Source organism: Loxodonta africana, chromosome 1 (assembly GCF_030014295.1).
Source record: "Loxodonta africana isolate mLoxAfr1 chromosome 1, mLoxAfr1.hap2, whole genome shotgun sequence".
Taxonomy (NCBI): domain Eukaryota; kingdom Metazoa; phylum Chordata; class Mammalia; order Proboscidea; family Elephantidae; genus Loxodonta; species Loxodonta africana.
Window position 1 is genome coordinate 116,960,362 of NC_087342.1, and position 144,179 is coordinate 117,104,540.

Here is a 144,179-nt window from a genome sequence, read left to right on the forward strand (position 1 = left end):
CAGGAGCAGATTGAATGGACACAGGAAATACAGGGTGGAAAGAAGGAGTATGCTGTCACATTGTAAGGAGAGCAACTAGGAGCATATAACAAAGTGTGTATAAGTTTATGTATGAGAAAATGAATTGTAAAATTTCACTTAAAGTGCAATAAAAAAGGGGAAAAAAACAGTGGCTTAAGATAGCAATAAACATTTATTATCTCTCACAGTTTCTGTAGGTTGTGAATTTGGGAGTGGCTTGGATGGAGAGCTCTGACTTAGATTCTTTCATGAGATTGCAAACAGTTATCAGTTAGGACTGCTGTCATCTGAAGCTTAACTGGGACTGGTGGATCTATTTCCAGGGTGGCTCATTGTAAAGATCAATGTTGTATGTCAGCTTGGCTAGGCTATGATTCCCAGTGATTTGGCAGACACTTTATAATCATATTGCATTTTGTGATCTGATGTGAGCAGCCAATCGGTTGAAAGGGAGTTTCTTTAGGGGTATGGCCTGCATCCAGTTTGTAAATAGTTGTAAATTGATGATCTGACAAAGCCTTCTCTCTCTTTTCACTCTGCACTCTTTCCGAAGCCTCAGCTCTGTTTCTTGGTCCGTAAGCCTGCAGAAGTCTTCAGCCTGCCTGAAGATTTTGGATTTGCCAGCCCCTGCAACCATGTGACCTAGCAGAGGTCTTCAGCTTGCCGCCTGACCCACAGATTTGGGATTTGCCAGCCCCCACAATTGCACGAGCCCTTTCGTCACAATTGTGTGAACCATTTCCTTGAAGTAGATTTCTTTCTATTTACTGGTTTTGCTCCAGACTAAGACACTCACTCACATGGCTGCCAAGCTGATGCTGGCTGTGGTGGAAGGCCTCAGTTCCTCTCCACATGGGCCTCTCCACAGCGCTGCTTGAGTGTCTTCACAGCATGGTGGCTGGTTTCCCAGAGTGAGCAATTCAAGAGAGCAAGGCAGAAATTTCACTGTCCGTTATGATCTAGAATTGAAAAGTCACATATTGTCACCTCTGCCGTATTCTACACAGAGCAGCCTTGATTCAATGCAGCAGAAGGCGTGAACATCCAAGAACTGAGGGTCAATAGGACCATCTTGGAGGCTGTCTACCACACATTTGATAAGTTACTGACCCTTCAAGTTTTAGTTTCTTCATCTGAAAAAAAAAGTAATAACAGTATTGTATTTTTTTTTTTTTATTAGTCAGGTTTCTTGGTTGCAAGTAATGGAAAATGACTCTGGCTTACTTAGGTAGAAGAGGAATTTATTGGGTGGATTTTGGGCAACTCATACAATAGAGGGGAAGGCTGTATAACAAGGCTTATAAGATGTGCAGAAACCAAGGGAGTGAGAAAAGCCATCCATGGTGAAAGCCTTTGGAGTGATCTGGTTGAGAAATTCATGTTGATTTTGCCTCCAACTGGACACTGGATATTGTTGCCAGAGCTAAACTCTCAGCACCATTGCTACTACTAGGATAAGTCTTAACTGTCTCTGTGCCCTGACAGTTCCACAGGATGGGGAGTGTGGGGAAGGGAGGAGCTGGCCCCTTCTGCTTCCAAGACCATAACAAATGTCCACTACAAATACACGTCTCATGGGACTCTCATGAGATTAAACAAGAGTATATGAGCACACCCTTTGGAAAATTGTGAGTGGTCAGTAATTGTTGGTTGTTTACTAGAAGGGAGAAAGCAATTACCCTGGGATGGAGTAGAGTGGGTTTGGGAATCTCAAGTTGAGAGTGACTTCATCTTACCCCCTGCAACATCATAATAACATTTCCAGGCATACTGATCAATTTGTTCAGCTGTTGCACTCTGGCTGTTGTTCATTTGTTATGTGAGCACAGGTTTTAAAAGGGAATTCACCTGAGCAGGTGATATGCTTGTCTGCAATCTAAACAGCTTGGGACCTATTATCTTACACGGTTGTTTCACTTTATCTAGGTTAAATCCTATAGTGAGGGGAGAAAGGAAGACCTTGGAGACACTTGGGTACAAGCAGGGCCAGCTCAAACCTATACAGATACTTTTATGAGAATTAGAAAAAGTGCCCCCCTGGGCGGATGAATTAGAAATTTCACCCTTTGGTGGGTCGGGAGTGTGATCAGGAGAGCAGATGGCAGGTGGTCTCAGCCCTGGCTGGAAACGAAGAGCCCTGCGTGTCAGCCCTAGTCAGCGTGGCATCCTGCAGTGAGCAATCATAGAGCACCTCTGGGAGGCAAGACTTGGTGGCGCACACTGCATCGCAGTGGTGGCAGAGTGGCCTGGGCTCCACCTTACTTGAGACACAGGTTTACACTAAATGCAGGCCATGGGAATCAGACAGGACTTGTGTGAGCCCTAGCTATGAGAGGCACTAGTGGCAAATGATTGCTCTTGGCTATTAACTGAAAGATTGGTGGTTTGAATCCACCCAGCAGTGCCTCAGAAGGCAGGCCTGGCTATCTACTTCCATAAAATTACAGCCATTGAAAACCTTATGAAGTCCAGTTCTAGTCTGAAACGTGGAGGTGCCATGGGTCAGAACTGACTCAACAATAGCACCAGGGTTTAAACTTTCTTAAAAGCAGAATTAGAATTTGAACACAACACATGGTCAGCAACAAAGGCAATAGATTTCATAGGAATCTGTGTGAAGTGGTTCAGGAATATTCTAAGGCAGGAAAAAGCAACATGGACAGCTAGGAGAAGTTGTACCTAGCTGCTTTTGCAAATCTAGGATCTAGGTGATGAGGGGCATGACAGATAAATAAGAAAACGGTGCTTTTTGGAAAGGGAGGGCAGACCTCCAAAAGTTCTCTGGAGTTTCAAATGGTGTAGCCCAAGGCTGTTAAATGCCTCTACTTCAAGAGATGTTGTTCCACAAAGTTAATCACAATCCACTGCATGAATTCCCACACAGTGGATGTTGTACAAAGAATTTCCTTGACGATCCTCGAAGAGAGAAATATTAACCCTCTTCTTGGAAGGGCTTGGCATCATCCTGCCATGGGAGAGAGAAAGAGGTTCTAAATAAAGAAAACGCTCATTAAATGTGGATATTTCCCTAGATTAGAGATGGAGAGTCTGAATCACAGAGTCAGGCTAAACTAAACCAAACCCACTGCCATTGAGTCAATTCCGATTCATAGCGACTCAACAGGACAGAGTAGAACCGCTCCACAGGATTTCCAAGGAGCACCTGGTGGATTCGAACTGCCAACTTTTGTTTAGCAGCCAAACTCTTAACCACTGTACCACCAGGGTTTCTAGAGTCAGGCTAGCCGCTAACATTTGCAGGAACTGGGACGACAGTGCTAATGGAGGTCCATGCATCCTAAGCCCAGTACTTAAATAAGATCCGTTTCATCCTTGTACTTTGGCAAATATACTTGCATGGAAATAAAAGTGTGTGTGGGGGGGGGGGAGTAACACCTACAGTTTTTTATAACTGATAGTTGGCCCTACCAAAAAATGACTGGATTTTATTATTTTGCACGTGTGAATGTTCTGTCAGTGGGTTGGCAGGTTTGCATGAGTAATAAAATACTTACATACACAATTCATATATTACATATTTATCCATAAAATAATGTTTCTTGCTCTCATTTCAGCAAAATCACTAATTACATTGTTATAATCAATATTTTTATGTAATTGTAATTTGTTGACAGTAAGCTCAAGCTGGATACCTTTTTTTTTTTTTAATTGTGCTTTAGGGGGGAAAGTTTACAGTTCAAGTTAATTTCTCATACAAAAATTTATACACATACTGTTAGGTGACATTTTCCCTATAATGTGACAGCACACTTCCCCTCTCCACCCCACGTTTCTTGTGTCCATTCAACCAGTTCCTGTCCCTTCTTGCCTTCTCATCCTGCCTCTGGACAGGAGCCATCCATTTGGTCTCGTGTTTCTGACTGAACTAAGAAGCACACTCTTCACGACTATTATTTTGTGTTATAGTCCAGTCTAATCTTTGTCTGAAGGGTGGACTTTGGGCATGGTTTTAGTTCTGGGTTAACAGAGCATCTGGGGCCATGGCTTTCGGGGCTCCTTCAGTCTCAGTCAGACCATTAAGTCTGGTCTTTCTGTGTGAATTTGAGTTCTGCCCCACATTTTCTCCCACTCTGTCAGGAACTCTTTGTTGTGTTCCCTGTTAGGGCAGTCATTGATGGTAGATGGGCACCATCTAGTTCTTCTGGCCTCAGGCTGATGGAGTCTGATAGATTACCTTTCTTGAATCTTGTTTTTTAAATTATCATTTTCAATTTGGAGAAACTTCGCTCTGCCGAGACAGCAGTGATTGAAATGGTCAATAAAATTCTGAAAGCAATGCTTCAATTCAGAAATGAATCATGAATTTCATATATATCATACATTATAATTGGGTCACATATATATTGCTATTATTGCAGACACTATTCCAAAATATTTTAATGTCATCCTATAAATCATTATTATTTAGACAGTGGTTTTTAAAATCTCTTAAAACATTATCTTTTTAAAAATCTAGATTCCTATTATATTGTAAAGAGTTGGTATCATGTTTTACGCATATTGTTTATGTGGATCTACAGAACATACATTTAAGAGTACTATATGGGCTCAAACATAGCAAAGATTGTGGGGATCGTGCAGCACCAGGCAGGGTTTCGTTCTATTGTACATAGGCCGCCATAAGCCGGAACCCACTAGATGGCACCTAACAACAACAACAGTAACCTTAACTGGTGTGAATATTGTGTTATGTGACAGATGACTCCAGAAACAAAAATCTATTGTATTTAGGCCATTGGAGAGGAAGAGTTTGGCAAGCTAATTAATTTGTCCATATCCTAATTCCCAGAACCTGTGAATGTGACCTCATTTGGGAAAAGGGTCTTTGTAGATGTAACTGAGGACCTCAGGATGATATCCTCCTGGATTATCCGAAACCAAAAAAAAAAAAAAAAACCATTGCCATGGAATTGATTCCAACTTATAGTGACCCTATAGGACACAGTAGAATTGCCCCATAGAGTTTCCAAGGAGTACCTGGTGGATTTGAATTGCCAGCCTTTTGGTTAGCAGCTATAGCACTTAACCATATGCCACCAGGGTTTCCATGGATTATCCGAGTAGGTCCTAAATCTAATGACCAGTGTCCTTAAAGGAGATATACACGGAGAAGAGACAGAGGGAGAAGAGGAGAGGCAATGTGAAGACAGAAGCAAAGACTGAAATTATGCAGCCACAAGACAAGGAATGCTGACAGCCACCAGAAGCTGGAAGAGACAAGAAAGGATTTTCCCCTAGAGTCCCTACTGACACCTTGATTTCAGACTTCTGCTCTCCACAATGTGAGTGAATAGATTTCTGTTGTTTGAAGCCACCAAGTTTGTGATCATTTGTTACAGCAGCAACAGGAAACTAATACAATCACTAATAATGTCGGGCATTTACTGAGACCTATATGCCAGGCACTCTGCTAAGCCCTTTTTACCAGCATTATCTCATTTAGCCCTCCAAGAACCTCATGAGATTAAAAAAAAAAAAAATAGGTACTATTATTAGATGAGGAAACTGAGGTTCAAAGAAGCCAAGTAGCTTCCTCAAGGCCACATGGCTAGTAAGCGGTAGAGCTGGGATTCGAACCCAGGTCTGTGAGTTTGACTCTAAAGATCTACGTTAGCCATGCACTGAAGCTTATCTGTCTAGTCATGCTATCTGTTATAGCAAACTCCATACTTAATGGTTTCTTGTTGAATGTTAGGTGTTCTCTGTCTCCTGACTTCAGTAAAAAGAAGCCCAACTTTCACAGCATCTTCTTCTTCAACCCTCAGCTCTTTACCATTGCCACCACCTCAGAAGTGAGACATAAATTATAATGGACTATTCTTCTATTGCAGGAGACCATGGGAATGTGGTTTTCTTGTTATAAGGAAACGTTTTAGGCATACATAGTCACACAGAGTTCTTTGCATCTATTTAGCCTCTGAGTCATTTGGGTTTATTTGCCTATGTTGCCAAGACGAAGAAATCTGGGGTTTGTCCCTGGAGAAGGACAGCAGTCAGGGTGGCTTTTTGTTAGTTTCTTTTTGCTGATTTTGAATTTGTCTGAAGACTATCTCATTGTCCCAGGAGAAATATTTAGAAAGAAGTTTGTTTTCTTAAGATTTACAGTATGTTCTCTGAGCTCGCTGAGCTCATGAGAGTATTAGCACTACACATTAGCGATGGCATGACTTAGTAAGCATTTCTTTCCTTCACTAGTTTTGGCCTGACTTTCGGGAACTAGAACAGGTTGTTCTCTATCTCTTGGCAAGCCCAAAGGCACTGAGTGTAGGGGAAGAAGGTGATTACTTTTATGTTGTTATCCTTTATTTCTTTACTTTCAAATGTTGTCTAAGATTTACATGCCATTTTACAGGTAGAAACATTGAGTCTTGGTGAATCTAAAGGATTTTCTCCGAGATGAGTCAATCAGACAGGCTAATTACAAAGTCTGTGCTCGTCCTTTCAAGAAACCGTTCCATTTAGTGAAAACGAGAGCTGTTATACAATGAGTTTTGAGGCTAATTTTAAAGCAAGTCATGTGTCGTTCCCGTTGCTCTGACCCAAATATAAGGCAGGGACTCAGAGTTGCTCACACAGAAAACCAAAATCAATCAGGAGGCTCTACATGAGCAATTTGTTTGATTACAGGAATGTAAGCCTCATTTTTCACCACGGCGATGCTTCATCACTTGGGATTCACTTAGCCTTCCAGCTAGCCACTGGAGGAAAGGGAGGGAAAGAGGCTTGAGTCCAGAGTTGATCCTGGAATGACCTTGGGGCCCTAGTTCTCTGTGTATTCTGGTTTTGAGAGCAGTAAACAGACAATAATCTAACCTCCCTCACAAGGATGGCTTTGTACTGTGCTATGTGCTAACCAGGAGCCCTGGTGGTACAGTGGTTAAAAGCTCGGTTGCTAACCAAAAGATCGTCAGTTCAAATCCCCCAGCCACTCCTTGGAAACCCTATGGGGCAGTTCTACTCCGTCCTATAGGGTCACTGTGAGTCGGAATGGACTTGACCTCAACGAGTTTATGTGCTAACCAAAAACTAAGGAGCCCTGGTGGTACAATGGTTAAGCACTCGGCTGCTAACCAAAAAGTTTGGCAATTTGAACTCACCCAGCAGCTCTGTGGGAGTGAGACAGGGAAGAGATCAGGCTGGGTGAATTAAATAAACGCTACATTTCAAGGCCCTGTGTGCTTGACCAGCCACAACTAAATAGTCTCTGAATCTAAACCTAAGTGCAAACCACCATATAACTTTTGCTGCTGGTACCCGAAAACTACTTATAATTAACAAACTACGTGTTTAGACAAGATAAGGGGCTACATTTCAAGGCCCTGTGTGCTTGACCAGCTATAAATTACTGATAATCTTCCTGAGTTGTTTTTCAAGGCCTCACCAGGTGCAGAGCATATGCAGTAAAGATCAACGTGGACTATGAATGACCTTCCGCATGAGACAAACATGAACAGGGATCCATTGCCGGGGCTCAAACCAAGACCCAGAAGCATCATACATGCACAACATCCCAGAATAAGTCCTCTCCGACCTCCCGGCAGCCTTTGTGACAGACTCCATTTGGTTCCAGCAACTTCTGCGAGGAAGTCCATCTTGAATTCTAACTGCACATGCATTTGATTTTCATAATCCCTTCCCTTCTCCTAGAAATCTCCACCCATCTAATGAATAAAGATAATGCCTTTTTCCCACCTAAAAACTTTTATAAAAACTCTGTCTCTAATAAACCTTTGTTCATGTGGAAACTCTGAGCCTCTCCTGGTCATTCTTGGTCAGAAGAAGGTAAGCAGGGCTTAGTCCTGAGCTGGGAAGCCCTGTCCTTTAACAGGAGAAAGACCTAGTGATCTGATTCTGTAACAATTATAGCCTAGAAAATTCTATGGGGCAGGTCTACTCTGTCACATGGGGCCACTGAGTCAACAACCAACAACCAAACACCAACAACTACAGCTGCAGTTTGGGAGCCAGGATCAAGAACCTTCTCTTGAGGGGTGATGGCCAAGGCCGGTGGCTGCCAATAACCCTTAAAGAGGCCCAGAGCTGAGAGCCATCGGTACAGACAGAAGGTATAACCTAAAGGAAATGGAAGTTTACCCTTAATCTCAGTTTTCTGAGTCCCTTCTTCCTCACCAAGGCTACTTAACACGATCATAGGATCCTGGTGAGCTTTGCTTTTCTATCATTTCTCCAGACCAGGAAATAATCTGGTATATTCATTCACATCAAAGAGAATGGCAAATTATCTTCCTGAGAGCATTTTGAAATCTTAAAGCAAAAGTAACAGGTTTCTGTGCAATTTCAGGTATCAGAGTAGTTGGGTAGACGGATAGGGCCCGCTCTAGATGGTGGGGGGAATGCTGGGAGGTGGGCAGGAAAGTCAGGATTAAAACAGCACTTGTGTTTTCAGAAAGGAAGGCAGAATTCATCAGGAAGGTATCCAGTGGCTGATAAAGGAGACACTGGGAGCTAAGCAGGCAAAAAATGATGAAGATGTAAAGAGTGGAAAACTTTGAACTAAAGGCTCATACTGAAAGTTATGTGCTTTTTTTCCTCTCAAGTAAAACACCAGAAAATAAAAACATTCAAGAAAAGCAGAAGGATACCAGACTCAGGGGAGCAATGAGTCCAGAGGATAGTGGACCACATGAACCACAGCCTACGTGACCCTGAGACCAGAACTAGATGGTGCTGGGCTACCACTACCGACCACTCTGACTGGGAACACAACAGAGATGGTGCTGGGCTACCACTACCGACCACTCTGACTGGGAACACAACAGAGGGTCCCAGACAGAGGGGGGAGAAAAACTGTAGAACGAAAATTCAAATTCACACAAAGATCAAACTTACTGGCCTGACAGGGACTGGGGGAATCCCAAGACTATGGCCCTAAGACACCTTTCTGAGCGGGAACTGAAGTCATTCCCGGTGGTCACCTTTCAGCCAAACCATAGACAGGCCCATAAGATAAACAATAACACCTGAGACGACCATGCTTCTTAGAACAATCGATTATAGGAGATCAAAAGGGCAACATTTGACAAAAAGCAAACATAAGGAGGCAGGAAGGGGTAGAAAATCAGGACAAAAGAAAACAAGGATGAGAGGGTGGAGGGGGTTAGAAGCTGGTGAAATGGACACGAAAAGAGACAGTGGAGGGAGAGAGCGGGAGAGTAATTGGGAGTGTGTAGCAAGGTGTATGTGGGTTTTTGTGTGAGAGACTGACTTGATTTGTAAACTTTCACTTAAAGCACAATAAAAATTATTTAAAAAAAAAAAAGAAAGCCAGGAACCTAGGTCAGAAATGTGGAGAGTGCTGACATTGTGGAGAATGAAACCAATGTCATGAAACTCTTTATGTATAAACTATTGAATGGGAAACCAATTTGTTCCAGAAACTCTCACCTAATGCACAACCAAAAATTGTTAAAAAAAGGAAAAGAAAAGCTAGCATAATATAAAACTTACTCATTTGCCTTCCTTTCATCTTTCCTTCCTTTTTCCTCCCTCCCTCCCTTCTATCCTCTCTCTCTCTCTCTCTCATATTCAAATAAAATAATATTTACTATACTCTAGATACCAGAGAGAAAGCTGGGAACAAGATCGATAAAGTCTCTGCCCGCAGGGAGCTTTCTGTCAGGCTGGTGGGGGAGGCTAACAATAATAAAAAAAAAAAAAGTATAATTTTATGTGGTTGTGAATGCTTTGAAAAAAATAAAACAGGTACGGAGATAAGAGAGTGATGAAGCTGAAAGGCAGTGGGATGCGGGTGTCTGGATGAGGCCATTAGGAAAGGCTTCCTATCCAGGATTGCCAGATTTAGCAAATAAAAATGCATGATGCCAAATTAAATTTTAGTTAAATAATAAAAATTTTCAGTATAAATATGTCCTATGCAATATTTAGGCCACGTGTACTAAAAAATTATTTGCTTATCTGAAATTCAAATTTGACTGAGTGTCCTGCAGTTTATCTTGCAACCCTACTCCCAGGAGGCCCTTATGAATGAGGTGAGGAAGTCTTCCAGGAGAGAAAACAGGAAGCGCAAAGCTTCCCAGGCAGGAATGAGCATGGCCTTTTCAGGAAGAAGCTCCTGTGGCTAGAATAGAGGGAGCGTGAGGAGAGTGGTGGAGATGACACTGGGAAGGTGAATAGGGGCTGTGAAGGCCTGCGTGAGGAGTTGGCATTTTATTCTGATCTTTGGAGTTTTAAAGAAAGCTCTCAACATCACAAATTGTTCATTTTTATGAATATTCTGGTTCAGTATTCGTGTTTGCTAAAGCAGGCTCCGCTGACATTGCTTCAAGACCAGACTTTAGCAGCCATCTAAGACTTTAGCACATACTGTTCTCATCCTGTCCAGAGCAAAGCAGAATGAAGAAAACCAAAGACACAAGGAAACAATTAGGCCAAAGGACTAATGGACCACATGAACCAAAGACCAGCCTGAGCCCAGAACTAGATGGTGCCCGACTACCACCACCGAAGCTCTGATCGAGTTCACAATAGAAGGTCTCAGGCAGAGCAAGAGAAAAATGTAGAACAAAATTCAAATTCACAAAAAAGATCAGACTTACTGGTCTGACAGAGACTGAAGAAACCCCGGAGACTCAGAACTGAGCCCAGTCTCAAAGTCTACCTTTTAGCCAAATATTTGAGGCCTATAAAACAACTAACACCCGTGAGAAAGGTTGTTCTTTAGATCAATTAAGTATATGAGACCAAATGGGCAACACCTGCCCAAAAGCAAAGACGAGAAGGCAGGAAAACTGGAGGAATGGAAATAGAGAACTCGGGCTGGAAAGGGGGAGTACTGACATAGTATAGGGAACACAACTGTCACAAAACAATTTGTGTATAAATTTTTGAATGGGAAACTAGATTTGGTCTGTAAACTTTCACCTAAAGCACAATTAAAAAAAAAAAATTTTTTTTAAAAAGGCCAGAATTTAGGGTGGGAGGAGTAGAAGGCCCCTCCCTGGGGAAAAGTAAGTAGCCTATCCCTTAAATTCACTTGACCTCTTTCCTCTCCTTCCACCCTATTTATATTGTCTTCAATTTTCCCAACATTGGACAGAGTCTTTCACCCTACCACAAGAAACAAGGTTAAAATGCTACTGGGATAAGAGACTTAGAGACTCATGTTTTTACTAGTGAGTAAATGACTACTGGAGTCCCTGGTGCTGCAAACTTTAATGCACTTGGCTAACTAAAAGATTGGCATTTCAAGTCTACCCAGAGGCACCTCAGAAAAAAAGGCCTGCTGATCTACTTCCAAAAAATCAGCCATTGAAAACCCTCTGGAGCACAGTTCTACTCTGACACATATGGAGTTGCCTTGAGTTAGAATTGACTCAACAGCAACTAGTGTTAAATGACTGCTAGAACTTATTTTGAAGGTCATGAAGGGGAGACCATGCAATATAGGTCAAGGGAAGTTGAGTAAAGGCCAAAAGAGGGAAATTTGAGGGTGCTGATGTTGAATGCTGGCAGCTTTGCTAGTTTGTTTGGCTGTGACCCTGAAGGCTGGAAGTGTTTGCTGAGTAGAACTGAAATAAATTTTCTCACTTTCTGTGTCCAAATGGCTACGAAGCTCTAGGGGAAGAGATATGAAGCCATGCTTGCTGGAAACTGATATTGCCAGATGGCAGAGCAGTCGAAACACTTAGCTGTAAAGCCCACGCTGTGTTTTGGAAAAGGCTGAACCTGCATCCCTGCCACAGACCTTGGTGGGCTCCTGTCTGATAACATTTCCTGCCTCCTCTGCCTTTTACCTCAGTCCAGCGTGGGTGACTCACTGTTCATCTCCGGAGGTTCGCTCCCAGCTGGGATTTATCTTTCTGAACCAGCCTCCTCTCTGGCCTTCCAGGAAAGAAAAACACCCTATGTCAGAAAAAGAGTTTTGATTGTATTTCTGTGAGAATGGCCCTACCTTATTTCCCATGTAATGTACGGGTTCGGGCCCTGATAATAATCTTATGAGGCAGGCAGGAGAACCGCCATGCTCTCCATTTCACCGATGGGGAAACTGACTCTGAGTGATCTGAATTGCCCCAGGTCTCACGAGGTAACTCTGGGTAGATTTGAACCTGCAACCTTTCTGTTAGCTGCCGAGTCCATTAACTGTTTGTACCACCACAGGGGCTCCTCTAATACCCTCGGGGCTTGACAATTCATCTGAACTTTAATTAATGACTTGTGCAAGATCACATAGCTATTTGTTTCTCTCTAAAATCCAAATGTTCTTTTTCTATAACACATGGCTTAGAAACCAAGAGCAATATCTACAAGGGGAAAGAGAGTTTCTTCTATTTTTTGAAAAGCATTCATGTCAGATAGGTTTACTCACTGGATGCCAAGCTGATTCTTTGAAAAAAAATTAACAATACTTCCCCTTCTACATTATACAAATAATTTTTCTTGCAGAAACTTCGAAAAAGTTAGGAAAGCACAAAGGAAAAATATAAAAAATCACCTGTAATCCTCCCACTCAGATATAACTGTTGCAGAGATTTTGATGTCTGTCTTTCCTGTCTTTTTTTCATACACATACAACCATATTTTAACAAAACGGAGAAATGTGTACATACTGTTTGACGGCTTGCTTTTTCAGTTAGTATTTCCACGACCCTTTTCTCACATTATCAAATTTTTTCCAAAGCATGTTTGATCCACAGCATTATATTCTATGGACGCTGTACCATAATTTGCTTAACCTATTGGTACTTTTAGGTTGTTACCAATTTTTTTTTTTTTTTACGATTATAAGCAACTCCAGAATGAACACCATTGGCCCGGTCAAAATTTAGTGATGTTTCCACCTAGTCATTTGTCTGGGTCTTTGTTTGAGAAGAATTGAAAATGGGGGAAGAAGCAGAAAACTATTTGACTGTAACTTAATTTTTTTTTTTATTATACTTTAGATGAAGGTTTATAGAACAAAATAGTTTCTCTTTAAACAGTTAGTACACGTGTTGTTTTATGACACTGGTTAACAACCCCACGACATGTCAACACCCTCCCTTCTCAACCTTGGGTTCCCTATTACTAGCTTTCTTGTCCCCTCCTGCCTTCTAGTTCTTGCTTTTGGGTTGGGGTGCCCATTTAGTATTGTTTTGTTTTATGGGCCTGTCCAATCTTTGGCTGAAGGGTAAACCTCAGGAGCGACTTCATTACTGAGCTGAAAATGTGTCCGGGGGCCATACTCTCAGGGTTTTTCCAGTATCTGTCAGGCCAGCAAGTCTGGACTTTCTTTTTGAGTTAGAATTTCGTTCTACATTTTTTCTCCACCTCTGTCCGGGACTCTCTACGGTGATCCCTGTCAGAGCAGTCATTGGTGGTACCTGGCCACCATCTAGTTGTATTGGACTCAGCCTGGTAGAGGCCTTGGTAGATGTGGTCCATTAGTCCTTTCAACTAATCTTTCCCTTGTATCTTTAGTTTTCTTCATTCTTCCTTGCTTCCGATGGGGTGAGACCAGTGGAGTATCCTGGATGGCCACTCACAGGCTTTTAAGACCCCAAAGGGACTGTAGCTTAATTTTTGTCTGTCTTTTGGAGGAGAGAAGCGAGGTTACCAATTTCAAGTGTCTCCTCTGTAAAGGTCATTTCCTCCGCTTGCACTCTTTAATCTATTTTCTCTAACTTGACTCTCACACCATTTATCACCCCCGTCTCCTCTACAGCTCCTTCCCCTTCTCTCCATCCTGTCACCCTGTCATCACCTTCAGCTACAATCCTGCTTTTCTCATCACAACCTACAAACCTGCCTCATTGGAGACTGCCTGGTCTCTCTGACTCTTGATAAATGTTTTCTGGGTCTCTAGTCAGTGCCTGGAGCACTGGTGGTACTGTGGTTAAGAGCTCAGCTGCTAACCAAAAGGTGGGCAGTTCAAATCCACCAGCCTCTCCTTGGAAACCCTATGGGGCAGTTCTACGCTGTCCTATAGGGTCACTATGAGTCAGAATTGACTTGCTGACAATGGGTTGGGTTTGGTTTGGTATTCAGTGCCTGGAGTCCCTGGGTGGCACAGTTAACTCGCTCCACTGTGAACCAAAAGGATGGAGTTTGAAGTCCACCCAGAGGCACCTCTGAAGAAAGGCCTGGTGATCTACTTCCTAAAAACCCAACCATTGAAAATCCTATGGAGTAGTCTACTATGACACTCATGGGGTTGCCATGAGTCAAAATGGACTTGATGGCAGCTGTGTGGGTTTTTTTGTTTGTTTTAACTCAGTGCCTGAAAAGTTATTTATAAGACCAACAAATGAAGGATCTTTGTCACAGTCTCTGAAGTTGTGTCTATAAAGCTCTCTGGCAAATCACTGTACCATTTTGCCCATGGCACAATCCCACAACCCAGCTAGAGCTGACAATGGGAAGTGGTAATAAGTTTAAAAATTATTAACAACGGTGTGTCTTATGGGTTCCTTTATCTCATTGCTGAACTGACCTACTATGCCTCCATTCACTTCTTATTAGGAGTCGTCAGTCTGCTAGTTCTAATAACAACTGAAAAAATTGGCTTGATCATTATTCTCGAGCTATAATTTGAGGAACAGATAAGAAAGGTCATAAAGTCAAATAAGGCTCAACTGAAAACCCATCGCTGTCAACTCGATTCTCTTACTCTATAGGACAGACCAGAACTACCCCATAGGGTTTCCAAGGAGCAGCTGGTGGATTTGAACTGCCAACCTTTTGGTTAGTAGCCATAGCTCTTAACCACTGTGCCACCAGGAGTGCCTTTAAAAAAACACCTCATTTGTTGCTGGGTTCGAAAAGTAGTTGCTATTGCTGTCTTTCACCTTCACAATCATTTTTGTCTTCAGTTCTGTGTCTTCATGGAACAGTACAGCAGGATTTATACGCCAAGTTCATAGGGGAACTGAAAGCTCATTAATTCTTAACACCGGTGGATTTGACTGTTCACCATGATAGGCCCCATTCCAAAGTATGTCTGGGTCCACTCTTCTGAGATGATGTTTCACTGATAATCTCAAGGCTACTGAAAGCAGGGTGCCCTTCATACCTGAGGGAAGGTTACAGCTTCCCCAAGGAGGGTGTGGGCAGCATCTGTACCAATCGTTTTGTGTCCACTCATCATTCATTCATTTATTCAAATATCTGAGAATCTCTCAGGCAAAAGAGAAGAAGGCCCTGCCTTCTGTGAAGGAGACAAATCAACAAATAAATATATGTTGTTGTGTACCATCAAGTTGATCCTGACTTGTAGTCACCCTATAAGACAGAGTAGAATTGCCCTATAAGGTTTCCAAGGCTGTAATCTTTGAGGGGGCAGATTGCCAAGTCTTTTTTTCCTCTGCTGAGTGGCTGGTGGGTTCGAACTGCAGCTGGTTAACCATTGCACTGCCCAAAACCAAAACCAAACCCACTGCCGTCGAGTCAATCCCGACTCATAGCGACTCTATAGAACAGAGTAGAGCTGCCCCATGGAGTTTCCAAGGAGCGCCTGGCGGATTTGAACTGCTGACCTCTTGGTTAGCAGCTGTAGCACTTAACCACTATGCCACCAGGGTTTCCATTGCACTACCAGGACTCCTTAAATAAACATATACACAATGAAAATATTACAAAGAAAAATAAAGCCAAATAAGAGAATGGATGTGTGCATGGCGAGGGGAGCGCTAAGTTTTAGATCTGGTGGTAAGAGAAGGCTTCTTTGAAGAGGTGGCATTTAAGTGCAGGGACAAGCCATACACATAAATATCAGGGGCATGAGAAGCAAGGACAAGGGCCAGGAGATGGGGCAATGGCCAAGAGGTGAGAGGGGCTGAAGGCAGTGAGCCAGAGAGAGGAATGGAGATCCAGGAGGGCCAGAGGCCAGCTCAGAGACACTGTGTAGGCCGTGGAAAGATTTAGGATATTATTTGCTGTGAAGCAACTGTCTAGACATGGCCCTGAGGCAGAGGGAAGCTGGTGATCCCGAGGTGACATTGGTCCTGCTCCACTATGTCTTATCCCAAGTGTGAATTCACTAGACTTGCCAGCCTTCAACTGAGCAGCAGGCACGACCTTGCTTCCCAGCAAGCTTGAGGCATTGAGTTAAGATTCCAGGTAGAGCCTCTGGTCCTATAAAATGGTCACTGCCAAACCCACCTTCCTGGCAATTAGTTTCACAATTCAGATGAGGTGCTGTAGCATCACAGGCCTACTGGGAGCAGGTGAGATTTTTAAGGGGCGCAGACTCTAGTCTGCCGTACCACCAGCAGGTTTTATGACCTCACTGAACCATCAACTGTGACTTGGGGGTCCCAGTTCTTTCTATGAGTCCCTCCTGTAGACCATGCAATTCACATGTATTTTCTCCAATTGGAAGAATCATGCTGAGGTCTCAGGGAGTTTAAATGACTTGATAAGGTCACATGGCTAGGCAGTGAGGTGGGATTTAACTTATATCCAACTGGCTAGAAAGCCCCGTGTTCCCCCCCCCGCCCCCACTATACACCATACTATCTAATACTTCCTGAGTTCTTCTATTCCATTCACTCATCAAAACACTTATGGAACATCTGCTATGCGTTCGGTGCTGTGCTGAGCACGCACCAGGGATGATGTTGTTGCTAGCTGCCATCGAGTCGGCCCATGACTCATGGTGACCCATGTACAAAGGAACCAAACGCTGCCTGGTCCTGTGCCATAGTGGGTTGGGAATTAGACCACTGTGATCCATAGGGTTTTCACTGATTGATTTTCAGATCACCAGGCCTTTCTCCCTAGTTTGCCTTAGTCTGGAAGTTTCGCTGAAATCTGTTCAGCATCTTAGCAACACGAGCCTCTGCCGACTGCACATGAGGTGCACTGGCTGAGAATCAAACTTGGGTCTCCTGCATGGTTGGTGGAAATTCTACTACTGAGGCCCCAATGACAGCCCCTGCCTCAAGTATCTTAGAATCGAGTCGGCTATCTAGAATCTACATAGTCTTACCTCCCAGAACGGAGAGCGATTATAACACACAGCACCTCCACATCCCATTCCATCCTCACTACCACTCTAGCCTTTCTGAAATGGAGACTTATCCTTCACACTAAAAAACCTTGCCAGGTGCCAGGCAGGACATGATGTAGCTGTCATTGTCCATGCACGTGCTATCCCATGCACAGGTGTCATCCACTTGCTCTCCAGTCACATGAGTACTATTGCTCACAGCTGGATTTTACTTAGATTTGGATCCCTAATTGTCACCTGTACCTGGGTGGTGCAGTTAATGCATTCAGCTGAGAACCAAAAGGTTGGAAATTCAAGTTCACCCATAGCCACCGTGGAAGAAATGCCTGGTGATCTACTTATAAAAAATCAGCCATTGAAAACCTCGTGGAGCACAGATCTACTCTGACACACATGGGGTCACCATGAGTCAGAATCAACTCAATGGTAACTAGTTTTTTAATCTGCAGTTAAAAACAATCTTCAAAGAGATCATACACGGCTGAAATGAAAAGTCAGCAGTATAAAAGACTGCCCATTACATACCAGCAATGCACTGAGCACTCACAGAATTTTCAGAGCCAAGTGTCCGACTGACTTGTGCGTGGTAGAGGATTACTGCTCAGTTGGAAAACAGGTACCTCTATCAAAAGCTTTCAGAGGACTTTGAGAGATGGTGTGAAACTTTCAGCGATGTGTTATTCAGTTGAGGAAGACATGAACTACCAGTTTAACCACACAGGTCAAAACTCCAATATCCTTGGGCAATGCCTCAAAGTTACCTCCATTAAAAAAGTGCCTAAGAGATGATTCTCAATATCAGTACCCCGCTTGTTTCTTTCAGAGCAATTATCACAATTTGTAATTATTTTGTTTGCTTGTCTTTGTCTTTCCGTAGAATGCAGTTTTCTATTCACTGTTGTTTCCCTAGCAACAGGCATGGCGCCCAGAGCCTTGCAAGTGCGAGGTGAACGTTGTCCCAGAATCACAAGCAGGAGCAGGCAAAAAGCACATTTCTGGGATGTTATTCACTGACTCGTGGCCAAAAACGATTTGAAGCAGTCTTCCTTTAGTGACTGGGAGAGGCTTACATTCAAAACTTTGATTGCGATGATGAAGAAATAAGTGTGATACAGCTGTACAAATAAAATATGGTTGTACAAATAAAACATGCTATTAGAATTATGAGCACACAATGTATTTTCCTGAAAAAAGAAAACACTAGATTTATAGGTATTATTTGGTATTTAACTTTTACAGCTCGGCAGTCTCTTTTACTCAATGGCATCACAGAATCAAGAAAATAGTGTAAACGTAAAAAGCCCTTTGGATGAGTCAAAGCTTTAAATCAGATATTCTAATACCTGGAAATTTCTTGGAGTGATTCTCCCAATATCTCTCTAATCCATTAACTAAAAATCCTCACTAGATAATGTGGGCTTTTCAAATAATTTTAAAATCACCTTGACCTAACTTGTAGACAAATTATCATCCTGGCTAGAAAAAAAGCAGCCAGTATGATCTGAATAAATGCAGCTCTAATTGGGTTTAGAGGGGCTGGCCCCAAGGGGCGGCTCTCATGGCCATCTCCCAGCATTAGCGAGCTTCCGCAGGCAGTATCGGCTTTGGAGGAGTCTCTGGGTGGTGCAGTTAACATGCTCAGCTGCTAACCTAAAGGTAGGAGGTTCGAATCCACCCAGAGGCACCTTGGAAGAAAGGCCCAGCAATCTACTTCCAAAAGATCAGCCATTGAAAACTCTACGGAGCATAGTTCTACTCAGACATACATGGAGTTTCCATGAGTCAGAGTTGACTGGATGGCAATTGGGGTATCAGCTTTGGAGTAGGAGAGCCCTGTTTAAATCACTAACCTTGGGCAGGTCACGCATGATCTTCCAGTATCAGCTTCCTCATCTGTAAACTAAGGCAGCTAGTTGCCAATGCTCTGGGGGAAAGAGCAGTTGGCACCATGTCTCATTCTCATACTTAGTAGGTGCCCAGTATGAGGCGCACCCTACCAGACTTCTTTCTGGAACATCTTCTGAACCAATCTGAAGTCCCTTGGGTGATTAGACAGGCCTGTGAGAACACCAGTGCTACTTAGACCATAACAAAAACTGCCTCCTTCTCTGCTGCTTTTATTCCATCCGCTTTTCACTTCTCTTTTCTCCAAATTTTATGCTTTTGCCTACTATTTTCCCGCCTCATGGAGCCCTGGTGGCGTAGTGGTTGGGCATTCGGCTGCTAACCAAGAGGTCGGCAGCTCAAATCCACCAGCCACTCCTTGAAAACCCTATGGGTCAGCTCTACTCTGTCTTAGAGGGCCACTATGAGTTGGAATCGACTTGACGGCAGTGAGTTTGGTTTTCTGGTTTTTCCCGCCTCAGCATCTTTTATCTTTCATTGTGTATTAGGTAAGAGTTTACAGAGCGACATAGTTTCCCATTTAATAGTTTGTACGTGAAGTGTTCCATGACATTGGTTTCATTCACGACCACGTGTCAGCATTCTCCCCATTTCCAACCTGGTTTTCCTTTGTCCTGATTTTCTACCCCTTCCTGCCTTCTCGTCTTTGCTTTTGGGCAAATGTTGCCCTTTTGATCTCGTATAATTGATTGTTCTAAGGAGCATACTCCTCTTGGGTGTGAACTGTTTATTTTATGGGTCTGTCTACGGTTTGGCTGAAAGGTACCTACCTCGGCTTCTTCAGAAACCTCATTATAAATCCCACAGCAGATCCTAGGGCACAGTCCAGCCTCACTTAGATTTTGGACTCTTGGGCCAGTGGGGACACTTGAGAGGTTGTTTAATTCCCAACCTCACTTCATATAGGGTCACACTTAAATCACCTCTCATCAGTTTTTCCCCATATTGGGATAAGTTTAAAACCACTGTAAAAAATTATAAAGTTTTCCCTCAAATATATTCTCCAAACCTCAGGGTCTAATCTAAAAGAGGCCAAATAAAATTGCAATATGTGAAGACCAGATGAGAAGGGTCTCAGTTTCACTCTGGGTATTCACCTTTGGAGCTGCTTTCCCAAGCAGGTTTCCATACACATGGGAAGGCATTACATTCCATGGCACCACAGAGCTGAAATGGTTTACTATCAACAAACCAAAACCAGTTGCCCTCGAGTCAATTCTGACTCATGGTGACTCCATGTGTGTCAGAGTAGAACTGTGTTCCACAGGGTTTTCAATGGCTGATCTTTCCAGGAGTAGATAACCAGGCCTCTCTTCCAAGGTATCTCTGGGTGGATTTGAACTGCCAAGCTTTCAATTAGTGGTTAAGCACTTGATTGTTTACCCTACTCAGGGACTCCTTTACTATCTGCAGGATTCCTGATAGTATGCACTATGTGTTTAAGGTCTAATCTTACATACATGTAGAAAGCACATCTACCTTACATCAACATCTGAGAAAGGAAAGGCTCTATAAGCAAATTAGGGTTTTAGAGCCCTACTTTGGAATCACAGAATGTTCCAGATGGAAGGGACATAAACACCCCTACGACCCCCTCATTTAAGCCCAGAGTGATGATGTATCTTATCAGACTTACATGCCAGTTGGTGCTGTAACAGATAACTTTCATTTTTGAGAGACCACTTTATGATTAGACAATTTTCATTTTAAGTTCACACTCTGCAAGGTAACTAAATATAAGACATCCAATTATCTTGAGAAATTTGAGTTCCCCTCCTAACAGCTGGTATTAACTAGGCTTCAACCAAGGATAATTTAGTGGAAATAATTTGTGGTGAGCAATACAATTTTAAATCTGACACAAAACTGACCAACATGCACTTTCCTCCTTGTTCTTTCATTCTTGATAATAGTGAGTTACTGCAAAGCCCTGTGCTAAAAGCTTTCTACTTTATTTCCTCATTCAACCTCAGCCATCTGAGCTAGGCATCCATCTCTATTGTACAGTTGAAGAAAGGGAGGTTCAGAAAAGTTAGGAAACTTGCTTGCTGTCCCACAGTAGTAACAGGCTTTAATTCTAACCAGTAGGCTGTGCTGCCTCCAAAGACACACATCCCCCTCTAATACAGACAGGAGCACCCTGCGATACCCTAGGACAAGAATCCTTTCACCTACCACTCAGTTTTAATCTTGGCTGCTAACTGGAAGGTTAGAGTTCGAGTCCACCCAGTGGCGCCTCTGAAGAAAGACATCCTATGCCAACTATGGCAAAGACTGGCCCTGGAACTTTCTCCCTTCAGGTGAGTGGCATACGCCTACTGAAGGGAGAGGACGAAGCCCAGAAAAATGTCAAGGGTGACAAAAATGAGTTTTAAGTTAATGTCCGGAATGAGAACTAGTGGCCGATATAGTACAATAAAGGAGCGTAGGGAGCAGGCAAAACTACTGAACCACTATTTTGTTCTCATCTTTTCCACTAAGTATTTCCAAATTATAAAGTGGAGAAATATCTGATTAGAATTTGAAGTCCAAGACTGGAGACCCCCGTTTTAAATGAGTTCACATGAAACAGATCTCAGGTACTACAACAACCTTTGGATGTGACTGCAGAATTGCTGTCAGAACGCTGGAGAAATAATGAACAATAGACGACCGGAAAACATAAATAAAACCTGTCACCGTTGAGTCAAATCCAACTCACAGGGACCCTAAGGACAGAGTAGAACTGGCCCATAGAGTTTCTAAGGAGCAGCTGGTGGATTTGAACTGCCAACCTTTTTTGGTTAACAGCCAAGCTCCAATAAGAAGACTGTGTCACCAGGGCTCCAAGAGAAGATCAGAGACTGGTAAACAGTGCCCTGCTTTTCAGAGTCCCGGATGGTGCAAACAATTTATATGCTTGGCTGCTTACCAAAAGGTTGGAGATTTGAGTCCACCCAGAGGCACCTCAGAAGAAAGGCCTGGTGATCTACTTTTGAAAAATCAGCCATTGAAAACCCCAGGCACTTTGGTGTGTGGCGTCTGGGGTCTTAAAAGCTTTCGAGCAGACATCTAAGATGCACCAATTGGTACCAACCCACTTGGAGTAAAGGAGAATGAAGCACACCAAAAACACAAGGAAGATATTAGCCCAAGAGGCAAAAGGGCCACTTAAACTGGAGACTTCATCAGCCTGAGACCAGAACTACATGGTGGCTGGCTACCACCAACGACCGCCCTGACAGGGAACACAACAGAGAGCAGTGGGAGAAAAGTGCGGAGCAGAACTCAAATTCATGTGAAAAGACCAGACTTCATGGTCTGAGACTGGAGAAACCCCCAAAACTATGACCTCCAGGTGTTCTGTTAACCCAGGACTAAAACCATTCCTGAAGCCCATTCTTCAAAGATTAGACTGGACTATAAAACAAAAAATAATACTTGCGAGGAGTGTGCTGCTTAGTTCAAGCAAATACATGAGACCAAAGAGGTGGCTCCTTTTCAGAGGCAGGATGATAAGGCAGGAAAGGATAGGAACTGGTTGAATGGACACAAGAAACCTGGGCTGGAAAGGGGGAATGCGCTGTCACATTGTAGGGATTGCAACTAATGTCACATAATGTGTATAAATGTTTGTATGAGAAATTAACTTGGGCTGTAAACTTTCACCTAAAGCACAATAAAAAAAAGAAAACCCTAGGAAGCACAGTTCTGCTCTGACACACACGAGGTCACCATGAGTTGGAGTTGACAGGAAGCAGAACTAGATTGTGCTGTTAGGTTCACCAATCCAACCTTCTCTGTGAGACCTGCTGTTTTAATTTCTATCTACCTGATTTCTGTATCTTACTTTTTTGATTTGTACATGAGAGGAAAGAAAGGGTATGATTAATTATCACCTCAAAGCCCCAATAATCCTCTGCACTTTTCAGATTAACACCTCAAATACTAAATACAGCTTCCACTGGCATAATTTTAAGATGATGTGGACAAACTGAAAGTCATGATCAAGGCTATCTTAGAGTTAGTGTGATATGCAGACCAGATGCAAGGAGGAGGGGCCGTTCCTGCCACTGTTCCTGATGTGGGTGGATTCAAGTCAAAGAGGCTGGGGTAGGCTGGGAGGGGCCTGGATCTGGGACACGACCTGGTTTGGGCAAAGAAAGAGATGGAGCAAGGTGGGAACTCATTACTCCAGAGGTCAGCAAGCAATAGCCTCAGGTGGCCTGTTTGTGTAAATACAGTTTTATTGGAATTCATTTATTTACATATTGTCTGTAGCTGCTTTTATATGGTACAATGGCAAAGCTGAGTAGCTGTCATAGGGCCCATATGGCCCACTAAGCCAGAAATATTATCTAGCCCTTTACAGAAAAAGTTTGCCAACCCCTGGTCTAGACCTAGGAAAGTAACTCTAATAGCCTGGGTGTGGTGGGGTGGGGGTGAGGATTGATGGAAGGCAAAAGGAGTATACTCAGAGCTAGAGCTTTAGTGAAGGAACCCAAAAAAGGCAGAGATGAAATGAGCTGGGGTGGAGCCACCACCATGCCTCACTGTGAATTCCTCACGTGAACTGAGCAACAATACAACCTTTAAAATCCAATTATTTACATCTATTTGGGCGAGTTCCTAGAGGGCAAAGAACGTAGATTTTTCTCCAGCCCTTTAGAACTGGGAACACATAAATAATGTAATACGCAAGCACAGATAATCAAAAATGTTTTAATGATTAATGTTTAGACATTATTTAACAGCGTGGGTATATCCAGATGAGCTAAGCACACTTTGACAGCACTCTATTGAATGTTATAGTTTCTGTATTGACATATGTAAAGACATTCGCAAACTAGTACCTAGGAATGGAGACATACATTTACAAATATACACATTCTAGGGCTGATAAGGTCAATGTAAACAGATGCTGTGACTCCTTCCAAACAGAACACCCACAAGACTAATAAGAGAACCAAACGGCTCCCTATAATATGAATGTGCAAAATTAAAGCATGGTAAACTGGTATTTACATAAATATCAAACCAACAATTAGTTTATACATTGTCGATGACCTTCTAAGATGTGTCATGAGTGGTTCAATGTATGCTTTTTCAATGAAGAAGGTATTCAGAGGCTAAATTCCAACACTTTAAACTGACACACACAGTAGTTCTTATCTGTTTGACCAGTGCCTCAAGTGTGTCAGACACGATTTTACAATAAGCAGTATATTATTTTTAAACAAGCGGTTCTAAACAATCATCTGATTTGAAGCAAAAGAAAAAAAAATACAATTAAGTTACATTAAACAATCTCCATCCAATTTCCCAGTTATGCTGTGGCTATCTGTTTAATTTTACCTTAAGCATTTTAAGGTCCCGTTTTCCCCCCTTGAATTCATTTTGGTCAACTAGGCACATTTCAAAAGGAAGTTTGTGTCAAAACTGACAGCAGTACAGAAATCAATCCACATGTGGACCCTGGCAATGAGCTCCCCACTGATCATCTATAGGACTCTGTCAAATGGTAAAGATTCAAGCATCACCTTTGAAATGTATACATCCGCTCTCACACTGTGGAAAGCAAGATGGGCTTTGTTTCCTGTATAAAAACACTTAGCGCTTCAGAAATTAAAAACGGCCTACTCACCCTACTACTTCCTAAAATCTTGAAGACAAAGAATATATATGTGTTTCATCAGGACTAGAGTCCCCGCCCCCAACCTTTTTTTTTTTTACATTATTAATAGTGGCAGTCAAAATAAAAAAATAAGATCTGTTAAAAAGTTAAACCAACTGTTCCAACTAGATTTGAGCCTGCTTGATTTAAAAGCCAATATCACAAAACTGAAGGTGCTGTTTTCTGACTTCACATGTACAAGTCACTTGAAATTTTCTGTCTCACGCTAGCTGTTTCACAAATCATGGTCCTTGATTTTTCTCAAGACAGCTATTAAAAAATGAATAAAAACTTGAAACATACCCTAATTTAAACTAATAAGCTTTGGGCCCTGCTTTTTTAAATTTTAAGGCATGTGTGTTTCTCTACGGTGACAACATTGTACAAATTTACATTTACAGTCACATGCATGATCTACAGTTAAATAAAATAAAAAAAAGTTTGGATTACAGTGTTTTTAAATTGTGAATCACAATTCAGCACCTATCATGTTAGAACTAATAAGGCAACAGCAGTGTCATATACTATAATAATACTCCCTTTTCCGCAGTCTAGCACAGGGGTCGGCGAGAGCCCAGAAATGTTAAAAATCTTATGCCTACTTGTATAATCGGTATACATTTTTCTAGGGGTTTGGAACTGAAGAAAGAGGTCCTACACAAATCACACTATTGTAGGCCGACTAGTTACAGCAGCTGTTAACGAGCACTGTGGCACAATTCATTGTGCTTACAATCAGACACGTGGTTCCAAGGTTCTCAACTCTTTGTCTTCAATCCTTCCGTTGTTTCCTTGGCTTCACATGGTTTTCCAGGGAAGAAAAGCTGTTGGTGTGTCCATTCACAGTTGCCAGAGACCCATTCTGATGGTCCTTCAGGTGGTCTTTCCTCCGGGAGGCCCCCTTCTTGTTGTAAGTCTGAAAAACATAAGGGGAGGTGACAGCCATGTGACCACAGGGTTGTTTTCTGCACTGGGACCTTCACTGGGACCTGCACCCCTATCGCCAGGCCTAGTTTCCTTCTATAACCAAATCCTAAGAAGAAATAACTTTTGTGGTCGGGTAACCATTAAAAAAAAATTTTTTTTTCTAAATGATTTATTTTACTTTTGTTTTTGAGAATATACATAGAAGATACACCAATTCAACAATTTCTACACATAAAATTCAGTGACGCTGATTACACTCTTCGAGTTGTGCAACCATTCTCACCCTCCTTTTCTGAGTTGTTCCTCCATTACTAACATAAATCCACTGTTGCTTAAATTTTCTATCTTTCAAATTGCTGTTGTCAATCTGATCCCATATAGATGGATTGTACAAGGGCACAATGCTCAAGGCAGGCATTCTTTACTAGTTAAGCTAAACTATTGTTTGGTTTTAAGCAGGCTTCAGGGGATATTTTTGGTTTAAGGTTTAAAGATTATCTCAGTGCAACAGTTTCAGGGGTTCACCCAGCCTCCATGGCTTCCGAAAGTCTGGATTCCATTAAAATTTGAAATTCTGTTCTATATTTCCCCCCTTTTATTAAAAAAAAAAAAAATTGCCACTGGTGTCAATCACTCTTCCATTTTTTGAGGCTTAGCCTGAGGCAAGTTCACTGAAACTCTTAGAGCTGTAATGTAAAATGTTAAAAAATTGAATAGAAAATTTAATTTATGCTTTCTTTACTCTGCTCTGCCATCAATTCAATATGTGGATGGAAAGGACACATGTTCGGTGACCAAACTGGTTTCTCCCATCTGGGAGTACCTCTCTCTCACAACCCATATCCCTTACTTGTCTTCAAAACTTTCTCATTATTTTAGCAACAATTCTACCCCTCATGCACAAAGTGCTAGCTATACTTCTATGTACAGTTAAAAGATGTGTGACTTCAGCTTCCTCATCAGGTCCTGTCCTTTAACCTCCTATGTATCCGGTGGGTGTCTCCAAGTATAGTCATGAACTATTGCTTAACTGCAATATGAATACATTAGTTCAGCAGCGTAGGAACTCAACTCAGGTGAAATATGCCATGCACGGGACATGAGGTTAAAGGTGCAGGCAGGCATAGAGAAGAAAAGTGGATGAGCCTCCAGGTGGCTACTTGACACTACTGGGCTTATGGCCTCAGGGTCCATGGCCTCTACCCTGGTTCCTGTCCTGTGTCTTCCCCAGCACAGCGGGCAGTACAGCCACCGGACATGTCCGAGAGGCAGCTAGAGCAGAAAAGCACACCACACCATCCAGTGGTGACAGAGGCAGAAAATTGGCAGTGGTTCAGAGCTGTCAGGTTCCAACACAGATAATTTGCCCTAAAACAGACCCTGCTGTGAGCAACAGCCTACACACATCATGCACTTGGGAATGAACTGAACCCCTGACCCTAGCAGTGGTAGTGGGGCCGAGAGACTTCTGGTTGAAAATCACCTATTGTTCCCAGCCGCAGGTCAAGAGGGAAGCAATACAGGATTCCTGCTCAACAGTTCTGCATTTGCCACATGAGTCCCGAGACTCCCTAGGAAGTACTAGAACTGTGCAGGACTGAGACAGGCTTTAAAGTCTTGCATGTAGTTGTCAATCCCTGGAAGACAGGGGCTGCCTGACTTCCCGTAAGGCCACTGGAGTGCTGTACCTGGCTCCACACAGGCCTGTGAGTGAACGGTGAGTGCACTGGTCAGAAATGGCCCCAGTTACCAACCACCAAATAAGAGTGAGATTTACCTGAATGTAGAAATTTGTGAAGAGAGCAATCAGAGAAATCATGTATCCAATCTGGAAATATAACCAACCGAGAGGGAATGAGCAAGGCCAGATGACCCCAAGGCTGGTCTGGATGATTGTCAGCACAAACTGGAGCTGGTAGAAAGAGAGGGGACACACCTGAGCAGCGCAGCAGCAGGAAATGGTTAACGTCCCATGTTAGACAGGCCTTTCACCCAGACTCTCACCCCCAAGTTCCTGAATTAATGTTTATTAATTTTCTTGTAAGTAGTCATTTAATAAACACAGTATCAAAAAAAAAAAAAAAAAAGAAACCCAAACCTGCTACTGTGAAGTTGATCCTGACTTATTGCAACCCTACAGGACAGAGCACAACTGCCCCATACGGTTTCCAAAGAGTGGCCGGTGGATTTGAACTGCTGACCTTTTGGTTAGCAGCCAAACTCTTAACCACTTCACCACCAGGGCTCCCATGATACATACACTATATTTATCCTGAACTATATTTTTTATATATACGGGTGTGTGTGTGTACTTGGTTTACGCATACATAACCCTGCCCCTCCGCTTAGCTATTAAACAGTGAACCCATTGTTTCTTATAACTTATACCATCACCTCTAAAATTCAGGGACACAATATAGGGAGCAAGGTTGTTGGTTTTTTTTTTTTTTTAAGTGGAGAAGGAAAGATGTGGAGTGTATGTATGTTTAAAAGGAACAAGTGATGTCACTGCAGTAAGCAACCAGATTGGACACTTTCCCCATCCCTTGTCTGTGTACTCTTTTGGTTTAGTGAAGGCTTATGCCTAGATTTAAACACACTGGGAAATAATGCCAAGTTCATAGGTTATGGTTGACAAGTAAAACTTGAAGAGAATGGGAAACTGCCTAGAAAAACACTTAGAAGATGTGAAAAATAAGGTGGCTGCCGGAAGCGCACCTTATGGAAGAAGAACAAGTAAGTACAGGCTAGGTTCTGCCAATTTTATTTCTGGCCCAGCTTACGATGTCACCTTATAAAATAAAGAAGGTTTTTCTTTCCTTTTATAATTAAGGTTAGTACCTTAGATTGAGAAATAACTCCGAAGAGTGCTTAAAAAAATTTAAACAAACTGGGTGCAATCTTCTACCTCAAAGCACTGAGCCCTGTGGGAGGCCTACCTCCCCAGTGTGTTCTTTTAAAAATTCTCCTTCTCAGAACCACAGCACTGGGTTATAAATCAATCACTGCATCCTTTCACCTTAAGCGTAATAACAAGGCCAGTTATAGGACAATTATCCTTCTTCACAGGTGGGTGAAAAAAATTAACAAGGACTGTAAAGCAGCTGGCAAAGAGGTGATAATGAAATGTCAAACACGTAAGTTAACTCAGGAGATTTTCTCAGATTTGTTATTTTGAATATTGAAAAATCACAATTGACTTGGATGGTCTGACCAGGTTCAGTCTGTTAATAAGGCAAGGCTAAGAGTTTAATGTCGACACCCCTCAGTCAGCTAACTTTGGTCTGACTCAGTTTGGTTTGTTAATAAGGCCAAGGCTGAGTTTAATGTCCACACCCCTCAGTCAGCTAACTGTGGCCTACTGCCTCAGTGTCCTCATCTATAAAATGGGGTAATAATATGAGATCAGGTTATTCGAACAATCCATGTAAAACTGCTTACTTATTAGCACAAGTGCCTGACATATAATAAATGTCAGTGTTTAACAGTAGTAGTATTAATAATTGGTTTATCAAAGAATACATACAGGGAGAGGAATTTAAAAAAAAAACAAACACAAAAAATCCATTGCCATCAAGTCAATTCCAACTCAGTGACACCCCGGGACAGGGCAGAAATGCCCCATAAGGTTTTCAACACTGCAATCTTTATGGAAGCAGATTGTCATGTCTTTCTCCCACGGAGCAGCTGGTGGGTTCAAACCGCTAACCATTTGGTTAGCAGCCAAGTGGTTAACCACTGCACCACTAGGGCTCCTGGGGAGAAGAACAGGGATCTGTAACACACTAGCAACTGGGAAATGTTTGAGAAAGGATGTTGAGAAATAACCACCATGTGCCAGTCTTAGCAACAGGCGCTCCATTAAGCACGGGCAGAATTCAGAGGTCATCCGGCCTCTGCCTTAGCAAACATCCCCACTGCCTGAGAAGCTAGAAGCATCCTGGACTCAGGCTGCTTCACAGCTCCTTTTGAAATTCTTGGAACATACATAAACAGCTTTTACCTTGGATTTTGGTTTATAATTAGAAAATACATATACACATATATGCACATGTGCTTACGTGCACAAACTAAGGACCAAAAACTGACTTTGAAGGCAGGAAATGAGATTCCAGCTCTCACTGTACAATTCAACCAGCTGTATGACCACAGGCAAATTTCCCTATCGATAAAAATAAGAAATTCTCTGCTGACGATTTCAAAGAGTTTATAATTGGCTCAAATGAGAAAGGGGGGGAAAGGTACATCTTAGATGCTGTTAACCAAAAATAGGCAGGTAGTAAGAGCATCCTAAGGAAGAGGTCCGTATCCACCAGGAAACAAGTCCTGGGAGAAAGAGGCCCAGTCACTCACCAGCTGCCCCTGAGTGATGTACTTCTTCCACCAGAGATACGGACGCATAGAAGGGACAGACGACAGACCATAGTATGAGTACATGAGGACGTGGATGAAGCTGTTAAGTGTGGCCCCAAAGTAACCTGCAGGAACAGAGGGGGTTTAGGAAGAAGGGTAGTCGGTGTTTTATACATAACCAAAAAAAGAGATACTTTTGAACAGGGGTTGGTGGACACTGCAGCAGTAAGCACTGCATAGATGGGTAATCAGAATGCCATTTCTGCTTGAGCAGGCCACCATTAGGATGCTTTAAGCCCAGGAGTTAGCTGAACCCAACAGGGTAGATCTAACACAGGAGCCACTATACCCACCTGCCTGGCTCTGGCACCTGCAGGCTTTGCTCCCAGCCCCCACCAATCCCCAGAGGCGATTGCTTTTTTATACAAGCCCGATAGCCTCAGTCGTGTTTCTCTGAAAGCTTTGGACAGTGGATGGACAACGTGTCTCTATAAATCTGCTGAGGTTTAGAGAGGCCTTAGAAGTCACCTCCTAATTACTCCCCAGGACAGTAGTACTAAGGCCATGCCCTAAGCAGAGTCCAGTTCTTTTCAGATAAAAGAGCCACTTAATCTCATGATTTTCAGATTTCCAGTAGGATCACTAGTTCTTTTTTCAGACTGTCTTCCTGCCCCACAGTAAGCAACCACAAAAAGCCATCTGGCCTTTCCATGTGCACAAGGCTGGGGTCAGGGAAAGAGTTTCCACTCTTAGCTATGATAGCAACTGACCATACAACCTTGCACAGGTCACATCCCTTCTCTGGTTCAGTTTCTTGGGGCCAGGTCAGGCTAGTTAAAAATCTGCCATCCTCAAGTTTTCTGAAGATTGAATGCATTTCCACTAGAAAGGTCAGTTAATCCACAGTCACAAGATGGGACAGTGGGAAAAAAACACTAAGAAGGGAATTAGAGGCCAGTTTCTACCAACAATTCTATGGTCTCAGTTTTCTCAGATGTACATTCAAAGCAGCTGTATTTTGAAAGTTCTTTCTGGTTTGAAAACTCTGTCACTGTGTAAACCTTGGTGGGCCAAGTTAATCAAGGATTAGTACAATCCTAGGGAAAAAAAACCGTACATGAATACACCCACAATCTCTTAGTCAAATTCTTCAGTGTCAGGATGAATGGAATTTTGACTGGGACATTTGTTAAAACACAGAACTGAGCCTGAAGGTGACAACTTAATCTCTGAAAATTGTAAGAGATTTCAAGACTGGACTCTTCCAAAAGCCATTTACCAGTTACGTGAAGTAACCTTAGAGCAGCTACTTCATGTTTTGGTACATGTCATATAAGACATCCTGACAAACATGCTTCATGGAATGTGAGGGTCATTCTATTAGGATGTGTGGAGACTTCCTGATGCAATATTAGCTAAAGACGTAGTTCACAATTCATTTTGTTCCCTGGTACCCACACAATGGTGTGATCCCATCTTCCTGCCCTGTCCTTGTCACGCAAACACATTGCAAATCTCAGAGAAATAAGGTTAAGAAATCATCTGGAACAACTCCCTCTGGGACAGAGAACACTGCCCATATTTTTTAATGTGCCCTCAAGTGGGGCATCTGTCATCTCCCTCATCTTGCCCAATCAGGCCTCCACACTAAACGAGAAAAAAGGCGTTGTCGGCTCACTGATGGCATAGGTCACACAGACTTATCGTTATATGCAGCTAAGACACAAAGTTCAAACACCTGACTTATCAGAGTCTACAAAAACAGCACCTTTCCTAAAAGCCTTAGTTCCAGTTTACCTTCTCTGCTCATACCTATCCCCAAGCCACCCTCCCCGCCATAGTATTTACAGTGGCCGCAGGGCACCCAGTTCATCACAAACCACCAGATGTTCAGCATGGAGACGTGGTGGTACACATGCAGGACCGTGATCTGGTGGTTGTTCTTGCGTAAGATGAAGAAGAAGGTGTCCATAAATTCTATGAGTTTGGAGAAGTAATACCACCAGAGCACACGGATGATCTAGGAGGAAGGGGTTAAAAGGCTTAGTCTCAGTGTTTCTCTGAAATGGGACTGCTCTGAAATATTACCTGACATGTTTTACTAACATCCCAGAGTCTGATGTTAACTCGGAGAAGCGCGAGGGCCCCACTGGCTCCTAAGTCCCTCAGCCCTCAAGGGCTCTGGTTACTCTGTGAGCAGATTTAAAAGAAGAACACGCTAGGGGAAGTTTGCAGTGACAATAAGGGAAGTTTTAACAGGGCCACCGATACCCTTCAAGATTATAACAAAAACAGGAGGCTCAAGGTTCAAAACCCTAAAGCCTGTCTATTCCCTCTGGAAGTTGTCTGTGGAGCCATCGGTACAGAAAAACCACCTAAAAGAGGCTTCTGATTTCAGGGACTGGCATGGGGCAGGCGACACAGTTCAAGGCAAAGAAGAAACTGAATCAGAGCTTTCAGTGTCAGGTACCCGACAAATTAATATGTCACAAAGTTGTCTTATGACTGAGCATCGACTGTCGGCCTTCTACTAAAAAAAAAAAAAAAAAAGAACAAAAACAAATCTCACTTACAGTAGAAGTCAAATTCCATCTTTCACACAGTGCTCAGAGGGCACTTAGAAGAATGATTAAAAAATCTAGGACATTATCCTTAAGATCTCATTCACATAAATACTGACAAATGCATGCAATGCCCCCTTCCCAGAAACTATTAACAATTATTACCTTTGCAGAGAGAGAAGCTTTACTTTTCATTTTATACCTTTTATGTTCCAATTTTCATACTGTGTGTACATGCTGCTTTTATAATTATTATTTCTTTAATGTCCAGAGATTATCTGGGCAGTGAGGTTACAGCTTTTTTTTTTTTTTTTTTTGGTCTTCTGTACACTTTCCTTATTTAAAAACAAAACGGCAAGCTACATAATAAATGTTATTTAAAAAAAAAGTGCAACAGTACCTTCATATCTGATTCTCCCGCGCTGCGTGTTCCCTGACAGAAGAAGTTGTATTTGCCTTCCCATACTCCTGTCACTAACTAAAAGAAAAGAAAAAGACGTTCACCCATAATATCAGAACCACGAAAAGACTTACAAAGTGAAACTCCATTTATTTCAGAATCTGTGAAAATTTACCCTGGGCTATGCTGAAGCAAGTTTGCTCTGAGAAAACAAAATTATAAAGCATGTGTGAACAAACGGCAAGTTTGTGAGGACCTAGCCTTGATTTCACGAGGGGTAAACAAACGTGGTTACAGATCAGGTGGCGGACCTGAGACTCATTCCTGGCTGCCTGTCTTCAGAGACCCCCCTGTACCATTCAGCCTCTCCTCAGAATCCTCAACTCCTCATCCCTTTGTTTTTAGCATAATGGGCCTAACCAATTCCAAGGCCCAGACGGACCCAATCACAGCCTCCCCCGACTCCTGCCCCCCAGCAGCCTCAGAGGACAACACTGTCTTGCGCCTAACTCTGCCATTCTAATTACGGGTTTCCAACCTGAGTCAGGTCCCCAGTGTTACATGGCAGTGTTTTTCAAACACTTCCTAAAACCCAGTTGAGCTCAAACAGCTTCACAATATGGCTTCTTGAAAGCTTGAAGGGATTTTAGAACTGACCTGCTCCTGGGATGGCAGAGAGGCCAGGGGGAGGAAGAGGGGGAGGGCTGAGACAGCAGGTGAGCTCAGGGGAAGAGTGCGCCAAGACCAGGTACTCTGTCAGCTTCGGTGGGGTAGGTGGAACTGGGACTATCCTGGCCTATCTATTCTGCTGCGAATTTATTTTTTTTAAAAATCTTGGTAAAATATACATAAAATGTACCATTTGAACCAGGTGCCATTAAGCACATTCACAACATTGTGCAACCATTACCACCACTTCCAGAACTTTTTCATCATCCCAAACAGAAGCTCTGTACCCATTAAGCAAAAACTTCTCATCCCAGCCCCCTCCCAAACCCTGCCAACTGCTGGTGACCTCTATTCTGTTTTCTGTCTCCAAGCACTCACCTATTCTAGATACCTCATATAAGTGGGACCATACAATATTTGCCCTTTTGCATCTGGCTTATTTCACTCAGCATAATGTTTTCAAGGTTCACCCATATCAAAATCATCAGAACTTTATTCCTTTCCTTTTTATGACTGAAAAATATTCCACTGCATGGATGCATGTTTTGTTCATCCACTCATCTGTTAGTGGACACCTGGGTTGTTTCCATCTTTTGCCTATTGTGAATAATGCTGCTGTGGACATTGGCAATCTTCATTTTTATAGACAATGAAACCCAGGCCCCCAGGTTTTCAGCAGAGCTAAGAACCCAGATCATATTCAGAAAAAATAACCCTCAAGGTACTATTCTGCATTCCAAGATGGCTAGCTGACCCACCAGATTTTGACCCCAAACATAAACCCATTGCCATTGAGTTTTGACTCATAGTGACTTTATAGGACAGAGCAGAACTGCCCCCATAGGGTTTCCAAGGCTGTAAATCTTTATGAAAGCAGGCTACCACATCTTTCTCCCATGGAGCACCTGGTGGGTTCAAACTGCTGACCTTTCGGTTAGCAGCCAAGTGCTTAACTGTTGCACCACCAGGGCATACCACATACTGACTGAGAAAGGCTCAAAGGGGAAAAATACTCAACATAAAAAAATCTCCAGGTTTTCTTGTAGGCAATTACCTGGCTTTATTCAGCTGAGCTCTGTCTAAGCCAATGGTTCTCAAACTTGAGTGAGCAACATCAGAGTCATCTGGAGAGCTGGTTACAATACGGATTGCTGGGCCTCACCCCAAGCCTTTCAGAATCAGTGAATCTGGGATGGGACCCAAGCAGCATCTGTATTTCTAACAAGTTCCCAAGTGATGCTGAGGCTGCTGGTCCAGGAACTACACTTTGAGAAATACTGCTGTAAGCCCAGGGCTAATTTAGTCCAACCTCGGCATCTTCATTATTTCTTGTTCTGTGCCATCCCCTGGACACCGGGAATGGCTTCACAGATTGAGGAAATCATGCCCATTCCTCAGGATTCACTCGCAGCAGAGCAGGCACAGTGGTATCACAGAAAGAACCCTAATACCGAAGTGGCAAACTCTGGGTGACTACAGACCTGGCAGTATCACCAATTCACTCTGGGGGCCTCAGTTTACTCATCTGCACAACGAGGACAATCGGCCTAGACGAGACCCAAGGGCCAGTCTAACAGCCCAGAAGGAAAGTTTAATTTGACCACCCTGTATTTTCCAAGCTGTCTATTTTGCTCCAGACAAACACCTGTAAGATGCTATGCTCATTGCTACCCTTCAGCTTCCTCCTGATGTCCAGGGCAACTTCCACTTTTCCTTGTGACCTTCTCTTTGGCGGTCAAGTAGGGCTAGGTGGAGAGAAATCTGAGGTGGCATGCCTTGTGCCTGATCTCATCCCAGTATTAGTAAAAGGAACTGGCCACTGGTAGTGGTTTAAAGCCATGGCTCTCCAAGTGTGTCCCTAGTCCAGCAGCATCTAGTTCATGGGAACCAGCCAGACCTCACTTCAGAGGCAATGAGTCAGAAACTCTGAGCTTGAGGCCCAGCACTCTAAGTTTTAACAAGTCCTCCCAGTGATTTTGATGCAGCTAAAGTTTGAGAACCATTGGTTTAAAGCTGTGATTCTCATTCTGGATGCATAATAGGGGGCATTTAAAAATTACTAAAGCTGACCTCATGTCAGACCATTAAACCAGAAACTTGAGGGTCTTTTAAAAAGCTCTCCTGGTAATTCCAGTGTGCACCAAGGGGTGGGGACACTGGTTTTGTGCTACTCAATTTCAATAAAAATGGTTCTACCTATCAGTAGGATTTTGGGAAAGGTGTAACTGAGAACACAGGCCTACAAGAGACTCAGCTACACACCCGCACCTCGCTGCTGTCCTTGAAGGAACGAACATAAGAGTTTAGCTTGGTGAGCAACACCAATTCCCTCCAGGGAACATCAGGTGACTGCAAGAGTCTGAAGACATATTGTTATATTTCCAGCCAGTCCAACCTCAGAAACAAAAGCCACTGCACTCACACTGAGCACCCTGCTTGGTGTCAGATTTTTTTTTTTCTACTGACTTCCCTTTTTGCCATTTTCCCTCTGCTTTGTCATCTCCCCCTGCCCGCCGACCCCATCACACACACACACACACACACACACACACAAGCATTAAGAGTTAACATGGTTTTCACAGCCAAGGAACAGCACAGAGATTTAGGGTACCTGTGTGGAACCCCTGGTGACATAGTGGTTAAGCATTAGGGCTGCTAACCAAAAGGTCGGCAGTTTGACTCCACCAGGGGCTCCTTGGAAACTCTACAGGGCAGTTCTACTCTAACATATAGACAGGGTCTCTACGAGTTAGAATCAACTAGACGGCAATGGGTTTGGCTTGGGTTTTTGGTATGGGGAAGTACCACTTTATATGAAAAGAACAGTGGGTCACGAAGTGCAAGAACTGGGTGCAAGTCCAAGTTAGGCAACCATCTACATCTAGCCCTAGGAACTGAGGCAATTTCCTGGCAACTTGGTTCTTTCTAATGTAAAAAAGGTGAGGTTGGACTAAATTATTTCTAAAGGTGCTGTTCTCATTTTCTACAATTTCTATGTTAAGACTTTTTTAAAAAACGGCCGCATATAAATTATACTATACTATCTTTGAAAGACCAGCACCCACATGGTAATTTATCAGAAGGTGTATTATCTTTTCGGTCTCATACTACTCTCTCAAATCATGGCCAGTTAAGTATATCACATGTAGACCTATCAGATGTTCAAAGAATCAAGATACAAAGCCTGAATTCACAGTGGAGCTGGGAGGGTTGGCTGGTGTCCTCAGGAGACTTTGGGTACAGAGAAGGAAGTGCCATTTTGACACTTCTCTGCCCTTCCTTCCACCCCATGAGGAAAGTGAAAAACTACCTTTCTGTGGTTGTAGGGTACAGAAAGGGAACTGACGGTTCTTGATGAAATTTTAACGGGACTACCACAAAGAGAAAACTAAGGACAACTGAGAAAAGTTTTTGTAAGATGAATTTGTACAATTTAAAAGATACTTTTTTCTTATTTAAAATCATAACCTTATTGGCAAAATTAAAAATTAACATACAATTGCCATCACTATATATATATATACATATGTATATGGAAGTTGTCAAGGATTTCATTTTACTTAGATCTAAAATCAAGTCCCACAGAACCAGCAGTCAAGAAATTGAGCAAATCTGCTGTAAAAGACCTCTTCAAAGTGTTAAAAAGCAAAGGTGTCACTTTAAGGACTAAAGTGCACCTGACCCAAGCCATGGTATTTTTAATTGCCTCACACACATGTGAAAACTGGACAATGAATAAGGAAGATGGAAGAATTGATGCCTCTGAATTATGGTGTTGGCGAAGAATACTGAATATACCATGGACTGCCAGAAGAACGAACAAATCTGTCTTGGAAGAACTACAGCTAGAAAGCTTAGAAGCAAGGATGCCAAGACTTTTGTCTCACGTACTCTAGACATGTTATCAGGAGAAGAACATCATGCTTGGTAGAGTAGAGGATCAGCAAAAAAGGGGAAGACCCTCAATGAGATGAACTGACACAGTGGCTACAACAATGGGCTCAAACACAGCAATAATTGTGAGGATGGTGCAGGGCTGGGCAGTATTTTGTTCTGTTGTTCTGTTGTACACTGGGTTGCAATGAGTCAGAAGCAACTCAACAGCACCTAAAAACATCCATACACACACACACAATTTTATCATTTTACGAATCCAAAATTCTGGGACCTACTATCACTGTTTTCTAGTTACTATTTTGGTTTATGGTGCCTTGAGACATCTGGGTTGGTTTGCCTGACAATTTTAGAATAGGATGGAAGTCAAGGGTGGGTGGTATGTGAAGGAGTGTGTGAAGACGCGCAGATGTCTGAAACCATAAATGTCTAACTTGGCAGGGAAGAGGACGACAAACCTTCCCTCCTAATTCTGTGGGTACTTCAACTTCGGTGGTGGGCACAGACTGAAAGGGATTACTAACTCTCATGAATGAACTCCTGACATAAGCTTCCTGGGACTTCTTGTGGGCTGTGGCCACAGTCTTCTGGATTTTTCTTCTAAAAACGTCTTTCAGAAGGAATCCGGGTGGGACTGCCTTTACTCTTTGAGTTAATTAACCTGAAATTCCATTTAGCCCCTCAATATTGAAGCATAAGCCAGCTACACAAGCCAAAAGCTACTCATTCACTTGACCTTGGCCCACTGAGCCTCTTCTACCTACAGAGGTTCTTACAGGAGCTCCACCAGGCTGTACCGCCAACACTTCCATGATGGCTGCTGCCACTCAGCACCTGTATTGGGTTTTCTGTGTCTCTCAAACCATTGACTTCTTCTGCCTTTAAAACCCTTCCATGACTCATCACTGCCTTCACAACAAAACCCTAAATCCTAGGTACAGTATTCAGGTACTCACGTTCTTCTACAATGCACCACAAGATTATCTTTTACTCCCTTCCTTACCTACAGTCAAACTGGACCTCTTCCCATTCTCCAAACATGCCTTCCCACTACACAATGGCCAGGGCAAAGAGCTCAAGTTTGAGCATTAGCCAGAACGGGGTTTAAATCCTCCCTTCCCCTTATTTTTTGGGGTCTCTGGGTGGTGCAAATGGTTGACATGCTTAGCTGCTAACCGAAAGGCTGGAGGTTTGAGTTTACCCAGAGGCACTCGAAAGACAGGCCTGGTGACCTACTTCTGAAAAATCAGCCACTGGAAACCCTCTGGTGCACAATTCTACTGTGACACATGTAGGGTTGCCACCAGTCAAAACTGACTGGATGGCAACTGGTTGGTTTTTTCCCCCATGTTTAGCTAAGTGGCTTGGGCAAGGTGCTTCAATCTCTTTACACCTCGGTTTCCTCATTTGTCAAATGGGATAAAAATAGTACTGGTCTCTTAAGGTTGCTATGAGAAGTCAGTGAGATGAAACATGTAATGCTTATCTTCCTGAATATAGGCATAGAGGATAAGCACAGTAAATGTTAGCAATTATTTTATTCTTTTCAACTAGAATACTCTGTACCCATGTCTCCTACCCCCAGCTCTCAAAATCCTATCTATCCTTCAAAGGCCAGTTAAAATTCTATTTTCTTCATGAATGTTCCCTGAGCACTACAGGCTGAAGGCTCTTCTCCTTCCTTTAAGCTCACCCTGCCTTGACTTGTAGTTGTTTGTTCATATGCTCTAAGCCCGTGGTTAGTGGGTCTGTTTTAAGCTTCTGTGTAAGCTTTGGGAGAGTGGTACCCGTGACTCCTGCACCCATAGACTCCAGCATGGGGACTTATACACAGCAAGTGCTGAACAAATATGTGCTAAGCTAATGTTTTTAATGACAAAGATTTCAAGGCACTGCTTCTCCCCGTCTCCACCCCAGTTTAGGCCTAATGTTTTATTTGTAGGAGAAAAGAAAAAAAAAAAGCTTCATTTCATTTCTCCTTTACCAATTTGGGAAATTATAATACAAGAAAAGTATTTTAATGAAGCTTAAATTTGATGATATTCACTCGAATTCCATTCACAGACTAAAACCCTTTCTCATCAAACTGTATACTAAGGACTTGGAAAATTCAATTCTCAAATATCCTTTGCTTCAGAGGAGACTGAATAGTTTCACACACATGGACCAAGCACCAGAGTTAAAGCTTATTTATCTAAAGACCCTCACCAGATCTCCACAAAATGGGCCAATATCAGAGGACTATACTCTCTTCAGCCCATCAGAGGAAAACAGAGTATCCATGGGTAGTGGACCTCAGAGGCTCTCAAAACAAAGAGGACTGACTTCCCCTCCAGCCCCATAAACAGCATATCAGAAAAGACACTGCTCTAGGCACAGTCCTCATTAGCCACCAGTTCCCTTCAAGGCTCTCATCGAGAGGCTCAGAGCTGCCTTGGTCAGTTCTCCAGAACTCATCCAACTATATGTAAGGAGGCACTGCAGGATGGGAGGGCCCAGGATGCTGGACTAAGGTGATTCCTAGAGGTGAGGAACTGAAAGTAAGAGCAGGCTCTATGGTTTCTACCTAGTGCTTCTGGGCATCAGCTGAAAAGAGGGAACAACTATATTACAATGAAAAAGCAGGCCACCATGAGCAGTTTGCCACTACCTACGTGGCTCCCAACATCACCGACTACTCTAAGAGCAACCAGGAACCATTATTTACATGGCTTTTTCCAAGTAACCAAGATACGAGCAGTACCACTACAAAACCATTTGTGCTTTCTCCTTCCTTGGAGTAAAGCAAACTTTAATTAGGGCAGGAACATGTGAAGAGCTATAATTAAAACCTTGCTAGAAGCTTTCTTCTCTCCTTATGAGACAAATTAAATAACCAATGGTGGTTTCATGCATCTTTTCATTTAAAGAAGAAAAATTAGGCTAGTACCACAGCTGGGTTGGGTGACGCAGTTCATGAAGTGAATCATCCCTAGAGGCGAGAGCTGACTTTTCCCACCTAACATCACATTTAACTACAAACGAGTTATAACCTTTAACATGATAAACATATCCACGGCGCTTTCTGGAATGTAATCAAAGTATCTCAGAAAACAAGGTCATTTAAAACACTTAAGGAGTAAGTGGAAAAACATCTTCCTGGGTGGTCTTTGAGCCTATGGGTGGTGCAGTGGTTAACATGCTCAGCTGCTAACTTAAAGGTTGGAGGTTCGAGTCCACCCAGAGGCACCACAGAAGAAAGGGCTGGCAATCTACTTTTGAAAAATCAGCCACTGAAAACCCTATGAAGTGCAGTTCTACTCTGACACACATGGGGTTGTCATGAGTTGGAATCGACTTCACAGCAACTAGTGGTGTGGTGGTGGATAGCCCTTTATCAGTTTCTCTACTCCAACATCCTGAGATGTTAAAACAACACGACAACCCCTCTCCAAAGTGGGTTGGTTGCTTTTAGTGATAAGAGGTCGATGAGCTGTGTGGTTATTACCCCCGAGCAGACATGGAGCGGAAGATAATAAAAATAGACACTAACCATACTTGAATTCAACCGTATCACAGGGCTCCAGGCACTTTCTAAGCAACACTATCAAAAGTGTGTGGGGCTGACACATTTTTTACAGCTTCGACTGCTGCTTCTCTATCAATCCTCCAGTGTGTATAGACCTGCACAAGCCAATGTTTTTAAATGAAAAAATGGAGACCAAGAAGTGATATGAGTGATCCAAAGTCACACAGCTTCTTGGTGGCACCACCAGGACTGGCACACAGGAATCCTGACCCTCGGTCCAAATGCAATCTTACACAGCAATTCCAAGTTCCTCTGACCTTCTCTGTCTTTTTCTGAGTCCTCAGTAAGAACATGATGGGGATATTCTATCCATGAAGAACTGTGGGGAAAAGCAGACCTTTAGCTGCATCTTTACCTCCAGCAGATGGATGGTTTAAGATTAAGCATCAGTGACTCCGAAATTAAAAGCACCTATTTCCTCTAGGGTTTAGCTGGCCAATTTTGGCAGCGTCATTATGGAACAGTCAGGTCAAAGCATGTGGTTTTGAATTTCATATCTTTCATGTCTGGAGCATAAGGATGGCCATTAAGCTAATTTCACACCCGTGACCTCCGGAAGTTTTTTTTTTCCTGTTTATGACCAGAACACCCTTGGGTTACAGCTGAATGCAGGACTCTTGGTTTCATTATAAGGACAGGTTCTGTACACTTGAGAAGACTATAGAACAAAGCACAAAGAAACAGCTTGTCCTCAGCCCATCCTGAAACAGGTATGTCTGGCATTTTCCCTGAACCCTAGGTCCTGCCCTCTTATGCTGGCAATCCTTTTCTCTCACTGTTAAGGTTTCCTGGGAGGTGGCTTCCTCATTTTATACTTCATGGGGGTGTTCGTGGCTGCGGAGAAAAAAACTTCAAGCTAAGACTTAGCATTTGGGGCAGTGCTGGATAATGGTTAGGAGCACAGACTTGAATTCCAGCTCCACCCTGGAACTTTCCCCTCTGTAGAGAGGGAACAGTAATAATACACCTACCTTGTAGGGCTACAAGGAACATTAAATGAGTTAGCCCGGTACCTAGCACAAGGCAGGCACTATACGGCTTTATTACAATTCTAAAAAAATGTTCAATTATTTCTGATTCTAACACTTAAAGGCCCATGACTAGGCCTGAGGTGCTGTTGCGGCAACTGTGTAAGGAAACCCCAGCCAAGGCGGATCCTTTGCATAACCTAAAGAAAGATCTCCTGCCTACCTACTGACTCTTGTTTCACAGGGTAAGTCTGGTTTAGTTGAAAATTTGTACAGTGACATGCTCCTTGTGACACCAGCTGCAAAGCCAAGTCACCAAAGGTTTCCAGAGTCAGTTTAGAGGAGGCCGGCTTGGCCTTAGACCAACCTCCAGCCTCCTCTCTACTGGAAGGCATTCCTTTCCTTCCATTCTCCCTGCTGTAAAACATTCTCTGCGGACAGTGTCAGATAAACTCAGTGGCAAGTAACTGAGTGGGGTGTTTCTATACCCAGAGAGAAGGGAAGTTTTTGCTGAGTAAGGAATTTCAGTTGCAAGGGAACCAAATGGGAGAAGTATTCTGGGAAATGGTCAGGCTTTTCTTAGAAGCATTAACCTCACCAGACATTTCAACCTCTCAATACTTCTACAGGGCCACTATGAATCGGGATTGACTTGATGGCAATGGGTTTGGTATGATTTGGTTATACTTCTGTCAAATGGGGAAAAGCAGACTAGTAAATATCTTTTTCAAAGTCTCTTGGTAAAGAAAACAATTTTTAAAATAAAATTCAATCATCAATTGCCAGATCTTTAAAGTGTTTTTCCAAATCTTATTTTCCCACAATAACATATCTATTTTAGGAAAGCCTGACGGGAAAGAAAAACAACAAAACAGTTTAGAATAAAATGTTTCCAAAGCAACTGCTCTGTGGTTCTATCAAAAGACCTTCAAAGCCAGAGCCTGGGGAGGAACTGCCTGCCAGGTACCCTGGGAGATGCTTTAACAGCCCCACACAATTATAGAGAGGTTAGAAAGGACAATCAAAAACATCCATCCCATCAAATGCTCGATTTCTTTCATCTTTCCATTAAAAAGTATCAGAAGTCTTCAAAAGATTCAAAGAAAAAAATACTGATTTCTGGTTCTGGCAATAGGGCAAACTGAACAAAAGACATACTCAACTCCCCAACTATGAACACACACACAGAACTGCTACACAAAGCACACCAAAATATTTCCAACACCAGCAATGCCGTAATATAAGGTGAGGTTTGTTTTCCTCCAAAAAATTATTCTTCAGGAAAGAGGAAGTTAGCCTACATTCAAGTCTTTCCAAAATCCTTCTTTTGTTTGGGGAAGATATATTTACCTGAAACAACCCCAGCAACCCTGGTCTGGGATGCTTACATAGGACATCCGACAAAACTGTTTTGTCTGCTTGTTTTAAGAGGTAATCACATTTAATCCATTGCCATTCAGTCGATTTCAACTCGTAGTGACCCTATAGGACAGAGCAGAACTGTTCCCATAGGGTTTTCCAAGAAGCTGCTGGTGAATTCGAACTCCTAACCTTTTGGTTAGCAGCCACAGCTCTTAACCACTGCACCACCAGGGCTCCAAAGACATTTCTCATGGATTTATTATTCCTGGAGGAATGACCTCATAGATGTAGCTGCATGCAAACTTTTTAAAAAATACTTTAAAAAAGCAATACAACAAATGATTAAGTCTGGAGATCACTGTTATATATCTACATCATAAAACCAATACTTCCATGTTATGGAACGAAAAAAGGACACAGTATTGAGAAAAATCCAAAGTGAATCTTCAGAAACAAAAAATATATAGTCATTTAAACTAAAAAAACTCAATGAATGGGTTAAACAGAAGATTAGCTATAACTGAAGAAAGTACAAGTGAATTAGAAAAAGGCAGCAGAGAGAACAGAGGTAAAGATGTAGAAAATTTGAAGGAGAGGATACATAAAAGATAGACCAAGAATGTCCAACACAGGTCTAACAGGAGCTCCGGAAGGAGAATGGGGAGGGGGGAGAAAGGCCAAAGTCAACGAGATGATGCCTGAGTAACTTTCCTGAAGACTGGAAGGCACATAAGTCCTGGGCGAGAGAAATAAAAATAAATCTCTAGCCAAGGCACTGAGGTGGTTGTAGTTTTGAACAAGATTTTAAAAGTACCTGGAAAGAAAAACATTACTTAAAAATGAACGAAACTGGGGCAGCCAGCAGACTTCTCAATAACTGAGGCCAGGAGACAATGGAATAAATCTTCTAGAATTCTACGTCCTGCTATAATATTATTCAAATATAAAGGCAAATAAAATGTTGCTCAGAGACTAAGAGCTTACCCCTCACAGAAAGTTGTTTAGAAGAACCTCAAAGAAAGAATGGAGCCCACAGATCAATAACGAATTAAAAAAATCAGTAAACTTTGACTGCAATAATCACGAATGTTTATTAATAAACACTTGACAACAACAACACGGATGATGAGTTATCAGAGCTGAAATCTTCTAAGGCCCTTGCGTTGTTTCAGGAAAACAGAAAAACTGATTCCCTTTAGATTTTATGAAGTCAAGGATGCACGTTAAAAATTTACAGGTACCAATGAAAGAGTAGAGAGAATTAGAATGAATAACTTTCAAAACAGTAAAATACAAAAATAATGAACATAAATACCCAACAGTAAGCAGGAAAAGAGAAAAAAGGTGGTGGGTGGGGGGGAGGTGAGGGGAATAAAGCACATACACATAAAATGAAAATGGATTAAATTTGCCCATTATAAGACAAGTGACTGTCAGGTTCAGCCATTCTACTCCTAGGTGTATAGCTGGCCCAAACACTATCACATTTGCATGAGGAGACATGTCCAAAAACATTCATTCAACCCACCACTGTTAATTGGAAACAACCTACATGTCTGTACATTTGGAAAAAAAAAAAAGTCATAGACAATAAAATAATGCCGCGTGGTTAAAATTAATGAGTGAAATCTATAAAGTTCAGCATGAATTCATCTCAATATGCAATGCTAACTGAAAAACTGGTATTTGAAAAAGTATAAATAGTATACTAACTACAGAAATTTAGATAACCCTTTTAACCCACTGCCATCAAGTCGGTTCTGACTCATAGTGACCCTACAGGACAGAGCAGAACCATCCCACAGGGTTTCCAAGGCTGTTAGTCTTCATGGAAGCAGACTGCTTCATCTTTCTTCTGAGAAGCAGCTGGTGGGTTTAAACCACTGACCTTTTGATTAGCAGCTGACAGCTTTAACCAACTGGACCACCAGGGATCCTGAAAACCCTCTTAGAACATATTATATATTGTCACGGGTACAGACATATGTAGTAAAAGGACCAAAATAAATCCAGAGAACCTGGGAAGAGCTGCACTTCAGGTGCATTTTTGTAATGTTTTATTTTTTAAACTAAAATTTCAAACTGAAAATAAAATGTTAACATTTGTTCGGCACTTAAATATTATACCACTTTATTTTCCATACTTTGGGAAAAAAATTTCTTAAGTTAAAATTTAAAATAAAAATTGCAAAGAGAAGAAAACAAGTTCTGGATCTATGCCAATCCACATCCATCTCTCCAACTACCAATCATTTTTTATTTAAGTTACATTTTAAATATTCTGAACGTCTGAGAGAAAGATAACTTCCTCACGCTATCCAAGACATACAGTCCTAAATGCAAGGGAATAAACATAAACAAATACCCCAAAACAATCTTATTTGTAATCTGTGATTTATCTTTGACCACTAAATACTGTAAACACGCGTGAGTCTGGTATTTGCTTTTTGCTATCCTAATACCACACATACAATTTGGTGACGTAATCAGCCATTGTAAAAAAGGGAAGAAAAAGAGGTGAAAGAAATTTTAAATACAGGTAGTTCCTGACTTACAACAGGGTTCCTTTCCAACTACTCTGTCACAAGTCGGTTCTGGTGTTAGTCAAATATCTCCTATTTTTTTTTAAGTTTTCATTATTATGCCTTGTATTATCGGTATCTTTATAAAGCCGATCTTTTTCTTTGGGGGTTGGAAACATTACATCTGAGAACGATAGCATCAGCAAGTTATGCACTGCAACACTATATGTGGGACATATTACTAACGATAAGATGTACCAAAAAAAAAAAAAAAGGACAGTCATTAAGTGCGGTTCATCATCAGTTGGTGACTACCTGTACTGCCATCTTGTAAAGCCAGTGATCTGTGTGTGAGAGTGCAGTGAGGAACACTTAATGGAAAGGAATGTATCATATTTCTTGGGAACAATGAGGAGGTGAAAGGCTGAAAAATTAGAGTCCTCTCACGTGCTGCTATCGTGACTTCATGGAAGAACTGATCCTTAAGCAGGATCCTCAAAAATGAGATGGAGATTGTCAGAGGCAGGCTTAGGTCTAGCAAGAAGAAAGGGTTTCTAAAGAGTGGAAGCATGAAAGAGCCTGGTGTTGGTTTGAGTAGAGCTGGGTATAAAGGGCATGCTAAGAAAGCTCCAAGTTCCTGCAAGTTGTACCATCTCCGCCAGAGGAAAGGCCTGAGTAGTTCTAACAGCACAGTGCCCCTGGGGTGTTTGAAGCCGTGTGTACTGCCCGACACTGACCCTGCTTCCCTGGCAGCTACTGATGAGTCCCCACATCCATGCATGAGAGACACAGGCTGACCTTCCTTTCAGCCTGTTATAAACCAAGCAATTAGATCCTCTCTGCTTAGGGTGATGAGGTCAGAGGCACAGAGTGTGAGAAGAGCAGACACATCAAAATGGTTCCATACCACGACAGAACAGCTGCCTGAGTGGGAATGCCAGGTTTCACACTGAACATGCCGTTTAGAAGTGGCTTTGATAGCCTGCTAGGTGGGCTGGGGGAAGCTTGGGTCTAGCCACATGGTATACAATGCACAGTATACAGTAAAAATGAAGAAAAGCCACAATCTGGCATCACGTAGGCAGGAGGGATTCTCAATTTGGGGTTTGGGGCAAGGAAGGGGAAAGATATGTGGGTAGTTTAAAAAAAAAAAAAAAAATCAGCAGTTTCTATTTAGATGACCTATGCCCTAAATCTCGAAAAGCACACAAGATTTTGTTTGTTCTGAGGGCATACGTTTCACAAAGCTGAGTAATTGATGCAAACTATGTTATTTCTCTTCTACAACTTGAAATTTTATTTCTGAGCCTTTCCCATAATTTAACAACTAAATTAAATTAGACGACCCCCAATTTAATAAGCAAAAGCTAAAAGGCTTGTCCTAAAGTCCTACACCTTCAAAGTAAAACATATGTTATGATGTTGTTGTTAGGTGCCGCTGAGTCAGTTTTAACTTAAAGCGACCCCATGTGACAGAGTAGAACTGCACCACAGGGTACACTAATGTCCAAACAGATTTCAAATCAGGGATCTACAGCCTGTTTTTCCTGGAAATAAACACTAAGTGAATGAGACAATTGAAAGAAGTGCCACATTCATTCTCTCCCTTGAATATTCCTTCTTCAAAATGCATACACTATGAACAAACCTACACTCTTCCTACATTTTAAATTCAGTTTCAGTTTTAAAACTATAATTCTTCCAGGAATTTTAAAGTTTCAGTACCTTCCCCTTTCATTTCCTTGCTTTCATGACTTCTGTCTCCTCTAAGTGAAAGTTGGTTTTATTTGCCTTAACCGACAACTTGTCAAACAGCTGTGAATTCATGCCACAAAATTAAATAATCAAAAATACCACTGAACACATATTTATGTAAATATTCTTCACAGACCTCAGTCTGTAGATAAGCAGGAGAGTAAATAAAGTGTTACGGCCATGTTAACTGTGTGACCACAGGCAAATGGCCCAGTTCTTGGGGCGTGTCTCTAAAATGAGAGGCTTGAGCTCCATGATCTCTCCTGTTCATTCTGTTATAAAACTCCATGTCTGCCCTTCTGTGTTGCAGTTTTCAGTGGAATATGAATGCTAAGTAAAAAAGAAAAACCTGTAGCTAAATGAAATTCAACGCTTGACCAAGGACATGCTACAATGATATTACTGATGGTTTGTGTAAATATAGGAGAAAAAAAATTTTTTTAAAAATCAAATGTAAATATCAACTAACTTGGCTTATTCTCAACTCAGGCATATCTGAGTTCTAGGGACATTTCTGTAAAGGGGATTCCATTTAAGGAACTATAGCCTCCTTGCATATTGCCTATGTATTCTAAATTGTGGGTTAAAATGTTATTTTCCTTCTCTGTATATTTCTTAAACCTCTATATTCAGTGCTTAGACACTACTAAAAATAGTCTATTGTTCTCACCAAAGTGTCAGAGAAAAATCTATACCTTCTATTACAGTACGTTTAGAATCCCCCAAAGTCACTCAGATGCATATAGCAGCAACTTACATGGCGATTTTCTTCCCCTTATTGCCAGTGAATTATCTGTTTAAGGGAGGTTAAGTTACAGCTTTATCTCTAGGGCTTGAGAAACATGTAAGGCAACTGCTTAAGTTCTATAAAATTTAATAATCTTAAATATTTTTTCCTCTAGAATATTGTTAAGTATAATAATATCTCTATGAAAGATTTCTTAAGGAAATGGCTCTATTTATCTACCAATTATGGGAAAGTATCTAGAAAACCTGACAGCTTGGTGCGGTTTTGTCCCTTGAACACTGAGAGATCTGCAGCACAGTGCTGGGGCCAGGGTCATTCCTGGGCACTTCCCCTGCCTCCAGTCCTTGCAATAGCCATCTTTGAGGCTAATTACACTGCCTTCATTCTGAAATAGGGCAAAAAAGGAGCTGTCAGTATTTCACAGAACGACAAGTATCTAACAGCAATGAACAGTAGCATCTACCATCCTAGTCACAGAATGTATGATACATACGTAGGAAAACAATACACAGACATCACACACACACACACGCGGCAACAAGCAAATACACTGTTTTCCACTAGCTTCTACGCCTACATACACTCACACACACAACCACATACATTCACATACGCAACCACATTCACACATACACACTACCACATGCAAACGGGGAGACACCATCACAGCCTTAATCTGATGAAGAATTCATTTTTTTTTCCTCTAAACATCAATTTCTCACCTCCCTCTGTCCCTCACATCCTCTTCCTTCCTTACTACTCTTTGGAAAATTAAAGCCATACTAAAAGGGAGGCTAAAAAGCTAATAAAAAAAGAGTGCTTGAAAATGCTTGCTTTATTTATTTATTTATTTATTTGTATGACTTAATTCTCTACCCCAGAGATTAAGCAATAGGTCAGGGTTGTCTTTCCCCTGAAAAAGTATACAAACTGTGCTTACCACCAGAGGGCAGCTTTTCTAACCCTTTTAGCTTTAGAGGCTGTATTATCACACCACCCAAAAGAGGGAGCACAGAAGTGTTGATTCAGATTTGCCTTTCATTCTTTAAGCTACCTTTGCCTTTGAGATCATCACAGTTGATTTTCAACATTCCAGTTACATAAAAGGAATTGGGCCTGGACTTAGACAAGCCATTCAAAACCTAAAAGCAGATCTCAGGATCCACTCTTCTGAGCTTTAAAAAAAAAACTTTTCAAATCTCAAAACTATTTACAGTTACCACAAACATACCACAGACAAGTACCACCCACTTCCTTCCTCCCCCACCCATCCCCTACCTCCACAAAAGAATCAAGGACTTATTCAGTGCTTAATAATAAAATGCTCACAGAATTTGTTTTTCATGTTTCCTTCATTTTTCACCCTGTATTTTTCTTGTATAAAAGTATGTTTGAAAATATTTATTTTAGTTCAGAATAGAATATGAAACATAAATAACAAAAGAATCAGTAGCAAAGGCTTCTTTTCTTAGATCTTCTAGAAGGCTTATTTGTACAAACAACTCTGGCATTTTGGAAAATCAATTTTAAAACATACTCAACATGCATAAATGCGCTTGATCTCCCAGTTCTCTCCCCACCCGAGGCAGCTGCCTTTCTTCATTTTAAGAACACAATTCAGCGCGGAGATATGCACACATTTAAGGGAGAAGAAGCCCATGTTAATGTTTGTCCTACCTCACAGAACATATAGAGGGACAGCAACGTGAGTCCAAGGTTATACACCACTAAAATTCCCCGGCAAGAGAATGGCTGTCTATTCCTCATGTATTTGGGTCCCAGCCACACTATTAATAAGTATAGGATAGAGCAGATAAAGGTAGGTATATAATTGTCCAGAAGAAACCATCCTTTTACTCTGGTATCTGAAAAATAATAATAATAATAAAATTAGTGATAAACAAGCCAGATATAGAAATAACCTCAACTTTTTCAAACATTAAAATATTTCTCTAACCATGATTTTGTAACAGTCAACTTAATATTAAGGCTCCCAAACCCAACCAAGCAAGCAGAAGAGGCATGCAATTTCAACTCCTACCATACAAGGTGAACCCCCTTATGACAGGTTCTGAATAACAATGTGTATTATTCAGGGCTTTTCCTAACTGAAATAATAAAAAATATTCCCTTCCAAAGAATTTTAAAGAAAACAAGAAGCCAAAATTTCCACTAACTGGGTGTATTAATCAGATTGGTTGAATTATGCATGGGGTGATGAAACCCAAGATGCGACAGTCTTTGATCTCTGAAGTTCTCGATCTCAGCCAAGTGTCACCAAGTCTGCCCAGCAATGTGCAGACTCAGAGAAAACATGCCATTCAGCCAGATTAGTGACACGGTCGTTGATCAGAAAGGCAGCATCTGCTGTAAGTGCAATGGTTAGCAGCTGCAGGAACAAGGGTTTTTTTCAAGAAGTGGGGAGATGATCATGGAAAAGAGTCTCTGCAAGAAGCTGCCAGTGGCAAGCTGACAGCCCTCTGCCTGATGGCAAGTCCTCTTCCCACCGGCTGCCCGTGGGCTCTACCTGGCTAGGGACAGCCAGCTCCCCTAGGTGCTGCCTGTCCCCTGCAAGACTCAGTTTCATCTTCTGGCTGACTCCCAAGAAGCCACCTCTGCTATATGTTGCCGCCCTTTGTATTCTGCTGTGGTGATCCCCAAAAGCCTGTAGCTCCTCAATCTTACCTTTACTCCAAGGCTCCCAACTCTGGAGCTCAAAGATGCATAAAGGAGTCACCTCTTGCACCTTCGAGAAGCAGCAGCTAGCTGGAGCAGCCCTTTGAGCCCCTGGTTGTACCATCTTGCTACTGTCCCTAGTCCTTTGTCCCTTACTCTCATAAGACAAGCACAGGTCCACTTGGCGAACCAATTGTCAGTCTTCCTTTCTTGCAGACAGCCTAAACACCTCCAGTATTTCTCTAATGGCTTTCTTCCCTTGGCTGCAGAGGGTGATGCCCTCCATCCCCACTTCACTAGGTACTCTGGGGTTGTGAAGGGTGTTACTGTCAGTTCTCCTGAACTGGTGGTTCTTGGAAGTCCTTTAGGGAAGTAGTTGGCCCCAGTGAATGTAACAAGGGGATTCTTAAGGCCTTTGTTCCCAGCTCTAGGCCTAGTTGCCAATTAATTCTGTGAAAATCAAGTTCTCACTCAGCTCCCAACACCAGACTGTTACATATGTTTGTATGTGTGTACATACTACAAACATTCACAATAAATGCACAAAACAAAAACTTTCCATTTCCTTTTACTTAAACTCTTGTTTTGCACCTTCCCTTTTCCATGTTATAACAGCTCTTCATCTTTCCATATTCACAAGTATCCATCCTCTTCTTCCACTCTGCTATGTGCTTCCAGGGCTACTGGTCCCAGCCCCAGACAGTGGATATTTATGGGTCTAGTCAATCATGGTGATTCTAACCCCTCTCTCCAACGTCTGGTTCAAACCTGGGCACATGAAGCAATTCTGGTCACTGAGCTTTCAGGGAATAACAGTGAAAGGGCTTTTGGGAAGAGTTCCCTTCTTCTTAAAGCCATGCAAATGAACAGATTTCTTCCTCTTCCTATGAATGTGGTGCCCGGAGTGGCTGCAGCCATCCTGTAACCAGGGAAGATGGAAGAACCTATTCTGAGGACAAAGATGCTGAGGATGGTAAAGAGAATGACAAGAACAGGGGTCGTTGTTGACCTTTAAGAGCTCTGAAGTAACTCAGGAGTTGCTCTACCTTGTAATGTAAGCTAATAATTTTTATTATTGTCTCAACCATTTCAAGTTGGATTTTCAACCATTTCAAGTTGGATTTTCTGTCCCTTACAGCTGAAGTAAGGCATCATCCTGATACAAGCACATACAAATAGATCTAACTCATTCTTTTCAATGGTTGTACACTAATTTATTTAACCTATCCCCTATTGATGGGCATCTAGATTACTTCCAGTCTTGAAAAACAATGCTACAATGAGCATCCTTAAACATATCTTTGCACAATCAAGGTTAGCTCTAGGATAAAGTCTTAGGAGTGGAATAGCTGGATCAAAAAGCATGTGAATTTCAATAGAAGGCACAACCACCCTCCAGAGAGGCTGTACCAATTTAGACTCTTCCCTCACACCTTCGCTACTGGCAAAGATGGCATCAAACAGATTATTTAATCTCTGCCATACTAACAGATGAAGTATCTTTTAAAAATCATAAGTGAAACTGAGAACATTTCCTCTGTTTAAATCATTTGTACAATCTTTCTGTGAACCTAAAACTTTCTTCTTTATAGATATTAACATTAGAAGAAGGCAAAATGGAGCTGATTCACTTTTCTAAAAGGTAACAATAGGTTAAGACAAGTATAAAAAGCGAGTTCAGGTGTGTACATTTACTCTTTGACATGACACAAGCTGAAAGGACATTAGAAAGTCCTTAACACTGTAAAAGGGGAAGAGTTTCAAACTTCAACTGCAGTAGTACATTTTGGAAACCACTTTTAGCTACAGACTCACAAGAACGGAGGGCATACCACCACCGATAACGGTGAAACCGTAGTACTCGCAGGCTACAAGCTTTACAGCATAATCTGATCTCCAGATAAAGTCCGGAGAGGGTCTTAGCAGCTGTGTCTCTGTTACAATAGCCAGGGGACACTGCACAATTTCAACGACTGTCAGAGAGCTCCAAGTTCTTGGTATTTAGGATGAAGTTTTACCTTAACATAGAAAGTGCTAGCATTTTCTAGAATTCCTTCATGCAATATTTATAAGTGGCTATAAAAAGAGGAAAAAAAGGCAAGCAAAACCAGAAAACCACCTTACCTCGGGGGCCTAGCAATGCCTTGAAATAAGTACTTAGTGATGCATCAAAATGTTCCATTTTAAAACCTATTAAGAAAAAAAGACATTGATCAGTCCCTACTCAAAAATATTTTTCATACAGTACTTTTTTTAATAAAAGAACAAGAACACATTCTTTTCACACAATATGCTATGGGCAAGGCTAAAAAACAATAATAACAAAGTTTTTAACTTACAAAAGCAACCTATGTGCTATCAAAAGCAAAGACAAAAAAAAAAAAAAGCAAAGACACAATCTCGTGAATTCACTTTATAATGAAGTGCCAGTTTTCGGAACATCATTTCTCAACTCCATAAAAAGTCTTTTTGTGAAGATGAAATCTCAGTGGTGAGAAGAATGGAACTGGACTGAAAGTGGCAGACAGGAGAAGATTCTGTCTGAGCAAGAAAGGAGATTTGAGGTAAGATGACAAAGACAGGAAAAGCCTTATCAATCAGGGAACAGAATGCTACTATGAAAAGATATTTTTCTTTGCTTGTCACTTTTACTATTTATTTAAAACACTGCCATGTCCACAATAAAAAAATTCAAATATTAAAAATGGAAAGGAAAAAAAAGGACAAAATCTCATCACTTCCCTCCAACCGCAGTCTCTAAACCCCACCATCAGATGGACCCTAACGTTAACATCTTATGGATATACTTTCAGAGATTTTTCCCTCTTTTGAACACGAAGAAGGCCATGAAAGTCATTTTACAATTATGGATTGCAACCCATTAGTGGAGCAGCAAGTCAACATAGCATTAAAAAATAAACAAGGTGATCATAATAGAGAATCAGAGTGCTCTGCTCTTAGTGAGAATAAATATTGTTTCATAAAGCACTAGTTTACTTGGATCGTATTTTTAAGCATAAGGTACTTGGTTGTCACACAAAATATATTCTTACTGGGGGGAGTGTTGCTGTAAAAAAACTTAGAAAAATGCTGTTATATACAAAAGTATACATATTGCTTGTTTCCATTTAATAAAACACCTTGGAGATTGTTTCAAATAAGCAGTTACGGATTTACCTCAATCTTCTAAGATTCTATAGTTCACTACGTCCCATCCCCCTTTCCCATTTAAGATAATGCTCAAATGAGTATCTTTCTTGTGGGAATGTATTTTCTAGTCGCAAAGTTACTGGACCATGTATTTTAAATATTTAAATGCTTAGAGGCACTACATCGAATTGTTCTGACAGGGCTGCAGCAGAGTCTCTGGGTGGTGCAAACGCATTTTAATTCATTTCAGCCGTTCGCTGAAAGCTCTATACAATCCAGAGGCGCCTTGGAAGAAAGGCATGGCAATCCACTTCTGGGGAAAAAAAAAAAAAACCCAACCATTGAAAATTCTACGGAGCACAGTTCTACTCTGATGCACACTGCTTCACCACAACTCAGAGTTAACTTGATGGCAACTGGTTTTCGGTAGGGCTACAGCAATCTACACTCCCACGAGCCGTGTACGAGAATGCCTGTGAACTTAAATCACCAATAATGGGTTTTATCTATGTTAATCACTTCCAGTATCCGACAGGAGAAAACTGGCATCTCGTTTTTTGTTTTGTTTTGTATCTCTTTAACTGTTAACTACTGACTAGATTTTCCATATTAAAGTTAAGAGGCATATATTTTCAAATTTCAGGGCCATTAACCAGTTGTTGCACTGAAGCTTATATATTCTCTTGCTAGTTTTCAGGATAAACTACCTTATTCATGAAATTATTGAATGGCCCTGGTGGTTATGGAAACACTGGTGGTGTAGTGGTTAAGAGCTACGTTGCTAACCAATAGGTCAGCAGTTCGAATCTACCAGGTGCTCCTTGGAAACCATATGGGGCAGTTCTACCTGTGTCCTATACAGTAGCTGTGAGTTGGAATCAACTCGATGGCAACAGGTTTGGTTTTTTTTGGTTGGTGGTTACAATTAAATCAATCCAGCCAGGCTGTGAGACAGAGGCAGGAGGAGTCATCAATGACACTTTGAAAGCAGTAGCTATGGGGAGTTCTGTTCTGACATCTTTCCTGCCCCAAGGGGTGTGGGGTTGGAGGTAGATATCAGAAAGCATACTGACTTCCTCAACCCACGGCTGGAAACTAAGAAGGCACTGGCTTCACTGCTCTCCGCCTCTGGCCAAGGACTGACATGGCGGTAGATACGTAGCTCTCACAAATTCAAGTGCCTACAACTAGGTACACCATCTTTGTTCCTCAGTGGTTACACAACCTTGGCAACAAGGTCACTTCGAAATTCAACAGTTAAATAGTGCCTTAACATACTGTATTCCTAAAACCATTCTGGTGCTGAGCCATTTTCCCCCCTCAAACTAAATCTCCTTCAGGGGATGGAAATATTCTAGAAAACCCTGGTGCTGAAGAGAATGGGCTTAACTTTGCATTTCCTAAATAGAATTCCTCTGAAAATGGATTCCACAAAAAAATAAGTGCTGTCTACCTATTATTAAAGGCTGTTAAAAACCCTGCGATTTAAAAAATAACTTTATTTTTTCATCATCTCTTTTAAAACATCTAGAAGATCAAAGTTTTAGAAGACAACCATCATGTTGTTATGAAATCTAAATCACACTGACACAATTTAACTTCACGTATTATGAGTGTACTGTCTTGGAAGTACACCCAGAGTGCTCCTTCGAAGGGAGGATGGCGAAACTTTGTCTTACGCACGTACCTTGGACATGTTATCTGCAGGGACCAGTCCCTGCAAAAGGACATCATGCTTGGTAAAGTAGAAGGTCAGCAAAAGAGAGGGAGACCCTCAACAAGATGGACTGATACAGTGGCTGCAATGATGGTCTCAAGCATCGCAACAATTGTGAGGATGGCGCAGAACAGGCCAGTGTTTTGTTCCATCGTACATAAGGTCACTGAGTTGGAAGCAACTCAGTGGCACCTCACAAGGACAACATGATGTGTGGTAGGCCATGTACATACAGGGCACAAGATTCCCATTTCTCACGTCCCAAACAACCAATCAAAAGCCAGTAAGGCCACAGCTCAAGCAGGAAAGAGGCTGTAAAGGCTACGTCTCCTGTACTCAATTACTGATGGACAAGCTGTATTGCGGGGAAAGACTGACCTTGCTCTGAGACATTTTAAATCTAAATTCTGCTATTACTTGATGGGTATGTAACTTACTAATGGGTCACATGGAAAATATGCTAATTGGGCATCAAGCATGAAGGGGCTAAGAGCAGGTATAGAAGCATAATTACACTGGCAGATGATAAAGTGGTTCATGCTGGGATCCTTATCAGACAACTTTGGTTTGAATCGAGCCCATTTTTTCTACTTATTAGCGGTGCAACTTTGGGCAAATTATTCAAACTCTCTGCGCCTTAATTTCTTATCTGTAAAATGTGGTAAACAGTAAAGTAATTGCCTCTAAGGTTATTAAGAACAAATGAGTTGATATAAATAAAGCCTTCAGAGCAGTGCCTGGCACGTAGCAAGCCCTCAATAAATGTTTCCTACTGTGTGTTTGCCACAGGATCAAGTCCCCAATGAGTACTTTCAACCATCAATGGCCATCCGTGCTTCTCAGCAGAGGCACTGCTGGCATTCCTAGTGGAACCAGTCATTGTCCTGTGCACTGTGGATCGTAAACCATCCCTGGCCTCTGTCCACTAAATGCTATCAGTGAGCCTCCTAGACATGGTGACAAGCCAAAATGCCTACTCCTATGTCTTAACACCCATAGAGGACAACAAGAGAAGGCTGGGAGAGCTGGTAACATCTTGGCAGAAGGAAACTTGTCAAATTGAGACCTTAGCTACACATGGAATACAAGGGTGAAATGAATGTACTAATTCCATACACAAACACCAAGTACCTACTGTGTGCAAAGTACTGCTAAATAGGGATAAATGCAAAGGAGCATACTTGGTGAACTAGAATAAACTGCAGATTCACAATGGGGGAAGGAGCCAAAAGCAGTAAATTTTTTTTTTAAAGTTTGCAAATTGAGTAGATATTAGAATGATGCATACTAAATCAAGATGCATCCACACGTTTAATACCAGGTGGCAAAAAAATTCAAATAACATTGTTCTGGGATATATCATCAGGAACACACCTAAGAAAAGTCATAAGGGGATCATTCTATTTTTTAAGTAAGAGGCCCTTCAGAGGTCTGTAACCAGTTTGGGCTTTTATGTAAGGAGGATGTGGATAAGCTAGAAACAAGAGTAGAGGAAATGATTAAAAATGACAGAAAACAGACCTGTGCGGTGCGGGTAGGAGGGTGGGGGCGAACATTAGCAGACCTGGAAAAAAAGGAGGCTCAGGAATTGTTATAAATGACCTATTACTACAAGGACAACAATGCCTAGGACATAGTCCAACCTGAGAATCTAGGCTAACACATCACAGCAACAGAAAAGCAGCTTGATTAAACATAAGGTAAAATTTCAGTCCAAGAGTACCGAACCCAGCAGCAGGCTACCAAGAGAGCTTGTAGAATTTTCTATTTGGAGATGCTGAGGAATTCTGTTACAAGCCATCTGTCCTGAATGAAAAGTCTAAACCCATCTTAAATAGAGGCCCCTCGGAAGCTAGAAGGCATAGGAACACTCTTTAGTCTTCACAAAATGGAGATTCTTTTCCACAAAAGCACCTGCAAGAGGTGACTCTGTAAATAACGATACATCTGTTCTTAGACTACATCGCTTCTCAGCCTGAGAATCCTTCCCTCAGGTTCGCAGAACTTTCCACAATCAAACTTAGGAACATAAGAAATAACTAGCAAAACAGTCTCTAAAGGGAACAGATGTGGAAAATCACAATTTTTCAAAGAGTTGCTCACTGTTCCTGAAACATCTAAGTTAAAAAGGGAAAAAGGACAGGAGGTGGTGGCCCCTGGAAAACGGGCCCCTAATCAGTAGAGTCCTGATCCGTGAATCACAGGCCTGGACTCTGACACGTCAGATACTTTTCCCAAACTCTCCCCCTACCATGCCTACAACTAGACAGAGCTGTTTGTTTCTGAACAGGTTACTAAGAGACATTTGCACCAAAGGTGTACTTTATTTATCAGCACAAGGTCATGCTCTTGTCTAGCCAGCCATATATCTAGCATTCCACGCATTCACTTTTTCATTCATACCATGCATTTACCAAGTTCCTACTACCTATCAGACACTGTTGTAGGCCCTGGGGGATACAGCAGGGAACAAAACAAATCCAGACTTGGGGAGAAAGACCATAAACATATAATTTAGTTACAGATATAAACACACGCACACACACAATATGCAGAATAACCACCAGCATGAAAAAATAAAGCAGCATGAAGGGGATGGAATCATAGACCAGGGTTTATTTTAGAAAATGTAGTTAGAGAAGGCCACCCAGGGAAGGGGACAACAGAGTAGAAACCTGAATTGAGAGACCAAGCCATGACAAAGTTATGTCTATCAAGAGAAAGGGCACTTCAGTGAGAGGGACAGGTTAGCATAATGGCCTTGGGGCCAGGTTGCGCTTCTCATGTTCAAGGGCTAGAGGCCGGGGGGACGAGTGGGCAGCAACAAGGAAGCACACTCTGTCCTCCTCCACTCCCCACCCGCTTCGCAGGCCTTGCTCAGCAGGGGTCCACGGAGGTCAGCCACTTGGTGTATCTTGGAAAGAGCACGTGGCCAATAGGTGGGGAGCAGGAGAAGCTGCCAATTCCTTAACTGCTCACCCTGACACAGCTCCCTTGGTTCCTTCCCTCTCCTGGCTGTAGGCGCCTGCCAGCAACGTGCCCTTTTCATTTTCATCTCTCTTGCTGAGCCTCATCCGCTGTGCCACATGAACAGTACAAAAGGTCTCAGCAAATGAATTCTTCACTGCCAGGCTGGGCCAGCCCACCCCGCTGGGTAAATTGGACACTTGCTGAGTGGCCTGTGGGCTGAGCCATTCTCTTTTGTACTTTTCTAAAGGAATGGGAGGCACAGGGCCCTGCAAAACCCATGACACTTTGCCTAGTGGCCTGGAATTATGGGAATGGGAATGTGCATGACCCACTTTGCACAGGTGTCCAGCCATGCTGCTGGGTCTGTGGCCATCTTCCAAGCTGCACATGGGCCAGTGAGTGACATCACTTCTAAATTACCCCAGTCACTCTAGAGGCAGCTTGGACAGGCTGGGCCAAGTGGGAACACAGCTGCTCTGTACAATTGTACTAGCACGGACCAAGCCCAGGCACTGGGCCCCATGGAAGAGGAGCTTTGGCCCTAATACCGCAAAATAATAAGCTATTCTTTGATCTGGCTGGTTCCCCACACAATGACAGGAAAACAGCGTCCTTCTGCAAGAGGGGTGACTGCAAAGGGCTGGTTAGCATCTCCCAGGAGTCAGACCATCCTGGCACTCAGTCAAAGCATCACTTCCCCATCCTCTTCAACCAGGAGTCTCTGACCCCCACCCAACCTGTGAGGCTTCCTCAAATCACAGGTCACAACAAGAAGTCATAGGACCCATTAAAGAAAATCCCAAACACACACATTATCCCAAAGCTGTTCACTAATGTAAGAGCCACTCACAGAAAATGATGACAACGAAAACAGGGTGAGGGCAGAAAACAGAGGCAGGCCTATCAAAACAGATTTTTAAGAATTCCTCTTTTATACAGATTTCCCAAAAGACATTGTTTAGTTGGAAGCAACTTCCGACGATAAAATTCTGGAGTGTTTTTGGTAACCATGCAACTGTATAATAATTGTGCCTCATTTTAAGTATCTCACTATGATGAGAAAACTGGGGCTGGCTGTTCCCTTATAAATTATTATTGTTACCTGCCACCTAGTCAGCCCCTGACTCATGGCAACCCCATGCACAATGGGATCCACAGGACTTCACTGGCTGATTTTCAGAAGTAGATTACCAGGCTTTTCTTTCTAGTCTGTCTCAGTCAGAAAGTTCGGTTGCAACCTGTCCAGTATCACAGCAACACACAAGCCTCCACTGTTAGACGACTGTTGGTTGCGCCTGAGGTGCAACGGCCAGGAATTAAAGCTGCATCTCCAGCGTGAACGGCCAAGAACTCTACCACTGAACCACCACCACCCTCCCCTTTATAAATGATCTGATTTATACACACCTTAAAGGAGTATTGGCCTGTGTGTGTGAGGGAGTTCAGCACACCTTCATCTGAATCAGCCCCCACCATTTATTAGTTATGTGTCCGTGGGCAGGTTCCTGCCACATGTACTCATGTTTTAGGACTGAGGTGACCCTTAGGCTTGAATTCAGGAGAGAGATGGGAACCACCAGAACAGGAAATACAGACACCAACAGAACAAAAGCAAAAACTCAATGTCACCAAGACAGCCCTGCTTGTGTGGAAAATCCATCTGTCTACTCATTTTAAAAAAAAAAAAATTCTTTTTTTTTTTTTCTACTCATTAGCTCCCCGCAAGGAGCGGTACACCCAGGTGAATCATCTGTGTGAGGCTAAGTAAGTATTAGTGTACACTTTGATCTAATATCAAACAGAGTTGCTGGAAGCAGGTCTGCCAGACAATGCTACGATAAGCCTTACAGTGAACCAGTCCCCCTCTTCCTTTCCACTTAGCTCCCAAGAGAGACAATAAGATATGAAAGAATGAGGGGAGGGGGGCGGGGGGGATTGCAACATTGGAAGAAGGTTGCTGGAGTTAATGAGAGATGACGACACAGTAAGCTGCTTTCATCACAAGTCCCAAGATGAAGTAGTCATCTCATCAGAGAGTGTAAATGCCAATAACCTTAGCCATTAATATCTAGAACAGGAAAAAGCAAGAAAGCTGGTCAGCAAACAAAAAAGTACTGGGATCTTAAGGCAAATTTATTTTAAAAGATGCATTAAGGTTTTTTTTTTTTTTTTTAAAGTAGAGTAAAGAGAGCTGATACATTAGTTATAGTAAAGAAAATTAATTTCATAAACCCACAACCTGGCTGCTTTCTGACTCTAAAGTTATGCTGGCAGTAAACACCTTTACGGTCAATGCTTGGTTTTTCTTACTGCTAAGGTAATGGTGGAGCCCTGGTGGTGTAGTGGTTAAGAGCTTGGCTGCTAACCAAAAGGTCAGCAGTTCGAATCCACCAGACACTCCTTGGAAATCCTATGGGGCAGTTCTGCTCTGCTCTATAGGGTTGCTATGAGTCAAAATCGACTTGACGGCAACATAATTTTTTTTTTTAAGGTAATAGTAGCAGGTAGCAGCAGTCAGCCTGCTTTGAAAGCCCGCCCTTTCTGTGAAATCAGTCAAAACTAATTCCTTTTGGTTTAAAATTGTTTTTTTTTTTTTTTTAACAAGTTTAACTATCATCTAGCGTAACCTCCTCATCATACCCTGCTTTATTCTGAATTGTCATGGTTCACCCAAAAATGAGTTTACTGAGCTGAGCTTACAACGAGCTGCCGGAGGTCAGGATGCAATTTCCTTCCATCTTCTCTCCTCTCATGCACATTCACTCTTTTTAACAAAATCGACTCGATGGCACTGGGTTACTGGGTTAACAGTCAAATTGTGTTAAGTAAGCATGGGAACATTCTTCAAGTTGGGTGCCAACAGCATACAAAAATTAAATGGTGCTTTACTTTGGTGGTCACAGTGCTGTTTCTGGAGTTTAGAAAGCTTTTTTCCTAGGTTGGGAAAATCAGCTCCTATACGAAAGGAGGAAAACCACCACGTCTTGCTCTGAAACGTTAAAATACAAAATACTGTTATCAAGACCATAAAAGGAAAGAACATCCAAGTTCTAAAAGGCTTTCAGATATGAAAGTAAACTGACGACAGCGTCCCTCTAGAATGTTGGCATTTAAATTGAATAACTCTGGATTAAAACTGGGCTCAAGAAAAATACCTGCCAGATCACTGGTGGTACCTGATTGTGTACTGTCATTTTGACCATTCACGAATCTACGCTTACTCTTTTTTCCTCCATAGAATTCCCATACTTCCATTCTAAGGGAGTAACAAACAAACTCCTGTTAATACTCTGATAGAGCCATTCTTTTGTCTACTATACATCATAAATAGTACAAAAAGAACAAAACTCTGTTTGGGGTCCTGGATAACTAACTGCAAAATTAAGGCATCAATTTGTACAACAAACTACGGTTACAGATCAGCTCCATGGTTAAAGAAGGTTAATGACCTTATCCTCGTATAACGGGAAAAAAATTTTTTGGGGGGGGAGGAATTAAAAAGCGTTGCAAAATCAGCTTTCCCTGGTACAAAAAATAAGATTAGACAGGTTAAAAGAGAAGCCCTCATCGCTTGCTCTTTGGTTGTCACCAGTTACCATATTTTTACGCAAATAACACTAGCAGAGCTCTAACAGACGCTATATACTCTTGTCTATTAAATGATCTGTAAAGGCATTCAAAAGGCATGAAACAAAAAACACCCAAACAGTAACATATACACATACACACTTCTTAAACATTCAAACGAATTTACTCCCCACTCAGAAAGAGATGCATTTTTCTAGTATTAAGGCAATACACAAATATACTTATCTCAGAAACCCATCAAGGTAGATAATTTTTTCAGCAGAGGGAAAAGGGAGAATAATGATCTTAGAAATTTATTTTTATATCCCATCATCACCTCCACTGTATTTCAGTCAGAGAAATTCTTATTCACAGCTAAAGGACAGAGTGTACAATCAAGTTCAAAGTTCTTCACCCAGCTCTTAACAGGGTTTAACCTTTAGGATAAGGACCCATACACCAATGCAGTTATCCACACATGCATTTGGAGAGGGGTTCACTATGGTAGAAAATTACTCCTGTAGAGTTTCATTACCTTAATCTTTGTCTGAAGCTAGAAGAACAAGAACTGGTAATCACCAACTTCTCCTTGGGTGACGCACACTCGGTCATTTAGAAAAAGGTAACGCTAATCCCCGCACAGAATGCTCCCCGCTGGATGGTAACAGCCAGACTGCTGCAGATGGACTTAGAACTTGGCTCTCACAAAGAGCTTTGCTGACAGTAACTAATAATCCCACAAAGCTGTGGGAAGCAAGTAAAAGGTCCACAGAGTGTCGGGGTCAGATCGTTCCTGTGACTGGCTTTATTTTTGTGCTCCCAGTGATTCTCAGTATGACTGGCCTTCACCCTACCAGGCATCTGAATTGTAGCTGACTCACCGTGTTAATAAATATTTAATAAATGCCTACTATTTTTTTTTTTTTACTACGTGCCAAGCAGCATTCTGCTTGTTAGGAAAATGACAATGACAGATACGATTCCTGTAGAAAAAATGTATAAAGGCACCAATGGGTCAATCACTGTTGGGTAACATCAACTCTGAAGCAACTCTGGAGCCAGACAGCCTGTTTTCAAATTCTTGCTCTACCACTTATTAGCTGTGTGACCGTGGGCAAATTTATCTTTCTGTGCCTTAGTTTTCTCATCTGTAAAATGACTGATTAATGGTACCTTCCTCATGTGATTAAATAAGTTAATATATGTAAAATGCTTAGAATAGTGCATGGCATATAGCAAGTCCTGCAAAAATGTTTGTATTATCATCAGCATTACAAAGGTCTCTGGCATCTGCTAATTTCACATTCAATGCTTGTGATACAGTCTTGCTAAGCTGTAAACTGGAGGTCCTTACAAAGTCTATACAGGGCAACTTGCCCACATTCCCATCTAACAGCTCTGTTATTTTCTGCTTTGGATGGAATGGCATTCCACAATGGTATTTGTGAATCTGGGAATTCATAAGAGTCTCTAGATACAACCCTCTGGAATATTAAATAGGATGTTAGTCAATGACTTCTCCATGAGTGGAAGAGAGAAGTGTCTACACCATTATTAGCACAGAGCAGAAATACGTCTGTATCTGATATGCCATTTTTGTACTCCTGGCAACTACCACATGGTAGTTACCCAATAAGTGTATTAATTTAGCACAACTGGGGAGCTGACTGAGTTGCTAAAGGTCCCAGAGCTGGTGAGTGGTGGAACCAAGATTTAATGCCGAGTCTCTTACCCCATGGCCCACTGCTCTTAAAATGCCCCAAGGAGCCTCTCATTGGAGTATCTGCATCTATTTATTATTAAGGATGGTGACAATACGTGTTTGTATTGTTTGAGTTCATACAGCTTCACCATGAAATTAAGGTATAGAATTAATTTTAAATAATGTTATCAAGTTAAAAAAATCAGCTATGTTTACCTGAGATGCTTGGTAACAGGAGCCTTAGAAACCTCTGTACTTAAGACCTAGATGAGAAGATGACAGAAAATGGGAAGCAAACCTCTTTGCCCTCATTTTCATATTCCATCATCACCTGCCCTGTATCTCAGTCAGTGATAAAATTACAGGTTTGTTTTTTAAGTGTTATAATTATTGGTTATACTGTAATTATCTGTTCATTTGTCCACAAACCCCCATCAGGCTCTAGGCTTTGAGGGCAGAGCCTCTCATGTTCCCATTGTATCTCCAGAGAGCCTGGAATTGTGCCTGACAGATTTGACTGGTCTCATATTCATGGGGTCTCAAATCTGGCCCCATCTCAGAACCACCTAGGAGCTCTTCTAAGCACAGATTCCTGAGCCCCACCGATTCAACAGTCTACACCAAACCAAACCCGCTGCCATCGAGTCGATTCCGACTCATAGCGATCCTGTAGGACAGAGTAGAACTGCCCTATATGGTTTCCAAGGAGCGCCCGGTGGATTCGAACTGCTGACCTTTTTGGTTAGCAGCCGTAGCTCTTAATCACTATGCCACCAGGGTTTCCTTCAATAGTCTACAGGCTGAAAATTCTTCTTTCTGAACAGTTCCTTAGTGGTTCTGATAAGTAGCCAGGTTTGGGAACCACGGCTGTATATATAATAAATTGGATTTCTGCCCGCTAATGAAATCCCCTGCAGCTCTTGAAGTTTTGTCAACCAGGCAGTGTCCACATATTGTATGACACTGACAGAGTCGAGACCAGGGCGGGGGTCTCGAGGACAAACTTTTTCATTCCAATAAATTCTGTTACAATTCCCTGTATTGGGAAAGGAAAAAAAAGAAAAAAAAAATCATCTCCTTTCAAGCCATCTCTCAAACTGAAATAAAGCCCCATCAAGTTAGAGATCAGTTCTCTTATCTTTCAAACACTGTGTTACACAGCACATATCACAATTAGCACACATTAAGTGGTGTAAGCTCTTTTTCCATTCCGGAATGTCACTGTAATGAACACCACTGTCAGTAGAGGAGACCCTAATGCCAAGTGTGTAAAGCTCAGTGAGGGCAGGGAACATAATTATCTTGTTCTTTGTAATCCCCAGTTTGGCACACAGAAGGTATTTAGTAACTGTGTTTAACCACACTGAACTGGGGCACTGTGGAATGCTGCTCAGTGCCCCAGATTGAACCCACTGGTTGATGCCATTAAAAATCATGGCACACCTTTGCCTACAGCCAATTGTCTACACTCCTTGCAGGAGGCAAGGTGGGAAACTGGAAGAGCCTAGACACTGGCTAAGAGATGTGGGCTAAGTCCTATGGCTAAGAGGTGTGGGCTAAGTCTTAAACTCAGCTCAGTCCTAAACCAAGTCACTTACTATTAGTTTCATTACCTGTACTAGATGAGCTCAAAGGTCCAGTGAATGTGTTATCTGTAGAAGGCAACCTCTAAGGTGGCCACCAACGATCCCTTCCTTTTAGTACTCACACCCTTATGTACTCCTCTCTCACAGTGAACCAGGGTTGTGTGTGACCAACAGAATACAGCAACAGTGATGGTGTGTTACTTCTGAGATTAGGTATGGTAGCCAAAAGGAAAGTGTGGCTTATAAAAGACACTGTAGCTTCCATCTTGGTCGGTTGGTATATGTCTCTGTCTCTAGGATCACTAGCTCTGGGGGAAGTCTGCTGCCATGTCATGAGCAGCTCTTTGGAGAGGCCAACGTGGCAAGCAATTAAGGCCTTTTGGTAATGGCCATGTGAGTGAGCTTAGAAGCAATCCTCTGGTCTCAGTCAGCTTTAGATGACTGCAGCCCTGACCGAAACCTCATAAAAAGTCCCAAGTCAGAACCACCCAGCTAAACCTCTGTGGGATTCCTAGCCCTCAGAAACTGTGTGAAATAATAAATGCTGGTTTAAATTGCTACATTTGAGTGTAATTTGTTACTCAGCAAAAGAGTAAAGGCTTAGAAGTTGGCAAGGTCAGCAGGGTTGGGCTAACAGAGGTTCTTAAAAGTCAACTACTCTCCTTTCCCCCCAGACCTTTCCTTCTAGTTACTATACATAATCAAGGCACCCATTATAAGCATGGCCCTGATAAATAAACTTCTCTTTTGGTCTATTTACTTTATGCTCCCTCCTGATCTAATAGGAACTGGAAAGAGAAATGAAAAGGCTTAGGTTATTTAAAATATAGAATCTGGTTATGAAAACAATACAACACTTTTATTACTAGCCTGAAGGTTGGCAGGCTAAAAAACAAACCCGTAGCTGTCGAGTCAATTCCAACTCAAAGCGACCCTGCAGGACAGAGTAGAACTGCCCCATAGAGTTTCCAAGGAGCACCTGGTACATTGGCAGGGCCAAGATGGTGGAGCAGTCAGATGCTTCCTGTGGTCCCTCTTATAACAAAGACTCAAAAAAACAAGTGAATCTATCATATATGATAATCTAGGAGCCCTGAACATCAAAGGCAAAGTTGACTGAGTGGCAGGGGGAGAGAGAGATGGTTTAGAAACAGTGAGGGGCTGCCAGACCTGAACCAATAGGAACCAGCACCCCACAGAATGGATCAGCTGGCACAAGCACGGTGAGGGAAGCAGTGGCGTTCGGGACACATTTTCCACATCAGGAAAGACCGGGTGGCGGAGAGTCCACTCATGCCTCCAGAATCAGTGAAAAGCAGTGCTCATCTGGCAAAAGTACGTGTGTCTAATCTACCAAGCAAGCGAATCAAAAAAACACCCCTGTGGGAAAAACCTCTCTCGTTTACCCGTCCCTTCCCACTCTGCACTGAGTCCGAGCCGGCTTCAGAGACTGCCACATCCCCTGGGCTAGATGTAGGACCCGTCACACTCTCTGAGCCATTCTCCCAGCCTTAGAGAGGGAACAAATTAACAAATAGAAAAAATAATCTGCCGGCTCCCCTAAGTCGGGAACTCAGGGTAGAAACAGCTCCTTTGTCTAGGCACAGGCATAAGGGGTCCATTGACTTTGAATGTCTTTCACCCTGGCATAGACCTGTGTGGGCCCATTTCAACAGCGTAGGCCCTCAGTAACACAGTACAACAGGACATATAACTGAAGTCTAACCTCAACTCTAGCAGGTATATGGTAGAGAGGCAGATTCGTGACATCCGACACCACTCTGCCTATTAGGCAGGATCCTCACCTACCCACATCAGGGGCCTGAGGACTGGTAGCTCCACCTACACCACCTAGCCACAGGGGTCAAAGAATAAGTGGTGACTTCCAGTCCTTACAGCCAACAGCACTGAGTGCCCATAGTCCGGCTGCAAAACCCACCCACCTACATGCTCTAGGGAACAGGGACATGCTTTCCTCACAGACACTCAGGGGTGACTGTCAGCCCTGTCTTGCTCAGCATGTGACCCCCTACTGCAGCCAGATACCTGTGCCTACACCAATTAACCCTGCCCATCTAGGACTGTAGGTGAGAGCCTACACCACATACTTGGTGACCGACTACCTGGACACCTGACCTGAATCCCTACAAGAAAAGTAAACGGACTCCTAGGCTCACATACCCAGTAACAGCTCTAACCATCTAGTGACAGGATGTCAGAGCTTCAAAGGCATCAATAATCAAACTAGCTCACATGAGCAGTCTATTTGGGCATATCAAAACAAACCAAAACAAGAAGCTAGGACACAGTGAGCAAACATAAATAAATACACTAACTTATTGATGGCTCGAAGACCACAGTTGGTATCAAATCACATAAAGAGGCAGACCATGATGGCTTCAGCCAGCTCCCAAAACAAAGAGTCAAGAAATCTTCCAGATGAAGAGAATTTCCTGGAATTACTGGAGTAGAATACAAAAGATTAATATACAGAACTCTTCAAGAGACCAGGAATGGGATCAGGCAAAATGCAGAACAAGCCAAGGAGCACATAGACAAAGCAAGAGAGGAACTTAAGAAGATTAGAGAAGAGCATAATGACAAATTTAACGGGCTGCAAGAATCCATAGAGAGACAAAAAAAAAATTAACTATAAAATTTCAGAATTAGACAACTCGATAGAAAGTCACAGGAGCAGAATTGAGGCAATGGAAGTCAGAATTAGTAAGAGTGAAGATAAAGCACTTGACACCAACATATTTGAGGAAAAAATCAGATAAAAGAATTTTAAAAAATGAAGAAACCCTAGGAATTATGTGGGACTCTATCAAAAGGAATAACCGACAAGTGATTGGAGTACCAGAACAGGGGGTAAAACAGAAAATACAAAGGGAATTGTTGAAGATTTATTGGCAGAAAACTTCCCTGATATTGTGAAAGATGAGAAGGTATCTATCCAAGATGCTCATCCAACCCCACACAAGGTAGATCCCAAAAGAAAGTCACCAAGACATACTATAATCAAACTTGCCAAAACCAAAGATAAAGAAAGAATTTTATGAGTGGCTAGAGAAATGAAAAGTCATCTACAGAGGAGAGTCAATAAGACTAAGCTCGGACTACTCAGCAGAAACCATGCAGGCAAGAAGACAATGGGATGACATACACAAAGACTTGAAGGAAAAAAATGCCAGCCAAGGATTATATATCCAGCAAAACTGTATCTCAAATATGAAGGCAAAATTAGGACATTTCCAGATAAACAGAAGTTTATGGAATTTGCAAACAACAACCAAAATTACAAGAAATACTAAAGGGAGTCCTCCGTTTAGAAAATCAGTAACATCATATAACAACCCAAGACAGAACACAGAACAGAGCAACCAGATATCAACCCAGACAGGGAAATCACAAAAATAAAGCTAAAACACGGAAAACAGGGAAACAGAGACGTCATTATGTAAAAGATGACAATGTTAAAATAAAAAAGAGGGACTAAAAAATGCACAGGTATTTCATATGGACAGGAAGTCAAGGCAATATAAAGAAATACAAGATTGGTTTAAACTCAGAAAAAGGGGTAAATATTAAGGTAACCACAAAGGAAACCAAGAAGCACCTGGTGGATTCAAACTGCTGACTTTACTGAGTACCTATTATGTGCCCAGGAGTCCCTTGGTGGTGCAAACAGTTAAGCACTCAACTACCAACCAAAAGGTCAGAGGTTCAAACCCACCCAGAGACACCTTGGAAGACAGGCCTGTGATCAGCCTCCAAAAACTATATGGAGCACAGTTCTACTCTGCCATACATGGGGTTGCCACGAGCCAGAACTGACTTGGCAGCAATGAGTTTATTGTGTGCCCAGCTTTTCAAAGACTAAATAAGAAATTACTCCCGTTTTCCAAATGAGAAGGCTAAAATTTAGAGATTTTAAGTGAGTTCATCAAAGTTACTGAACAAACAAAGCCGTTTAGTTAATTTCCAGGTCTGCATGACTTAGGGTCTCGGTTTGTTAGGACTCAGGAGCTTCTCAGGATACAGGACTTGCAGTCCTAAAATCAGGAAAGTCCCAGGTAACCTGGAGGAGCTGGTCATCCCACTATATCCAAAATTTGTGCTCTTTGCAAATCACCACATAGTTTAATTTTTAAAGTACATTTTAAAGCTATTATTTTGGCAGCTTATGATATGTAATGAATTTTGAAATGTCACCTACTAAAGTGAAAATCACAAACCTCCCTCGTCTACTCGTCTCACAGTACTAAGAAAGGCTGGCTTTTCTTTTTTCCGTGAAAAGAGTAAACCTAAAACAATCACTGCTCCTAAGCTACGTACCAGTATGAACATTTTTCAACTTAGGAATTTCTGCAAGCTTCCAATTCAAAATAGCAACTCAGTCCACAAAGGACACCAGTACTCCCCTGGGGCCTCAGCAGACAGACACTCTGGTGGTTCAAAGGGCTAGAGGAATGGCTGGGTGAGCTCCTCATGGAACTGCCCACCAAGCAGGGAACTCTGGCAGGACAGGTACACAGGTACATAATACTCTCCTCTTCTACAGAATCCCAGCGTCAGCTGTAACCAACAGGAACTGCAAGATGGCAGTGCTCCTGTGGTTATCATGCCTGCCAGGTCAGGAAGGCCATCTACCAGCAAGGGCAGAATCACCCAAAGAGCTCTAGCCCTTTCTCTTTCCAAAAGATCTGTGCAACACCCACTAGGATGGCTATGATCAAAATGATGGATAATAACAAGTTTAGTGAGGAGATGGAGAAACTGGAACCCTCATGCATTGCTAATGGGACTGTCACATCTTACATGTGTTGTGGACAGCAGTTTGGCAGTTCCTCAAAAAGTGAAATAGAGTCCACCACATGAGCCAGGATTCCACTCCTAGGTATCCAAGAGAAACGAAAACGTTAAGTCCACACAAATACCGTACACAAATGTCCATAGCAGCATTATTTATAATAGCAGAAAAGTGGGAACAACACAAATGCCCATAAACTGGTAACTGGATAAACAAATTGTGATATACTCATACAGGGGAATGCTAATAGGCCATAAAAAGAAATGGAGATGGATATTAAGATTTGCCTGTAAGACTGTCATCAGTGATATTTGTAACGGCGGAAAAGCTGGGGGGAGAAACTTTAAATATCCATCTAGAAGTAACCACCTAAATAAATTATGGTATAGCCATATAATTAAATATTATGCCACTATTAAAATTAAGTTATTGGGCATTTTTCCCAAAGAAATAAAAACTTACGTTCACATAAAAACATGTACACGAATGTTCACAGCAGCTTTATTAATAACAGCCAAAAACTGGCAACAACCACGATATCCTTCAACTGGTGAATGGTTCAACAAAATACGGAACATAACGCAACATGCGATACTACTCAGTAATAAAAAGGAACAAACTATTGATGCATACAACAACTTGGATTAATCTCCAGAGATGTATGCTGAGTAAAAATAAGCCAATCCATTTACGTAACTTTTTTGAAATGACAAAATTACAGAGATAGAGAAAAGATTATTAGTTGCCAGGGGTTAGAGGTGGGAAGGAGGGGAGTGGGTGTGGATATAAAAGGAGAGCACAAGGTATCCTTGTGCTGATGGAAATGTTCCGCAGCCTGACCGTGCCAGTGCCAATATCCTGGTTGTAACATCGTACTACACTTCTGTAAGATATTACCATTGGGGGAAACTGGGTAGAGAGTTCTTCGGAGCTATTATTCCCCTCAATGGCATGTGAGTCTGTAATTATCGCAAAATAAAAAGTTTGATTTTTAAAAAAGATTCACGTAAGTGAAGGAAACAAACCAACCAATGAGACTAAGCTTTTGATTTTTAAAAAATTTCAACCAACACCTCCCAACCCAATCACACATGGTTGCAACTTTTTGGCGTTCTGTAACCGTTCTATATAGAAAGGTTTCTGGTGAACAGAAAGAAAAAGTTTGAGCTACGATTTCATTCTTAAAAGCTTAACCCTTTACCTAAAATGCCGGTGTTTCAACTGCTTTTAATTTTCACAGCAGTCTAACTTAGCTTCCCATTAAACTTTTATTTGTTGTGACTACTTAGACAATAAGGACACTGTTTTGATCAGTCTAATGTTCTGATTTAATTCAAGGGAGCATACATCTCAGAGAGACCAGTTTTCAAAGAGTAAGGACAGTCACGAAACATACCAAACAAAACCTTCCTGGATAAAACTTTACCTTTAATGATTCAGATGCATTCTGTGATCTTGAAGTGTTTCAGAGACAGAATTATAAATGCCAAATCTCATTTTACAGTTCTGTATAAGAGAAGGCACAGATAATTGGGAACAATCTCTACATCTACCCTGACTTTATGGTTTTATATAATAAGTTCCTACCATCAGTTAAGTTTCCTTGCCACACTCTGTTCTCATAAATGGAACATAGAAAACTTTTTAGATATCAATAGTTTGGGGCTGTCAGATTCTAGATTTTCTTGATAACAAAAACTATTAGTAAAAGCTTACTGCATTATAAGGACTAGAAGCCAGGAAGGGACAGGAAAGCTGGTAATAGAGAACCCAAGGTCGAGAAGGGAGAGTGTTGACATGTCCTGGGGTTGGTAACCAAGGGCACATTCAGGAAATGTGCTACTGTCTGTAAAACCCCCTTGATAACCATTAAAGGTGAAGTACCGTGAATTAGGTCCTAAGTGATTATATTTTAATGGCACTGCGATTATTTCAGCAAGTCATATAAATGTAACTGAATATTCTGACTGGCTAATAACCAGATTTTTCCCTTTATTTCAATTCTCCCCAAGTACCAATATTCAACTTCAGAGTGTCATAAAAGCCATTTTGCTGTAACAAAATGAAGAAAGGGAAGCCAGTGATCTACTAACATGAAGTCAATTAGGTGGCCAACTATAGATAGCCATAACACCAAAAAAGAGACACTAACAGGCCCAAAACTGAGAGTTAAGGAAAAAAGAGAATAAATACCTGTGTAGAATTAAAAAAAAAAAACTTTCCTGGAGAATTCAATCAGGTAAAAATTCTAGAAAAGAAAAATTTAGATTGTAAGGTACATGTTATCATCGTTTAACAACAGGACTTTATTGAGCACCAAACGTGTTTAAGGTACTGAGGTAGGTGGTAGGGAGAGAAAACGTGGTTCTTTCCCTTAAGCTCAGAAATCTGTCATCCAGTTGGGACCCACATTTTCAGCTCGTATCAAAACACAGAAATTCAGCACAAATGAAACAATAGCTCAAACACACATGTATTCTTGAAAGACAACTTAAATGATGGGGGGCATGCTACATAATACCCTACTTTGATTCAGAAAAGCTATTACCTTCCCACGCAGAATGAAATGAAAACAATGTACTAAAAAAAGCAATGGGACTACAGAACACTGACATGTTTAAAATGTATTACTGTTTTTTTCCAATGATATTTTTCATATACATGGACAATACATGACACCAGGCTGGAGAAGGGAGAGGTAGTTTTCTATTTAAGAGGAGAAGGAAATAACTGTATACAGAATTGAAAGAAAATGGTTACTTTTTAAAAACTTCATCTCTAAGGTGAATCATTTTCTTTCAAGTTATCAAAGCATGTACCTCCACTTTAGGAAAGCGTTGTGTTTCAGATGTTATTTGTATATTAGTCAGTCATCTGACCTTTGGAAAACTATTTTATACAGAAACAATGTTATACTGTTGTTGTTAGGTGCCAGCTGAGTCCTTTTCAACTCCCTTAAACCCGTTGCAGTCCACTCAATTCCCACTCATAGTGACCCCATAGAACAGAGCAGAACTGCCCCCATACAGTTTCCAAAGAACACCGGGTAGATTCAAACTGCCAACTTTTTGGTTAACCACTACGCCACCAAGGTTTCTGTTTTCAACTCATAGTGACCCTATAGGACAGAGCAGAACTGCCCCATAGGGTTTCCTAAGTTGTAAGCTTTACAGAAGTAGATGTCAGGTTTTTTCTTCTGCACAGCAGCTAAGGGGTTCCAACCACCGATCTTCTGGTAAGCAGCAAGCATTTAACCACTCCACCACCAGGGAGGTACTATTAATACCTGCCTTTCATCGATGAGTATACTGAGGCAAGGAGAACAATTAAGCCATTCATCCAAGGTCACACAGCTAGCAGTGGCAGAGCCAGGATTCAAATCCAGGCCAACTGACTTCAGAGTCTGAGCCCTGGTGGCACAGTGGTTAAGAGCTATAGCTGGTAACCAAAAGGTTGGCAGTTTGAATCCACCAGCTGCTCCTTGGAAACCCTATGGGGTAGTTCTACTCTGTCCTATAGGGTCACTATGAATCAGAATCGACTCAATGGCAATTGGTTTGGTTTTTTATGCACTACTGAAAGAGCCCTAGTGGCACGATGGTTAAGCGCTCAGCTGCGAACCAAAAGGTCAGTGGTTTGAACCCATCAGCTGCTCTGCAGAAAAAAGATGTGGCAGTCCCCTTCCGTCAAGATTACAGCCTTGGAAACCCTGTGGGGCAATTCTATTCTTCCCTATAGGGTCGCTATGAGTCAAAATCAACTCAACCACAAGGGGTTTGGTTTTGGCATGCTCTACTGACACCTTAAGTTACCGTAAATGTAAAAAAGGATATGCTTATTGTACAACATTTGGAAATTAGAGCAGAGTATTTGTTGTTTTGTCTTAAAGTAGAAAGCAAAGAGCAATCAAGAGCATGGAAGAATCCGTGTTCCCTCTCTACCACTTACAAGTGGAGTGATCTTGAGCAAATTAATTTCAGAAAGCTTCAGTCCTCCTGCCTCCAAATGGGGATAACAATAATGCTTATCTAATCAGCTAAGATGGTTCACATAGCGTGCTTAGCATGGAGATCTGCGCAAAGTGCTGCATAAATGTTGGCTACAATTACACGTATTCTACTTTTCTTCCCTATGCCTTAAAAAAGCATATACTTGGAATCTTGCATTTTGACATTCTAGCAATTATTTTCTTCACGAACCAATTTTAGTTTGGGAGTAATATTTATATAAATGTGCTTTATTTCTGTATTAGTTGTTTAGTCTGTTTTCACTATCCAAATATTGCAATGAACATCTTCACACATAAAGCATTTTTTTCCTGTAAGATTCAGTTATTTACTTGGGTGAGATTCTCAGAAACTAGCCCATTAGGTCAAAGGTTCTTAATATATACTGCAAAATTTCTTTCCAAAACATTTTTACCAATTAATGTCCCACTCAGCAGTTTTTAACTAAATCAGTCTTATATAAAACACTCTTTGGGTATCTTAAAAACATACAGAAATCTCAATGGCTAGAAAAAATGAGCATTGAATATATACATTAAAACTTTATGTAAATAAGTCATTTCTCACTAAGTCCTGTAACAGAAAAATTAACAATAAATTCTGTGTCCTGTTTTCTAAAGGAGTAATTTGTGAATATAAGCTCGCATTTGTTAATTGGTCATTTATGTTAAGAGTCAGTCTTCCTCTCAAGTTATTAGGAAATGGGATTGTCTGCATTCCACAAAAATTCTTCCTCAAAACAAGGAGCTAAATCTACTTCCCATTTATTCGAACCTCTTAGAAGCATTAGGTCTTACATAAACAATAGCGATCCTTAAGAACAAAAAAGAGATTTTAAAAAGCACAGTTCAAGCATTCTATCTTGTCTAGGAACATGGGCTGTTTTTATAAAAACTGAATCTACAAGTCCAATTGCAAAGGAGCCCCGTAAAACAACAGTAAATTCAGCTGTAGTGAGAGCAGCTCATAAAACTATCTTTTTAAAAAAATCCAAATGTTTTATGTATTTAAGAACTTTAAGAAGATGCTTCCAGTTGGCCTTTTAATTGTGTACACAACATTTTATAGATGATAGGCCATTTTTGCTCATTAGTAGCCGAGTCAGCCAATTTTACTTTATGTCATTAGTATTATTGTCAATAAAGCAGCATAAAACAGCTTGATTTTTCCAATCCCATGTGGAGGCACTGAGTGAGTGGTTAGAAAAACATTTTGACTAGCTCAAGAGAAATTTCATATGGATTTCACAGGACACAAATGAGAAACCCCAAACAGTCCTCTTGCCTAAATGTTTTGGCTCAGTCACCACAATCAGGAATAAATAAATGGCATACAACCCAGCAGCTTTCATTTAGAGTCAATCAACTCTTATCTAGGTCATAAAACTCCTCATGATGACAAGTGACCAATTATCTAAGAATTAAGTCACACAAAGGAAAACTAGATTAGCAAAATGCCCAGTAAGTAATCAGGTAAGCTAGCCAAGGTTTAATAGAATAAAATGGCATTAACCCTGGCCTAATTTGTCCCAGCATCAAACCAATCTTGCAACATTATGCACTGTAAACAACTCACTAATGACTTAAGGGGATTTCACCATGAAACCATAATATTCTTCCTTTAGAGAATCCCTGGCTTCAGGGTGTTAACATCATTAAAAATAAAAAACACCAACAACAACAATAATCATAACGGCAGCTAACACTGAACACTGTGCTAACATCATACCATGTACTTCACAGGTATTAACCACTCAATAACCTTGTAAGGGGTTATTATTCCCATTTTACAGAGGAGGAAATGGAGGTTCGCACATTGGAAGTTATTGTACTCCATCAGAAAGCCTGCAATTGGTGAAAATGAGATTCAAGTCCTGGCTGACTGGTTGCACAACCTGAGCTCTTCTCATCACTTCTCATGATTTGAAACTAGACTAAGTTTAACTTCATCTATTAGGAAAACACAAAAGTGCATCAAAAAACCAGCAGCTTACAAATACTTGTAACACACTACCGGATCTTAAGTAGTACTAGTCTAAGGTTCTGGGAAAAACAATTTATGCCCAAGACAACCTAACACCCAAGACAATAATATACAAATTAGAAAGTCAGTGAGTCAATTGGTTACAATGCTTATGTGATACACACTTGAATTTTCTTCCCCATTCACATGAATCATCAGACAGATTTTGTGTTCCTGTAGACAGCCTAAGATCATTTTAATTCTCAGGTAGCAAGTCTGTTTAGAAATGACATCAAAGCAAATACAGTTATATCACGAATTCAGTGAGGCTATGACTGAAATAATGTCAAATGGAAAATTCTGGTTTGAGCTGTATTTCTGGAGGTATAACATGGCATGGAATGAGAAATGTGTCCACCATGTTCAACACTGGTCGGTTTTCAGAGCCATGATGAGTAATGAGCTTCTTTATAATCCTTTGAAATATGGATATGAAGTGCATAATAAAATCAGTTATATAACTATAGAGAGGAGAGGAAGATACACAATTATTAAGTGGTGAAAAAAAAGCGGGTAGTAATTCTGGGATGAAATTCTATTACATTTTAATGTTCATTATTTTATGTATGATTCCAAAGCAAGATTTCTAGTGGTTATCTCTGGCTGGGATTGAGGAGAAAGTTGGTTTTTCTTTCCCTTTAATTTTAAATTTTTTTCTAAAACATATTGATGTTATTTACGGATACAGAGAACTAAAAGAATTGCTTAAAAGGAAAAAAATAAGGATTACTGGCTCATTAGGCCATGATAATGAGGTTGGGATAACTACACATAGTCTTAGACAGAAAGCTGAGGAATGAGCTAGCATTACAAAATCAAATTTTTCACATCCAAAGAAGATTAAAAAGAAGGGTTAGCTTGAGGCTTCACAGAAGGAAGAACTTTCAGAAAGATAAGCAAACACCAGGAAAGACCTGTGGGGACACTGCAAAAACGAGCCACTCATCTCCAATTGCTGGAAGCATACATTTACCTGATGCCAAGAACTTTTTTTGGACACTGATAGCCCTATTTTACATAGGCTGAAAAAAGACAGAAAGGCACTGTGTCAAAGGTCACCTAGTCTCCATGACTATGCCCAGCACTCCAGGTTTACTCTCCAATGTGAATACTCTATTGCTAAGTTCTTCCCCAGGAAGTTCGGTTCACAACTTTCCCCTAAATAATGCCATTTGTGTTTGCACCATCATCTCAGACCATCTTCTTTCACATGGCTCTCAGCTGGCTTTCAGGTGTCTGACCATCTTCTCATGTGTTTAGAAAAGTCCAATATACCCAAAGACAGAACAACTTATGGGAAAACCACAGCAAAGTAGAATCATTTGGGCATTATTCTTCAATCTAAAACACAACTTCTAGGCTAAGATACCTACTGCTGTATCATAAGTCACAATACTTAAATCCAAATAGTATTTTTTAAAAAGTATCCATATCTTACTCATCTGTCTTGAGAAATTGAGGATTATGAGCCATCTGCAGATGTTTACGCATTCCTACTAGGTACAAGGAGCCCTGATGACAAAATTGTTAAACATTCGGCTGCCAACTAAAAGGTCAGCAGTCCGAATCCACCAGCCGCGCTTTGGAAACCCTATGGGGCAGTTCTACTCTGTCCTAAATGGTCACTATGAGTCTGAATCGACCTGACAGCAATGGGTTTTTTGACTAGGTACAAATATTATTCTGGATGGACTTGGCTTCAAAGTGTTCACAAACATCTAATACAGCTAGAATCACACATACAAGGAAAGTTAATATTACAATACATACCCAATAAAAGACAGGAAGAGCCAAAGGGGTGAGGGCTGTCATAAGGAAGGAGAGATTGAGGGGGCTGGGATATCAGGGGAGGCTTCACAAAAGGAATGGGACTTAAATTAGATACTTAAAAGATAGGTAGATTACGGGTAGGCCAAGGAATGGGTGAAGAGTATTCCAGGACTGCTGGACAACGTGGTACCATAGACAGAAGCCCCATGCCGTCCCTCCAAAACAAAGACCCAAAAAACTAAGCAAAACAGAGACAAACGTCAGTCCTGGAACTCAAAGTGTCAAATGAAGAGATAAAGAACTCAGCCAAGCACCAAATGGAATAAGAAACTGATAGAGAACCGAGAGCGAGGAGAGTTACATGCCGAGGTCCCCTATCAACTAATGCAGCAGGGATTCACCATCTTGGACTCCTGTCAGAGATTGCAGACAGGAAGCACAGAAAGCAGCTTCATGGAGCTCCCAGCAGGAGACAGAGCACCCGGTAACCAGTGATACATGCTTTCCCATCCCCAATCCACTCCCTGCTGCTCTACCATCACGCTTCCTGGCTGGCAGCGGTAGCTCAGACAGCTGGGAAGTAAAGCATCTGTGCCACTTGAATTCGCCCCACCCACATCAGAGATCAGTGGACAGGGAGCACCAGAAAGCAGCTACACGAAGTTCCCAGCAGGAGGCAGAGCACCCGGTAATCAGCAATATACGCTTTCCTAACCTCCATCCTTCTTCCCAACCCCCCACCCCGACCTCCTCTGCTTCCCACCAGCTGCAGTCTCTTGGCCCAGAGGCAACTTCTTCAGCCCTGGGCCGCTTGGATTCACCCCACCCACACTGAGTGCCACTCGTCTGTTGCTGGTGTTGGTTTTTTCCATTTCTTTTGGTTTCTTCCATGCCTCCCACCACCTCCGCCTCCTTTCTCTTGAACACCTGGCTCCATGTGCCATCTTTGCTTTCTCTTGAAAGACTGTGAGGCAATGCTCGACTGGGGAACCACTCCCCCAGCCCACGACACCATGCTGGTGGGATCCCCCAGGCCTTTTTTTTTTTTTTTTGCTTTGTTTTGTCTTGTTTTACTTTGTTCTATTTCATTTTATTTAATTTTTTTTGTCGTGGCTTGGGAGCCCCTTCTAGCCAGGCTATACTGCACGGCTTAGGAACCGCTCCCTCAAACTGTAAAGCCATGTAGGTGGGATCTCTGGGGGCATTTCTTTTTTCTTTTTCTCCTTTTTCCTTTCTGTCTTTCTTCATTCCTTGGTTCTTGTCTCTCTACACTTACCTTCTTTTCTTGTCTCCTGAATACCCGGAGCTCTGTAACATCTACACCGCCTCTAGCCAGGCTACATTGCACAGCCTGGGAGCCACTTCTGTGGTTTTTGCAGCTGCACCAGTGGGACCCCTGAGTGCTTTTCTTTTTCTTTTTTCCTTTTTCGTTTTACTCCATTTCTTGGGTTCTCATCTCTCCACTCTAACAGCAAGCTCCCTTAGCACTCTTTTGTGTGTGTATGTGTTTGTTTTTGGCTCCTGTTTCTCTCTCCTCTCTCTCCTCTTCCCCTTACCCATATGAGCTCCACACATCACAATGTCCCCTCTCCTTCCTGCCTACCTGCACCATGCCCTTAACATCACAGCCCTGAGCAGCACAGGTACAGCCTACCAGTAGGAACCTGCCCAGCACTGATTCCTGGCCCACCCTCTTGGCCCTAGTATGTGCCACAATCCATCTCAGCCCCTCCCCTTCAGCAGGACCTGCCCTACTGCACCATAGCTGAGTGACTGGCCCTGCCCATTAGACAAGGAGGAGAAAAGTTATCATGACCACAGACAAGTAAACAACAATGAACACACAGCCATCCTGCTCAGACATAACCAAATAAAACAAAAAAGCAGGACAAAACAAACAGATCTACAATCAATACAGAAAGAAAACAACTACTGGATGTCCCAAAGACAGCAGACAATATCAAAACATTAAAAAAAAAAAAAACAGGACAGGATGGTTCCAGTAGGTGTTCAAAATAAAACACCAGATGACTTTCCAGAAGAAGAAAAGGCACTAGAACTACCTGATAAAGGGAACTCAAATCTCTAATATTCAGAGCTATCCAAGGGTTGAAGCAAAAAGCAGACAAAAATGAGGAAAAATTATGTAGGATACAAACAAAAGCAAAACTTTGTGAGTAATCAGAGTTCCAGAACAGGGGGAGAAAACAGAACACACAGAGCGAACCAATGAAGAACTGCTGACAGAAAACTTCCCTAATTTCATGTAAGATGAAAAGCTGACCATCCAAGAAGCTCAACAAACCCCATACAGGATAGACCCCAAAAGAAAATCACCAAGGCATATCATAACCACACTCGCTAAATCCAAAGTCCTGAGAACAGCTCAAAAAAAAAAAAAAAAGTCATATACAGCAGAGAAACAACAAGACTAAGTTCTGATTATTTGGCAGAAACCATGCAGCCAAGAAAGCAATGGGATGACATATAGAAAACCTTGAAAGAAAAAAATCGCCAACCCAGAATAACATATCCTGCAAAACCATCGTTCAAACACGATGGTGAAATTAGGGCATTTCCAGATAAACAAAAATTAAGGGAATATGTAAAAACCAAACTTGCAAAAATTATTAAAGGGAGTCCTTCGGTCTGAGAACAAACAACTTCAGACCACAGCCTGAATCCAGGACACAAGACTGTAACAGCCAGATACCAATCTAGGAGATTAACTCTCAAGGACTATTTAAAACCAAAAGAACTGCAACAGGGAATCAGAGGGTTAATCTGCAAATAACAACAACATCAGAACAGTAAAAGAGGAAATAAATGGTGTAGGTATAGAACTTTCTAATGCAGAGGAGGGAAAGGCATTATCAAGTAATAATAGACTGGTTCAAACCTAGGAAGGTAAGGGTAAATTTCAAGGTAACCACAAAGAAAGGCAACAAACCTACTCATCAAAATAAAGAAAAACATAAAGTCTCAATAAAAGCAAAATCTACAAAAACAAAAAAAATGAAGAAAAAATCTACAAACAAAAGGAATTCAGCACAAGAGAGTAAGAGGAACAAAGGAAACGTCAACACCACAAAAAAAGTGCTACAAAATGACGCAATAAACTCACACCTATCAATAATTACACTGAATGTAAATGGACTAAATGCACCCATAAAGAGACAGAGAGTGACAGAATGGATTAAAAAAACAGGATCCATCAATATGCTGTCTGTAAGAGACACACCTTAAAAACAAAGACCTAAACTTATTAAAAATCAAAGGATGGAAAAAATGTACCAAGCAAATAACTACCAAAAAAGAGCAGGAGTGGCAATACTAATCTCAGATAAAACAGACTTTAAAACGAAAAGACAAAGAAGGGCACTATATAATGATTAAAGGGAAGATCCATCATGAAGACTCAACCATAACAAACATCTACACACCCAATGACAGGGCTCCAAAACACACAAAATAAACTTTAACAACACTGAAAAGGGAAATTGACAGTTCCACAGTAATAGGAGCCTTCAACACACCACTCTTGGTAAAGGACTGAACATCTAGAAAGAAACTGAACAAAGATACAAAAGGGCTAAAGGGCACAACTGGCCAACTTGATCTCATAGACATATATAGAACACTCCACCCAACAACTGCAAAGTACACATTCTTTTCCAAGACACATGGAATGTTCTCCAGAACAGACCACATACTAGGCCACGGAGCAACCCTCAACAAAATCCAAAACACTGAGATAATACAAAGTATCTTCTCTGACCACAATGCCATCAAAGTGGAAATTAACAACGGGAAGAGCAAGGAAAAAAAATCAATTACATGAAAACTGAATAACACCCTGCTGAAAAACCACTGGGTAAGAGAAGAAATCAAAGACAGAATCAAAAAATTTCTAGAATGAAAACACATCATACCAAAACCTTTGGGACACAGCAAAGGCAGTCCTCAGAGGTCAATTTAAACAGTTAGATGCACACATCAAAAAAGGAACAAAATCAAAACATTAGCTACACAACTTGAACAAATAGAAGGAGAACTGCAAAAGAAGCCCACAGCCACCAGAAGAAAGGAAGTAAGATCAGAGCAAAAAGAAATGAAATAAAGAACAGAAAAACAACAGAATTAACAAAACCAAAAGGTGGTTCTTTGAAAGGATCAATAAAATCAACAAAACCACTGGCCAAACTGACAAAAGAAAAACAGGTGAGGATGCAAATAACCCAAATAAGAAATGAAATGGGGACATTACAACAGACCCAACTGAAATAAAAAGGATCATAACAGAGCATTATGAAAAGCTATACTCCAACAAATTTGAAAACCTGGAGGAAATGGACAAATCTCTAGAAACACACTACCTACCCAAACTAACACAAAATGATGTTAAAAATCTGGACAGACCCATAATAAGAGATTGTAAAGGTAATAAAGCTCCCAAAAAAAAAAAAAAACCCTGGCCCAGATGGCTTCACCAGAGGATTTCGTCAAACATTCAGAGAAGAGCTTACACCAGTACTATTTAAACTATTTCAGAACATAGAAAAGGAAGCAATACTGCTGAATTCATTCTATGAAGCCAGCATAACCCTGATACCAAAACCAGGCAAAGACACCATACAAAAATAAAATTACATACCAATATCTCTCATGCATATAAAACCCATATAGATGTAAAAACTCTAGCCAATAGAATTCATTACCATATAAAAAAAATTATACACCACGACCAAGTAGGATTCATACCAGGTATCCAAGGATGGTTCAACATTAGAAAAACCAATCAACATAATCCACCACATAAATAAAAGAATCACATGATCATCTCAAGCGACACAGAAAAGGCATTCAACAAAGTCCAACACCCATTCCTGATAAAAACTCTCAATAAAATAGGTACAGAAGAGAAATTTCTCTACATAATAAACGGCATCTATGTAAAACCAATGGCCAGCATCATTCTTAATGGAGAGAGGCTGAAAGCATTCCCGTGAGAACAGGAATAAGACAAGGATGCCCTTATCACCACTCCTATTCAACATTATGCTGCAAGTTCTACCTAGAGCAATAAGGCAAGAAACAGAAATAAAGGGCATCCAAGTTGGTAAGTTAAGCTGTCCCTACTTGGGGATGATATGAAACTATACACAGAAAACCCAAAATACTCCATGAGGAACCTACTGGAACTAATAGAAAGATTCAACAGAGTAGCAGGATACAAGATAAATGGACAAAAATCAGTTGGATTCCTATACACCAACGAACAAAACAATGAAAAGGAAATCACAAAAACAATACCATTTATAATAGCCTCTTTAAAAAAAAAAAAAAAAAAACTTTAGAAATAAATCTAACCAGGGATGTAAAGGACCTATTCAAAGAAAATTATAAAACGCTACTGCAAGAAACCAAAAGAGATCTACATAAATGGAAAAACATACCATGCTTACAGACAGATAGAATCAACATTGTGAAAATGACAATTCTACCCAAAGCGATTTACAAATACAATGCAATCTCGATCCAAACCCCAACAACATTCATTAAAGAGATGGAAAAAATTATCATTAACTTTATATGAAAATGGAAGACGCCCCAGGTAAGTAAAGCACTACTGAAGAAAAACAAAGTAGGAGGACTCACACCACCTGACCTCAGAATCTACCATACAGCTACAGGTGGTCAGAACAGCCTGATACTGGTACAACAACAGAAACATAGACCAAGAGAACAGAATTGAGAACCCAGATATAAATCCATTCACCTACAGTCACCTGATCTTCAACAAGGGCCCAAAGTCCATCAAATGAGGAAAAGACAAGTCTTTTTAACAAATAGTGCTAGCAAAACTGGATATCCATCTGCAAAAAAAGAAACAGGACCTCACACCACATACAAAAACTAACTCGAAATGGATCAAAAACCGAAATACAAAGCCAAAAGCTATGAAGTTCATAGAAGAAAAAATAGGGTCAACGCTAGAGGCCCTAATACACAACATTAACAAGATACAAACCACAACCAACAACACACAAACTGCACAAGATAAGCTAGATAACTGGGATCTTCTAAAAGTTAAACTCTTATGTTCATCAAAAGACTTCACCAAAGGAGTAAAAACAGAACTTACAGACTGGGAAAAAAATTTTGGCTATTACAAATCAAACAACGGTCTAATTTCTAAAATCTACAAGAAAATCCAACACCTCTACAACAAAACGAAAAAAAATCCAATTAAAAAATGGGCAAAGGAAACGAACAGACACTTCACCAAAGAAGATATTCAACTGCCCAACAGACACAGGAGGAAATGCTCGCTATCACTAGCCATTAGAGAAATGCAAGTCAAAACCACAATGAGATACCATCTTACCCCTGGTATTACTGGCATAAACCATAAAAAAAAAAAAGGAAATAACAAATGCTGGGGAGGTTATGGGGACATCGGAACTCTTATGTACTGCTGGTGGGAATGCAAAATGATCAACCATTTTGGAAAACAATATGGCACTTCCTTAGAAAGCTAGAAATAGAAATACCACATGTCCAGCAATCCCACTCCTAGGAATGTATCCTAGAGAAATAATAGTTGTCACACAAATAGACATACGCACACCCATGTTCACTGCAGCATTGTTCACAACAGCAAAAAGATGGAAACAACCTAGAGGCCCATCAACAGAGGAATGGATAATCAAACTGTGGTACATACACACAATGGAGTATTACACAACGATAAAGAACAACAATGAATCTGAAGCATCTCATAACATGGATGAATCTGGAGGACATTATGCTAGTGAAATAAGTCAATCACAAAAGGAAAAATATTGTATGAGACCACTACTGTAAAAACTGATGAAAAGGTTTACACACAAAAAGAAACAATCTTTGATGGTTACAAGGGAGGGGAGGAGTGGGGACAGAAAAAACGCTAAATAGACAATAGATAAGTGGTCGCTTTGGTGAAGGGTAAGACAGACACAATACTGGGGAAGCCAGGACAATTTGTATAAGGCAACATCATGGAAGCTTCACAGGCACATCCAAACTCCCTGAGGGACCAAATTGTTGGGCTGAGGGCTGTGGGGACCGTGGTCTCGGGGAACATCTAGCTCAACTGGCATAACATAGTTTATAAAGAAAATGTTCTGCATTCTACTTTGGTGAGTAGTGTCTGGGGTCTTAAAAGCCTGTGAGTGGCCATCAAGGATACTTCACTGGTCTCACTCCTTTTTGGAAGCAAGGAAGAATGTGGAAAATAAAAGATAAAAGGGAAAGATTAGTCCAAAGGACTGACAGACCACATCTACCACAGCCTCTACCAGGATGAGTCCAGTACAACTAGATGGTGCCCGGCTACCACCGTGGACTACTCTGACAGGGATCACAATAGAGGGTTCTGGACAGAGCTGGAGAAAAATGTAGAACAAAATTCTAATTCAAAAAGAAAGACCAGACTTGCTGGCCTGACGGAGACTGAAGAAACCCTGAGAGTATGGTTCCTGGACACCCTTTCAGCTTAGTAATGAAGTCACTCCCGAGGTTCACCCTTCAGCCAAAGATTGGACAGGCCCATAAAACAAAATGAGACTAACGCGGCACACCAGCCCAGGGGCAGGGACTAGGAGGCAGGAGGGAACAGGAAAGCTGGTAACAGGGAACCCAAGGTTGAAAAGGTAGAGTGTTGACATGTCGTGGGAGTTGTTAACCAACGTCACTGAACATTGTGTGTACTGACTATTTAATGAGAAACTAGTTTGTTCTGTAAACCTTCATCTAAAGTACAACAAAAATTTTTTTAAAGAAAGAGTATTCCAAAAGAAGGAAACTGTTACCCAAGGAGTAGGAGCGGAAATGCAAGCAGCATCTGGGCCTGAGTTGGCTGCCATACTCTAGGAAGACATTTGACACTGGGTGCGCCTGTTTAAAATTTGACCTCAACTTTACTAAGCAGCTATGCTAGTTTCTAAAGAGCTCAATCATTCTTTTATGTCTCTAAAACCTCTGTGGTAGCCTGAACTGGCCTAGTGGCCAAGCTTGGTTTCAAGAAGTTCTGAAGAAGTATAAACCTCGACACTTAACCTTCACATAAGAAAGGTCTGCAGTCCGTGGAGTTTTTCAGTCGGTCAGCATGTATTAAGACAGTCTCATTAGAAAAACCAAGCCAGCAATGATTTAAGGCACATTAAAATGTGTGGATGCTTCATAAATATTTGTCAAATGAATTAATTCTGAACAGGGGATCAGAGAAGACTTCACACAGTGGCACTTGGCCAGATTATTAAGGAATTTACGAGGCAGAAGGCCTAGGAGGCATAGTTGATGAGTATTTCAAGCTGAAAGCACAGCATGAAGAGAGATATGGAGGCATGAGGGATACCTACATGAAGTGGAACAGGCAGGGCACCAGAGTAATTCAGTTATCTTTTAGCCTGTTGATGCTATCTCCCAAGTACCTTTCAAATATCTACCTGTTTCCACCTGCACCATTCTCTCAGACCATCTTCTTTCACATGACTCCCAGCTGGCTTTCAGGTGTCTGTTTTCTTGTTCCCTCCTGGCTATCTCTACACTGCACTAGTCTTCTTTTTAAAACACCAAATCGGATAGTGTCACTACTCCTGCCTGAAGCCTTTGAGTCCCTTGCTTTTGGGATATTCTTCTTCATTTGGCTTAGGGTGGCCCTCATATGCTGCCCACACCTGCCTCCTTAGCCGTCCCCTCCCTGATTCACCGCACACCAACCACACCTGACCTCCTCAGGTGTGCCCTTTACTCAGACGGTTCCCCTTACTTTTGCCCCTCCTTTCCACTTACCACCTATTTATGCTGTCGGCCTCAGCTGAAAGATCACTTGCTCCAGAGAATTCTTTCCTGACTCCCTTAAAATCCCAAACTGAGTTAGGTCCCTCTGTTTAAATCATGGAAACCCTGGTGGTGTAGTGGTTAAGCACTACAGCTACTCACCAAAAGGTCTGCAGTTCGAACCCACCAGGCACTCATTGGAAACTCTATGGGACAATTCTACTCTGTCCTATAGCATTGCTATGAGTCGGAATCGACTCAACAGAAATGGTTTTTTTGTTTTTTTGGTTTAAATCACACTCCACAAGTTGGAACTTTCATCCCAAAGTAAATATAATTTAGCACCTGGTTAATATCTAATTTTTTGAGGGCAGGGACTATGCCTGTCTGGTTCACCTTGTACCATTTAGCTCAGTGCCTGGCCCCAGGGGATGCCCATTACATACTGTGGAATGAATGGTGTGCTGGGCTTCACAGCTGGCAAGCACGTTGGGGACAAGATGGAAGCCAGTGAGTCCTCCAACCTTCATTCTGTAGGCAGTCATGAGGGAACACAGAAGACAGCCGGCCCTGTGACGCTGCTCCAGGCACTACCAACATCACTGCTCCAGGCACCATCAAGAATGGCCAATCAACTTTCTGGCAAACTCAAAGTCTACTTTCCACCACCCTGCTTCCAACTGATGAGAAGCCCTTGGGGCGGGAGCACAGCAACATTACCCAGTAGGGCAAAATTATAGTGCTTTCCACCTCACTGCCTCAGAAACTTGTTCTGTCTGCCCATTCACTGCAGCGGGCAATTATGAGTGACGCTGATCTATGAACAGAAGAATTCACACCGCTCTAGATGAGCTCATGTTTCCACATGTATTCTCAGAGTTTGAACTCCAAATGTACCCAATTTTGAAACAGGACATTCTCCTCTCTTGATATCAAATTCCTATCCACCCATTCCTTCCACCCCATGCTCTCACTGGCATCAATGTGCTCCCGGAGATTCCATGACCAAGTCCAGACCTCTGATCCTCCTCTGTCCCAGCTCTGGCTCCTCCAGGTGTGTTTCCCTGCTCAGGCTGGACTTCACAGTCAGCCATTCCACCAATAGTCTTGATACCAGCGGAGCTTTAATCCCAGATAAATTCAACTGGCTGAACATATACAGTGTTGGGGAGATTTGGGCTGTCAACGTGAATTAAAAAATTTCCTTTTCTAGAAACATGACTTTTTACATGCTATAATGTGGATGAACCTTGAAAACATTATGCTAAGTGAAAGAGGCCAGATATAAAAGGTCACATATCGTATGATTCTATTCAGATTAAATATCCAGAATAGGTAAATATACAGAGACAGAAAGCAGATGGTTGCCAGGGGTGGCTACGGGAGGGAGAGAAGGGGTAGTGACACACTTTGGGGGTGATAAAAATGTTTTGGGACTAGAAAGACTAGAAAAGAGGTAATGGTTGCACAACACTGTGAATGTACTAAGTGCCAATGAATGCAGACTTCAAAATGGTGAATTTTATTACTTAAATTTCATCACGATTAAAAAAGATAATTCAAATACTAAAAAAAAAAAAACACTCTTATTCCTTTCAATTCGTAAAGCATGTCTCTCTACCCCTCTGCTTGCACTCTGGATCCTTTCTCATCTCTTTCAAGAATTACTCCTTTCCAATCTCGCCTTTTACTTTCAATTTCCTCTCTCCCTGGAATTCTGTTCTCCTTCCAAACCTCTCCAGTCTCCCCAGCCTAAAAATCCTTCCCTTAACCCTGTTCTCCCCTCAAATCTCATCTAGAACCATCTCGAGATCTCATTAAAAAAAAAAAAAAAACAGCCAATATCAATAGCCTCCATCATCCCTCTAATTCAATTTTCAGCAATAAAGTGGGCTACAGATACAGATTTCATTTTACTTAGGTCCAGAATCAACACCCATGAAAGCAGCAGTCAAGAAATCAAAGGACGTACTGCACTGGGCAAATCTGCTGCAAAAGACGTCTTTAAAGTGTTAAAAAGCAAAGAAGTCACTTTGGACGAGGGTGCCCCTGATCCAAGCCATGGTATTTTCAGTCACCACATATGCATGCAAAAGCTGGATGACGAATAAGTAAGGCCAAACAGGAACTGATGCATTTGAACTAGGACTGCGAGAAGAACAAACAAGTCTGTCTTGAAAGAAGTACAGCCACAGTGATCCTTAGTATCAAGGATGGCAAGACTTCATCTCACGTACTTTGGATACGTTATCAGGAGGGACCAGTCTTTGGAGGAGGACACTTGGTAAGTTAGAGGGCCAGTGAAAAAGAGGAAAACCCTTGCCAAGACGGATTGACATAGTGGCTGCAACAATGGGCAGTGTTTTGTTTTGTTGTACACAGGGTTGCCATGAGTCAGGACTGACTTGATGGCACCTAACAACAACATAGACACAGAAATTTACCTGCTAGGACACACTAAAATTGATACATAAGATACAAAAAACCGCTTTTATAAAAATGATGGATGTGCCAGGAAGAAAATGAAGTTAGAAATGGCATAGGAATGAGCTGTAAAACAAAAAGCTGCCAGATGCTCTTGGAATTACACTGTCCAATCAGACAGACACAGTCACATATGGCTATTTAAATTTAACTAAAAGTAAAATAAAACTAAAAATTCAATTCTCAGTCACACTAGTCACATTTCAAATGCTCAAAAACCACATGTGGCTAGTAACTCCTATACTGGTAAAATCTCACTATCTGGAAAAAGAGTAGTAGCTCAATATATCCTGCTACCTGATTCAGGATTATAACTTCATAGCCTGAAGTTACAAATACCTTGGAAGAACTCTCCAGAGTAAAATAAAGAAGAGGTTAATACTGTATCTTCTAGTCCCCAAAGTAGACCTCCACATGATCAGATATTAAAAAGGCCAGAAGACCCTTTTTGGAACACATGGAATGAAAGGTCAAATGGATAAATTCAATCCACGTGGAGATGCGAGACACAGATGAAGCCAGTTTTTATTTAAAACAAAAGCACTGTCCAAAAATCAACCGTGAAAAACGTCAAGTGGTACCTATGAAACAAGCATGAATAAAATATAAATTTGTTCTCTTTAAAACTATTTCAAAAGTCAGTCAAGCTAAAAATACAAAAAAACACTGTAATGTATAGATAGCAAAGAGAGAAAAGGATGAATGAAAAAATAAAATGAACATCTAAAAAGCTATTTACACCACCCTGAGACCTAATCTCTTCATTTACTCCTCTCGGCTTTGATTTTCATTCTAAAAATCGACTACTACAGTCCTCCAACAAAGCACCTACCCAAGCAACCAGTGATGAAATTTTTTATATATTGTTCTACTTAAGTAGGGTATGCTACAGATATATTAGAGTTTGATAAAATGACCAAAATCAGTCCAATGGACAATCAAAGGTGTAGCTGACATACAGCTATCTTGTGGAATAAATCAGGTAGAAGGAAATAGGTAATAGCTGCTGAAACTTAAAAAGACAGTGTTTTAGAAACTAAGTAAAAAAAAAAAAGTAAAAGGGTGGTCTTTATTTAAAGCACAATAAATAAGACATATCAGAACTGTGGTTCTCAAAGTGTAGTCCAGAGATCCCTGGGGGTTCCCTGGGATCCTTTCAGGGTTCTGCAAGTCAAAATTATTCTCATAATACTACTAAGAGATTGACTGACTTTTTCATTCTTACCACTATACAAGGAAGTTTTCCATAGGCTACATGATGTACGTATATCTCAACAGACTGAATGCAGAAGCAGATAGGAGGACCCAGCTATCTTCTGTTAAGCCCAACATTTAAGAAATTGGCAAAAAATGTAAAAAATAAAGCCTGTCTTCACTAAATTTTTTTTTTTTTTTGGAAAATACATTTTTCATGAAAAATTTATATTATCATGTATTGGGTTAATTGTTATTTCAAAATGTATTAAAATTGTTATGTAAAATAATTTAAAATTAATTTCTATTAGGACAATCACCAATAGATATAACCAACATAAACAAAAGCTCTTTGCCGTTCTCAATAATTTTTAAGAGTGAAGATCCTGAGACCAAAAGGTTTGAGAGCTGCTGTATTAAAAAATGTGTATAGAATTTTTTTTTTCTTTCAGGTTTTATTTCTAAAGACATTATAAATTTAGCTTTCTATCTCAAAGGCAAATTCTCCAAATAATACCTCAAAAAAAAAAAATGTGTCTAGATACTTGGCTTTAAGAGTTAAATTTAATTTTGAGTGCAAAGAGTTTAAAAAACCAATTATTCAAATACTTAGTTTGTTAAAATATAGCTATTTTGAAAATCAGTTAACAATAATGAATAACATGAATAATAAACAGGAGTACTCTGTGAAATAAGTTCTTACCGGTTATCTTGGTTATCTAGGACTGCTGTTAACAGAAATACCACAAGTGGATAGCTTTAACGAACAGAAATTCGTTAAAGTAGTCCTAATCTGGGGCACTGGCTCTAGGGGAAGGTTCTCTCTGTCCTCTAACTCTTTCAGCTTCTCTTCCTGGATTCCTTGGTGATCTCCACAGGCATCAATCTCTCCCCCTGTGTGCCTTCCTTGCTTCTGTGCCTCATCTGCTCTTTTTCTATCTCAAAAGTGACTGCCTTAAGACACAACCTACACTGATATGGCTCATTAACAAATAAAGCCCTATTCCCAAATGGAATCTACAGGTATAGAGATTAGGATATGCAACACATACGGGTGGGGGGCAATTCAATCCCTAACACTGGTTCCCCACTAACTCATCAAATTATATGTAGTATAGTAATGAGAAACTCAACACAACCAAGTAGGAATGAGCTGACTGTCACATTACTAACGTGGGCTTCACAAAACTCTGAAAGTTTCTTTGGCCAAAGCATGACACTAATGAGGAGGACATTCCTTGTGGAAACTCTTACTCACCAAAAACGAAAATTTCAAATCATAAAAAATGAGAGAATCAAGTTGCCTGTGGCTAAATCTAGGTAGTAGTACAAAAAGAGTATCTTCAATTATCAACCACTGCACAAATGCTGAATTGTATATATATGTAAAGAGAGAGCATGGGAGTTATAAAAATTCATTTTCCTGACTTCGACTTGCCACAACAAACATCTTTTAAAAACTACACTTACCATTTGCTGTCCAATCGCCCTCATTGTTCAGTTTTCACTAGGTACTAGTTTCTTTGACTCATCTTGCTGATCGAAGTCAGTTCAAGTCAGCACTGTAGAGTTTCCCAAAACTTAAAAATGCAGTCCCTTCAGACTGTAAGCCTTCCTGCCCTGAGTCTGAGGCATCATCCCTTGCAGGCTGTAGCCAAGGGCCTCTGGTATCTACACCCAGCATCAGTGCTGGCCCCAGGGCTTGCCTCTGTGCCTCTAAACACTGCCTGAGTCACAGGTATGGCCTTAACACTGTGCAGGAACAAAATTACTAGCAGGAAAGCGGAGTTTCAGCTGCAGAAAGAAAAATAGGTCAGCAGAGAGAGAAAAAGGGTGTGAGAAAGAGAACATGAATATGAAAAAATAAGGGAGAAAATTACATGACATTTCCCTTTCCCCCAAAACAAGAATTTGAGAGTGACATTTCACCACTCCAAGCAAGCATTTCACCACTTGCAAGAGAATTCATTTAAAAGGCAGCAGTGTCTGAGAGAAACATTCTGCTCAAAGCTTAACATTTACTTGTTGTAAAGGTACACTGGAAACGCTGGTGATGTAGTGGTTAAGTGCTACGGCTATTAACCTTTTAAAAGGTCAGCAGTTCAAGTCCACCAGGCACTCCTTGGAAACTCTATGGGCCAGTTCTACTCTGTCCTATAGGGTCACTGTGAGTCGGAATCGACTCGATGGCAGTGGGTTTGGTTTTGGTTGGTTAAAGGTACACATTACATATTCCCACCTGTTATGAAGAAACTCCGAGCTCAGAGCAATCACCATTAGGTCACCATCACAGAGCAGATATTTGCAGGTCTCTTCCTACAAAATGTTCTATTTGCTTTCTTAGTTTGGAAAACATTACGAAATGCCCTGTAAGCCAATGAGACCGACTCATCAGGGAAACAACTTGATTTCAAGGAAGAAAAAGAATTATTATGTCTACAGCGGACAACACAGTTGAAATATTTGTTAACCACAGGCACTGAAGAACAGGACTAACATTTTTCCCTCCCTTCCTGTATTATGATCTAATCGTGTTGCACTAGGTTTATGCTTTCAGATGTTTGGGGGGCTTTGTTTTATAGGAATAGTAATTAATGTAAATGACTATTCATGATTTAGCATACATAAATCTTATTTCAATCAAAAGGGTAAAAAAAGTATCTCAGTTATCTAGTGCTGCTACAACAGAAATACCACAAATGGGTGGCTTTCTCACAGCTTAGGAAGCTAGAAGTCCAAATTCAGGGCGCTAGCTCTAGGAGAAGGCTCTCTCTGTTAGCTGGGGGTAAGGGCCTTGTCTCCTTGGTGACCTTTATGTGGCATGGCATCTATCTTCCCCCATCTCTGCTCGCCTAATCTACTTCTTTTACATCTCAAAAGAAATGGACTCAATACACACCCTACACCTACACTGCCTCATTAAGATAACAAAGACAACCTATTCCCAAATGGGATTATAACCACAGGTATTTAAAAAAAAAAAAAAAAAACACCAAACCGGTTGCTGATTTGACTCCTAGTGACCCTATAGGACAGAGTAGAACTGCCCCACAGAGTTTCCAAGGAGCGCCTGGTGGATTTGAACTGCCAACCTTTTTGTTAGCAGCCATAGCACTTAACCTCTACGCCACCAGGGTTTCCAACCACGGGTATAGGGGTTAGGATTTATAACACATATTTTTTTATGGGGGTGGGGAGGGGGGACGATTCAATCTGCAATAGAAGGGGAACGGAAAGTTTAGTTCACCAACTTAGAATGAATAGGATCACTTGTTTCAATCTCATTTTCTTCTCTGGAGGATGAACTGTTAAGTAGTTGTAACTGAAGTGGTTTTCATATGGGCCTTATGGAAATCATTCCTTTATTAATCATACTTCATATCTTTATAGGATTTAAACACTTTAAATTATGCTCAGTACAATCTTTACTGAGAAATTTTTCTTTTTGCTTGTAAGCACAAATTACTGTACGTGTTGCAAATACCACCAGGTGGAGGGAGAGTAACCAAGTAAGACATAAGAGATCATCAGTAGACAGGGAGGCAATGTGGTACTAGAGGAAAAAAGGTCTAACACCAGTACATTCTATGCAGTTGCTCAGAAACGGTCTCTCCTACTTCCCAGGAAACAGCCTGTAATCACTGGAATCAGGTTCATTATAAAGAACAAAGGAATTCTGAAATCATAAACTTTTAGGATATAAACAGGCCCTAAACAATGGCAAATTGATATTTTCAAAAACAAAATGTTACAAGTAGCATCCTTTTCCCTTTTTCTAGCACAAGCCATCCAGTTCTGTTTGAGGTTTCACCCACCCCAACTCAGTCGATGAGATGCGGTGAAGAACCAGGTCCACAGGTTGGTGGGAGTGTGTGACGCAGGGTGACCGCTGGGTGAGGAGGAGACCAACCAGGGCCACAGAGGCTTCTGGGAAGAAGCCTTGAAGCACAGGGTAAAATATACAAAGGCTGGCCCATAAAATGCTATTTCTACTTAGTTTATTTTAACTTAGTCATTATTTATTTAAGGAGCTCTGGTAACCCAGTGGTTAAGTGTTCAGTTGCTAACCACAAAGTCAGGGGTTCAAACCCACCACCTGCTCCATGGAAGAAAAGACCTGGCAATCTGCTCCTGTAACCCACTGCCTTTGAGTCAATTCTGACTCATAGCGACCCCTATACTCCCTGGGAAACCCTATGGAGCAGTTCTACTCTGTCCTACAGGGTTGCTATGAGTAGGAATCGACTTGACAGCGCACAATAATTATTCAGTATTAGCTCCCTTTTATTTTTAAAAATGTTAGGGTACACAAAATGAAAATTAGAGCAAAAATAATTTAAACATTAGGAGCAATTTCCTAGTTTTAAGAAATGTGTTATTGGATTTTTTTTTTTTTAAAGTGTTGCTGAGTCTCTTCACTGGGGAAATTTAAAGAAAGTGTACAGATAAGTCATGACCAATAATACCCAATCCTGAATCACCCAATCTCAACTCCAAGGCCCAGTTTCCATTTGATCACTCTCCACCTACATATGGTACTCCTGAACCTCAAACTCAACAAGCCAAAAACCAAATCCATCACCCTTCCCTTGCAATCTTCTCTTCCTTCTGATTCCCTTATTTCTGTTACTAGCCCCATATGCCTCCCTTCCCAGGAATCCAGCTTTGAAAGCACACTTGACCGCTCACCCTACACTGGACACCAGGCTACCCAGGCTTTGGGTCTCATTGATGGCTCTGCAATTCTGGCCACCCACTACCCCTCCCTAGTCTCACTGCCACCACACAGGTTCAGATCCTCATCACCTCTTTCCAGAACTGTCTTCTGTGGAACACAGAACTTCCTCCTATGCAATTCATCTAATATATAAATCTGTCAGATTAATTTCTTTAAGCACAGCTCTCATCCACTCTGCAAACAAACACTGACCACTGTGTTAGTTTTCAATGGCTGCTGTAACAAATTACCACAAACGTAGCGGCTTAAAATACAAATTTATTATCTTATAGTTCTGGAGATGAGAAGTCCAAAATAGGTCTCACTGGGTTAAAATCAAGGTGTCGGAAGGTTGAATTCCTTTATGGAGGCTCTAGGGGAAATCCGTTTCCTTGCCTTTTCCAGCTTCCAGAAGTTGTCACTGTTTCTTGACTCATGGTCCCTTCCTCCATCTTCAAAGCTAGCAATATTGGGCCATGTCCCTCTCATGCTGCCGTCTTTCTGGTTCTCTTCTGCCTCCCTATTCCACATCTAAGGACCCTTGTGATTATACTGGAAAACGTAGTGGCGTAGCAGTTAAGAGCTACAGCTGCTAACCAAAAGATCAGCAGTTCAAATCTACCAGGCGCTCCTTGGAAACTCTATGAGGCAGTTCTACTGTTCTGTAGGGTCGCTATGAGTTGGAATCGACCAGACGGCAATGGGTTCGGGTTTGTGATTATACTGGACCAACCAGGAGACCATCCCTATTTTAAAGTAAGGTGATTAGCAACTTTAATCCTATTTCCAACCTTAATTCCTCTTTGCCTATAACCTAACATTTACAGGTTCCATAGATTAGGACATGGACATCTTTGGGAGGCCATTTTCCACTGACCACAACCTACCGATACCAGGGTAGGACAAGCAAAAGTTAAAAAACAAAACTGCAGATTTTGCTGTCAAGATCATGTTACTCTTCTGATACAAAACACTCACTGGCTCTTCATTGTCTAAAGAATTATGTCTAACCTCCTTATATTAAAGCCCTTCATAAAATTTCAAAATACGTCTTCAGCGGTATCATATACTAGACTTCTAAAAGTACTCTGGTACTCTACTCAAACTGCAGAACTAAGGAGTACCCAAATACATCCTGGACTTATGCACATCTGTTCGCACATAATTTGCTCTTTCTAGCAGGCTGCCTCCACTCTTTGTCCAAATTGTATTCCTCCTTTAAGGCCCAGCTTAAATGCCACCTACCTTCTACATATTACTTTCCCTGCCAGAAGTGAGGTTGCCTTCTCTGAATATCCACAATATCCTGTTCTCTAAAGTTAGCACGGTCAGTAGTGACATAAAGGAAAGTGGACAGAGAAAGTTTCTGGGGTTGCTCTGCAGCTACCTATGTGACCCTGGGCACAAGATGTTTACCCTCTCAATCTTGGTTTCCCCATCCATAAAATGAAAAGGTAGGCCAAAGTAGTACTTCTAAATTATTTCCCAGTTCTTAAGCTCTATGAGATTTATAGGATTTGTATCCATTTCACTCCATCCCCAAATACAATGTCTAGTTGTGGACACCATCATGTCTGACCCGGATTAATGTACTCCTACTAATGAACTTTCCTGCCTCCAGTCTTGTGGTCTCCCCGCCCCCAAAAGCATCTTTCTAGGTTACTCACCTGCTCAAAACTGGTCAAAGGCTCTTAGGAAAATGTCCAAACTCCTCAATCTCTGGTGTTCTTTCAGTTTGACTTTCAGTTTCGCACACACACCTTCAATTCCCAACTACTTGCTTCCCTTGCCTCAGAGCCTTTGCAGGGATAATACTCGTCCCTTTTCCTCTTTCTACCAGATTCTTCTTATCCTTCAGGCTCAGCTTAAATGTCTCTTCATCCCGGTAACCTTTCTTGATCCTCCCAGTCTGATTTAGGTGTCCATCCTGTTTGTTTCCAACCACCCTAGACTACCGTCTCGTAGTCCTCACCATTAACATCTGTTAATTTCTCAGTGTCCTCTACCTGAGCTCCTTGTGGGTAGGGATGGTCAATCGTGTCCACTACATGTGATAGACTGATGGTTGTTGCTCAAATTCTATATCCAATAGCAGGACTTTAAGCTGCACACAGCTACCCAAAATCAAGATTTTCCAGCCTCTCCTGCAAACTTGTGTGGCCAGGTGTTTAAGTTCTGGCCAATGAAGCATAAGTAAAATTGTCCAGGGCAGTTTCAGGGAAACTTTCCTAAGAGAAAGCGTTATCAAGTGTGGCCTCTTGCCCTCTCTTCTGTCTCTTCCTCCATCCTGCCAGCTGGAGGATGGAGGCCACACTCTAAAGCTGATGAACTGCAGAGTAGAGGGATCCTATGAAGGGCTATACCAGCCCTGCCTTGCCTATCTAGACTTTACGGGATAAACAAAGCTCTACTTTGTGTAAGTCACTATTATTTTGGGATTTCCATCACTTCCAGGTAAACCTAACTGCAATATACATGACCATATTCACAGTACCAAGAATTACTGTTGACTAAAGTGGAAACCTCATCTCTCCTATTGGAGTATAATCTTTGTCAGTAAGTGTACTGTCATGTGTCCCGGTAGGAGCCACACTTCTTGGCAGACGGTAGCACACAGAAGTGCTCAACATTGAGTGTGAGTGACCAATGAATTAATGACCATTTGGTTAATGAAGTAATGAGCCCTAGTGGCACAGTGGTTAAGTGCCTGGCTGCTAACCGACAGGTAGGTGGTTTCAACCCACCAGCCACTTTGCAGGAGAAAGATGTGGCCGTCTGCTTTCATAAAGATTACGGCCTTGGAAACCTCATGGGGCAGTTCTACTCTACCTTAGAGGGTCACTATGAGTCGGAATCGACTCAAGGGCAATGGATTTAATGGGTGGTTAATGAAGTAGATAGGCTCTGTCCAACCTATACAGTCTATTTTAACCTGGGGCTTAAGGTGGCTGCCAATCAAAATAAGGTCAAAAAAGAATGCCAGTTTCCATTTTTTTTTTTTTTTAATGGAATAGTTGGATGCCTAGACGCCAGAGTTCACTGTTCTCTCCTTGGGCAGAATGCCACCAGTATGGTCTATTCCTGGCATATTCTACCTGAAAGCTCCACAAGATATGCAAATAAGCAAGACCTTTTAAAACAACAGCACATGCAACCTCTGCTCCTGAGCAGGTGGGATGTCTAGTAATTTCTATCACTTGAGAGCTCTACCCCCTCAGCCTGGAGGATGGGGATGCAGATGCAACAAGAACACTAAGCAGAAAAGCAGACAGGGGAAGCCAGTCTTCCAGAGTCCCTTGCCCGGGAGGAGTTCCTTCATCTGTGAAGTAGAGTATTATATATTCTTAGGATTCCAGGCTATCAAGACCAACGCAGCTTCAGACAGCCATCAGCCCAGATTATAGAACTGATTATATTTGAAAGGTTCATATTTATTTAGAGAGACATTCATACCAATAATTGCTAAATACCTACTACATGCCAGATAGTTTGTAGACACTGAAGTCACTGAGACAAACTTACCACATGTCAAACCCTGAGCAAAGCACTATGCAGGTACTGCCTATTTAATTCTTAAGTAGCTAAGAAAAGAAAAGCACTAGTTGAGCTCATTTTAAGAAGAAAATTGAGGCACAGAGAGATTAGGTATTATGATCAAGGTTATACAGCTAGAAAGGAGTGGGACATCTAACACAGCCAAAAGGATCAAAGGTTCTAGGATGTGAGGGTTTGAGTTATGAAGGACAGGGCATTTTCTGCCCTTATTTTGGTTTGCTTTTGCATTTGTTCTGTTTGTTTGGGGTAGGGGCAATTGATGAGGAAGCCATCCAAATACAGTATGTGTGAAGTGGAGATGGGCGCAAAAGTGGTGCATCTGAGGAAATTCAAGTTTCTGGTGTGCTCAGAGTAAAAGACGCAGGCTGGCAAGTGGCAGGATACAAGCTGGATCGAGGATGGTCCAGAAAAAGGGGTAAATGAAGGTCTTTATACTGGCATGAGACGATCCTACTAACATGTCAGAAGACCACTCTGGCAACAGAGTAGGGACCAGAATACAGGGGAGAGCCAGAAAGGAACCAGAAAGAACCTGTAGTTGTCCAGGAAGTAAATGATGATTCCAGAGCAATGGAGGGTGACAAAGAAGAGCTAGAACGGTCAGAGTACATGGTAACTGATGGTTTGGGGCGGTGGGAATGGAATGTTGATAAGAGAGAAGAACCCAAGCATTGCTCTCAGCTTGATAGCTTGGGAAAATTGGTGGATGGTGATGCTCCTGACCAGATTGGCCAACAAAAGAGAGAGGTCTGTGAGACACCCAGGCGAACCTAGCTAATGAGAAGTTATGAGTCTGGAGCTCAAACAGCTGGATTTAGGATGGACGGATGGATGGAAGAGTGGGTAGTTGGATACCTGTAACCAGGGGCAAGTAGATTACCCAGTGAGATCAGTCTTTGAATAGTATTTTGCAACTACTCACCTAAATCTTGAACTTTAGGAGGCCCTTTAAAATATGCCAACCCTGTTTCTCACAAAGATGATAAAATGAACCGACAGGACTCCCTCAAGCCTGAAGCTCTCTGTACCACTCAGTTAAAAGCACCTACCTCACTGTGCATTGTGGTCTTAAGTCAACTCCCTTCAGGGTCAGTGAGCCTATTCCAAACCCTACTGCTACTTGGAAAGTAAACACAAAGCAGCTGCTCTGAAAATGCAATCACAGTGTTTTTAAAGCATTTTCCTAAGGACTTGGAGATCCTAATATACTCTCTTTATGGGCTCTTTGTAGAAGCACTGATCCACCAACTTCCTGGATGAAACATTCTTGTAGAGAAGATAATCAATGGCCACGACAGATTATGGGTATCAAAATACTATACCATACCTACTTCAAATTGTTCCCTTAAAGAGCAGGGATGCCAGGTTCTACTGCAGTCATATCCTAAACATCAAATTCAACTGACTGCAAATGCAAATAGGTGGGAGACAAACGTTCAAGAGGCTTTTAATCAACATTTTCTGCTATGGGCAGCTACTTATAATTCTTATCTGATTGCAGTCTCTTAACTGTGATTACTTGAATATTCAAAATAAATTACCAAGTTCTTTGAGCTAATTTGCTCAAAATACACAAAGGCAGTGTTACACCCTCAGGTGAAATTTTAAAAGGAATATAATTAACAAATATAAGTTATGCCACCCCCCCCAAGAAAAAATGTCTTAGAAGATTTTAATTCAAACCTGTGTAATGTAAATAAGGCATGTGACATCAAAATGTATTTCCCTTTTTTTAAGACTCAATCTAATGGCCCATATTTTTAACTGTTGTTTGGGTTCTATGATGAATGACAGGGAGAGGCAGAGTTCAAATGTGTTTTAAAAAAAAGCCTGTTACAATGTCACATTTTAAAAAGCAAACACAATCTTATTGTGCTTAGGTGTTATCTGCTCAATTTTGACTCAAAGCAACCCCATAGCAGTTGGAAAATATGGCCTTGGTGACAGAAACAATGCCAGAGATCGAATGAAAGAATTTTGCAAGACCAACAACGACTTCATTGCAAATACCTTCTTTCACCAACATAAATGGTGACTATACCCATGGACCTCGCCAGATGGAACACACAGAAATCAAACTGACTACATCCGTGGAAAGAGACGATGGAAAAGCTCAATATCATCAGTCAGAACAAGGCCAGGGGCCGACTGTGGAACAGACCATCGATTGCTCATATGCAAATTCAAGCTGAAACTGAAGAAAATCAGAGAAAGTCCATGAGAGCCAAAATGTGACCTTGAGTATATCCCACCTGAATTTAGAGACCATTTCAAGAATAGATTTGATGCATTGAACACTAGTGACCGAAGACCAGATGAGCTGTGGAATGACATCAAGGACATCATCCATGCAGAAAGCAAGAGGTCACTGAAAAGACAGGAAAGAAAGAAAAGACCGAGATGGATGTCAGAGGAGACTCTGAAACGTGCTCTCGAGCCTCGAGCAGCTAAAGCAAAAGGAAGAATTGATGAAGTAAAAGAACTGAACAGAAGATTTCAAAGGGCCTCTCGAGAAGACAAAGTAAAGTATTATAATGACATGTGCAAAGAGCTGGAGATAGAAAACCAAAAGGGAAGAATACCTTTGACCTTTCTCAAGCTGAAAGAACTGAAGAAAAAATTCAAGCCTCGAGTTGCAATAGTGAAGGACTCTATGGGGAAAATATTAAATGACGCAGGAAGCATCAAAAGAAGATGGAAGGAATACACAGAGTCATTATTATATCAAAAAGCATTAGTCAATGTTCAACGATTTCAAGAGGTAACATATGATCAGGAACCGATGGTACTGAAGGAAGAAGTCCAAGCTGCTCTGAAGGCACTGGCAAAAAACAAGGCTCCAGGAATTGATGGAATATCAATTGAGATGTTTCAACAAATGGATGCAGCACTGGAGGTGCTCACTCGTCTATGCAAAGAAATATGGAAGACAGCTTCCTGGCCAGCTGACTGGAACAGTTCCATATTTATGCCTATTCCCAAGAAAGGTGATCCAACCGAATGTGGAAATTATAGAACAATATCATTAATATCACACGCAAGCAAAATTTTACTGAAGATCATTCAAAAATGGCTGCAGCTGTATAGCGACAGGGAACTGCCAGAAATTCAGGCTGGTTTCAGATGAGGACATGGAACCAGGCATATGATTGCTGATGTCAGATGGATCCTGGCTGAAAGCAGAGAATACCAGAAGGATGTTTACCTGTGTTTTATTGACTATGCAAAGGCTTTCAACTGTGTGGGTCATAACAAACTATGGATAACATTGCGAAGAATGGGAATTCCAGGACACCTAATTGTGCTCATGAGGAACCTGTACACAGATCAAAAGGCAGTTGTTCGGACAGAACAAGGGGATACTGATTGGCTTAAAGTCAGGAAAGGTGTGCATCAGGGTTGTATTCTTTCACCATACCTATTCAATCTGTATGCTGAGCAAATAATACAAGAAGCTGGACTATACGAAGAACGGGATTGGAAGAAGACTCATTAACAACCTGCATTATGCAGATGACACAACCTTGCTTGCTGAAAGTGAAGAGGATTTGAAGCACTTACTAATGAAGATCAGAGACCACGGCCTTCAGTATGGATTGCACCTCAACATAAAGAAAACAAAAATCCTCACAACTGGACCAATGAGCAACATCATGATAAATGGAGAAAAGATTGAAGTTGTCAAGGATTTCATTTTACTTGGATCCACAATCGACAGCCATGGAAGCAGCAGTCAAGAAATCAAAAGATGCATTGCATTGGGCAAATCTGCTGCAAAGGACCTCGTTAAAGTGTTGAAGAGCAAAGATGTCACGTTGAAGACTAATATTTCCAATTGCATCATATGCATGTGAAAGCTGGACAATGAATAAGGAAGACTGAAGAAGAACTGACGCCTTTGAACTGTGGTGTTTTGGTGAAGAATACTGAATATACCATGGACTGCCAGAAGAACGAATAAATCTGTCCTGGAAGAAGTACAACCAGAATGCTCCTTAGAAGCAAGGATGGTGAGACTGCGTCTTACATACTTTGGATAAGTTGTCAGAAGGGATCAGTCCCTGGAGAAGGACACCATGCTTGGCAGAGTACAGGGTCAGTGGAAAAGAGGAAGACCCTCAACGAGGTGGATTGACACAGTGGCTGCAACAATGGGGTCAAGCATAACAACGATAGTTAAGGATGGCACAGGACCTGGCAGTGTTTCATTCTGTTGTGCATAGGATCCCTATGAGTTGGAACCGACTTGACGGCACCTAACAACAATAACAAGCAACCCCATGTGACAGAGTAAAACTGCTTCATAGGATTTTCTAGGCTGCCATCTTTACAGGAGTCGATCATCCGCTGGGTTCAAACGTCCAAACTTCCAGTTACAGCAGCTGATGGCCTAACTGTTGCACCACCTAAAACCCAACCAAAACCACTGCCGTCAGTCGATTCCCATTCAGTGACCACACAGGGTTTCCAAGGCTGTAAATCTCTACGGAAGTCAACTACCAGTCTCCAGAGGAGCCACTGGTGGTTTTGAACCACCAACCTTCAGGCTAGCAGTCGATCACTTTAACCACTGTGCCACCAGGGCTCCTTAAACACAACTGGTAATAATCATTTATTCATTTCTTCTATAGAGTGTGCCTAAATCAACAACTATTTGGTCACCTGGTCAGATTTCCTGTTAACGTAAGTCATTCTGTGAATTTTGTGATTTTTTTATTTAGGAATTATGATATTTCCAGCCATCAGAATGTTGTCAGATCCAGTGGCCCACACCCAGACAGAAACAAGTTCTGAAAGGGTCTACAAATCCCAAGAGAGCTGAAGGTGGTAGGGAACAAATACCATTGGTCCAGCACAGCCCTTAACAAGGTTTGTTTTGGGAATGACCTAGTAGATATTTTCAATACCTATACCTCCACCCAGAGGAAACTAGACCATCTGGAGCCATTTCTCTCAGGTCTTACCTACTTACTTATTTTGGAAATCAAACCCACGTGGGGCTGCGGCCCAGGTAAGGAAACTAATGCTGGATACCCTCGAGATTCACACAAGTCCAGCCAGTCAGCAAGTGGCCTTTTGAACACTGATTTCTGACACTAGTAATTATAGGGCTCTTCTGTATTTTCACTTCTGATGGCCCCAAAAAGGAGAGACTTAGGCTCATAAGGAGCCATGGTGGCACAGTGGTTAAAGGGCTCAGCTGCTAACTGAAAGGTCAGTGGTTCGAACCCACCAGCTGCCTTGAGGGAGAAAAGACCTGGCAATAAGACCCTATGGGGCAGTTCTATCCTGTCATATAGGCTCGCTATGAGTTGGAATCGAGTCGATGGCACACAAGTTCAGAATACATATTTAAAAAAGAACTCAGGGAAGTAATAAAAGGTCACCCTTTCAAGGACTGACCACAAATCTTACTGCCCCACTAGCTTCCTTTGTCTAAATCTTTGCTTAGTTACTATCAACAAAAGTCCTATGTTGGTCATATTGTCAACCTCCCAGATTTATACAATGATAATCAAGAAGCTTTGTTTCCTCTGAGTCTGTGTCTAGAGCCCCAGCAAATTCCAAGATAACTATTTAGGTCTAACAATCATGCAACAGAGCCTGGTGGCCAAGAGCACTATGCAGCCTGCCTGCTCCAGTCTGAATCCTGGCTCCACCGTCTACCAGCTGTGTAGCCTTGGACAAGTGATAATCTTTCTGTACCTTAATTTCGTCATCTGTAAAAGTGCAATAAAAACAGGGTACCCCCTCATGGGGTTCTTTTGAGGCCAAAACGAAAATACGTCGAGTACTTTAGAAAAGTGCCAGTTACGGGGTATTGAGCAACTGTATTCAGTACCCACAGAACAGCCTCTTTCTTTTTAACAGTTGCAAAGTATTCTACTGTCCAGCTGTACCATAATTTATTCTTCTGGTGGACATTTACTCTATTGACTCTTCCAATCTTTTGCTATTATAAACTATGCTTCAGTGACTACCTATACAATTGAAGGATCTTTTTACCAAACTCATTATACTAAGTCACTCCCCTACTTAATTTTCATGTTAGTATCGATTGTTCAAACGCTCTCTGAAGTAGGCACAGGTATTATCACCTCGAAGTTGTAGATACGACCTGAAGTCTCAAGGGGGTAGAATGACTTAATCAGAAACCAGGTGCTGTCAATTCCAACTCATGGCAACCCCAGGTGTGCTGCAGCAGAACTGTGCTCCACAGGTGTCCTAGTTATCTAGAGCTGCTATAACAGAAATACCACAAGTGGATGGCTTCAACAAACAGAAGTTTATTCTCTCACAGTCTAGTAGGCTAGAAGTCTGAATTCAGGGCGGCAGCTCCAGAGGAAGGTCCCTGTCATCAATTTTTCTCTGATCTAGGAGCTTCTTGGCGCAGCAACCCTGGGTCCAAAAGATGTGCTCTGCTCCTGGCACTGCTTTCTTGGTGGTATGAGGTCCCTCATGTCTCTCTGCTCACTTCTCTCTTTTTTATCTCAAAGGAGACAGGTTTAAGACAAAACCTAATCTTACAGATTGAGTCCTGCCTCATTAACATAACTGCCAATAATCCCACCTCATTAACATTATAGAGATAGGATTTACAACACACAGGAAAATCACATCAAATAACAAAATGCTGGACAATCACACAATATTGGGAATCATGGCCCAGCCTAGTTGACAGATATTTTTGGAAGACACAATTCAATTCATGATAACAGGATTTTCAATGCTGGTTTTTCAGAAGTAAATAGCGAGGTCTTTCTTCAAAGGCACCTCTGGGTAGACTCAAACCTCCAACCTTTCAGTTAGCAGCTGAGCCCAGGGACTCCTTACTCACCCATAAGTTGGCTACTAACTTGAAAGGTGTCTTCTTTGAGTCTGCTTCCTACAGCTTTGATTGCTTCAAAGACCTCAGATCCACAGTAGAGATAAATACTTCGAAGTTCGTCAGAAGCAAACACAAATTGTCACAGATGTGCACGTCAAGTAATGAATAGGGCAGATGGCCATATCAGCAAGTTCTGTAAATGTTAAAGTAATTTACTTTTTCTGCCAAAGACTGAAGCAGAAGTACCCTGAACACTACCCCCAGGGACATATACAACACTGCCAAACTCCCAGGGAAGCAAATGAATAATTACTGAATTTGGTATCATGAGAACTATTCTTTGGGGAAAGAGAAATTCATAACAATCTTTTTGGAACAGCTTTTGCTGTGCCAAGGCAAAAGGCGGAACAGGTACTCTGGATTCAGAATAGCTTAGATAAAATAAAGACCTGAGTGGCCAGTTCTCCAGCATGGCTTTAATTAGATCTGTTTAGTATGGACTTATAGGAGATCAGGTCTGACAGGATGAAATTGACAGTGGGAAAAGGAAGGGACAAAGCTGGGACTTAATAGAGATGGAAACTGTAACCAGCATGAGGGTGTTAACCTAGTAAAACTATAAGGACAGTAGTTAAAACTGCAGGTAGGTTTTAAGAAATGGTTACCCTCTCATTTAGAGAGAGCATTACAGTACTAGAGAAAAATCTTAAAATAAACAAGAAAACTATTCCCTAAATCGCAGTCATCAAGAAGACATCAAAACAGAAGGTACAAAAGTCTAACCTAAGCTACAAGGCATACATACTATTGTCCAAATGCAATTATACACAACTGTACTTTTGGAAACCCTAGTGACGTAGTGGTTAAGTGCTATGGCTGCTAACGAAAAGGTCAGCAGTTTGAATCCACCAGGTGCTCCTTGGAAACTCTATGGGGCAGTTCTACTCTGTCCTGAAGGGTCACTATGAGTCGGAATCGACTCGATGGCACTGGGTTTGGTTGTTTGGTTTGGTACTTCAGACAGGCGCCCTGGTGGCGCAGCAGTAAAGAGCTACACCTGCTACCCAAAAGGTCAGCAGTTCGAATCCAGCAGGAGCTTCCTGGAAACCCTATGGGGCAGTTCTACTCTGTCCTATAGGGTCGCCATGAGTCGGAATCAACTTGACGGCATCAGGTTTGGTTTTGGTACTTCAGACAGAAGTGGCAGGGAAGGGGGAAGATGGGGGTTTAGTCTTTCTAAAAACTCACCAAATACGAATATTTTAAATCCACAGGCCACACAATTCTAAAAACAAATGCACAGAAGTCAACTAAAAATGTTCCCATGGAGGAAACATCTGGATGGAGTCCAGCAGGAACTAGTTTGGTAACAATAACATGTATAGGCTCAACTCAGGGTGTGGGGTTCCATTCCGAAAAATCAAAATTAGGTCTGATTTCTTTCCTGAACAATTCACTTCGCTAGGCCAGAACAGCTCCAGTGGCTATGTCTTAAACTTCTTAAAGAGAAAGCCTGCTAACCTCTGACTCTGACATCTTCCTTTCTAAGACCTAAATGATCTCAACTTTCAATCTCCATTCCTGGTCAAACAGAAACAAAGGATTTGCCCTTGGCAAATATGAAACAAAAAAAAATTTTAGTTGTTGAATGGGACTTGGAAATCACCTTAGTAGTTTAATTCCTCATTTTAAAGAAAAAGAGACCAAAGTCTAAGAGTAGACTTTCTCATGCTTGGTGGCAAGTTAGAATGAGGTTCTATATACACTCTACTCAAATAGCCATGTTTTCCAGTCTTCTCAAAATTACTTTGGTTTCAATAAATAGACAAACATGCTTTTGCTTTGCCAAAAACCTGTAACATGAGGCTATGTTTACTTTAACATCTATTATGCAAACTGAGGTGACCCAGCTGATGGAGGAACAATGGCCCTGAAACTGTGGCTCTTACCCCTGGCTCTTCCAACAACTGGCTGTGTGAGCTTTAGCAATACTGGGGCTTTCCTTTTCTCATCAACCATACTTCACAGAAAGATGCGGGAAGCATCCCGGTTTCAGTAATGTTAAATGTGGAAAAGTGCGGCAGTTTTAAGATGCTACCGATTAAAGCTGCATCCCTACCCAGGTACGCGAAAAACTGGGAAAAAAACGCATGCATGAGGATGCATTAAATATGGCCAAAACCTGTACTTGCAGAAGGCAACAAAAATGTAGTTAAGGCAGATGTTGGCCATCTGGAATCTGGAATTCCTGCCTCCCCCTTTATGATGCCATCTTTCTGAATCTACCACTAGGCTACCTCTTGTCAGCTCCGGAATCCATCCGTCCCCAGGTCGTATAACCCTACCCTGGACACAATCTACAATCAATTAGTTCTTTTCAGTCTGCTCCAGGTTGGGCCTTATCACTGCCCTGGTCTCCTCTCCCAGCCTCCCAGCCATTCCCCACATTCCTAACCTCTGTCCATGCCAGCCTATCCTACAAACCACAACAAGATTCATATTCCAGGAGCACAGAGCTCATAATGCTCCTTCCAGTTCAGAGAGGGGCCAGGACAGGCGGTCAAGACTTGGCTGGAATGCTGTGTGACTGTGGGCAAGTGTCTAAACTTCTTCACTTATAAAGTGGGAATACTCATAGTACAAACTAATAGTAACTGAAATAAATCCATGCATCTTATTCAGGGTTCTCAAGAGAAACAGAACCAGAGAGAGAGACTGATTTACTTCAAGGGACTGGTTCACGCAATTGTGGAGGCTGGCAAGTCCAAAATTTGTAGGTCAGAAGACAGGTGGGATACTCTGGCTGGCTCATGAGATTGTAGGGGGCTACCCAGTCCAAAATTCATAGGTCAGGTGGCAGGCTGGAGACTCCTGGTGGTTCACAGGATGCGGAGGGGCGGGGGCACTGGGAAGTCCAAAATCTGGAGGTCGGGCAGCAGGTTGGAGACTTCAATAGGCTGTGTTCCAAGACTGGTGGGTCAGGAATCAGGAAGAGTGCAGAATTGAGAGTTCTGCCAAAATATCTATTTAGGCAGACCACACCCTAAGGAAACACCCCCTCCAACTGATTAATTGATTGACTCCATTACAGATAGTGATTACATTACATTAGATTATATTATGGAACAGCAACTAGTCTAGTATTTGGCCAAACCACCGGGAACCATTGCCTAGCCAAGTTGACACATAAAATTAACTATCACAAACTACCACACAACCCAGAAATCCCACTCCTCGGAATATACCCTAGAGAAATAAGAGCCTTCACACAAACAGATATATGCACACCCATGTTTACTGCAGCTCTGTTTACAATAGCAAAAAGCTGGAAGCAACCAAGGTGTCCATCAACGGATTAATAGTTAAATAAATTGTGGTATATTCACACAATGGAATAGTACGCATCGATGAAGAACAGTGACGAATCTGTGAAACATTTCATAACATGGAGGAACCCGGAAAGCATTATGCTGAGCGAAATCAGTCAGAGGCAAAAGGACAAATATTTATAAGACCACTATTATAAGATCTTGAGAAATAGTATAAACTGAGAAGAACACATACTTTTGTGGTTACGGGGGGGGGGAAGGAGGGAGGGTGGGAGAGGGTTTTTTACTGATTAGTTACCAGATAAGAACTACTTTAGATGAAGGGAAGGACAATACTCAATACATGGAAGGTCAGCTCAATTGGACTGGACCAAAAGCAAAGAAGTTTCCGGGATAAAATGAATGCTTCAAAGGTCAGCAGAGCAAGGGCGGGGGTTTGGGGACCATGGTTTTAGGGGGCTTCTAAGTCAACTGGCAAAATAATTCTATTACGAAAACATTCTGCATCCCACTTTGAAATGTGGCGTCTGGGGTCTTAAATGCTAACAAGCGGCCATCTAAGATGCATCCATTGGTCTCAACCCACCTGGAGCAAAGGAGGATGAAGAACACCAAGGTCACACGATAACTAAGAGCCCAAGAGACAGAAGGGGCCACATGAACCAGAGACCTACATCATCCTGAGACCAGAAGAACTAGTTGGTGCCCGGCCACAACTGATGACTGTCCTGACAGGGAGCACAACAGAGAACCCCTGAGGGAGCAGGAGATCAGTGGGATACAGACCCCAAATTCTCACAAAAGGACCATACTTAATGGTCTGACTGAGACTAGAGGAATCCCGGCAGTCATGGTCCCCAGACCTTCTGTTGGCCCAGGACAGGAACCATTCCCGAAGACAACACATCAGACATGGAAGGGACTGGACGGTGGGTAGGAGAGAGATGCTGATGAAGAGTGAGCTATTTGTATCAGGTGGACACTTGAGACTGTGTTGGCATCTCCTGTCTGGAGGGGGGATGGGAGGGTAGAGAGGGTTGGAAGCTGGCAAAATTGTCACGAAAGGAGAGATTGGAAGGGCTGACTCATTAGGGGGAGAGCAAGTGGGAGTATGGAGTAAGGTATATACAAACTTATATGTGACAGACTGACTTGATTTGTAAACGTTCACTTGAAGCTCAATAAAAATTAAAAAAAAAATAGTAAAAAAAAAAATTAACTATCACACCATGTAAAGTGCTCAGTGCAGGGACTGACACATTAATAACAGCTCAATATGAGTTAGCCATTATCATGACGAACAACTTGCCTTTCAAACTTTTCCTTCCACTTCTGCCCTCTTTACCAGTTTCAGCCAACTGGGCTACTCCTAATTGCCTAATGAGTCCACACTTGCTTAGTCTCCAAACTCCCTCTCTCCTAGAATTCCTGCCCTTTTATCTTTCCCTGTCAGCTAGGATTCCTTTATGAAATTTAAGGCTAAACTCAAGTACTGACTTAATTCTATTTTGTTTAATTCAGTCATCTGTTCAGTGCTGACATCCTCTAGGCAGTTACAGCAGGCACTGTGGCTAACTCCCTCACAGCCTCTGGGCCCTCCCTGTAGGCGTCCAGCCAGACAGATGAGGTGAGATTTAAGCCCACCTTCCCTGGTTCTGGGAAAGCCCCAAGTTATCAGATTTCCATTGCTCCAAGTAACCAAGGCTTAAGTCAATCACATCAAGGTCAAAAATTCTCTAAGGAAAGTGGTTGGAAGGAAAGGTCCCGTCCCACCACCCCCAACCACGTAGGCAAAGCTGATGGCAGGGGGTCCAGACAGTTGCTGGCAGCCATCCTGCAAAATCTAACTAAGGACACAATCCACATCTGAGAGGACCTCAGAGAAATGAAGTGAAAGTCCTGCCCTCTGGACTGTTCAGGTCAGATGATTGTTTACGCCCACCTGAGTCAGGTTAGTTGTTTCTTGCACCCAAAGCATCCTGAACAACTCAGCACTATTAGGTGCTGGTGTACTTAACACAGATGGCTCCGCAATAAAGCTTTCCCAGATGTAGTTAGCCAAGTCCCCCAAAGATTTGCTTCTGAGTCCTTTTTGGTTCAATGTGTAGATTAAATATGGGTGTAAAAGACTTAAAGTGTTAGCCAAATCTGGAAGCTCCTTGGAATCAGAAATCATGTTATTTATTTTTGTGTCCATCTCCCCCTCAATACACACACTCAATAACTGACAAGTCAATGAACTTATATTAAAAAAAAAAAAAAAAATGAATCAAGCTCGGCCTAAAAAAGGAAGGACAGATTTTTGGGCAATTTTGAGAGATGATAAGTTGTTAATTTTGGATGGTCTGAAGATGGGCCCTTATGTCATACAAAAAAGGTACAATTTTATGAAGTAACATAGCCCACTGAACAAATAATCACAGTAGTACCAGGATAGACAAAGGACCAGGTTATGTTGTAGGGGACAGAGCTACGTAGACTTCAGCAAGTCACTTGTGCATCTCTAGGCCTTAGTTCTCCAATCTTAAAAAAAAAAAAAAAAAGATGAGGGATAAAACTTCTCACAGGGATAGTGTAAAGATTATGCACAGGAAAGCAACTATACCATTGTTTAGCTCATCAACAGCAAGGGTTCACATCAATAATACCTGAAACTGAGTGCAAGCAAGGAAAAACTTATTTATGGTTAATGAATGGGAAAGTTGTTCCACTGGTAATAGAAGAGGTGGCAGGCACAAAGGAGTAAACGAAAATAGTTAAAAGTTCTTTGAGGTAGGACAGGATGGGGCTGAGAACAAAAGCCGTAAAACTCTGGCCACAGCACCGAAGTTACACTAAAAGAAGGCAATTTTGCCTTGAATTGTATGACTCAAATTCACAAGGATAGATACTTCTAGAAACAAAATTGTTTCTAGAAACCGATAAGCAATGATTATGCAAAGAGAGAAAAAGAGTGACAGGGAAAAAAAAGATTCTTACAAACATCAAACGTACAAAACTTAAAGTCAACGACCAAAGAAGCAGCTCTGCTGATCCTAAGAAATTATTTATTCTCAAAAATGACTTCAAAGGGATACTGGAATCAGTGTCTGCGCAAACCATTTTTGAATGTATTCTTCTGGGGATTCATGAACTTAATTTGTCACCTCCCCTAAACCATACTCTTCCTCCAAGAAGTGAAATAAAAGAGAAGGAAACATTTATCAAACCGCTGTCTGACAGACCCCATGCTGGGCATTTTCATCTGTATCATCTCTTAAAATCCATAGAAGTCTAACAAGTCTCTGTGACATGGACCCCCATATTATAAACAAGGAAACTGAGAACAGTGTCTGAAGTTAGGAGGTATTTTCCTTGAAAGATCGGACAATCAAATTTCAATATGCTTTCTACTTTTACTTTTCTGCAAAGTTCTATCCTACATTCTGTAACATTAGTCACCTGTAACCGTCAGTAACATTTTCCCTTTTGTCTTCAGTTAGAAATTGGAGGAGAAAAAGCGAATGAAAAAAGAGAAACAGTACGACAAAAATTCTTGGCAATGAGAAGTTATAATTTGAGCCAAGAATCTAAAAGGGAAATCATTTCTCTTCCCGGTGAGGAGCTTTCTTGGAGAATCCCAGGTAGTGTTTGAGTTGACTAAAAAGGGATCCACTTGTCTCCTAACCGTAAATGGAAAAGTAAAAGTATTAGTCCACAGCCATCTAATGCAAAATCAGCTGTCTCTGGATCCGTAGATTCTGCACCAAAAGCTGCTGGCTGAGATGCTCAACCGTTTTGCAAGTGCAGGCCAGCAAGTTAGCATATACAAGTGGTTAGAAGAACTAGCTACAAAACCTAACAAGTAACAACATCTCTTGCGTATAACCCTATAATGTACTTCCTGCCACGGGTCCCGCTATGAAATAAATTAGGCTGCTTACTCCCCACTGTCACTTCTCCGTTCTCCAGCCCATCTTCTAAGTCATGCACTGGGTTCTCCCAAACAGGATCCCTCAAACTCGACCAAATTCATTCTCCAAATTTACAATCAAGGAACCAGGAAATGAGTTTAATTCACCATCAATCACTAAGGCGGGGAACCACTATCCTTAAGCGCAAAAGCACGGAATGATTGCAAGACACGTTATTTAAAAAGAACAACTCTTGCTCTAGGCATTACTCCCTCCACCCCGAGGACTGAGCGCGGGGAAGGAGCCTTATTTGCCGGGAAATAGTAACAGGTCACTTTTCTTTACAACTCCGCAACAAATGTGCTCCTGCGGCTTCTCCTGGCCCAGAGCCGCTCCCGCCTCTCCCCTCCCGGACTTCCTAAAAGGGCCGCCCCGGTCGCTTCAGAGTCCCCGCCCTCACGCTTTCTCACCCGCCTCATCCCCTTCAGAGTACCGAGGGCTGCGGTTAACTGGTTTTAATAAAAACTAGTGATCCCGGGCAAACGGGCTTCCCCCCGGCGGGGCGGAAGGAAGGTCCCGAAGGTCGGTAGCGGCGGATAGAGTAGGAGAAAGAGAAAAGGTCGGATGCACCCCGTACCGCCGGGTCTGCGAGCTCCACCGCGGGGCGAGGGCGGGCGTACCTCGGCTCCCAGGGTCGACCCAACCCACGACCCCGCAGAGGCTCTCCGAACTCGGCCAGGTTTTAGTCCCTCCAGAGGCAGCATTCTCCGAGGGCGCTTCCCTGAACCTTCCCACCAGAGAATTCATCCCAGCGGGGCGGGGGGGACTCGCATGCAAAAACCCATCCATCCTGCCGCCTTCGGAGCTCACGTTGTGCACCCCCGGCGCCTGTCAGCTCAGAAAAGTGCCCGGCTGCTGCTTGCACCCGCCGAACAGGTGCGACAGCATCACGGCGGAAACTCTGAGGCCCCCGACGCGGGCCAGGCTGGCGCTAGCTGGGCGCCAGGCACCTCCGGCGCACGGGCGGGGCGCGAGCCGCGCGGGCAGCTCGTCCTCGCTCCACATTCAGGACCCAACGGCGGTGCGCAGCCCCCGCGCCCCAGCCGCGCGCTCGCGTCAGTGTCATGGCCGAGCGGCGGCCCCCAGCCAAGTTTCCCGGAGCTGACTGCTTACCACTTACCAAGCGGCAGCAGGAGCAGAAGCTGGAAGCAGCGGCAAGGCGAGGCGGCGGCACGAGTCCGCGGCCAGCCGGCGTTTGAAGTCTGTCACGCCGAGCAGAAGAGGATGTAGGAGGGAGGGACCTGCAGCGAGGAGCCACCGCGATGGGAAGAGGAAGGCTGTAACTACAATCAGAACGTGGGCTGACCGTGACGTCACAATGGCGCGGCCAGCCAATCGGAATCCTAAGGATGAATCAAGCGCTATGATGTCATGCGGCCCCGGAGCCAATCGCGAGACAATAGAACTTTCGTGATTGTAAATTCCAGTATCAGACACAGAGGGAAGCGGAGGCCCGGGTTGGTCCCCTCGGGTTCACGTGCCTCCGGGCCGTTTTATCCCCCTTTCTTCCTAATAAGCCTGCGTGGAACGCAGAGCCTGCGCAATAGCAGCAGGGAAGTTCCTGATGCCCTGAAGTCTGATTTTCTTAATGTCAGGCGTGGCGTTATCTGGCCGCTCCTGGTCGCTTGAAGCTCACCCTCCTGGCGATCTTCTCGGTGGTTCTGAAAGGGATCCAGTTCTCCTTGGCCTTGGCTGAAAGGGTTAAATGCCTTCGGAGACCACCGGAGCCAACTCTACAGTTGAACAAGATAGGGCAGCAAAAAAGCTTAACTTTCTTGTGGATGGATTTACCGTGTATTTTTCTTACGAAGTCTTGTTTTTCCTTAGAGGAAACTTTTTTTCCTACTCTAGAAATTATTTCAAAGTCTTGTAAATTGAAGGAAAGATGGAGGAAGTGATGCCTTTTCAGTTACACAAATTGAAGCACTTAACCCAAAAGAGGTTTAGGGCACAAATAGAAGATCCTTGCTGCATTTCATTGGTATTTGGGTAGTTTAAGGCCTTCATAATCCTAGTATCCTAGGTTTCCCCATCAAAAGCTCAAGACCCAGAAATTGAACCTTTCTCCTTGTGCCCCTCTTGCTGAATTTCTCCTACTCCTTGTCTATCGACCCAACACAGTCAACCATTTAACGTAGGCAAATTTATTCTTTTATATATTTACCATATAAGTGTTTATCATGTGCCAGCTATGTTCTAGGCACTGGGCTGGTGTAGTAGGAATACAGGTGTACAAACTATATACAAATTAAGTAATTTAAACGTAACACAAATAATTGAGATTTTAACAGTCAACTGCTATTCAACTCCACAAGCATTGAGTGCTTTGTTTTGCCGGATACTATGCTAGATGTTCAGAGCCTTTTGGTGGTGCAAACTTTTAACGCTCCAGGCTGCTAACTGAAAGATCGGAGGTTCAAGTCCACCCAGACGTACCTTGAAAGAAAGGTTCTCTGATCTACTTCTGACAAAAATAAGCCATTGAAAACCCTATGGAGCACAATTCTACCCTGAGACACATGAACTCACTGTGAGTTGGAATCAACAGCAACTGGCTAGGTGTTAGGAATAAAAACTTTTCAGGACCCCCTCACCCTGTAAGATGCTAAAGTAGGGTAACAACTACAATGCAGAGTGCTGAATGCTACAGTGGAAACCAAAATATACAGATTGGTTAACCTGAGAGCTTTCTGTCAAAGGGGCATATGAAAAGGCGTATTATGGTGGAGGCATAGAAGAGCTTGGCAAGGTGTCTCCTTTAGTCTCCACTCTTTTCCAGAAGTCTAAGGCCAGAGCTGATCCAGCTGTTACTCTATCCAAGTCTGTCTCTCTAAGTTTTAAAATTTTCAGTTTTAACTTGAGACTCCTGAAGTCTCAAGTTTTACGCCTTCTCAATTTTTTTTGTTGTTCTCATCAAGAAAATGGTTTAAGCCAATAAGACCAAAATACTATTTTTTTTATTTATAGACTTATGTAACTGTCAAGTCACACATTAAATAATAAATTTTTTCTTATTTTAAGATAAAAGTAAATCTAGAAATTCTAATATTTTCTTCCCATCCCCGAAAGGATGGCTTTATCACATGCCACTTGACAAAATCTTTCATCTGTATGTATGGATTTCCACTGTGGCATTTACCACTCTGCATTGTAGTTTCTTAACTATGTCGTCTTGCTCAATCCCTAGGGTGAATGCACTTCACCCTAAAAACCTCTGCTTTGAATTGTAAACTCCATGAGATTTCCACTGTGGCATTTACCACTCTGCATTGTAGTTTCTTAACTATGTCATCTTGCTCAATCTCTAGGGTGAATGCACTTCACCCTAAAAACCTCTGCTTTGAATTGTAAACTCCATGACAGGTGGAAATATATTGGGTTTTACTAATTATTTATCTGGAGATCTTCGCATCTGAAACAAAAAACCAAACCTGTTGTCATTGAATTGATTCTGATGCATAGCAACCTAATAAGGCAGACTAGAACTCCCCCATGGGTTTCCAAGGCTATAATCTTCATGGAAGTACACTACCACATCTTAAGTGGAGAAGTCGATGGGTTCAAACCGCTGATCTTTTCAGTTAGTAGCTGAGCTCCTAACCATGGTGCCACCAGGCTTCTTCATCTTAGCACAGTGCCTGGTATAAGAGCTCAATACATATGTTTTGAGTGAGTGAATGAGTGAACTCGTACTCCCTCTTACCATCATGACCCTAGTGCTTCTATTTTCTGCTCCAGCGTTCCAACCCTCTATCAGATATCATATTCCAGAACCATTGACTCCTCTCGCACATAAGATAGTAGGGCCATCTCATTCTTCCCCCAGCTAGAGACTTAGGGTTCCCAATACATACAGAGTTTAGGATGAACGTCTCCCGTGACAACCATCTTATATCCTAGAGCGTGAACTAACTAACAAGACCAAGGTTTGAATTACTCCATGTCTGGAAATCATCCGTTGCAATTATGGGTAAAGATGCAAGAAAAGCAGTAGAACTGAAATATCTCCCAATCCAACATGAGTCATTTTCTTAGAATAAATCAAAAGAATACCTAGGATTCAATGACAGATTCATTAAATAATGGAGTTTTAAGGAAAGTGTTTTAATTAACATCAGAATCAGATATATATCCTGGTCAACAGGGATCTAGAAACTGTACTAGAGCCATTCCCGCCCTTGTAGTCACCTTCAGTTCTTAATGTCACTTCCTTACATCAATGCTTACCCTATTGAATTTGAGCCCAGGGTGAGTGCAAGACAATTAAAAGTCGACTAAAATATAGGCCAAGTGTGATCCTCAATGAGATGGATTGACATAATAGCCACAACAATGGATTCAAACACACCAGTAATCATGAAGATGGCACAGGCTGGGTAATGTTTTGTTCTGTTACACGTAAGGTCTGTTGTACATAAGGTCATCAGGAGTTGGAGTGACTCCATAGCATCTAACAACAAAAACAAAACTATTTTATGCTAAGGATTCCACTATGTATGTGGTCTCTGTTGATCCCTATCTTTTTTTTTTTTTTTTTTTTGTCGCTGTCTCATTCATCTAGTGCTACTATAACAAATACCACAGGCGGATTGCTCTAACAGAGAAGTTTATTTCCTCACAGTAAAGTAGGCTAAAAGTCCAAATTCAGGGCGTCAGCTCCAGGGGAATCCCTTTTCTCTCTGTAGGCCTCCTCATCAATCTTCCCCCAGACTAGGCGCTTCTCCTCCCAGGGACACTGGGTCCAAAGGACGTGCTCTGCTCCCAGCACTGCTTTCTTGGTGGTATGAGGTCCCCTTGTCTCTCTGTTCACTTCTCTCTTTTATACCTCGGAAGAGATTGCCTCAAGACACAATCCAGTCTTACGTTTTGAGTCCTGCCTCACTAGTACGACTGCCACCCATCCTCCCTCATTAACATCATAGAGGCAGGATTTACAACATATAGGAAAATCACACAATACCAGGAATCACAGCCCAGCCAAATTGATATACACATCTTTTGGGGGACAAAATTCAATCCATGACAGTCATCTTACATTTTTTCTTCTCTTCTAATTTGTTTTCTCTGTAAATTGTGGTGTCAAGAGTTCCTACTGGCATGGCTTGTCTTTGCCGGAGGCAGAGGTTAAAGACAGTTACCTTTCCTCCTCAGACTTTGCAATCATTACCGTACACACTCCCATTTTTACTTTGTTACTCCTTGACTCTTCATTATTATTTGGCAACATGTATTGAGGTTTATCTCTATTCTTGCCTTTGAGTATTCATCTTGATACAATTATTTTAGGATACACTGTGAACTATTCCAAGGCACCGACTATAGCCAGTCTGCCATGTTGTTTTCCCAGTGGCTAGCAAAATCTCTGGCAAAGAGCCAATGCTCATAAGTATCTGCTGAATAAATGAACAATGTGAACTATCTCTGGATTCTTGGGTCTTTTCTTCTCTACTTTCTTTTAGGCTCTTTAGTACCCAGGTGTGACTGGGCAAAGAAAGAGATCTGCATCCTCAGTTCACTTGTCTACAGTCACTTCTTAAGTGATATCACCTTCTTTCACAGCTTTAAATTTCATCTATACTCTGCTGACTCACAGATGTATTTCTACAGCCCAGATCTTTCCCCTGAACTCCAGATTTATATCTTTAACTCTGTTAATGACCTCTTTTCTTGGCTGTCTAAATGACATCCAAACTGAGCATAAAAATAAGTCCTTGATTTTCCCCCAAAGCTGCTCCTCTCATGGTCTTCCCCAAGTTTGTAAATCTATTCATCCAATTTCTCAGGCCAAACAGTTTAGAGTCATGCTTAGCTCCTGTTTCTCTTACCTCCTACATGCAATGCATCACCCAAACCCTGCCTATTCGACCTTTGAAATATAAACAGCATCTGTTACTTTTTGAGATCTCCACCACAATCATCTGATCTAAGTTACTAGGAACTGTTTTCAAATTTTTGCAATAGCCTCCTAACTGGGCCTCTACTTCTGCCTTTCCCTCTTATAATCTATTGCCAATCCAGCAGCTAGAGTAATCTTCTTAAAATCAAAGCCAGATCACATCACTTGTCTTTCAAAACCCTCCGTTGACTTTTCATCTCATTAGAAGTAAAAGTCAAAATCCTTAAAATTATTTATATCCTCCTTCATGATTTTTTAGCATCTTGCCATTTCTCTTCCTTTTCTAAAGGTAATCTGTCTTTTATCCACAATGACTTCCTTCTTGTTCCTTGAGCACACCAAGCCCTAGACTGCCCCAGGACCTTTGCACTTACAGTTCCCCCCGTGCCTAGAATGCTCTAACCAGAAATCGTCAAACCTCAGATTCTTGCTTCATGCTGGCCTCAACATAAACCTCTCGGGAAGGTTTCCTTATCTCTTTTTTTAAATTTGTAGTCCTTCCTTCCCCATCCCCTCTGTTTCTGGAACCCCTTTACTTTCCTTTGTTTTTTGGCATAGCATTTATCACTGTCTGACAACATAGATTTACTTTTTAATATTTATTATTCCCGATAAATTCAATGAAGGCACAAAATTTGTTCTGTTCACTGCTGTATTCCCAGCATTTAGAACACAACCTAGCCTCTGGTAAGAGCTCAATAAATATTTATTCAGTAGATAAATGAACAAATGAATGAATGGATAATGGAAATCCAAATCCATAATATACGATCTTAATAGGTATTGTTTGGCCAAAACTTAAGTTGAAGAGAAGGAAAACACTAACTACAATAATTTTATAATTATTATACAAGGGCATTATTTTTCTGTTCCCCATTATAATGAAGATATTTCTTCTACCTTTTTGAAATTTTAAACTCTAAAAAACTAACACCTTCCAAAAGAATATTTAATGTTTTAAAAGTGCTATAAAGAAAGACTGTAACTAAAGTTATGACAAAAGGAAATAGCCTTGCCTTAAATTTTATGAATTTGAGACATTTTACTCTCTATATAAATGTTATTGTGAATCTCTCTCAAAATAAAAACTTAGTCTATTTCAGTGATAAATCAAATTTGGTATCAATTCTTTCCCTTTTTATTATTTATACATTTCTAAGGCCTTTCTCAATAAACTCTCATTTAATCTTTTCAGCACCATGATGAGATGAGAAAATTGAGCCACAGAAGGGTTGAAGTGACATATTCAAGACTACAGAGGAAGTTGGTGCAGAATTAAGGTTTGATTTCAGGGCTCAGTTTTCAACTTCCTCAAATATCAACCATGCTAAAGATAAGGTTTTAAACCACACCAAATTCTCAACGCGGTTTTTACTTCATTGGCTACCAAAAGATAAGTTTTATAATTGACTTATTTTTATTCTGTCACATATTTAAAGAGCTAAGGATTTCTAGGAAATAAACAAAAGCAGAGATAATTAAACTTTTAGCCAAAAATTAGCTGTGTGCAACCAGCGTAAAGCAGCAATGTGGGATTTTTGTTTCTATGCTTGTTTCAGTAGACTTTTTTTTTTTTTAAAGACTTTTAAAAAAATAGACTTTATATTTTAGAGCAGTTTTAGGTTTGCCGAAAGTACAAAGTTCCCATAAGGCCCCTCTCCTCCCTGTACACAGTTTTTCCTATTGTTGAATGTTTTGTGATAGCAGGGTACATCTGTTACAACTGCTGAACAAATATTGATACATTACTACCTAAAGTCCATTGCTTACATTAGAGTTCCCATTGGTTTGCACAGTTCTATAGATTTTGACAAATGCATAATGTCATGTATCCACCATTACAGTACCAGGTGGAATAGTTTCACTGCCCTTAAAATGTGGTGTACTTCACCTATTTATCCCTCCTCCTGAACCCCTGGCAACCAGTTTTTTGTTTTTGTTTTTGTTTTTTTTACTGTCTCTATCATATTGCCTTTTCCAGAATATCATATAGTTGGAATCATACAATATGTGTTTTTTTCAGACTGCTTTCTTTCACTTAGTAATATATATTTAAGGTTGACTGAATGGCAACTAGTTTAGTCTTTGAGTATTTTATGTCTTTTCATAGCTTGATAGCTCATTTCTTTTACCACTGAATAATACTCCATTGTATGCATGTACCACAGTTTGTCTATCCATTCACCTGTTGAAAAACATCTTGGTTGCTTCCAATTTTTGGCAATTATGAATAAAGCTGCTATAAACATTTATGTGTAGGTTTTTGTGTGGACATAGATTTTCTTTCCTTTTTTTAAAAACATTTTATTGTGCTTTAGGTAAAGGTTTACAGAGCAAATTAGTTCCCCATTCAATAATCTATACACAAATTGTTCCACGATATTGGTTGCAATCCTGGGAATGTGTCAAGCACTCTCCCCAATACTACTCGGAGTTCCCCATTTCTATTAGTCCAATCGTCCTGTCACTTCCTGTCTTCTCATCTTTGCTTTCTAGGCAGACGTTGTGTTTTGGTCTCATATAGATGACTGTTCTAAGGAGCACTTTCCTCACAGGTATTGTTGTTTATTTTATAGGCCTGTCTATTATTTGGGTGAACGGTAATCTCCAGGAATGGCTTCAGTTCTAAGTTATAAGGGTGTCTAAGGGCCATAGTCTCAGGAGTTCCTCCAGTCTCTATCAGACCAGTAAGTCTGGTCTTTTTTTTTATGAATTTGAGTTTCGCTCTACATTTTTTTCTCACTCTAACCAGGACCTTCTATTGTGATCCTGGTCAGAGCGGTCAGTAGTCACAGCCAGGCACCATCTCGTTTTTCTGGTGTCAGGCTAGTGGAAGCTGGGGTTCCTGGGGTTGATTAGTCCTTTGGACTAATTCCTTCCTTGAGTCTTTAGTTTTCTTTGGTCTTATTTGCTCCAGACAGAAAGAGACCAATAGTTGTATCTTAGATGCTGCTCAAAGCTTATAAGACCCCAGATACTACTCACCAAAGTAGGATGTAGAACAGTAGTGGACATAGATTGTCATCCAATTTGGGTAAACACCCACTGGCACAATTACTGCCTCATATAGTAAGCCTGTGTTTAGCTTTGTAAGAAACTGTCAGGCATCTTCCATAGAGCTTAGACCATTTTGCATTCCCATTAACAATAAATGAGAGTTCCTGTTGCTCCACATTCTTGCCAGAATTTGGTATGGCCAGTGTTCTGGATTGTAGCCATTCTAATAGGTCTGTAATGCCATCCCATTTTTGTTTTAATTTGTAATTCCCTAATGATACACAATATTAAGCATGTTTTCATATGCTTATTTGCCACCTGTATATCTTCTTTGGTGAGGTGTCAAGATCTTTAAACCATTTTGTTATTGGATTGCTTTTCTTATTGTTGGTTTTAAGAGCTCCTTGTATATCTTGGATACAAGTTTTGTTTTGTTTTGTTTTAATTAGATATGTGTTTGCAAATATTTTCTCCCAGTCTGTGGCTTCAGGGATGTATTTTTTGTTGTTAAGTAGTATATTATAGTGAAGTAGTATGCTTGGGAAGATCTTTGGAGCTGGTGATACAACACAGAATATGCTTGTGCCCTAGTTCTATCGTTAAAAAAAAAGTTCTGTAGAAATTAGCAGCAAGTAATTTAGTCATTCTAGGTGAGGTGATGTTTTAGTTATCTGCATAATGTGTCATAAAAAGCCTTGCTTTTGTGTACCTGCAATATCAGACATGCTAGTACCAAGGAGCCCTGGTGGCACAGTAGTTAAGTGTTCAGCTGCTAACTGAAAGGTTGGCAGTTTGAACTCACCAGCTGTTCCACGGGAGAAAGGTGTGGCAGTCTGCTGCCATAAAGATCACAGCCTTGGAAACCCTATGGGGCAATTCTACTGTGTCCTGTAGGGTTGCTATGAGTTGGATGCAACTCAACAGCAATGATTTTTTTGGGACTACATGTCAAAAACTAGTAACACAATTTCTTTTCACAATCTTAAGTTTACTTTTTGTCAAAAGTGAATGTGTCAGCTTAAGACTCAAGTGAGATTCTACAAGTTTGTGTTGGAATTCAGTTATTTTTGCAAATAATTTCTTGGTATTTGATTGAAAAGTACTTTTTTTTTTCCAAATACATAAAAGTCAAATTCTCCTTATTCACAGTTATTATGTTTGATAATGTTACCACAAACACTGAGTTAGTGAATACCGAACGATTGCTTGTAGCAGAGTACAGAGTTAGGTTTCTATGAACCTCTGATCACAATTTCGTCAACTGGTCGGTCCATCCATAACCTTGTTTTATGTGTGTTTCCCTTTAAGACACTTGATTTAATAGTATATTATTGATTCATTAACATGGAACCTATGGCCAGGAGCACTATAACTCATGCTTGAATGAAGCTTATCTAATATACGCACCTTTTCTCCATAAAGCACAGAACAGCCTTCTTGTGTTTAGGAACACTAGACAGCACTTCAGCACTATGCTTGGGGGCCATTTTAAACAGCATAATCACCAACAGAAAGCAAAGTTCTGAAACAAGAAAGCAAAGTGTTGCCTTATTTGACCTCAGCTGGGAATATGCACTTCCTGTGACTCAAATTTTTCGATGCTCTACACAAAAAAAAAAAAATAATAATTTTTTTTTTTACACGTCTGTGAGTGAATGATTGCAAAACTGCTTTAAATATTGATTTTGAGGTGATAAACAAATTTTATTAAGTAGGCAAATTCACAAATACAGAATCTGCAAATAACGAGGATCAACTGTATGCTCTAATATCAGGTACACTCAGTCAACTCCCTCTGGGCTTAAGTAGTATTACACTACTGTCATACACTCTGAACGGAAAAATGATACACTGCCCTCTACCAAACGTATTTCAATAGAATGTAGTTAGAAAACTTAAAAAGTTGTCCAGACATATGTCCTCTGAGCATAAAAATTGAAGCAATTTTAGGCTGCTTAAAGTCTAGAAAAAACAGAGCATAAAAATATGTATTATTACTTTTATGTCTTGCTGATAAATAAGATGAGCTTCTACATAGTCTTAATCTATATATTATCTTTTCATTTTTATCTCCACCTCCCCCCACCCATTTTGCTTCTCTGGATGTGACCTAGAAAAGAATGTTTCTTTTCTCCTTCCTCATGCCCAGAGCACTCTGTACAGGCCTTTGCTTTTATTACTTTTAACATCATACCATTATTGTTTGCTTCTACCTCTCTTTCCCAACTCAAGGGCAGGAAATGTATCACTCATCTTTGTGCTTGCAGCAATGTGCTGTGCCAGGTACAGAGTGGGTGCTCAATAAAGGTTTATCAAACTAAATTCTCAGAAGACCATTTATTTTCTTTATGATAAAGATGGCAGATAAGACACAGTAGGCTGTATCACCTATATGCAAGGAACAGTTCTGGAGCTCCAAATCCATTTCATCAGTTTATTCAACTTTGATAGTGTGGTAAGCAGTTTCTGACATAGTTCCCAAGGATCTCTGCCTCGTGATATTCACTAGGTCAGTGGGCCGGACCTAGTAACTTGCTTCTAACAAATAGAATATGACAAAATGATGGAATGTCACTTCTGGGTTTACAGAAGAAAGGGACTTCTGTCTTGCTAGCACTCTCTCAATAGCTTCTCGACTTGTGTACTTTGATGAAGGCAAGTGCCATGTTGGAGATGCCCACATGGCAACAAACTGAGGGCCTCCAGCAAATAGGCAGCTAGGAACCAAGGCTCTCGGTCTAACAACCCATGAGAAACAGAATCCTGCTAATGACTACATGCGTAAACTTGGATGATCCTTCCCCAGTCAAACCTTGAGATGACTACAGCTGATACCAGACAATACCCTTCATCGTTGTCTGTGAGGGACTCTGAAGCAGAGGACCCAGCTAAGCCATGCCCAATTCCTGACCTACAGAAACTGTGAGATAAAGAATGCTGTTCCAAGTCACTAAGTTTTGGGATAAATTGTTAGGAAGAAATAGATAGTACAGATAACATCAGTACTTCTTTTCAAAATAAAATCAGAAACAGAAGAATTGAAATTAAGTTTATTTACTTTACTTGTCAGACCAAGGTGTGCTTAGGTTTTGATAACTAAGTCGATAGTCCAGTTATAAGATGGCGCCTTTCCCAATATGGTTTCCTCATACCACAGAAAAACATTCACACGTAAAAAGGTAGGGTCACAGTCTCCAAATTTCAAAAGAAGGAGGTAGAGACCAAGCAGGCCACTACGTAAGCAAATCAAGCTGCTTCATTATCATTTGAGGGGCTTAATGGGAAGATGCCCTCATTCCCTAACCCACATTCCCCAAAATCAATGAACATTTTCTCAACCTAGTGGAGCTAGCCAAGTGCCTCAAAATTCCACTTCATTTATTATCTTAAATTAAGGCATTGCAGATTACTATTGAAACCCAAGAGCAAACATTACATGGGAAGAAAAATGCATTTTACTTTCATTCACTAATGGATAGGCCCAATTAGTTTATTGGACTAGCCAATTAAGAAGTTACTAAAGCGCTGAAAGCTTGAGAGCCTGAAGAGTTGGATTTTGGTTAGATAATCAAGAAAAACTCTCAAGGAGTAGGAATAAAAGGTATCAGTGGGAGCACCGGACAAGCGTAAAAAGACAGAAATAATTTTCAAGAAACATTCACCAACGGTCTACGCACTTTTTAAGTCATTTTCAACACCTAGTAGAATATCTGGAAGTCAGTGAATGCTAAACACATATTTACTGAATATGCTTTGGGGATTTGGTATATGCTAGGAATTGAGATAATAAAACTAAAATACATGGGAGAAAGTACCTTGAAAAATACATGCCTTAAGGAGTGCAAAAAAAAAGTGCTATGGGAAATCAGATGTTGGCGAGAAAGAGAAAAGGGGATTGAAGCAGCAGGACTTCTGCACAGGCTATACCCTCTACATAAAACTGCTTCTCATCTTGACCCCTTTTTCAGATCTCAACTTAAGTCAACTTCTCAGACAGGTCTTCCCTATGACCTGGGCTAAAATCAGTCTCTCCACTTTCCATTTCTTCTCCCTCGGCTCTCAGGTTGCTTTGTTCAACATATTCATTCACACAATCTTTAACTGTTTTTCTCGTGTATTTTTACTTTTACTTTCCCTTTAGCCCTTAAACTTCAGGAAGGCAGAAAAGAGTCGGGCTTGTTCGATGCGGGTATGTCAGGCACAAAGTATGCACGCATTAGGTATTTCTTGAATGTCTGGATCTAAATGTGGAATCAAAAAGCGGTACTCGTGCACGGACGGAAGAAAACTGATCATGGAGACACGGACTGCAATCATGGCTCTTCCTCCGATTAGGCGGGCCGTCTTTGCACACCTTGCTCCGACCACCCGGGAGGGACCCACCCGGGCGTGGATGCCTTTTGTCGCCGGCCTGAGGTGCGCGGGCCCCCCGAGTCCGGACCGTAGCCCCTAGGGGTCTGCCATCACTTCCGTCCGGCCCCGCACCGGCGCCCCGCCGGGAACAAGAGCCTGCCGGTCCGACTCACCCCTGCGCTGACCTGGCCTGGGGACCGTTAACCGCCCGCGGCGCGGGGTGTTGCTGCCACCGCCCCCTCTGCCTTCAGCGCCAGGCATCTTCTGTCCCCGCCCCGCTCCCCCGCCGCGGTCACCCCATTCATCCCGCGGCCGCACCCACCAATCACCGCGCACCAATGGAGTCGCAACCGGCGACGGGGCGGGGCCTCACGAGGCGCGCGCTCGCCCCTCCCCGCCCCGAGCGCGCGCCTGGGGGTCATTCCCGGGCAATGACCGGACCTCGTCCCCGCGCTCACCCTGAGGTGGGGGCAGGGGAGGCGCCGAGCGAGGCGGGGAAGGGTTGTGCGATTCGGCCAGCGGAGTTCTGAGATCCGGGGCCGAGGCCGTGGGAAAAGAATGGAAAGTGGCCCTTGACTCCCGGTGGTCCCACGCCCCTCGGATCCATAGCCCGGAACGTCCAAACTGGAGCTTAGGGCGTTCCGGGTCCCCAGACACGCCACTGGGTGGAACCGCGTGAGGAGGGAAAACGGGGGAGATGAGGCAGCAAGAAATGTATCCTCTTGAGCAGCTCAGCCTCAGCCCAGTGCTAGGGAAGGGCCTCTGGAGAAAAGCCTTAAAATTACTCATCTTTCAGTCATCTTTTATAATCCGTGAATTAATCCTGCATTTGATGATTTTGTTAATGCTTGTCCAGGCTGCCGGGAGGGAGGGTAAAACAGTTGAAGGTGGCTCCTGTCGAGATCAAAGTTATATCTGCTTTTTGTATCCTTATAAATCGTGCGATATTGAAAATGTTCCTCTACGTTATGTTCATAACTACCCCCCACCCCCGCTATCTTCCATAAAGTCTCAATTCACCAGGGAAGATAAAAGGCAACCTAGTGGTTTTCTTTCCGTTTCAAAGGTCTTTCCCCGCTTCCCCTCCCCCCCGCCCCGAAACAAAAACCCTTAAAGGCACAGAACTTTGATCACAAACTGCTACTACAAACCGAACAAATCCGTTTCCAACTCATAGTGACCCTATAGCACAGAGTAGAACTGCCGCATAGGATTTCCAAGGAGCACCTGGTGGATTCGAACTGCTTACCTTAACCACTACTTCTCCAGGGTTTCCGGACTGCTACTAGGTATTTTCATTTCTCAATCCTATCAAGTCTGTCAGAATAGGTTTTAGATGTAGAAGCAGGCTCAGAGATTAAATAACCTGGCCAAGGCCACAGCCTGTAACAAGTGACAAACTTTGGGCCCTCTCCACATTTCTGTCTCCCAGATTGTGGTATTTGAATCCACAGTAAGTGGAAGGTGAAAAGGAATCTAATGATTTTGGAATCTTTAGCTAAGGAAGGCACCTCTAGTCAAGTGTTAGCACCTCTTGGAGATAGGTTTGTCTTTCTTGAGGACTCTGTTAAGTACAAAGTTTCCATGCCAGAACTTTGAAGGGTAGGGAGTACCTTTGAGGCTCTGAAATGCCAGGTCATATGTGGGCTGATACCTCCTGTAACCCCTGCCTGACCTGGAACAAAACCTCTTTTGGTTAAGTATTGCCAGCTGGGCTGCTGGAGGGCTGCCCAGGGCTTGTTCAGGAACTTCAAGTCTTTGCGGCAAGCAGAATAAGGAGGGAGTTGGATTAAAGACAGAGTTAATCAGGTCACAGGATGCTTTTATGGGAGGCAAGGAGCAAGGTATGATCAGACTTTTAGCTCAATCCTGTTTAACAGATTTTCTGAGTATATCTGCTCCATGCTACATGCTGGGAACACACACAGATGGTTGAGAAGTCTTTCCTGCCTGCTGGAAAAGACTGCAGTTGGGTTGAGGTGTATCAGTGAGTCAAGTCGATGAATAATACAGGAAAGCAGCACATAGAGTGACAAAAGCTAAGTATAAGGGAGAACTTATGGTGGATGTGATGAGCTTTTGCAGAGCAGTGGAGGTCACGACACACCTGAAAGAAAGGAGGCATTTGTAGGACTTTTCTTCAGCAAGCAACCAGAGTGACGTTTTAAAAAAGAAACACCAATCCAACAGCCGTGTTGTTGTTGGGTGCCTGGGAGTCGATTCCAACTCATAGCGAACCCAGGTGAGTTTTGCCCCATAGGGTTTTCTTGGCCATAATATTTATGGAAGCAGATCACCAAGTCTTTCTCCCTTGGAGCTGCCGGGTGGGTTCAAACTGGCAAACTTAGGGTTAGCAGCCAAGCATCTAGCCATGGTACCATCAGGGTTCCTTCCCAAATCCTTAAGCATTCTTTCATAGCTTTTCCCATTATTTTTGGTACAAAATTCCAAATCTTTACCACGGCATGAAGACCTATGTATGTGAGCTGCTTCCATGTCGTGTTCACGGATTGCCACTGTCTGTCTACACTTGCTCTCAACAGTGGGATCACAGTGTTTATCTCATTGTTTCCCAGAGGCTACACTTCTCACTCTAGGCCTTTTATACATGCTGACTCCTCTGCCTGGTCACTTCACCACCCTGTCCCACTTCTTTCCCCAGCTAGTTCATCCAATCTCCGCTTCAAGTTGCTTCCTCTGAGAAGCTTCTCTTCTAAATAAGACCCTTAAGAGCTCGGCTTCTAACCAAAAGGTTGGTGGTCCAAATCTACCAGCCGCTCCATGGAAACCCTGTAGAGCAGTTCTACTCTGTCTTATAGGGTCACTATAAGTCAAAATCGGCTCAAGGGCAACAGGTTGTTATAACCTCAGAGCCCTGGTGGCGTAGTGGTTAAGAACTTGACTGCTAACCAAAAAGTCAGCAGTTCAAATCTACCAGCTGCTACTGGGAAACCCTATGGAGCAGTTCTACTCTGTCCTATATTATAGGGGTTTCTGTGAGTCAGGATCAACTTGACAGCAATGGGTTTTTTTCCTTTTTTTTCCAAGAACTTATCAAAATTCATAATATCATTTTTGTGATTATCTCTTATATTTGCCTGTTCTGTCACTCTGTCACCACACCCTTTTCCCCGTAGGGCTTATAACAATTTGTACATTTATTTGTGTGATGATCTGTTTTTATGTCTGCTGACCCCATCTGTTTTTAAGTTCCACACAGCCATAGTTTTACTTTCCATTCTATCCAGTGCTTAGCACAGTGCTTAGCACATTATCAGTGGTCAGTAAATATTTTCTGTATTAATGTTCAGGATCAGAGACTAGACCTAGTAGATCTGGAATACATATTGGGGAACAGTGGGAGATAGGCTGAGCATGGTGGAATGGAGGCAAATTATGAGGGACCAGAGAGGCACTTCTACCCAACAGGTTAGACGGTGCTGTTGAATATGGAGGCCACTCGCCACACATTGCTATTGAGCACTTGAAATGTGGCTAGTGTGACAGAAGAAATGAATTTTATATTTTATTTAATTTAAATGTTCTGAAGTATGTTTAAGGAGCGCTGGTGATACAATGATTAAGCACTTGGCTAACCGAAAGGTCATGATTCAAACCTACCAGCAGCTCCGAAAGAGAAAAGACCTGGCGATCTGCTCCTGTAAAGATTTACGGCTTAGGAAACCCTGTGGTGCTGTTCTACTCTGTCCTATAGGGTCACAGTAGTCGAATGGACAGCACACAAGAACAACAGCGGAGTAGGTTTGGAGCAACTTGGGTATGCTAATCTGCTTTTTCAATGATAAATTTTATGAACTCTTGATACAGATCAAGTATTTCTGATGAAAATTTAGTGTCCAAATTGAGAAGTAGTGTAAACACACTGGGTTTTTAAGACTTCATACAAAAAAAAAAGTGTAAGATATCTCATAATTTTTTTCTATTAATTTACATGTTAAAATGTTAAGATTTCAGATATATTGGAGTAAGTGAAATATATTTTTAAAACTTCACTTTTTTTCGTCTGGCTACTAGACAATTTAAACCACATATCTGGCTTTTAATTATATTTCTATTGGACAGTGCTGGGCTAGACAATTGGGAACCCTGGGAGACAATCAGCAAATTTCTGTGGTGAAGGTCTCACACATGTCTGTGACACCAGGAGGGCTGCTTATAAGGACAGCAAGAGGATAGCCAATAACAGTCAATCCAAGAATTTAGGATTTGGTAGAATATGTTGTTGTTGTTAGGTGCGGAAACCCTGGTGCTGTAGTGGATAAGTGCTACAGCTGCTAACTAAGAGGCTGGCAGTTTGAATCCACCAGGCGCTCCTTGGAAACTCTATGGGGCAGTTCTACTCTGTCCTATAGGGTGGCTATGAGTCAGAATCCACTCGACAGCAGGGGGTTGTTAGGTGCCTCGAGTTGGTTCTGACTCATAGCGACCCTATGCACAACAGAACAGAAGGAAACACTGCCTGGTCCTGCGCCATCCTTACAATTGTGAGCTCATTGTTGCAGCCACTGTGTCAATCCACCTCGTTGAGGGTATTTTTGTGTACAAAAAGGCACAAGAGGAAAAGCATGGGTGGGAGGGGAAATGCAAAGTAGAATTTGATCGGGGAAAGGCTTTCCTGTGGCCGAAGTAGGAACCTTCTAGAGACAGACAGTGTTTCTCTGCCGTAACAGGATGACTTGGCAGTATGCCCAGCATGATGTTCCTTATTTGTTGTGGAGTCAAATGAGTTAATACGTGCAGAAGAGGTCTCTGCTCCAATAGAGTGTCAGCTAAGGTTAATCACTAGCACAGGGTGTTTGCCATCTGCTCTTGCTTCTGAAGAGAAATTCTAGCTTTGGGGGTTTCTACCAATGACACATATTTTATCTTTTATGTAAAACTGTCACAAGGAATTGTCCACTATGATTCCTCGAGAGCTCAAAACAGAAACCCACTCCTCTAAAATCGCACATCACCACTTTGAAAAGATTGCTCTTGGAATTCGTGTGTTCAGCATCGCTGTGCTATTTATGGAGTTTTCAACACCCAGAAGCCAGGAAAGTGCTGACACAAGTTCAGGGATGCGCATTGGACCCACGGACAGAAGATGCGGGAAAAGGTGGGTAGACAACAGTCTGAGACAAATTTCATTGTTAACTCAAGCTGATGCTCTGAAGCCACTGTGAGATCCATGATCCAGGGTTGTTGCAGAGCTGAACTTGTGGGTTCTTAGGTTTTGAGCCAAACTAGGCACCTGGCCCTGGCCTCAACACATCCTTCAGCTCTTCACACGGTTTAGGAAATAGTCCAACTCTATGGCCTGCTCAAGATTATGAATGACTGTCACTGGAGCTAAAATACCAGGCTCCTGGTCCGAATGGTTTATGCCTGTTTAGAATTTCAACTGAGTTGGGCTGAAACTGGCTCTGACCCTGGGAATCTAACCAAAACCAAACCCATCACTGTTGAGTCAATTCCGACTCATAGTGATGCTATACGACAAAGTTGAACTGCCCCACAGGGCTTCTAAGGCTGTAATCTTTACGGACTCATACAGCAGTGGGCTTTGTTTTAGTTTTTTGTTTTTGAATCTTTACGGAAGCTGACTGCGACATCTTTCTTCCACGGAGCAGCTAGTGGGTTTGAACTGCCAACCTCCTGGTTAGCATATGAGTGCTTAACCACTACACCACCAGGACTCCTTCTTGGGAATCTAGGTGAGGGCGGAGTTCACGGGAGGAAAACCTATTGCCTAAAGTATGAGTATACAGATACTAATATAGAGAAATATATTCATATATAGATTATAAAGGAGCTCTTGTGGCATGGTGGTTAAGAGCTTGGCTGCTAACCAAAAGATTGGCAGTACAAAGCCACCAGCCGCTCCTTGGAAACGTTATGGGACAGTTCTGCTCTGTCCTATAGGACTGGCTCGGCGGCACCTAACAACAACAACAACCACATAGATTATAAAACTCTATAATACAAAGCAGGGTCTCTGTCCAAGTGAAATCAGGAGCATAGTAGAACTGCTAAATAGTTTATACTGAATAAATTCTTATTTGTCTGTCTACCTGTCCATTTATTTCCTTTTACTGCCATTTTTAGATCGGTTTAGTTCTTATTAAAGTTCCTGGGAGGCCTAAGATTTCGTCCTAGTCTGACCATTTCAATAGTTATTAAAAGCCAGTTCCTGGACCAACTTGTCTACAGCATTGTTGCTGGTGTGGGGATGAGGGAGGTATGTTTTAAATACCATCTAAATGTCTGCATCCTAGCCCTGGTGTGGTTAAATAGTATCTTAAATTTTTTAGTGGGACTTCGCCCTTAGTTCCTGTTGTGATGGCCAGACCACAGGCAGGACTTTGCATTGTGTTTCTAGATATCGTAAGTAATTGAGTTACTAGAGTGAATTCTTCCTTTTTTTTTTTTTGGTGCTGGAGAGAAAACTTTTTCTGTGCTGCTTATATCTAAGGCATTCCACAGCTATGTTTCCTCTTGACAAAGTAGGAATTAGAAGTAGGTATCTGAAAATCTGGAGTACTTGGGTGGTGCATACAGTTAATAAGCTCGGCTGCTAACCGAAAGTTCAGAGGTTCAAGTCCTGGCAATCTACTTCTGAAAGCTCACAGCCTTTGAAAACCCTTTGGAACACAATCCTACTCTAACAGACATGTGGTTGCCATGACTTGGAATCTACTCCTCTGCAACTGGTACTGGTACCTAAAAATCTAGAAGAAGACCCATTTCTGCCTGAATCTCTTAAGTAACAATGGCTTAATTTAAGCTGGTAACAATGCTCACAACCACCACTTTCCACTTCACCGGAAGTCTGAGCATTACACGATTTCTTGGGGAAAAGAATGAGATAGGGGGAATAAGTCCTCATCTGCGAAACGCTTTAATTGTCCTAGATCAACTACTAAGATTTGACTCTACATAGAAGACTATTTCGTAAAGTAGCAAACTAAAGCTGCTAACTGACTAAAAATTACCTAAGCCTTTTTTTTTTTTTTTGTAGTTGCCCCTCTACTTTATCAAAAATCATGTTCTTTCTAGAGATACACATCTGTACAATAGGGATCATAACAGTATCTATCCCACAGGGTGGAAACTCTATGGAGCAGTTCTACCCTGTCCTATAGGGTCGCTATGAGTTGGAATTGACTCGATGGCATTGGGTTTTTTGGTTATTCCCCAGGGGTGGTGTGAAGATTGCTTAGTGTGTGTGAGGTGCTTACTTTGTTGCCTGGACATGGGAAATGCTCTTTGTGTTTGCTAGTCTTATCTCAACCTCCTTGAAAACACCAGCTGTAATTTCATGGAGGAAGACCAAGGTGGGCACTGAGGACTCCAGGGGCTTGGCTCCTTCCTGTTCCTCATTTCCTCCTTGATGATCCTTCATGGGCGTCTGACCGAGCTTGGTTTACTGCTTTTCTGTCACCATCTTGAGATTCTTAATCATTTTTGAACAAGGGGCTCCGCATTTTCATTTTGCATTTGTTGTTAGTTGCTGTGGAGCAGATTCCAACTCACAGTGACCCCATGTTTTACAGAGTAGAACTGCTCCATAGGGTTTTCTTGGCTATAATCTTTTTTTTTTTTAATTGTACTTTAGATGAAGGTTTACAGAACAAACTAGTTTCTCATTAAACAGTACTTGACATTGGTTAACAATCCCACAACATGTCAACACTCTCCCTTCTTGACTTTGGGTTCTGTTTTACCAGCTTTCCTGTCCCCCCCGCCTTCTAGTCCTTGCCCCTGTGCTGGTGTGCCCCTTTAGTCTTGTTTTGTTTTATGGGCCTCTCTAATCTTTCCCTGAAGGGTGAACCTCCGGAGTGACTTCATTACTGAGCTAAAAGGGTGTCTGGGGGCCATACTTTCGGGGTTTCTCCAGTCTCTGTCAGAGCAGTAAGTCTGGTCTTTTTTGTGAGTTAGTATTTTGTTCAACGTTTTCCTCCAGCTCTGTCTGGGACCCTCTATGGTGATCCCTGTCAGAGCAGTCAGTGGTGGTAGCTGGGCATCATCTAGTTGTGCTGGATTCAGTCTGATGGAGGCCATGGTTGATGTGGTGCATTAGTCCTTTGGACTAATCTTTCCCTTGTATGTTTAGTTCTCTTCATTCTTCCTTGCTCCGGAAGGGATGAGACCAGTGTTGTGTCTTAGATGGCCGCTCGCAGACTTTTAAGACCCCAGACGCTACTTACCAAAGTACAATGTAGAACATTTTCTTTATAAACTATGTTGTGTCAATTGAGCTAGATGTTCCCTGAGACCATGGTCTCCATAGCCCTCAGCCTAGCAATTTAGTCCCTCTATGAAGCTTCCATGACCTTGTCTTGTACAAGTTGTGCTGGAAAAATTACTTAAGTCTTTTAACCTAGGAGCATCTATGTCAAATAAACGTCAAAGGTCTTTAATTTTTTTGGCTGGTTCTGGGAGAGCCACATAGTGTTATGTGTATGTAGTTATAATGTTTGCACATTAAATTGTCATGATATGAATATTTCTGGGCCCTAAATTTATGGTAGTAGTTGTGGTAGTGGTTGTTTTGTTTTTTATGAGAGAGTTCAGTTGTGGCTCTGTAATGTGTCTTATCTCTTGTGTATTTACAAAGCTAAACTATTTTTCTAAAGCCAATTACTAAAATTAGTTAAAAGTCTTTAAGAGAAGGGCAGGAACTACCATTATTGGCTGTTTCTTTTTTCTGAAGCCTGTACGAAATATTAACCCTGGTGGAGCAGTGGTTAAGCACTTGGCTGCTAACCAAAAGGTCAGCGGTTTGAATCCGCCAGGAGCTCTGTGGGAAAAAGGTGTGGCAGTCTGCTTCCATAAAGATTAGAGTCTTGGAAACCCTATGGGGCAGTTCTACCCTGTCCTACAGGGTTGCTATGAGTTGGAATCGACTTGACAGCAGCAGGTTTATGCAAAATATCAAATCCACGTATTGTTTGATCCACGTGAATACAGGTTTTAAAATAATACAAACAACATTATGGTTTATAGCCCTCAAGATAAAGGGAAGACAGTAATTCAGTCTCTATAAACTAGGTTAACAAGTCAAACTTTCAAAAATCTATCCCATACCTTTCTTGTCCACTCGAATATACATTCTTCACATAGTTACGCAATTTTTATATCTGCTTTTTGAACTTAGCAGTAAATTATAATATTTTTCCAAGTTGCTACATTTTAGTTTTTAAGATGTCTGTTAAATGACTGTACCACAGTCATTACTTGAGCCATTAGTGCTCCATGCAGATTTCTAGGTCTGCCCCAAACCTACTGAATCAAAAATATTGGAAATGGTGCTAGAGAAATTTGTCTAAGTTTTTGTGCTTCACTAAAGGTGTTCACCCTGAGGTTCGAGGACAGTAGGGGCCTTAGGGGCTCCTCTGCTACTGAACAGGAATGTGGTCATATTCCACCATTGTAAACAATGCTGCAATGAATATCTTTGTGAACATATTTTGTCATTGTTTGGATTATTTTCCTTTTTTATTTATTTTGGCGTGTCATATTTCATTCTAAATAAGATGAACCAGAAGTGTGCAGAACTTTTATTTACTTTCTGACTTTCTTTCCTCTTATTAGTTAATCAGCTAATATTTTGAAAATTAGTACTATAAGTAAACCCGATTTTAGCTACATTTTAAATTCTGGTTGTGAGACAGACAAAAGTTTGAATTTAGGGGAGTTAACAGGAAAGGTAAAATTTTTGCATACTCTACCTGGTTGACTAACCAGGATGGGGAAGAAGAAGACGGAGATGTGAGGTAAGTTGATAGCTAGTCATGAAGACCAGTGATAATAGTATTAACTAAGGTTAGTCAGTGTTCTTTATACTTAGAGAGCAATTTCATATTCATTATCCGATTGGCTTCTCTCAACCTTGTATAATTATTCCCATCGTATTTATGAGGAAACCAAGGCTCCAGGTTGCTAAGCAACTTGCCTATATGAAAAAAAAAAAAAAAAAAAATAGCAGCTAGTAATTGTTTGAATGTAGAAGATTTTTCTGCCTCTTCTGCTCTGTGTTGCCTCACATCATACCAAAAAACCAAAACCAAACCCGTTGCCGTCCAGTCGATTCCAACTCATAGCGACCCTATAGGACAGAGTAGAACTGTCCCATAGAGTTTCCAAGGAGCACCTGGTGGATTTGAACTGCTGACCCTTTGGTTAGCAGCCGTAGCACTTAACCACTACGCCACCAGGGTTTCCGACCCTATACTACTGGATCTGTTTATTCAGGACACCCTTTTCTTAACATGCAGTCTAGAATGCTTTTCTTCTTTGTCTCTGATTTTGTATTCTGTTTTAAAAATTACATAATCGCAATCCAATCAGTTTAATTAAAAAACCAAGTAATAAATGACAGTTAGTTGCAAGGTGCCAGGTCAGGTACTGTCAGGAATATGAAGATGAGAGGGCATAGCTCTGGGCCTCCAGAAGTTTCGCCTGAAAAATGTAAATAGCATTGCTAGTATCAGTATCACAGAATGTTTAATACAAGAAAGGATAGTAGCGTTTAGTCTAATTTCTTCCTTTACGATTGCAGACACTGAGGTCTGGCATCGAGGACCTCTTACTCAGGTAAATTCTTTCCAAGTTACTCCATACAATCCTTTCATGCCCATCTCTTTCTCTGGGCTGTGAGCTCCTGGTCGTAGTTTCCTAGTGCTGCTGTAATACAAATACCACAAGCAGGTGGCTTTAAATAATAGAAATTTATTTTCTCACAGTTCTGGAGGGTAAAAGTCCAAATCAGTGTCTCTGTACTGTGGATTCCTTCCTTGTTGGTAGCCCTGGGTGTTTCTTGATTCCTTGGCATTCCTAGGTTTGTAGATGATCCTCACATGGCATCTGTCCTCCTCCCTGTGTCTATTCAGGTCTTCTTATAACTGAGAAGTAAGTAGGTTTAGGATCCACCCTACACTGATGTGGCCTCATTCACATAACAAAAGATAAACCCTATTTCCAAGCAGGATCACATCCACAGATACGAGGGCCAGGAATTCAACACATAATTTTAGGGGACACAATTCAATCCATAACACTCTTCAAGGTCAGAGCATGCCTCTCTTATGCTTATTGCTGTCACCAGAGTTCACACATTGCCAAGTACAGAATGAGCACATGTCATATGTGTCTTGACATGAATTTCTTCTGTATGGAGTATGTCTCATGACAGTTTCTCATTCAGTGAGTATTTGTTGAGTTTCTACTATGTGGCAGACACTGTTTTAGGCACTTACGAAATCAGAGTACACAACAGACAAAAATTCCTGTCCTTCCAGGGTCAAAATGTATAATCACTTTTTTTCTTTCCAGGTGTTTCACATCAATAGTGCATATATCCTATGGACAGTGTTAAGAGATTCCCCGCTGCTAGCTTTAGTTCTGCTGAAATCTTATTGCTAAAGCAATGCATGACTTCTAAGAGCTGAAGATGTCCAGGTACCTCCTTTTTATCTCTTTCTGTTGAGCTCGACTGTATATAAATCTGAGCTTCATATAAAATTTTTGGAATTTTAGGGAACTGCCTAGGGAAAGATATAAAATGACAAAAGTGGGTGAAGTGTCGGGAGCTGGTGGTGAATGACCCATGTGGCCAAGTGTAGGGCTTGTAGAGCTGATTACCTGGAGATGAGGTCCGAGAGTTGGCTTGGGATCAGAATAGAGGGCCTTGTGAGAAGCCTTTTAGATTTTGGGTAACCAAGAGTGTTTTGAGGTTTTTGAGGAAGAAAACAAATGAGATCTTACCTGTGTTTAAGATGGTTACCCTGACAGGGGTGCCAAGGATGCATCAGATGGGATGAGACAAATTTGGAGGATCTTACACAGAGCTACTAATGAAATAAGGGAAATATAGCAAGACAATAGAAAAGGGAGAAGAGATATTGCAGAAGTAGAAATGACAGAACTTGGTCGCTGTTGGAAGAATTCTTGAAGGTTATAGAGAAGTATCTGGAAGGCTGGTGATGACATTAATCATTTAAATGCAAGGCAATGAGCAGACTTTTAATTGATGGATATGAGTGATATAACGAACACAATTTTGGACATTTTCTAATTATCTAGAACAGCATAACTCATGTAATTTATATTCCATTCAACTCATTTCTAGAGTTCCTACCACTTGCTAAGTGTTAAAGATCATACAAAGATGAGTAAGACAGATTCTGCCTTAAACAGCTTTCAGCATGATGAAGAAAATACGATATTTCACAAAAGAGGTACAGGAATCATAAAAACCTGAAGAAGGAAAAGATTATAGTCATTTGGGGTAAGCAGTAAAAGTTAGAATGCTGTTGTTGTCAGGTGCTGTCGAGTTGGTTCTGACTCATAGCAACTTTAAATGTCCTGTGTCACCCTCACAATAGTAGGTATGTTTGAGCCCATTGTTGCAGCCACTGTGTCAGTCTATCTCACTGAAGGTCTTCCTCTTTTTCACTGACCCTTTACTTTACCAAATTCGGATAGTAGATAGAATTTTTTTTTAGTGGAAAAACAATTTCTTTTCTTAAATGCCAAAAATATTAATTGAAATAATCAAATTCAGAAACATCTAACGAAAGTTGACTTAGTGTGCTCCCAAGAGTAGTGAATATAATATGAAAATCTTAGTAAATTCCTTCCAAAGAGGGGATGCCACAAATATTTAAATAAAAATGCATGCCTATAAACAGCTAAGAAAAAGAAATCAGCAAAGATGATTTGGGATATGTCAGTTTATCTACTTGATGGCAATGGGTTTTGGTTTTGGTATAATTATAGACTCCAGTATGTGCATTTTGGCAATCTTTTGATTCTACTCATGAACACTTCCACCAAAATGCTGGTTTTTCATTGGGCTAATTAGTTCCTAGACAGCTTGGCCAAGGAGGGTAGCTTCTTTAAGCACTGCAGTGGACGTTGTAAACATGGTGTCTTAGAGTTCTCTAGAGAAACAGAACCAGTAAGACATATCTCTGTTTCTGTATATAGAGAGATTTATTATGAAGAATTATGTGATTCTGGGGGCTGGAAAACCCAAAATCTGTAGGCTAGGCCTAGAGGCAAAATGCACCCTAGGTAAAACACCCTGTTTACTCTTAAGGCCTTTAGTCGATTGGATGTGGCCCACTTGCATTTTGGAGGGTAATCTGCTTTACTTAAGGCCAATTGATTTAATCACATGTAACTACTTCTTTTTTTTTTTTTAACTACTTCTGGGTGGTTTAAGCAGTTTGTGCTTGATACTAACCTAAAGGTTGTCAGCTTGAACTTACCCGTAGCACCATGGAAGAAAGGGCTGGTGACCTACTTCCTTAAAGATTACAGCCCTATGGAACAGTTCTACTCTGTAACATATGAGGTCGCCATGAGTTGGAATTGACTCGATGGCTACAGGCTTGTTTTTTTTTTCAGTTAACTACTTCATAACTGCATCTAGACTGGTGTTTGGTGAAACAACTGGGCACCATAGCCTAGCCAGGTTGACACATAAAATTAGCCATCACACATGGAGATTTTTTTTGTGCGACTTTCGTGAGTTTATTTGCTAAAAAAAAAGTGAGCATTTTTTTTTCCCCCCAAACTGCCAGTGGTAGGTTCTCCCAGTAAGCCATAGGTGATAGCCGGGTTTTGCTGCAAACTGGTTGGTGTTTCTCTCCTTCCACAAGCATACGTGTCTCTGGTAGTTGGTGCCTAGTCAAGTCCATTACAGTGGCAAATACTGTATTTTCTATTTTTCCTTAAAATCTTTAGCCATTGCCTCAGAGGAGGCAAACACTCTAGCCTGAGTGTCAAGAATTGTATTAGCTCCTGCTTTTTCTGACCACATACATAGGTTTCAACTCATGTGCCTTCTTCTCCTCTTTTCCTCACTCATTTTGTAGTTTCTCCTTTTCTTTGCATAATAACGTGTTGCTTCCTGTTTCCAACAGGGCAATATTTTTTTCTCATCTCTAGTATCAGACGAGTTGGGAGTATTGTTTGGGATTCTAGTGGCTTTTTCTTTGTTGGAGACAATCAGCTTTGTCCTATTTTTAGTGTCTTTGCTTTACACAATAATTGCGAGGCTGGCTTCCAATGGCACATTGATCATTAATTTCAAAATGAGATCAGGAGGTGGAGTTCTCACCATTTTCAGTTTGAGTGTTATCTAACCACCAAATTGGAACACCTTGTACTCTCTTGTGTTTTGTTTTAGAATTAGGAGGGCTATTGGAACAACCAACCAAAGCTGACTTCCTAGCCTCCCTCTTCCAAAGCCTCTGCCCCATTGCAGACAGAATGCTAGAGGCAGCCTCAGCTCAGAATTAAGAGCAGCTTTTTTCTTCTCATCAGAGTGCTGATTTTAAACATGCCTTTAAATGTTCTCTGATTTCAGCTATTGGCATTGAGAATCTGTTTAGTTAAAATATTCCTAATTTCTTTTTTTGTTTGTAAAAGTAATATAGATGCATTGCAGAAAACTTGAAAATACTGAAGTTTGGAGACAATAAACCAAGCTACTCATCATGTGAAGGAATTCTGGTGTTGCAATGGTTAAGTGCTCAGCTGCTAACCGAAAGGTTGGTGGTTGGAACCCACCAAGCCACTCCTTGGGAGAAAAGATGCGACAGTCAGCTTCCGTAAAGATTTACAGCCCTGAGACCACTACTATAAATACTCATGAAAAGATTTACATACGAAAAGAAATAATCTTTGATGGTTACAAGGGAGGGGAGGGGTAGGGATGGAAAAAACACTTAATAGACGTTAGATAAGTGGTAACTTTGGTGAAGGGTAAGACAGCACACAATACTGGGGAAGCCAGCACAACCTGTACGACGCAAGGTCATGGTAGCTCCATAGACACATCCAGACTTCGTGAGTGACCGAATTGCTGGGCTGAGGGCTGTGGGGACCACGATCTTGGGGAATATCTAGCTCAATTGGTATAACATAGTTTATCAAGAATATGTTCTACATTCTACTTTGGCGAGTAGCATCTGGGGTCTTAAAAGCCTATGAGCAGACATCTAGGATAGTCCACTGGTCTCACCCCTTTGAGAGCAAGGAAGAATGAGGAAAACTGAAGATACAAAGGAAAGATTAGTCCAGAGGACTAATGGACCACGACTAACACGGCCTTCTCCAGACTGAGTCCAGTACAATGAGATGGTGCCCAGCTATCACCACTGACTGCTCTGACAGGGATCACAATAGAGGGTCCCGGACAGAGCTGGAGAAAAATGTAGAACAAAATGCTAACTCAAAAAGAAAGACCAGACTTACTGGCGTAACAGAGACTAGAGAAACCCTGAGAGCATAGCCCCCGGACACACTTTCAGCTCAGTAACGCGGCCACTCCTGAGGTTTACTCTTCAGCCAAAGACTGAGCAGGCCCATGGAACAAAATGAGACTAAAGAGGTGCATCAAGCCCTGGGGCAGGGACTGGAAGGCAGGAGGGAACAAGAAAGCTATAGAGAAGGGAGAGTGTTGACATATCATGGGGTTGTTAACCAATGTCATAGAACAATGTGTGTACTAATTGATGAGAAACTAGTTTGTTCTGTAAACCTTTATCTAAAGTAAAATTAAAAAAAAAAAAGATTTACAACCTTGGAAACCCTAGAGGGCAGTTCTACTCTGTCTATAGGGTCACTGTGAGTTGGAATCCACTTGATGGCAATGGGTTTAGTTTGGTTTTGGTACCAATCATATGAGGATGGCACGGGACTCTTATACATAAAGTTGCTGTGAGTTGGAGCTGACTTGCTGGCAGCTAACAATGACCACCTATCATATCACAACTCACTATTAATGTTTTATTTCCTTCATGTATTTTTTATTTTTAAAAACGTAATTTATACATACATATAATTTATATATGTATATGTATACACAGAGACACACATGTACACACACAGACATACATATTCCCAGTTTCTCTCTTTAATTTCGCTTAGCAAATTTTATATTCTTTATGTCTGAACAAGTCCTTCTTTTGCCCTCTGGTCACCTGTGGAGTTGTCTTTGTTTCCCTCTTTTGCATATTTACATGATAACAAGACCCTTAACATCCACTGTGTCAGTATGGGACCTTTGGCCACACTTCCTTAATATAGGAAATGTTGGAGAGGAGAAATTACCCCCAATTTTCCAATTCTGATGGGAGTATCCAAATGCATACGCTTTAATTTTAACAGCCTAATGTATAATTCTATTACTTTTATGCAGGATAGGATAGAAATTCGTAATCCTAGTTTGTGCTTGTGGTTGTGAGTTTCATAAATTACTTAGACCTGACCTGAGACCGGTCCATTAAACATATCCATATGACTGTGCAAACACTAACAATGAGAATTTATCATTATTAGGGCAAATACTCAGAATTCCAGTTGCTACAGCCATACTTATATAGACTTATATATACTTACATAGACTGATGACCTGGCGTTTTCTAGGATTCATGGTTTGCTGCAGGTACAGGTGGGGACTAGAGCATTCAGGGAGTTAGAAATAAGGAGAGAGAGTCAGCTACCATTTCCACAACATCTTTCTTCTTGGAACTTTGCTCATGGCCACTTCAGTGGAGCCCAGACCTGGAACTTCCATTGTGTGACTATGTTCCTAGAAGCCCAAAGTAGGTGTCCTCTATGATGGGTGCTCACCAGGGTCAGCTGGAAAGAGAAATAACATTTCTGAGCTCCACTGCTCTCTGTGGAATTCACTAAGCAAGGTGGGTCAATAATTAATGAAAACTATCTGAAAATTCAGAAAAGACTTCATTTTTACCTCAAATGAACATCCTGATTAGCTGGAGCTGACTATGATGCCAGCTACCGTCATTGCCAAATATACCGTATGTCAACTCCTTTACCAAGTGTAGGAGTTGTGTACTTTCACAGTTAATTTAGGAAAAGCTTATTATTATTTATTTCTTGCTTTAGTTGCTTTTCTTTAACTGTGTAGCCTTGGCTCAAAAATGCTTCAACTTCTGACAGGGGAAACATGTTATAATAGAGCACTAAAAAAAAAAAAAACAGTGCTGAGGCGGGGCCAAGATGGCTGACTAGGTAGAAGCTACCTTGGATCCCTCTTGCAACAAAGAGTCAGAAAAACAAGTGAATCGATCACATACATGACCATCAAACACAGATATAAAGAGTTGACCTGAGTGACAGAGACTGAGAATGAACAACCACAGGGAAGCAGCGACTGTTTTCGGAGCCTGGAGCCAGCATCCCAGTCAGGAAACCTTGGCGCCGGGCTTTGGACTGGGTGCAGGGGAGCTGAGCACGGCATCCTGAGATGGCGCAAACACAGGACGCAGCCCTAGTCCCCAGAAGTGACCTCGGGGGAAGCCCAGCCAGTGCATGCAGGCAGCGCAGTGACGCGGCTGACAGGAGGAGAAGTCATTGGGAGGCAGCAACTGGTTTTGGAGCCTGGAGTGCGGCGTCCCAGCCGGGGAACCTTGGCGCTGGGCTTTGGACTGGGAGCGGAAGAACTAACCACGGCTTCTGAGACAGCACAAGCATGGGATGCGGGCCTGACCCTCAGGGGCAATCTGGACCCAGCCAACGCACACAGGCTACACACCCCTCGGGAATCTCAGAAAAAACAGTCATCCCAAGCAAGATAAGTAACTTTCTCTATATTCTGGGGTGCTACTCTCTCCTATTTATCTGAACCCTCCCCTCCCCTTCCCAGGTGGCTTCGTTAACATTGGAATTTCCTGAACCAGAGAGTGAAGTGCACTGCAGTTTTTCTGTTTTTTTGGTCTTTTCCTAACCC

General features: G+C 41.7%; 1 protein-coding gene across 5 annotated transcripts; it reads right to left on the bottom strand.

Annotated features, from left to right (window-relative positions):
* Positions 1–23,597: 23,597 nt before the first annotated feature.
* On the bottom strand, positions 23,598–114,432 carry ELOVL5 (ELOVL fatty acid elongase 5). 5 transcript variants are annotated; one of them, XM_064287446.1, is made up of 9 exons: positions 114,281–114,432; positions 53,097–53,162; positions 51,741–51,891; positions 49,974–50,161; positions 32,811–32,888; positions 31,698–31,869; positions 29,850–29,974; positions 27,274–27,408; positions 23,598–25,485 (listed from the first exon to the last, which is right to left on the bottom strand). In XM_064287446.1, the coding sequence occupies exons 3-9, from the start codon at positions 51,748–51,750 to the stop codon at positions 25,342–25,344; spliced, it is 852 nt and encodes a 283-aa protein (XP_064143516.1). In that variant the 5' UTR covers positions 51,751–51,891; positions 53,097–53,162; positions 114,281–114,432; the 3' UTR covers positions 23,598–25,341. The 5 variants fall into 5 exon arrangements, with proteins under 5 accessions (XP_064143516.1, XP_064143506.1, XP_010585352.1 ...); XM_064287436.1 differs by lacking the exon at positions 51,741–51,891 and adding an exon at positions 70,486–70,560; XM_010587050.3 differs by lacking the exon at positions 51,741–51,891.
* Positions 114,433–144,179: the final 29,747 nt, after the last annotated feature.

Excerpts from the sequence above, each read along its gene's own strand:
- ELOVL5 (XM_064287436.1), bottom strand. The coding sequence starts at position 70,543 with ATGTGGTGGACTCTATTTCACTTTTTGAGGAACTGCCAAACTGCTGTC. Across the intron at positions 31,870-32,810 it reads CGGGAGAATCAGATATGAAG|ATCATCCGTGTGCTCTGGTG; the intron begins GTACTGTTGCAC and ends CCTTCCTCCTAG. Across the intron at positions 29,975-31,697 it reads CTGGGTGCCCTGCGGCCACT|GTTACTTTGGGGCCACACTT; the intron begins GTAAATACTATG and ends CTGTTCCTGCAG.